This window comes from Corvus cornix, chromosome 5 (genome assembly GCF_000738735.6).
Source record: "Corvus cornix cornix isolate S_Up_H32 chromosome 5, ASM73873v5, whole genome shotgun sequence".
Classification (NCBI taxonomy): Eukaryota; Metazoa; Chordata; class Aves; order Passeriformes; family Corvidae; genus Corvus; species Corvus cornix.
In genome coordinates, this window is record NC_046335.1 from 31,243,027 (window position 1) to 31,359,547 (window position 116,521).

The following is a 116,521-nucleotide window of genomic DNA, read 5'->3' on the forward strand; positions in this document are numbered from 1 at the left end:
GACTAATGGAAGCAGCTACATTGCAGAATACTTGCAGTTTTGAGCATACAGAACAGGTTTTTATGTGTTGAGGACAAAGTTTGTCACTCACATTTTAGATTCCCAATGTCTGACATGAAATCAGAAAAACGTGGCCACAACTTACTTGTGATGTTTGTGGATAGCATGAAAAATGCATAGACCTCATTGGACAAGGGAACTGTCACATTCCACCGTGACTCAGTTTAAAAGGAAAGCAGTGATACATAGGGAATGCTAAAATTGGGCATTTGCTACCTTGTTGCTTTTCAGTCATTAACACCACAGACCTTCAGAAACATTTTCTCCCTCTCACTGTGTTTTTAAGCATAGATGTTAATAAATTTCATGTGTAGAAGATGGTGAAAAAACAAGTCTCTCTGTTCTGACATTATTAAAATTGTGTTTTAAATTCCCATTCTGGTAATTTCTGTAGACCTTTTCCCCTATATTTTGCATGTGTCACTAATATGGGCTGAGAAAAGAACTTTCCAACAAGTTTAGTTGGTGACCTTGGATGACACTTTACATTTCATAAACTGTGAAAATAGACCTAGTTAATTACTTGAAACATTTTTTTCCTTGATTAAACATTTCATGAATACATGACTTTAATTTTCATTGTAACTTGGGCTTCTGAATGGAAAAGTCACTTTTGAAAAAGAGCTTAGATGCCTGACTTGGGTATTTTTTGATCATCCTTTGTTAGCTTTAGAATGAAAAAAAAAATGAAGCACACATTCCTGCAATATTTCATCAAGTTCTGACTAACAGAGAATCAGAAATGTTCTAAAATGCACAATTACAAACAGGCATAAACTCTGAGACATTTTTGTGGTTTCAGAGAAAACTGACTTAAGTACATACGTCTGGAAAGTCCCACCAAGAAGCCACTTCTGTATTTTCAGGAAATTAAGCAAAAAGGCCTACTGCAATTTTTCTATTGTTATTTGTTTATTTTTTTTTAAGCCACATAAAAAGCGGAAATTTGTGATCATAGGTGCAATATTTAGGCCAAAAAGAAATTTTTTGAAGATAAAAGAGTTGTTTATATAAACAACTGTTCTCAAAAATTTTGAGACCAATTCTAATGGTCTTATATTCTGTGAGACTGTGAATAGTGGGAGGGTTCAAAGCTTTGTAGCTGTGGAACCAAGTCACGATCACAGTCATTCTCTTAAGTACTTTGTTTTTACTTCCTTTTTCTAGAATGACCCACAGAGAGTACTGGACAGATGAAAAGTAGCAGGATATGCCAGAATATGCCTCTGAACAGTCTTGATAAAAAGGGTGACTGGAAAAGTACTAGCCTGAATTAGACTGCTATTCTTGAGCATAAGAGCTCCAGACCTAGCATACTAGCTCTGAAGGACCCTGTAGCCCCACATCCTGTCTCCAGCACTGGTCAAGAGCAGGGACCTGCAGAAGAGTATAAGAACAGGAAGACTATATTGTCAACATTCCCTGGTATTTGGAAGATCCCGATAACCAGCAGTTTGGAATTCAGAAATTTCTTTACAAAGAGCCTTGTGTTTGTCTAGGACCATATTCTACCTCCAGCAATATCCATAACTAAATGCATAAAACCCAGTAAAAGCAGATCAAACATACACTTTCCCAGTCTCTTGATTCTTTCAGATTTGAAGACTTCCTAATCCTGATACCATTTGTGCAGAAATCCACCAACACATCTCTCTTCCAGTTAGACAACCTTCTCTGAAATGTTGTAAATTGCCTAAATCCACAATGTCCTTTGGTAAAAAGTTTCACAGGCCTACTACCCCTTGTGCTTTGAATTTTACTGCAAATAGCTTAATTTGATGGTCACTACTTGCAATTGATAGACTGCAAGAAGTTGGTCCATGTTAATAAATGTTGGAACAATAAAAATTACAGTCAGTGGGTTTCTGATGTAGCTCAGAATCACATTTCCCCTTATAAAAAAGCAAATGTTTTCAACATGCCTACTATCTGTATTGACAAAAAGGAAGTCTCTTTCTCTTCTTTAGGAAAGTTTTCCAGATCAAAGGCTTTTCTTATTCTCTGAGTTTCTGGATTTCAGCAGCACTTTCTGTCTAAAGCCCCTGGCAATCCAGAAGTCAGGCAGAAGGCACTTGAAAGATTTCAAGTATGAGAAATGAATCCTCTTCTGATCCTGAGAAAACAGATAAGGAAACTTGGAAGCAAGAGTTTTTGTAATGATAGGTATCAGACAGTCAGAGACTTGCAGCTGCCAAACTGAAGCCTGATCATTCAGGATACTTTGACTCTGTCCCAGCTGACCTCTCAGCGATATTGCAAAGCTGTGAGACTCAGAGTGAGCCCTAAGCTGCACAATTAGTGATCACAATGGAGGGATCACAAGCTGAAGCTTAAATAGAAAGTATCTGTTTCATATCATTGCTGTGTAGTCTTTGCACCTTTGTGCTGAGAAAAAGGCGACTTCTGTAGGACTAACAGAAAATTGAAGGAAACAAGAATATTTTTCATATTGGCATAGTAAGTACTTTAGTTCTGTCATATTTCTGCCACTGAGAGTGATGAGCTCACATAATTCGTACAATCACAGCACATGCACACTGTGGAATGTCTAGCAGCAGCTAAAGACACCATTCCTTTGTTCAGCTGCCTCTTTGGTGTTGTGAAAGCATCTGTCTTCTGATAATGTAGGGTGCTATTTCATATTAATACCTTACACTTTGTTTTTGCTTTCTATTTCTATAAGACAAAGTCCCCAATGTCTTACCTTACTTAAGGTAAAATGGTGTATAGAATAGGCATTTTTGTAAGGGTTTAATTCTGAAAAATGTAAGCAGTGATGTGAATTTACAGAAGAACCATCCTGTCATCCTGTATCCTGCTACTCCCACATACAGCACAGTGCTGTGTGCAGTGTCACGGCCTTACCTCGCATAAGCCTCCAATCTGACAAGATCTGACAGCTGAGCTTGCACACGCCACTATGCTTTAGTGAAATACTGGGGTTTGTTATGCATAGTGACATGCTGATAAACTCTTAATTAGCTGCTGTTTATGAGTGTCTGCTTTTACAGTAGATCCTAATTCATTTGTCTCTGCCTATACTATGTCTCTATATGCCAAATATGGATTATATTGCAACTGGTACCCTCTTGTGTGTGCATATTCAAAGGATGATTCGCTGTAAAGCTTTCTGTGAGACATTTTATATGGAAAACTACTTACAAAATATATCGGGTTGCACCAGACAGCTGCCTAAATTCTGGAATTAATATCTGCTAACCATTTATATGCCAAGATTGTCATTCAAAGTTACTTGTAACTCTATCCACTAAAGCAAAAAAACTATTTGGCAAGTAACATTTTTGTGACTCCCAGTTGCCCTGGTGCTCAGCATTATACCAGCCCAGCACGAGGGTGTCATTATGCTTTTTCTCACGTTACCAGTCTCTGTGGTCTACTGTGTTGTCACTCCAAATTTCAGATGTCTGTTTCTAATTGAATGCTTCCTTCTGTGATAATAAAGGTGATTAATATAGTGATACAATGTCCTAAATATTATATAGTGTTTTTCAGAACACACTAGACACTTTTGCTTTAATGCCGCTCAGTACTGTTCTGTAATTATACATGTTTTTCTCAAAAGGGGGTTAAAAAAGACAGTACTTTTCTGAGGACTGCAAATAACGTGATCTCTAAAGAGATCTATGTGAAAAAGATATAAAGATAAAAATATAAACTTTTTCTCTTTGCACTGGAATGAGTGAACACATTTCTGACACAATTTCTTTTTGACAATATGTAATATTCTGTGGTGTCTTCCCTCTTCCAAAGACACATGACTTTTTTTTAGAACATCTTCTTCAGTAAAGATGCTGGATAAAATTAGGCTGTACTTAGAAGCAGATACCTGTTACATTCTGTCTTTGAGCAGCAGTGAGCACAGTTGGAATCTGTGCTTCTGTTGGAGTCCCTTGTCACTCCCACAATAAAAACAACATGTCTGTGTGGAGTAGATGTGACCTCAACTTTTATTTATACTGCTTTTTTTATTATTTACACCTGTATTTGTATTTCACTCTATTTTAAACTGCTCTGTCATAGGTCATAATTTATGTTTCCCCACCCTGTCTTTTAATTTGCATCCCAATCATAGTAAAGCTTGCAGAAGAGAATCCTGTAGAGAGAAATAAGGGAGAAACAGTGCAGGCTGTTTCACTAGAACAAAAGAATTTTTCCCTCTTTAGATACCAAGAGGCTTCATCTGTGAACCTAAAGGGGGATGTTATCTCTAAGAATTCGCAAACACACCTGATTCCCTGCCTCTTTAGGTTTAGCAAAGTAAAAAGAGTTACAAAATGATCCTTGTGGCTTGCTACTTAATTTATCTATCCAGTGATTCCTCTCAGAACTTGAAAGAACAGGTAAAAATAATATTCACCCCACCTTGCCACCCACTTACATTGCCCTTTTTTACCTCTCTGAGCTTTTCCTTGTCTGATGGACATGGGAGTGACAGCAGAACTTCCTTAGTTCGGCTGCCAAATCCTCTTTTCTTTTGGGAGTTGGGAGACCTGCTTGTAAAGGTACCTTCTGCATATTCAAATTTGAAGGTCATTGTCTGGCTTTGTGCTACTACTTATGTAGTAAGCTCAGTGCAGATAATACAGGACCCCTTCTTTGAAGCTTTAACCCCAAAAGACACCATTTCCATTTGGCAGTAGTTTCTGATTCACATGTTCACTGAAGTCAGGCTTCCTCTTTGCAGAACTGGAGGAAACTAGATTTGTCATTTGAAATGTCAGCAGCTTTTACATAGAAAAAAAAAAAAAAAAAAAGGATGGGAAGTAACGCCAGTGATTTGTACTTCTATCATAACACTGGCAAGACCTCTGAAAACAGGAACAAGAAAAGGTCTGGGGATATTTTAAGCGTGGCGCCAAATTAGTTCCAACCTGTATCTATTAAAAAGTAGAAGTCAGCAGGAACATAAAACACTGTTGATTCATGTTCCTTAATCTCCTCCCAATGTCATATTACTCTTATTATACAGTTGGCTTTACACATAGAGAAAAGAAACATCTTCTCCTTAAATAGCAATCTTACTTATTTCTCTCAGTGTGAGATTGGAAACGGTAACATACTCACCACTGTCAAAATACACTCTAAAAACAAACAAAATTCAACACAGAACTGTCCTTTATAAACTATTTTACAAACAACCTAAGGGTATTATTATCATGTGGACAGAAAATCAGTTTTTGTTGGAATAAAGTTATTTTAAAAATCTCAAGCAGTATTTACATATTCACAAGCACAACCCCATAACAGCAATGCAAAGAGCTTCTGTGCAGGACAGTTTCTGATCTATTGTCCATTAAAATGGGATCATTTGGCCTATTTTCAGAAAATCTACCTTGAATCAGGTCAGCAGTCTGGTGACTTCACCCATTACAATCACATTTCAGTGCATTCACCACAAGAGACTGAACACGAGACAGACAGACACGAAACTGAAGAATCAATAAAAATAAAATCTGTGGAAAATGTAGTCTGAGAGCATCACTCAAAAACCCAAGGTGAATGAAATGTTTGTAGATACAGGAGTGCCACGTTTTTGACACAGGATGACAGATGGGTAAAGGTGTGATTCACAAGCATTTACTGAACAGAGAATTAATCTCAATATTACAAGCAAATTTGTGCTGCAGAGGAAGGTCTGAGAGAGACCATATGGCTTTAAGTCAGGAAAATAACAGGTTTGCTGCCTGTAAAAAAAAAAAAAAAATTCTCTTACTGAGGTATGTGGTTTTGATGGCAGATTTAGCAAATGATTGGCACAATATAATAGAGTGTAATTTTAAGAACCGCAGAATTATCCTACTTTGGTGGTACATGCCTTTATTGTAAGGGCTGAAGTCTCAGCCTGGCTCTAAATTTTTGTGTCTATCTCTTTCTTTATTTTCATTATTCATTTTTTCACAAAAGATATTCCGTTTGAAGCACTGTGTAATATGTCATTCGATCTATCCACTGAATTTAGCTTTACTTATTTGGGGTTGAGTCTCTAAAAGCAATTTATTTCCATTTGAAAATGTGAACAGTTAAAGGAAAATTCTGTTAGTTTTGCAATTAATTTCTTTTTATGGATGCCCAAGTCAAAATTTGAAAAAAATGTTTGACATGCTTTGAAAAACGTTAGACAAATTTTGTCCAGTTTTGAAGATGAGATTATATTCCTACACAATACTTAAAAAAAAAAAAAAAGCTGAGGGAAGTCAATTATGTGTTTATTCTAAATACGTTCAAAGTATATAGAGGAAAAAATATCTAACTGTATCCTGTTAAGTATTGCTGGAAACTGGTGGTGACCTCTGTCAAACAGGAAACGCATGGCAGGGGACAGAACATGATGAAGCAGCTTCCAGAGGTCGCACCTCAGTTGCAAAAATGAATTTATGCTGTGTTTGACCAGAGAACTAGTAGACAACAAGTGCACTTAGTCCTTTCCATGGAGGACATCCACGTTGCTCCCTTCTCGGGTAACAGTACCCAAAAGCCCATGGAGTCCCAGTTGCCAAGAAGGTCCTGTGTCAGCTGGCTAAAAGAGCAGACCCTCGGAAGCAGTGTGGGTGGCAGAGGGGAGGAAGGAGAGCACTCAGCTTGCAGAGCTCCTTTCCAGCAGCACTGCTGTCCCTGTGCTGCCACGCTTCCTGCCCAGCTAGGAACCGGTCCCTCCCAAACAACCCTGCTCTGGCAACAGACCTGAGCAAATTACATGTGTGAAGTCCACTTTAATCACAACCCTTGCAGCCACAGAGACATAACTTGTGATGCGTCTTCTCAGTAATTCACCCGAAGCCAGACCAACCAGCTGAGGAAGAGAAATGAACAACAGTAATTCCCCTCAGAACATTTGCATCCTCTTCCCAGTGCTTCCTCATGTTCCTCATTGCTGTCCTTTCTTTTTCAATATAGAACTTCAAACATATTCATGCATAATTCAATTCTGTATTACACAGCTTCTTCTGTGATTTTTCCTGTCCTTTTTCAGTTTTAGCATGATCCTTTCCATATTTCTCAAATGTGAGACTAGAAAACAATAAAAACAAAAAATAAATCTGAAGTGCTTCCTAGTGATTTTTGCATTTCCATGATGACCTTCAGTCTTCTGTGTAGCTCTGAAGAACATTTATCTAGTTTCTCAAAATCTCTTTCCAACACTTCTATAAATCTAGTCAGGGTACCAACTCAAGCGTGTAACAGCAGTCCTAAGTGCCCCTAAATTACCTTCAGAAAATACCTGAGATGCCTCTCTTCCATTTACATGCCTGATTAAGTGCTTATTTGCTATGCAGAGCAAAGCTCTTGCTTTGAAAATTCTGTTTACTTAACAATTATCTTTTTGAACTAGAGCAATGCTAGAGGTTTCTACTCTGGTATTTCCAAATCCCTTCTTGGCATGGTTAATCAATCCAAAAGCCGTTTTCTTGTTTAAACAGAAGACTGGATTTATGAAGGTCACAAATCAAGTTTCTTTACTTGATGTTATAGTTTGAGTAGTCTCTGAATTTCTCATCTGTAATATGAAGATGCTGACCTACAGGCCAGCTTAGAAGCTCTGCACTACTCCAGTGAGACAAAACAGTTTTAAGTGCTGATAGGCTTTATAGGAAGAAAATTTTCTCTTTCTTTCTGAGCTACAGTGGCCACAGAATGTTTGGCTTTCCCTTTTCCAAAGATTTGGCATGAACAGCTCTCTGGGAGAAAGCAGGTGTGTTCCTGTCAGATTCATCTCTGCCTGAAATGTGGAGTTTAAGCAGTGGTCCTTTAACTTCTCTGAATGAAAAGTTTTTCCTTTGTCCACTCTTTTTCTTTTTCAGAATCAGTTCACTTAGAGGAGAACACAACCTGTCACCTTCTGATGGGACTGGATGTTATTTTAGCCCCCACATTTAGCAAACACAAAGACTTTTTTTAGATGTCTTCACATCCCTCTTAAGATAGCCTCTCTTCTTTCTGATTCCAAGCCGCTTCAGTATGAGCCAATATATAAGGCAAAATATGTATATTTTCATTCTTCCAAGAATATCCCAGTATTAAATAACCATAAATCAGTTAGAGACTGATCACAACTCAAAATTCTAAAACTCAGAGCAGAGCCCAATGTTTGAATCTCTTCCATCCAAAATTATATAAATCCTTCATGAATGTGGCTAAAGTACTACAATGTAGACAGCTTCAATTGTTTTCCGTCTCTGCTTAGCTGTTTTCATGGCCTCAGTCTTGTCACTTTATCTTTCTCATACTCAATTTCTCCAGCTATAAAATGGTGTTAAACTGTACTTCTTTGTAAAGCATTATGAGATAAACTGGTGAAATGTTTCTGTAGTCCTGGAGTTTTATTATAGCAATCGTGATCAGAACCCTAAAGATTGCACTGAATATAAGCAAAAGATTTTTGGGCCATTCATCACAGGTACAAAACCAAAACATTTTTCTGGATATCAACCAAACCATTTTTCTGGATATCAAAAGGGACTGGACCTCAGTTGTTGCCATCCAAGTAATTATCCATTCATGAGTGACAGACACACTTACTAGGTGATGTATAGCACAGAGTATCCATCTGATGACTTCCAGTAAAATGGATACCCTTGTTCACCTTTAGTCTGTGATCAGGCATATAAATGGAAAGTCAGAGGATTTAAAACGTTTCCACATTCGGTATGCATGTTGGTAGTATTAAGAGTGGAACTTGTTAAGGAAAGCATTATTTAACCAAAAAAGTACCTCCACTTTTAAAAGACAACATGTAGTTCTGGCAGACACTTCTCAGTACAGGACAGCAATGATTCTGTTACTGCTTTGCACATGCAGGTCATTGCCAATTATGTAAATAGGGTAGTTAAGAAACTAAAGAATCTTAGATTGGGTAGTGTTCTTTACTAGGATAAATAATTCAACTAATATAGAAGTAATCTACCTTGGAAAGTTAGGTTTACTTAAGAAAAAAATACCACTTTTGCAGTAAACTGAGTTACCCAGTCCTTGCATCATCTTGCCTTACAAATTGGCCACATACTCATGCTGACCTAAATTACTGGTTTGTAACTGGACACAACCTTTGAAAAGTTTCTCATTTGGGATTGAACTTTTTATGACCTGCATAGAAAACTGCTATTTGAGAAGAAGGAAAAAAAAAAAGAAAAAAAAAAAAAAAAAGAAGACCGTTATTTCCATGATTTCAGCTGATGAGTTTTGCTCAGAGGGAGACAACAATTGATGTGGGAATTTAATTTACATAGCGGTCATTCCAGAGAGCATTTTACAAATACAACAACCATATTTAGTTGTTTTTCTGCAACTAAAGAGTTAAATCTGACCCTTAAAAGGCATTTAAAGCAATTTCTGAACATTTTATTTTGGCTTTCCTGTCCTTTCATGCTTTCATGCATGAGATGCAAAACAAGTCCTTCACCTGGGATTTCTATGCAAAGGTTAGGTCACCAGCCTAATGGCTGAAATTGGTTGGTTGTCCAATGATAAATTAGTGATATGCTAAATAAAATCATTCTGTGCTGCAGATTTATTTGCCAGTGCTGGACTCATGTATGTGGACAACAAACCTGGAAGCATAGTTTTCATTGTAGCCGGACAAACCTGGATTTGAACAGGTCCAGTTTATAAACTGCCAGCTAGATCCAGACAAGCTGACTATAGGTGATAGTAATATGTAGTTTTTGCCTACGTAGCAGGGGTGCAATGGGTCAGTTACTTCCCTTACAACTTTTCTTCAGAATGCTTTCTCATGATGGTTTAGACAGTCCTTAAGATCAAAAATCTGCTTACCAAAGTAAGTGTGACTCATAAAAACAATAGTTTGCTGAATCATCCATTTTTACAGTTGAAGAGCTTCACTCACTCTTCTTGCATAGCTCTTGCACAAGTACAGCCTAAACTGGGTATAAAATGCTCCTAAATGTGGAGATGTTACTTTACACTCTCTGCACTCAGTTAGTTCCAGTACAAATCATTACTCACCATAAAGAGCAATGGCTAACAGAACTTGAAGAAGAAAAGTGAGGGCATGTATTATTCTGGTTATATGACATGGTCTATGGAATAAAATGTACAAATTCACACACCAAAAAAAAGGGGGTTATGCTGTTACTTATTTTGCATCCTAGTTATTTATCATGTTGCATTGGGCCAAAGATTCTATTGTTTAGGGTCTAGAAATAAACTAGGGTTTAGGAATAAACTTATGTTTATGAAAAAAAAAAAAAACGAAAGGGAACTTAAATCAGTTACTAGTGCTAACTTTGCTTTAGAAACAGCTTGTTTTGAAAAAAATTTGAGCATGTTCACTTTGTTAATTTTGTGTTAGTAGCATAATATCTGAGTTGTAAGTGCTTCTGGTAGTCAGTACATAAGTCAGAACTTAGTTTCTTATTTTTAATTGACTTATAAAATAGGAAGAATTAAATAATGTTTTGCAGCATCAAAGGATCTTCATAAAAGTTTCATTATTGAAAGTAACTTCTATCTCCACTATGCTTTTTGCATAAAACCCCCAAGGGACTGTACAAATAATCTAAACTAAATCTTACAACACAGCATGAAATACTGATAATAATGTGGGTTCAGGGGTACAAAAAGAGCTCTATGAGATACTAGGTTCACTGCTCTTTGTCATCATTAAAACACCCAGTGCTAAGAAAAAAATAATTTGAAGAGAACCTTGCATCTGAAAGTCAGCAAGAAAAATACCAAGGAAGGTGCTGAGACCAGATTGGATGGATTCAAACTTCCAGTCTTTTCAGACTTGTAACTCCATTCATCTCTGGAACAATTTTCAGTGCTAGAAATCTTTTGTCATAAATGTATGATTTACATTTGTCTATTTCAGTAGTAGTAGTAGCAATAGTAGTATATATTATTGTTTCCTTCATGTGCAAACAACCAGTTTCTGAGCACCAAGGATATCCAAACACCTGTGATCTCAGACCTGACAAAAGTTGGGTTACTGGAAAAAAACTAACCTGTACCGAGTTACAGCAGTGTGGATGTGCATAGATCACTGTGATCAAAGCACTACCAAAACCTAGCTTGGTTCTGTGACTTTTGTTGGAGAATATTACTGATTCAACTTTTCATTTAGAACTAAGCCCATTACCAGCAGCAGCTTCCATAGGATATATTTCTTGAATGCTTTAAAATAATGTTAGGAGATGTGCTAACACATAAGCAACTCGATGCTGCTCTTTAGGAAAGAGGAGTGACTAAGGTGGAGACTCTGACACATGTCAGAGAAAGAAAAACTTTTCTCTCTGCATTTCTTTTGCTGAGGTGCAACGTGACTGTAAAACTCCATTTTAGAAATACAGAACTGGTCAGGCATTAGTTCATAATATATATGTGTGTGTTCAGTTATAAAATATGACTGTACTATGAAACTCTGAAATGGATTATGGGGTTTTTTTGATATATTACCAGCCCAAAATTGTTTTCATTCATTAATAAAACCAGTTAATCTATTTTCCATCCTTCAGCCAAAACTAAGCACTTCCTGAAACCCTTAGTAACTGTGCTACAGCACACAAATTCCTTTAATGAGCTTGCCCAAATCTACCTTAAGGTGGCTTATTGGAACATTGCTGTCCTCATTGTAAAAAACACACTCAGCACAGCCTCCTCCGTTACAGCAAAGCTACAGATGCACCTATAGATTCATATAGGTACAGCTTTTGCTGCGCACTTAAGGTAGGTAACATTCTCTTTGTATGCAGGTGTCCTATCAAGTTACTCACTTACAAGTTACTTTACAACATTCTTCTCCATCTTCTGTTCTATATCTGCATATGTGTGTACAGAAAAACACACATACATTAAGATGGAAATTGGAAAGTACCCATAAATATCCAATCCACAAATGGCTCCCTAAATTTGTAACACTTCAGTCTTATCAGTACAACTAATCTTACGGATTTTTGCTAGAAAGCAGAAGTTCCAGGATAATAATATGACACACGGAGTTGTTCCCTGCCTGCTGAATGAAAAGTGGATTTAAAATTTAGGAAATATTTACTGTATATTCTAATATACTCAAATATATTTAAAGTCTTTTATACAGCAAGACAATTGTTAATTAAATGATCAGGTTTCAGTTCATTTACATGTGTAATATTTGCATGATAAGGTGTTGTGCTATGCATTTTGTTGACATTCTTATACTCTGCCAGAGAATATGCCATGCAGAGTTAATGAAAGAAATTATATGATTTTCCTTGTAATGTTTATTTACTGTATTATCACCATATGATTTAATTATTCTGATCAGTTGAGACCTGACTCTCATTACACTCATGCAGAGCAAGGGCAAACATTTGGGACTATAATGGTAATACTTTAACCACTTTGCATAAAATTATAGGCAATATTTAAATTTCTCTCCAAACTTAGAATAATTTCAGGCTGGGAACATACCTTTTACTTCAAGTTTTGGGGGGTTATTTTTCTTTCTAATAAGCAGGGTTATTTCTGAGTCGAGTTCCTTTAAAAATCAGGCTTTTGCATGCATATATATATTTGCTCTTGAATGTCTAATAAGCAGTTTCAATTTGGAAATTAAAATTGGCAATTGATTAGGCTGCTCTAGAGCACAGTATAGCTCCACACTGATGAGAGCTACTCATATAGCTTTTACTGAAGTAAGGCAGTGCAAATTGCAGCTTCTATACAAGCACCTTTCTTAGAGAGCTAAATGACAGATAGTTGCTCTTTCATTGACTTGAACTTATTTGCAACCAATAACACAGACGTGATAAAAATCTGGGTAGTAAAAATGCATTTGCTTAGATTTCAAATGGTTTGTTTGAGACCTAATCTTGATCTTGTTAAATTTGCTGGTAAAAATTCATGTAAACTTCAATTGGAGGTTTAATCCTTCTGTGGATTAAAATGTTCTTGCCCATAAGTGGAGATGCTAGCTATTGGTCCACCTGAAAAAAAAACTGTGTAACAATCATATCCGCCTGAGTCTGAATTAGATGGCTCCTTCAATATTCATACTTGTGGTTCAGCAGAGGGGGAGGCTATCTTTCAGAACACAGAGCAGCCAATTACTGCTTTAGACTTACTGAATAATTCACGAAAAAATGCATACTGGAAGAAGTGTACTTAATGCTTTACTTGATTCTGAAAGTTTGATCAAAATGTGTGACTGGATCAAGCAGAAGCTTGGCACTAAATCTGATACATCTTTTCTAAGACTAAGATGCTCAAAAGATCTAGAGTGTTTCAATTTCTAAATTGGCAACTGTGATTGCCTGGGGGAGTGGACAGGGGTAGAAACTGTTTTATTGAACGGATGAGAATTCTGGACACAGCAGGAAACATAATCTACAATGCTTTCCAAAAATGCCAGCACTGATATTAAACATGTATGCCTCATCCCACTTGAGTAATAAGAGTACTGTGACTTAAATTTATTTCTCATAGTGGGGAAAAACACATCCCACAGTGATAAAGCACTAGAATAACTATGAGACAACCTGGAGGATGAGCTCTGTGCTGTTCACTGTACACCTGTGCCGTTAGTACCTGCCAGCCAGGTCCCATGGCCCCTCCATCCTATGTCCTGCAATCCTGTGCCAAATTGAATCCCAACAAAAATACTGCTGGTAATATTGCTGTGCTGCACGATCCCAAGCTGAAGTTCTAGCTCATGAGAACTAATGGCAGTGGTATTAACTATTTAAGCACTATTTGAATGCTAAAGCCATGAATTCTAGGTTGTTTTGTACTTCCTGCTCATTTTTCCTTCCTGATCCCAGAGGAACTGCAACAAACGGTCTGCCCCTGTCTTCCAATATCCTTACTTTACAATCCAAGATAATATGGGATATAGAAAACAGTTCTGGTCAGGGGGAAAATATCTCATCTGTCTCTCCATAACTGCAAGGTCCATTTCCTAGAACTTGCCTGTTCCAGATCCCTAAACATGGCAACTCCTACTACTTTGCCTGGACCAGCTCAGCACAGTCTCATGCACGTGTCCCATCAGCAGGAAGCTCACTCTGGTCCAAGGACACTTGCACCAACAATGTGGTTTTACTATTGAATCTTTTTCAGGATCAAAAGAAAAATTATGTTGCTTAAAGCCTTCCTCTGTGTGCCACAGGCAAGCAGTCCATCTTACTGCACAGTAAGAAACACCCCATGCTTTCTTGTCCTTCTCTCCAGGGACTCTATATTAAGCAACATTTGGAGGTGACAGGAAGTACAGCTTCTACTTGAATAATAAGGAAATGTTGTTCTGCAGTAGCCCTTGGTGATTTATTGTTCTTTAGAGAGAAATATGGGGAAAGCAGCCATCAAAAAGTTCAACCGGGACAACATACTTCAAGTTGCATCTCCCTGTGTTTAGCAGATGACAAAGACATTGAACATCACTAGTGAAACCATATGGACTAAATTTTTTACCCACTTCATTCCCAGTTCCATTTTTTCATGTGGCAGTGTCTGGTTTTGTCATTTGATCTGTTCTAGTCACCCCTCCCACCCCTTTGATTAAATTAGTTGCATATGTAGATTTGGGTTTGTGTGTTTTCTGATGTCAGATAGCATCTAATACTGCATCTCTTTCAAATGAGAGTAAGAAGAATGGGAACAGGCTACGTTTTATCAGAAGACCTACTGTTGTCTCAAAGAACGTAACACTTTTCTCCTCAGACTTCTCTCTTTTTTGGCTTATCTTCATATATCTTGAAGAGTTCTTTGTGTGTTACTTTCTGGTAGCTCACCTTCCTCTATTGAAAATACAAGGATTGTAAATAATAAATAAATAAACAAATAAAGAAAATAAAGTTTTTTAAAAGCTGAAAAAAAATCAAATTACATTAAGAAAATAGCAACAGGCAAATGTTATCCCACATCATTTCCTAACTTGTGGTGTATGAGGAGGCAGTGATGGGTTTCATGCTGTGAGTGCTTTATAACTATACTAAAAAAATAGCATTTTATTGTAGGTTTGTTTCAGACCTCAAAAGCCTAATGATGGTCATGCCAAAATAGTACAACATGGAAGTGGTAAAATAAACCCCAAGCAGATGTCTCATAGGAATATTCTGTACTGTATGATTGCATGGTTTTACTAGGGAAGGCTTTCTCATGCAGATAGTCCAACAGACCATTAGTGAACCTGCCAGTCTTAGTGGACATTTCTGTTCTCTGTGAAGATATAATTCCTCTTCCTGATTCTTAAGACTTGTTGACTCATGTGTTTTTGCATTACAAAACCTGAGAGATTCATATATCGTGCTGAATATACTAGATCACTAATATATTGCAGAGGAAGTCTATTGAAAGTAGAAAATCAGATTTTTCAGTGATACCATTATGAAAATCTTAATATTCTGTAGCTTTTTCAGGTGCATTAACACAATTTTCACCAATTCAAGTTTCCATATAAGAGTTACCAGACATATGCGTTTGGGAGAAAGGATGTGTAGTATACATAGAAGAATGACTCACCAAAGAGAAGGGCAGAAAAAGAAGGGAGAGAAATATCTAAAACTGGGAAATGGATGGGAAAAGAGAACACAAAATCAGAAAAGTGTGAAGCCAAATCGGGGACAGTTTTAAAATCTAAAAATAAAGCTTTCAAATTGATACAAATAGGAGTAGAATTAGTTTTATCCTCTATAGGGGATCTCTCCTTAAAATATTATTTGCAGTCAGACTGAAAGTGATTCTTTTTAAATGCTGATCACATTTTGTGAGGTGCAGCCTGAGAACCATGATTTATGTAAAGAGACTCCAATGTAATATTAAAGATAAAGAGAATTTATTTGAAGCTAGCAAAAAGTACTCCAGCTCAGTTCTTCATCACATTGGCTGATTAATATTGACTCTCTAGCCTTTTGTGTATTGCCTGATGCCCGCTACTGCTTTTCCCAGCTGGTGACTATTCGCTCAGCAGTAAGTAGAGAGAGCACCGTTTCTGTTACCTGGGTGGTAGTTACGTGTTCGTAACAATCTTGCTTGGAAAGATTCGGTGATTCATCGAAAATGATGGAATGGGGTATCCTGATCAATCCGAAGGTGGCAGAGAACAGGCTCTGAGTCTCTGTGGGTTTTGAGATGAAGTAGGATATATTCGTGATGGTGCAGCAAAAGAAATGTTCTCAGAACTGTTTCTAAGAATAGCAGGATGACTTCTATAGCAATCCTGTGAGTAATTTGAGAGTAGCATCTATTCTGCGTTTCTGAACCCCATGAGAGCATTTGAAACATAAATATATGTAATTGTACAACAGCTTTTTTTTTTGGCATCTGACCTTTTTTTCATTTACAATAGCTTGACTTGCATAATAAATTTTCTGTGGTCTACAGTGTTTGAAGAATCTTTGTGTTATTTGGAAAGCAAGAGCGTGCACCAAATCTTGGGCTTCATATTTCATCACCTTATCTGTGAGCTAATGACAAAAGTCTATGGAAATGTAAGTGGTAGATATGAAAATGAAAGATCTGGGAGTTTCAGCAAGGCAGCTGAACCACAAGAGAATCATTCTCAGAAGATTCATTAAGATGCTGGCAAAGTTTCTTCCATGTGTTTCATTTAATAGAAGCAATCACCATACAGTAGCTAGCATATATGATCAGTGAAATATACTCATGGCCAACACAGGAGACAGTAATGGTCTCACAGTTTAAGGTAATCCCAAAGCAAATGTCAGCCGCTCACCAATCCTGAAAGCCATTGATTACAACTCCATTTCTAATGGAAAAGCAAATAAAAGCATTGACATTGTTGGAGAAAGGAAAATGAGATGTGGGAAGATTAAAGGACAGACACCCTGATCCACAGTTAGACGCAGCAGAAATGTCCAGAAGATTAGTAGTGGCAAGAGGCTGCTCCTTTAGCACTCCCAAAGTCTTGAAGTTGTCGGTCCCAAGGTCAGACTGCTTCAGGGCTGCCTTGTACCTAAATCATGAGATCTAGAGAGTGTTTGTTAGCAAATTATTGCAAAACTATATATTCCCAGTAACAGTGTCTTTCCTTTGGAGATATCACTTGCACTGTGGGGTTGGCAGAAGATATAAAAGGGACTATTTCCTGTAATCTAGAAGAATATTATTTTTTTACATTTCATATATATTTATGGCTGCCATAAACTTATGTTTCTCAATAATATAATTTTACATTCTCACACCAGGCAGAAACTCAATCCCAAACCTTCTATAAGCCATACAAAACATAGTAACATTCCTAAAAGCAAAACTGAAAACATATATGTAAACATACGCATATTTGGAAGTTTGTAATATTTGTTAGATCAGTAATACAGTGGAGCACAGAAAATTCCTGACAATAGGATTCATATGACATAGAACTTGAAAATACATGCAGGAATAATGGCCCATAAAAAATCATTGCCTGAAAGTCCAAGTTAACTGCTACAGTTGATGTCATCTACATAAATGCTAAAGTAATAAAAACCAGCGAAAGCTTACTGCTACATATTGTAATCAAGTTCTCCACCTCAAAATTCAGCAGCTGATTTTGAAAGCTTATAAGTACTAAGAAATTTAGCACCAGACCAAGAAAAATACCCTCCTTGATTATTTCTAGTATGTCTTTATCCCATTTTGTCTATTCCTGCACTTTTAAAAACCTTAAAAAATCATTTCTCCTGTCAGATCATTAATACTGTGAAGCAAAATTTTTCTGATAGTTTCAGGAGATCAGGGAAAAAAGTAGACAAATGTGCTGAATGACTGTTTTGCTTGACTTCTTCTCATTTCTGAAGATAAACTTATTTTCTTTATCTGTTTTGAAACCTTAACAGAGGTTATAGGAGTGCTTCTCAGATGCTATTTTTATTTTAACAGAGGTAATTACTATGTTGATTCAGGAGGGCATATCAGCACACAGATGGTATCTCAAGACTTCATTGATAGGAATCTAAAAGACAAGAGTCCAAAGAACATGCTCAAAATGTATTTTTCACTGGATAGCCCTTTGCAGCTCACCAGGAATCTGTGTCCTGTGCACAGCAAGTTTCTAATTAAATGACTGAAAAAAAAATTTGCTTTTACATTAACATTTGCTTTTGCACACTAGGTGGATTTCTCTATAAAATATATGTCAGTCAGCTGCTTTCTCCATTGACTTTCAAGAAAGTTTCACTCTTTGATGCTCTCTTGGGGTTTAATTTCCTAATTTCCCAAAATGCTTTACCAATCCACTTTTAGTATGCCCACTCTTACTGTTCTAAATTGATTCATAGCCAGTCAAGCTAAATAACAGTTCCCAGCAATCTCAGATACGCAGCAATTTCAGGTACACATTTTCTAGTAACAGTAGGAGAATAATGTGCGGTTAACATATTAGAGTGAAATCAAGAGATCTAGAATCAATTCATGCTCTTACCACAGGGACTCAGTACAACCTTCCAACCCGGCCCATTCTGATTCATGCCCGAGATATGTATACATACATATGTATGTATATCTGTGCACACAGTTGTGAATGTGTGCATGGCCATACATGCGTGTCCATGAATGAGAGACTGTGTGTGTGTGTGTATGAATTGATTTAAAAACGAGGATAGTTCACAAGCATTTAGATTGATTTAGCAATGGAAGAATTCAACCAAAAACCCGGAGCACATTTCCAGCCATGTGTTCTTCATTGTACTTGTCTGCATTTCCATCTAGAATGAATAACTGGAAACACTCTGTCAGTACACCAGATCACAAGAGGAGCAGGATGCTTCTTAACTACCACACATTTCGTAAAGGAGAAAAGGCTGTTTGCTGTAGTGTAAGTCAGATCAGGCTGAAGAGAAGCAATTCTGTCTCTTCCTCCCACACACAGAAAATTTACACCTGCACAATTCAGCTGTGCTGAAGCATTTTAATCAATCTCAGAAAATCAAGAATAGGGTTTAAAATTCCCTTCTCAGGGAAGATCAGAGATGTAGGAATGTCATATCATATATGTTGCAGCTGATGTGTACAATGGAAAGAATTAAAAATAGTTTCTAAAACCTTACTAATTTTTTCATATATTTGTGACTTGAATTTAGTCATTAAATTAACTGAACACAATTCTTTGTTCAGCAAATACATGTACTTTGTTATTTACAGTGGGAGATTTTTTTTATCCTTACAGAATGTGGAGGCTAAGAGGAAATATGTAAAGCATTATTATCCATGATTCATTGACAACAGGGCAGTTTTTGTCCATACTTCTTCAGAAATGGTGTTTCTTACAATAGTGCCAACTAAGAAAAAGAGCCCATTTTTCCAAGCACTATGGAAACAGAATAATCTTAAAACAAGCCCTACCTCAAACAGTTTACAACCTAAGAAATGAGAGAAAGCAGATAGGGGTTGTTACTCTTTATGTCTTGCCTTGTATAATTGAACTGTAAAGAATTATATAAATTGTTGCTAGTCCTTATGCAGCTTTGTGATTTGCAGATTAAACTGAAACTAAGTATGGTTTCTGCCTTACTGTTCCAAGACATATTTGAATTTCTGGATCTGAATCAACCTGACAACCTTCTTTCTCATAAAGGCTTTTAGTTTTACTTCCACAGTTTTTTAATCAAACTTGGATGAAAGGGGAGACATGCTGTAGGTTTTCTGATGCCTTCTAATCAGAATTATAAATCAAATGAAGCATCAAAATCAGATCACGCTTCTTTATACTTACTCTGAATATTAGTACTGTTTATTTGTCCATTATAGTTCTGAAGTTGTTAAAATGCTCTCATGTAAACTAGTGAACTGCCTGCAAATGTTAGCAGACTGAGGTAGCAGGGGAAAATTTGATGGACAAAAATAGCTTTAAGGCCTTGAATGATGATTCTAATACCTTTGGGAAAAAAAGCAGTTATTCTGTCTCTACTTCTTCCGTTTAACAAAATGCATCTTCAAATCTCATTTAAAAATAGATGCAGGAGCAGTGGTCTCCATGCCACCTTACAAAGTGCAAATGTTTCTCATCAGCTGTTGAAAGGAAATCATCAAGCTGCAAAAAGACAGCAAGCAGAGTTCCTAAAGCACTGCTCTTGGATTAGTCCTATTTGCATCTGGATGGATGTAGATGTTACTGAAAATAGCTGTGGTCATGAGATGGACTGACAAAGCACAGTAATGGCAACAAAGGTAGATATCACCAGAAAAACTGGGTAACTTTGAGGACTGGAATAGCAGAAATGAAGTGAAGTTCAAAGGCTAAAGTCAAGCATTTAGAAACTAAGAACAAAAGTTTTACAGTAAAATCCAAGCTTTTCAGCTAGAGGAGATCCAGGAGGAGAAGGACATGTAAACATCAACTGGATATAAAACTATTTGAGCAACCAATCTGGTATAACCAAAGAAAAAGAGAAATACATTCATAGGCTTTATCAGGGATGGGGAAGGAATAATACCATTAGCACAGAGCCCTGGCAATAACTCATATGAACTATTCTGCACAATTGCTGTGTTTCATGTTCAAGAAGCATGAATTCAAGCTAAAGTAGTGGCAGAGAGGGGCTATTCAATTGGTCTTGGAAATAGAGAGCTTGGCATATGAGAAGAAAATGGAAGACTGTGGACTGGTTCATCTAGAGTATGGGGACCGGTATGATGGACTAAATGTATCAAGGGCGAAAATAACAATTTAATCTGGCAGACAGTGTTGTCATAAGAACACATGGGTATAATCTGATCATGAATAGATTTAGGCTGGATATTAAAATGTTTTCTCTTAATTAGGGAATGAAGAGGGAGATCAGCTTCCCACTAAGTATGGAGGAGAAATATATTGGATTGTTCTAATGCTAACAGGTCGGTACAACAGAGAAATTATCTAACATAGGTGCTCATGTGAGCAGAGCCACATAACTTAATGGGTTTTTTTCCTTATTACTTTAGAGAATTCTTTTATCTTCCTATGCAAAATTTCATTTTTGAACAGATGTTTCACCAGGGAAACTGAACACTTTAAGTATAACCCTTTACCTATATACCCAACCCCACTGAACTAATCAAATAAAATATATGGGTTAAAATATTGGAAGTAAACTATTTTTGTCCAAATGATTTATGTGTGCCATGCTGTGCTGTGGAAGATGGGGAGTCAGTCATCCAAAAAGGTTGTGATATTATTTTAATTACAGTGTTTTCCAGGGCTCCCCAAAAGCCAGCATCTTAATTCCTTCTGACTTGGTATGTTTACCATCCGTTGTATTAAAAAATATCTGTGTAAATGTATATAAAAGTATATATCTGATATATACTTTTATACAGATTTATACAGATATAAAAGTATATATCTGTATATAAATGTATATAAAATGTATATAAAAAGAAATTTGTTAGTTTTTATTGTTTAAACCTTGGAGAGGTCAAATATTCCTAGAGAGCTGGTGAGCAGTCATTTTACTGACATGCCCATGTAACACTGAAATACACTGAAAAGAACTAATAAATTTTTTTGGCACATTTGTCCCTAAACTTGTGTGTTGTGATCTATCCACTAACAGGTACTTCCTTAACATCTGACAGACTACAGACAGCTTCAACATCTTTTCCATTTGTAGCTGTGATGTCTCAAAAGAATTAATATCACCATTGATAACTAAATTATTCTTGAAAAAGTGGAGAGAACAATGCAAAAGTACTTATTGAGTCCAGTCTTTTTTCAGAAGGATTAAGTGTGTCCTTTTTCTTTATAACTCAGCTCTCTCTGAGATCCGAGACTACCTTTTTATGGTTCACAAGTTGTTGTTGTAATCAGCTTGGCTGCAGGCCCAAAGCGAGCTGTGTGACTCAGTGACAGTTGCAATCAGTGCAACCAGGAAAAAGACAAAGAGGCAATACATTTGGAACCCACAGCAATGGATGAAAATGTTTGGAGAGCTTTTCAAGAAGTCTATTGGTTGGAGAGTTTCAGATTAATCTGGTGTTTAAAATATTAAATATCATTACCAAGGAACATGTATACAGCATCTAATGCTGCCTTTTTTTTTTTTATTTAAAGAGTATTATGTTTCAATTAGATACGGTTTTGTTAATGCCCCACAATAAAATGTTTCACTGTTGCTGTGCACTACAAGACTTTTGTTTAGGAAATTCTTAGATGTGTTTTAATACAGACAGCAAGTTACACTATCCTAAAGCTGCAAAGAGGTCAAGCATGTCATTAACTTTATGCATGAGCTTAACTCTTAAAAACATCAGTGAGATTTAAATATGGCCTAGACAGAAAATTGGTTGATTTTAATATGACCTTGTACCATCCCAGAGCCCAATACATCCTCTTGAAAAACAACAGATTTCCTATTTGCAATTTGCAGATTGCTTTGAAATCAAAAATATTACTTCAGTAGAAGGTATCTAAAATTTTTTTCTTATAAATAATAAAGTCCCTTGGTACAAATCTATTGTGTAAATTCTTTCACAAGTATTTTGGTAGCATTTATGTGGTCTGCTTGTGAGAGCAATCAGGAATCCACTAACACTGTAGGGAGGAGTTGAATCTAGGGTGAGATACAGACGATGTTGAATAGTTACACCTGTTCTGCACTTTCTGCAAGGAGAGGAAAAATGCACAAGCATATGAGAAGGAGTTAAAGATATCCTGAATAGCTCCAACTTATGTAATAGTACTCCCACTTTCTCTGCTAGCAATTCATTGCTTCTTCATGAACAGAAATGTACTTCAAAGTCACCCACAATCACACATATAAATACAGTCCCACTCGCACATTTGTACAGCGATTCCTACAATATTACCTTGTATCAAGCAGCCTAAAAATGAACTTTTAAGGAAGAACATACAATACACATTTTAAATAGCCCTGGGAACTCAACAGATACATCAGCGAGAACTATGACACGTCCCCCTGTCACAAAGAGCCTTTGGTTACATAAAAATTGCCAGATTGGCTCAGATTAGTTGTCCATCGAGTCTTGAATCCTGTTTTTGAAGGTGACAAGTACCAGATGCTTCAGAGGCAGGTGCAAGAAACCCCCATACTGAACACTTATGTAATAGAGAGGGCTCTTCCTAAAATCAGGCAGTTGGTGGGTGGCTTGTGCTTCACAGCAGGAGAGTTTATAATGCCGTGAAATGTTTATCTTCGTTATGTAACCGTCGATGTGATTACCCATCTATAGTCAGCTCGGGCAAAAAGTGCCACAGGGCTTTTAATAAACACTGCTAATCAAGACCTTGTTTTATTTCTCAGCTGAGAGACATCAGAACAATTGAGGATTTGAAAGACCCTAGAGTCATTTTGCCAGACTGATCATCTCTTACAGTATAAAAAGCACTCATAAGTAGGGTTTGTTTGGCCATCAAAAAGGTGAGTGACTGGTCTAAGCTAGTCACTAAGCCAAAAATACGACCCAATGCTGGTAACTAGAAGCAGTGAATTTTTAGGGTTACACATGATGAGCTTGAATTGCGGAAGAAAGCAAGAGAACTTTTTCCTTCAAGTCCGTCTTGGGAAAAAAAATAATCTCTTAGGCAAATGGAATTAAAAATAGCCCAGATCTGAAGCAGACTAAAATTCTAAAATAATATTCATAATCTCCACTACTCTAGACAAAATACAGTTTTTTCTAAAATAAAAGGATGAACTTGCTTCATAGTAAAGTAAGAATGGAAACTTGCAGTAATAAAGTAGGAATGGAAACATGCAGTATAAGTACCAAAAAAACATCTATACTGGATGCTTGATTTTTAAATAAGTTTATATTGGTGTTTTAGATTTTTGTTATCCTTCTCCAAGTTAAAGCTTTTCTCCAAGAGGCAGCATGCATGTACAATGATTAAACTGAATTTTTTTGATGGTAAAATCATACCATTAGTTAATTTAGCACAACTCCGTATGCCTGCTAGAAATAATGGCACATACAGAGGAGTCACCACATTGGTTTGCAGCACAAGACCACTTGTAGGAAAATAAACAAGTACAGTGCAGAAAATCTCTGGGTTTAACATTCATTTAAACTAAATTATTTTGATGAAATGGCAAAAATAAGCATGGTGGAAGAAGATATTGGAATAACTGGGCACCTGAAGTGGTGCAAGGCAAGCTCCCTCTTCGCTATTCCGTTACTGCGCAGTCTAATTTCTAAAGCAAAGACATTCACTTGCACTCGAGTTAACACTCCATTCAGACCTTGCTTATCCATTCCTGATCTCTTTCTGCTTCTATTGGACCAGAAAAGCTGGAGAAAGTTATGTATCTGTTTGCATATCTGAGGGACCCTTAAAAATAGAGTGGATATTTCCATTCTTATTTCTAGAAGTGAGAGAAATCAGGGTGGAATAAGAATTATCCTCCCATGGAAGTCAAGTGATGTAGGAACTTACTTCCTCATGACTGAACATATTAAACAGTTATGTAAATGCTCCTTGTTCATTTTACTGCAAAAGAAACAGGTCTGCTTTAACTCCCTGCAATGGCAAGTTGAAACTTACCCATCAGTGCCCTGAATTAATTAAAAGTCTGCATAAAACTGACCACAGCATCTCAGCTGAAATCTCTTCAACTACATTGCAAGCTCTTTTTCCAACGCCATACCCTGTAAATATTTTAATGAATTGCCAAAGACTGCACAAAACAGGGGTGGCAGGGCCGGGAGGAGAACCAGGACTGCTGATGGGTCATTCTGTGTTTGGTGCATTAGGCCACAGTTTCCCCTAGACAGAGCATTTCTGCATACGGTACAGAAATGTGTCTCCTGTTCCTACTTTATATGGGCTGAAAAGACTGCAATGAATCTGTCCCCAGTTGCTGGCCAACAGGTACCACTGTAATTTCCAAATATATTTGGGGTTGTCCCTTTGGAGGATCCTGAGAAGTGCTTTTCTAGGTGACTAATGATCATAACAAGTCAAAAAGTAAAAAAAAAAAACAAAAAACCCACCATATGAAAGCTTGTATTAAATTGAGAACAAGATTCTAAATAAGATTTTTGCATGTTCTTCACTGAATAATTACTTCTTAGCATAACCATTTGTGAACAAATGAGATTGCAGCCTTTTTCGGTGTACTTAGTCTGTTTTCTTCCTTGGATTTACCCAGATTTTGTACCAAGCCACACTTTAGGCTGCCACAACTCACCACTGCCTCCATAAAAAGCAGTTTTGCGCTGTCACCATCTTCTTGCTCCCCACTCCATGTTATTCATTCTTGGGTGAGCGTGAGTGTTTATCTAGTCGCATGTTTAGCTGGCAATACTGAAACACTAATCAGGGTGGTTTTCCCATGCTAGTTTTAATCTAGGTGAATATCTCAGTGAAGTTCATTGCCCAACACACAGATACTTGGGTCACCTAAGGTGCCAGATAGGGAAGGCAACAGAGTAGGAGGAAGGTGAGGTTGATTGTTTCAGTAGCAATGCTGCCCTAACTGGCTGTAAAGCATGTAAGGTATCACCAAAATCAAACATATACTAATCCCAAGGCATCCTGTGAGCATGCTCAAAAAGGACAGAACAAAATTCCTGAACAACTGATACCACAGATCACCACTGCAATTGCTATGCACATAAACCACATCTGCCACATCAACATCACAAGGTGTGTTCCCCATCCTCCCACCTGGGTCTCCATCTTTCCAACACGTAGCAGTAATTTCCATCCAGATAGTTGTAGGTTATTGCAAATCATTAACTGGAATAATTTATGAAACTTCAATATTCTGATGAGTTAGATCTGTCTCAAATACAATAGAATCTATAAGGATTTGACTCTAACATAGTTTTGTATCTTGCTGGAAAACATTTTTTGAGACAGTAGCATCAAGTAGAACAAACAACTTTTTTATCCCATATGCAGTAACAGGATTCCTGATTAGAACTTAACAAAGTCTGACTTTGCTGATATACTAATATAGATTTAATCAGTTCAGTTTAGCTAAATCCTTATTAAGATGTGTATAATGACCACCCAGTGTTTTAACTCACATTAGGATTGTGAAGGAAAGCTACTGCAGAAGAAATTCCCGAATGACCTCTAATAATTTTCTTCAAAACGGCAGAACATCCATCTGACCTTCATTTTTTGTAAATTTATCATTAGCATCTGGATACAAACATAAGCATAACTGTGGTTTGTGGCGGCAGAGTTCAGAACTTTCATATTTAGGGCTTAGAGCCATGAATTGGTCACTTAAGTTCTGCAATGACTGACTAATCTGGATTGCATTACTTAACTTCCACTGATCCTATTATGGATTTTAAGACGTGAATGCCATGCAGATCAGAATTATGCAACCTAACCTCCATTATACATCTATATATAATTCTTCTGCCACAGACTCAGAGTCCTGCTACGCTCCATGACCACTCCTGATCACCTCTTTTATCAGAGGTGTCACAGACACATGTGGAACCATTTCAAGGGATGGTGAATAAGAAGACTGGGCCAAATGTATATGTTTTGTACATGTTTGTATATGTTTTGCCTGTGATGGTATTTGGTGAGCGATCTCTCTCCTGGACCTTATCTCAATCCACAAACCTTTCATTATGTTTCCTCTCCTCAGTCCAGTTGCAGAGGGGAGTGACAGGGAAGCTCATGTGGGTGCCCAGTGTCTAGCGAGGGTCAGCCCACTACACTTACACAGATTTCTTCTTGTATGTTATATGGCTTCCTAATAACATACATTACCCTCATTTTGCTTTAGCAGTAATGGTTGCCTCCCCACTTCTCATTTCAAAAGTTCCACAGCTATCAAAATGTTACAGCAGAGCAACAGCATTGACATATAAATTAGTTTCTGTAAAGTGCAACTAAAGAGACATTTGATACAGGAAATGATCAAATGCAATGTAAAAAATCACGATTTTTAACCTCATTTGCCCTATTCCACACTGAGCATATCTTGTCTCTGGCTAAGGAGTCACCCCTGTACCCACACCAAAAAGTGAGTACATTTCAGCAGCTCTAGTGAAGAGTAACAGAAACTTTCCTTCTTAGAGGTAACTTTTCCAGGTCATAGAGAAGGTGGCCAGATTTCAACTCAGGACACTTAATTTGTCCAGATTCTAACAACAGAAAGCAAAGAGGCACCAAATATACAAAGAAAGACAAGGCCCCAAAACGTGTTGGTTGGGACGCAAAGTAGTAATTTGTCTGATGTTTCTGAATGGTGACACATGCCTAACTTTCTTCTGCCTTGTTTGCACAGGCAGGGCTCACACCTACTACTGAAATAAACTATTTTCATTGAAAACACCTGCTCACTTAATTCTGCTCAAAAGAATCAAACCTGGAAAGCCCTGAAACCAACTGCTGCTCAGCAAAATAACACCAGTACTCCAGGATTGTGTTCTTTGACCTTTCTAATCTGGGCAGAGGAACACAAACAAACAGGATTTCAGAATCAAGACACAAATCAGTGCAGATTTTCTGTCCTCTTTAGGATATTCAGGTAAAGGGAGAGAAACTGCTTGCAAGACCTCTGCTTCACATACTGCAGCATGAGACTGCTTGCGGGAGTCGAAGGGCCTACCACAGGGGAAGAAGCAGTGGGTCCTTTTCCCCTTACTACCTCCGCACAGAAAAATAGAAGCCCTGGATGAGTCTCACATTTTTCAGTTGACAATTGAATACACATTTTATTCTTAATAAAAATGCTCATGAAAAACTTAAGGAGACAGAAATTATTTGAAATTATTTGTGGTATATTAAAAACCAGTTCCTTTTATTGAATTGCCAGTATGAAAATAATTGTCACATTAAATATATTTAAGGAATTAGAATAAAAACCACACACCTAGAATAATGAGCATTGTGTCTCATTCTTCAGGTGCAGTGAATAGAGCTACACCACCATCTGACAAACGGAACTATTCTTGAGCATTCTTGTACAGAATCATGTTAACTGACTTATCTTAATCAAAATAACAACTTACAGAATGTTAAATATTTCAACTTTAAAGCCAAAAGAAAATGAGAAATAAATTAGCAGGAAGTCACATTATCTGCCAGCCACAAGACAGGAAATTCTCTGAAAGGATTCTTATTGCTAAGTAGAATATTATATTGTGCCCACAGCTGAGTTTTAAACACTTTTCATGTGAACTGTAAAATTATATAAAATTGGGTTTGTAATGTATTTTTAGTATCTGGATGAGGTTGTGCCATGAATAACTGTTCCATTTTTGAATGTACTCTTCTGGAAAAAAAAAAAAAAATTACAAAACAATTGGAAATTTTCCCCCTAAAGCCTCCTAGATAAAGAGGCAAACTTTAATACTGCAGGTTTGAGATGTGTGCTGCTTGTAACGTGTTAGTGTTTTTATCAGAGAAAGCATGATGGCAGTTTACTGTAACTGTACCGTTAAGTTCATGGTAGAACCCTTTTACAGAAACATGGAATTTCAATCCATGGGAATGTTGCAACATAAACTATCTAGAAATGAAACATGTCTTTCCTTGCCTTCTAGGTAAGATAAAAATAGGTTTTGTTTAAAATGCTCTAAGTAACCACTCCACAAAATAAAAATCTGACTAAAACGGTATGTGCTTAGTGAAAAGGGACAATTTTCTTAACAAATACCCTTCACAAATGCAATACTGCCCTGCTTCTGTGCATTCACACAGATGATGCAAGTTTATAGTCTGGCCTTCAGTGATGTGAGGCACTTCAGATTCCCTTGAAATGGTGAAAACTCCTTCTCCTGATTTCCCATGTCCCTGTCTCTCCCTTCCTTGGAAAAAAGTCAATCAACAGTAGTGTGGGAATCAGACACGTTATTATTGCCAGGGGAGCTTGCCCCATCTTTTTCAAACAGAATGAGAGAACAGCTCATTGCCACTCCTATGGTACCACCAGAGCTGGGGAAAAAAATCTCGAGTTACAGGGAAAAATGAAATGGGATTAAAATTGACAGAGAAGGTTCTTAGAGAGCAGCTGTGAAAAAGTGAGGAAGAACACAGGAAGCCTGGGATAATGGAATGTGCATTGGGAAAGTGATGTCTTACCATAGCACCACTATGTTTTGGGTTCTCCATGAAGTTTGGACAATAAAATATATCAGTTGGCAAGCATGCATACAAAGACTAAGAAGGAAGAAATAAAAATCCAACCGACAGACAAAACCACAGTATAATCTTTTATTATAACCTAATTTACTTGACGGTCTGACTCATGATTTTTGAGTCCTCCGGGTTTGCAGCTCTGCTCCACTTTTTCGTCGTATCAAGCAGCACATTTACCATCTAAGTTCCTGAAAAGGGATTTGGTTGCTCTGCTTCTTGGTTTCACTGCTTTACCTAAATCAACTACAAATGCTTCCATTTCAGTGTGCATTTAGAAAAGCGGACAACTCAAGTTTACACACACCCTCCCGTGCCGTCACCCCCTTAGAACCGCAGTTAGGGAGTTACGGAAATAATTACAAAAAGGGCCCCGCTTTTCCTCGTCTTCGGAGAGCACACCGGTACAGCCTCACAGGGCACCGCTCGAAGCGGCGCAGCCCCGCGCTGCCGTGCCCGCTCGGCTCGGCTCGCCAGTGCAGCCGCTCCACGCCGCGTTCCAGCGGGACCCGGGGGCTGAGGGCGGGCGCTCCGGGAGCAGCCACCCGTAGCAGCTATCGGGCAGGGGGTCCCGCCTCACCAGCCCCCGCGCTCCCCAGAGACAGCTGCACTTTCCCGGCTACGTTCACTTCGGCTTAAAAAAGTAGCAAAGCGTGGGAGCCCCAGCCCGCAGGCGGAGACTCCGGCGCTCAGTCGCGCCCGCCCCGAGCCCCTAGCCGCTGCAGGCGACCGAGCTGGGCCCTTCGCCACCGGTGGGCCATTTCCTCCCCCCACTCCCAGGACGCCCTCCCCGGCCCGCGGCGGCGGCCCGGGGGTCTGCGCGGCCCCGCTCCGAGCAGGAAGCGCCCGGCGCGCCGGGGCCGGCGGGGCCCGGGAGCGGCGGCCCCGCGCCTTCGGAGCAGGAAGGAGCGCGGCCGCGGGCAGCCCGCGTATCCCTCCGCGGCACCGTGCGTGCGTGTGCGGCGGCGGCTCCCCGGGAAGCGCGTGAGGCAACGCCAGGGGGAGGGAACTACTTTCAGGAAACTCGAGCGTCGGGCAGCGCCGGGCGCCGCTGGGAGGGTGGTGGCGCGAGGCTGTCCGGTAGCGGGCGCGGGTCAAGGGGATTACTTTCCTCTCCTCGCTCTTCCCTCCTCTCCCGCCTCCCTTTCCCCCGTGGTTATTTTGGATCAAGCTGTGGCGGCGGAAGGAGCCTGAAGTCAACGCTTCCGCCCAGTTTTCCTGTTAGGAGGAGGCGGGGGCGGCTGCGAGGAGCCGAGGCGGCGGCAGCGGCCGCTAATGGAGTTGCTGCCGGGGAGGAAGCGCCGCCGCTGAACTTCCCTGCGGGCTTTCTCCCTCCTCTCCCCCTCGTCCTGCAGCCGAGGGCTCCTCTCTCGCCCTGGCAGCTCCGCTCCCCCTCCCTCCCCGCGCCTCTCCTCACACAAACAGCCGTGACGCATCCTCGCTCTCCGCCGTCCCCCCCCTTCCCACCCCCAGGCTGGTTTAAAACGCCTCCCTCCCCCCGTCGCCAGCCTTCTCCTTGGGGCCGGCGCGTCCTCCCTCCGCAGTGCTCGGCGTCGCTTTGGAGGGGGTGGGAGATCCTCGCCGAGCCTCTCTGCCCCCCTTTTCCCCTTCCCTCCCCGCCTGCCCCGGCCTGTGGCGGCTCCGGTGTCTGGAGGAATTTCTGCCGCCGCCTGCCCCGACTGTGCGCGGGAGGCGGGCGGGCAGGGAGGGAGGCGGCCGAGCAGCAGCGGGAGGAGGAGGAGGAGAAGGAGGAGGAGGAGGAGGGCAGCAGCGAAGGCGGCTGCAGCGGGAGATGAGCTGCAGCGGGAGGACGGTGCGGTGCAGCTTTTTGCGGCGGGGAGCCCTCCCTTGTCTCCACAACTCTGTCCCCCATTAACTGGGAGCAGCTCAAGAGCAGAAGATCCGTGGTTGTTGCTTCTGTTTGCACCACTACCTTCACCACCACCACCATCATCATCATCTCCAAAGACAGGGGAAATACGCTGCACCGCCGGACAACAGGATTTCAGGTTTCCAGGATAAAGACCGCTCTCCTCCCCCTTTCCCCCCATCGCTCCCTCACTCACCGCATCGCCCGTGCCCTGGCCGGGGGCGGCAGACCGGGGGGGGTAACAATGGTGAAGTTTCTGGTGAGTTCTGGCTGCGCCCTGGCTGCGTCGGTGCTGCTCCGTGTGCCTGTCGGATCGTGGTGAGGAGAAAATGAGCGAAGAGACGGCGACTTCTAACGAGTAAGTGGCGGTGCTCCCCCTCCCCTCCGCTCCGGGATCGGAATGGGGATGGGGCTCGAGGCGTCCCTTCGGCTCCGCGCCCCGCGGGGCCTTTGCCCGCGCACGTACGTGTGCTGTCCTCCCCCTGCGCGGACTGCGCATTTCTGCTCGCGTACATGGAAGCCCAGAAGCTCCCTCTTTGTGAAGGAGCTTGGTTTGGAAGGGCTACGAGCCGCCGGCCGGAAAAGCTTGGTTTAGTTAGAGCCCGGTAGAAAACGGTGCAGGTAACGATGGTGTCTTGGAGGGGGAGGATGGGTCTGAAATGCCCAGAGAGGTATCGGCACGTACTACCTCTGATAATATCCCATTACTTGTAGATATTTCACATGGAAAGTAGTGTGTGGGAGCTTCATCCTGCAGGAAACTGCTCCTGAATTTTAATTGGATGAGTCAGTCAGTGTAAATACAGCTTAAACCTACCCTAAAGCCCTTTCCCCCCCCCCCTTTTTTTTTTTTTAATTTCTTTAAATGAGCACTTGAGACTTTTTACCCCTTCCCTTCCCCCTCCCCACCCCCCCAGAGAGGAAAGGGATAGTTCAAGGATCTCTTAATATTTTTACTGTGACTGGTTTGGAGGAAATCCAGAGGAGATTGTGTGTGTGTGCGGCTGTATTCCCCTGCATGTAATCAGTCTTTGAAATACATTTGGGTCTGAAGCGATAAATATTTGTCAGAAAACATCTGAGTTCTTTATGGCATTGGAAAAGGAATATAAAGTATTTTGAAACTTTTCCTGTGATCGGGAAGTTTAAAGTTGATTGCTGCGGTCTCCAAGCCGTAGCGTTACGATTTGCGATGTCGGTGTTTGCTCGGGCTGATTTTATGAATGATGCGGTGACGGCCGCGGCCATGGCGGTGGGGAGGGAGCGCTGCGCCCATTGTATCTATAGGTAGCGGTGAGCGGCCGGGGAGCAGCCGAGCTGACAGGCAGGGTGCGGACGGGGCTCCTCCGGCAGGAAAGATGGATTTCCCATTTCACTGCCGTCTTCCGAGCAAAGCCTGCGCACCTTCCCGTGCGCTCCCCAAACGCGGCGTTCGGGTCCCCGGGGAGCGGCGCCGGCCGGGCCCCGTGGGGAGCGGAGCCCAGCGGGACGCGGGGCTCGGGCGCTGCCGCCCGCGGCGCTGAGCGGGCCGGGGGGAGCCGGGCCGGGGGGAGCCGCCGCGGCGCCCGCGGGGCCGGGAGCCGGGGCCGCCGCCGCCGCCATGTTTCCTTTTTTTGTGAATCGCTCTCATTTGCATACCACAATCTCCATTCATAAAAAAAAAATTACGGAAAAAGAATTGCTGTCACCACCGCTGACCTGTAGCGGAACCTGCCCTGCGGAGCACCCGGAGCGGCTGCTCTCGGGCCGAGGGCCGGCCTGCGGCCCGCGGCCGGCGGCGGAAGGTCTCCAGGACCTGCTGTATTAATATGTGCTGTTCGCTGCTTGTTGACACAGTTATGTGGGAAATATCAGCTCTGGGAGGTGCTGGGAGCACGTGATCCGCTCCATTCATAAAATACCTGGCTGTCCATTCACAGTGCAGTACAGTGTCTGCATTCAGCAGCCTCGCAGATCAGACCTGCATGGGAAGGGAGAGGCAGCCAGGCCGGCAGGTTTATCGGAGAGGGCAGCAGAAAGAGGGCTTATGGCTGCGAGCATGGGAAGTCACTGTAAAGGGGGATGTGGAGGGACGAGAAAGGCTTATTTTTATGGTTTATGTTTGTCTTTTTCCTATAGAGGAGCATTAATTCAGAAGTACCTTCTCACTGTACCATCTTACATTTAAACAAGGAAGAATTTTATTCAGAAAACGTTGAAATATTTTCTCCTCCAGAAATACTGACTCAAAAATAGAATACTAAAAATCAAATTCATTATTATGAACGCATTTTCAAGACAGCGTTTTAATCCATTTGGAGTAATTTACATTTCATTGAACAATACAGCCTTACATCTGCAAGAGATCAACATGGTGCAGAAGGAAGTCAGTCATACCTAATGAGGCATCTGAAAATGTTGCCTGTTGTAAAATACAGGTGACAGTGAAGACAACTAAATTGATAGAAATCAACATTGCGGTTCATTTTTGTCTGTTTACTTTGAGAATTTTACAGCAGATTAGCAATCATAGTTTCTCCTTAACCTATGCCTATTCTGAAATATCAGAATACTGGGAATGTTTTTAATATGGCATAAATTGTTTAGAGGTCAATGTATTATCTTTGATTTTAAATATACTGAAAATTAAAAAGCCCCACGGTGAAATTTACTGATGAAGGATCCCTGGAGCAGACAATGTATTTGTTTGATGTAACTGTTTTGTGGTTGCCAGTGTTAAAATTGTGATGTTCATTGCTCATGAGTACACTTTTTCATTATCTTAACAAATTGCATTGAGGTGATCCTTAATTATACATTCATGAAGTGGAGGAGGCTTGTTGTTAGTGCAGCCTAGGAGAATACCTGAAATATTACTAATCTTTACTTAATATGAGAAAGGAAAGCTCGCATACAGTATTTGCTTTGAGTTTGTTCAGTGGTGCCATAGAACTAAATGTGTTCTTATATAAATACCTTTACAAAGCACTATAAACAATGCTTTTTCTTAAAGAATAGATTGGGTTTTTTGTTGGTTTTTTTTAACTTCAGTTATTAAAATATCAGAAGAAAAATAAGAAAAATGTTTCTCAGTTGCTTTGCTTTTGTTGACAGCATTTTCGGCATGGCCAGAGTCATCATTTCTCTCTGGTTGCTTTTGCACATAGCACAAGCATGTCACTTTAAATGGTTGGGATATATGATTGAAATGCCATATAAACCATTTGTGAAAATAGGACAGATGTACAAACTGAAATTCATCGTATATTTAAAGTTCACCATGCGTAATTTTATCAGTAGAATTGATGACATCACTGCCTTGAGTACATTAACAGACCTTTCAGCATATAAGAGTGAATACGGGTATTCTGCAATGCATTTTGTGTCATTGTGGCTACCAGGTATATTCTGGTAATTGAGTGTTAGTTTTTGTTTATAAAACTTCGTTTTACAGAGTAAGATATAAATATTTGTGGTGTCTAGAGTTTGACCTCAGTTAATAATAAATTCTTAGTGATGGTGGGAAAGATTAATTAAGAAGCTACATTAAGGACTACTAGGTTTCTTCTTGATCATGAACATATGGAAGGCAGCCTTATAAAATTCTGATTACTACAGATGAGTCTTCATTGGTAATTTTTACATTGCTATTGTAATGATGTTATTGTATTTGTCGGTTAGGTGTTAGGTATTAGTTAAATGAAAGTATTTCTATACCTCCAGATAATTTTATTCGTTTTCTCCCTCAGTGATGTTTTGCAGTCAGGGTGGTCAGCATCAACACAATATATTCACAAAAAGTATCAGTTTTTAAATGAAGGAATTTGTAGGATTTTTGGACTCACGGGTCAATTTGCTACTCATGCAACGTAACATAATAATGTTAAAGGAGACGTGTCAGTGAGCACTGTACCAAATTCCTGTTTTGGTGGCAGGTTTTTATTGCTGTCTAGAAATGCGACTGAATTTCATTGTTAGGTAAAACAGAATAGTTGTTGTGCTCTGTAGTCCTCATTCAGTAGGGATGAATGATGACAGGCTTAAGATGGAGTCTGAGTTGCTGCAATCGAAAAGTAGGAGCACTGCTTTACTGGCTTGTTTACTTTCATCTGTATTGCAGGTGGCTGCTTTTTATTTCAGGGAATGTTACTGCTCTTGAATCATATTCAGAGTTGCTTTTACATATTGTATTTTTACAGGTTCAGACTGTCACATGCTGATTGTTTTACCACATAAATATACTCATTTTCCTAGATAATTTAATTAAAGAGATTGTAAATTAAACACAACATATTCTAATGCTGTTTGCTTAAGAGCCTTAGGTTATGATGCTATAAACATCCTGAAGTGTTGATTTGAAAAAGTTAAGGTGAACTAAATTTTCAAATAAGGTATTTATTCATGTCTTCCTTCAATATATATGAAAATACTGTTTGTACTTCATTTGTGCTTCAGAATTGTATTGAATTTGTCTTACAAGCCCAGATACTGAAAGATGAATGTGAAATTGTATCACAGAAAGTAATGCCAATTAGTTTGGGCTTATTAGTTCTGGGAGGATTTTAACACTTTTCAGCAGGCTAATTTTCTTTCTGCTGTTTAGGGCATATATAGACACTGAAATTCTTAATAATTTTTTTTTTTTTTTTTTAAGGAAAGGATCTTCTAACCCAATTGATTATATTAAATCATTGCAATTCTGATATATTTTCATCTGAGGGCATGGTTCCTTATAGAGTCCTTGGGAGGCTTTTCCAGTCTTATGAACGAATTCTTGCTGTCTGTTTGGCTTTATATTGTGTGACACTATTTTGAAGGTGAAACTGAATTTGCATGTTACATAATCTGAGAGTCAGTTGGGGGGGGTGGTTATTTTTACTTCTTTCTTTTAAAAAAAGGTTCACCCTAGCAACAGTCCTTGATTACTGTGATATTGCAGAAAAATGCTTTTGGATGTTTCAGCATAACTGGAGCCAGCAATAATATTTGAATTCAAGAATGCCGAGTGTTTCCCTTGTTTGTTCATTTAAAATTTAATGCTCTTGATGCCTTAAAGTGACAGTGAGGACATCAGCGTGACATTTAAAAGTAAAGTTGTTTCTTGAAAAGAATATATCCTGACAGGATCAGAAGTCACAGGATTAAAGCTGAGGGCTATCCTGATGCGTTTGGGGGTAAACGCTGGCAGTTTTGTTTGTCATTTACCCATTCTTCTGTATATCTGGAGAAACTGTGTGTACAGGTGATAACTTACTGGGATTATGACAAACACCAGAAATAAAAAAAAAATACTTTTCAGAGTATTGACACAAGTTTAAAAAGGAGACAAAGGAAATAATTTTGTCTTTTTTGGTTGTTACTCCCTTGATTCAAAAAGAGGACGTACAGTGTATGGCCTAAATGCTGCCATTCAGATGTTTAAATGTTTGCTTTCTCCCTTCTATGCTTCTTCCTCAGAACATGTTGCAGTTACTTAAAGGAATTTGAAAGATGTCGGAAGTTGCCATATTGTTCAGGATCCCAATTTCTTTATGCCTGTTTAAGAAGGAAATCTCTCGTTTTCATTTCTGTTCTAGTGTGCAACGACACTTAAGCAAGTAAATTTTAACTAGCACAGTTTGCACAGTTATTGAATGGCTGGAACTGATTGCAAACAGAAATTTAATGGTCCCCAAAGATACAAAATTTGTTCTTCTCTTCTTCCTTGAAAATATCCATACCTCTTTCTGAAAGCACTTTCTGTTAAGTGTCTAGTTAATTATTGGCAGCTGATGTGCTACAAAGTTTCCAAATTAAATTCAATAATATGTAAACACATTTGCAACATTTTTTTTATACGTTCTAATATTTGTTAGGTGTGTCTCCCATCTTCAGCAATGCTTGTTTTTTGATGGAAGAGGACTGAATGCTCTTTTTTATTGGCATATATTTCTAAACTTAAGACAATAGCAATACATGCTCCTGTTGTACTTGCTTTTTTTGTACTTGGTAAGTGAAGATTTTTCTTTTTTTTTTTTGGTTAATGCTTAGACTATGCTCTAGTAAAATCTGTTGGCTGGCACTATTCCCTGTGGTTTTTCTCATTCATAAAGTGATAACATTTTGTATATGGTAAAATATGTTATGGTATATCATACTAACAAAAGCACAGTACCTCTCCCATCTGAAAATTGTAACAGGAATCTATAAGACTACGGTGGTATTGAACAGCACTCACTTATATAAAGCAAGCAGACATTTCAAGTGCATGTGTTTTCTAGTCTTCTAATGCTTATCTTTATAGTAATGTTCATGCTGATAACTGCAATATTAATTTGTTTAAAATATATATATTAATTTGTCTATATTCATTACTTTATTATAATTTTCTCCTACATATGAAAAAGACAAAAACCCAAGCAACCTACAAGTTCTTAGACATGCTAAGGGACAAAAAATTTGCATTTAAGTGCTCTGAGTGCTAGAATTTGTTAGTAAATGTGGTTCTGATTAAATAACAATTCACTTGCTACATACAGGCCCTAACTCCCAATGCTCCAATTAAGGTGGGGAAAACAGATGATGATGATATTATTATTATTATTGCTATTATTACTATTATTAATTTTTTCCCAATGTAATGATGGTAAGTTAATCTAGCTGTGAAAGGAAATCACTCACAAGCATTTTTTTCTGTAAGAACTCACTGTCATATGACAGTAAATAATTCAAACAGGGAAAACAGGCCATAGAAACTTCATCAGTTACTGTGTTCCATTCTGCACTGCTGCCTGATACCAAGCTTCCATTCAGAAGGAAATATTTTTCATGTGCACACTATGCAATAAAATTCACCAAATGTGTACCATTGAAACATCTAAACCATCTTAAAAATTAGATGGTATAGCATCTATTTCTTCTTCTCCCCCCCCTCCCCCCAGATGTATACATTCCTGTGTCTTGACTACTGTTGTTCATGATTAGGTAAGGAAGTCTAATTCTGTTATAGCAAGTTTAACACTCACCTATTTGGAACTCCAGAAGGAATTCTGTGGCCCAGGTGCTTGGCTTGAATGGGTTTGTTAGCCAATTTTTGACTGGAATGGTTTGTGAGAGCAGGTGTCATTAAAGTCTATGGAAGAGTTGGGGTTTTTGGAGATTTTTTTTAAAAAAACTCCAGTAAAACAGTAATAAATGAATAGGCCTTCCCCAAGATGACCTGACAACTGTTGACAATCAACCTTTTTCTTTGACTCCTGCTGGCTAGTTGAGACACTAAACTGAAGTTTGTCAAAGCAAAAATGAAACTGATTTATTTCAGTTATAAGTAAAGTCAAATGCTGTCAACAAACAAGCGTACCAACAAGAAGCATCAAGAATTTCATTAATGAAACAAGTAATTACTGAAATCTAGTGTTAATTTTATTAAAAATTGTTACTGAGACTGACTGTCTTCCCTGAAAAACATCCAGTTCCCCAGAACTGGTAAGATATAGCTGTCAGTGAGGATTCCTGCCAGGCGTTTCTATTCCTTTAGAAATTGTGCAGAACTGTTTTGGTGAAGTGGTATAAACCTTGAGGGCAGAAGTGATTTCTCTCTCCTTAGCCTTTTGAAAGGATTAAGTAAGGGTAGTGAAAGGTGGGAGTACAGCGCCTGCTCTGATTTAGGAATTTTTATGTAGCTTCTTAGAAACTTTTCAGCCTCTCAGATGTGATAAAGTATTCTGAGCCCTGGGTATTTCTTTCTGTGCGTGGTGTGCTTATTCTGGATCCTAGTACAGCATGCCTTAATATGAGGCCTGTGATTGAGGCTGATACATGTTGAACCTTGAACAGGAATACATTTTTTTAAAGGTGTAAAGAAGCTAATTCAGGATTTAGAGCTGAGACCTGTACATTTAAAATGGGAAATCCTGAGGGTTTTTTTAATGTATGTATGGAGCTGACCTTATGTAAAAAAGCTATATGTTTGTAAGCACTAGTTATTGTTGATAATCACTGGTCTTTGCTTGCTTTAGGACCAAGAATAATTTGGAAATTTTGTAGTAGGACAGACTTAGGATAGGTATGTTTGTGCCCTCTTCAGGGGCTAGTTAACTATCTCTTTACAAGTTCCGCTTGTGATTCAAATGATACTGATCTGTGCTACTGATGTATGACTGTGCTACTATGATGCAAACAAATTCTGGCATTGCTGTCTCTAACTGGAAGATTTTTAAGAAGAAATTGATGCTGGTACCAATTGTAAATAATGAGCATGCCAAGGGAATGCAAAGTTGTAAAATTAAATGCTTGAGAATTGTTGGGGTAGAGAACTGAGATTTTTTACTCAAATACAATCCATGTGGCCAGGGTGTATGAATTTTGATGATTTTGGTAGTAAGACAGATCCAGGATTGTACTCAGATTGCTTAGGTTGTGCTCTCAAACCTTCAATATTAGGAAATGCCCATTTTCTTCTTTTTCAACCCCTTGCCTCATTTACTGCTCCTCCTGTGCCAGAGAGGAGGATCGTGTCTTCTGACCATGCACAGGTGATTCTGTGTAATTGAAGACTGCATCTTAGTAAGCGTTAAAACTCTATAAATACTATTACTGAAAAGTAAAGCACTATTCTGACAGCTTTGTTAGGGTTTTTTTGTTTGATTTGTTTCTTGAGTTTGGCCTGATTTTAGTCTTTAATCTTCAGATTTCAACTATGGGAGTATTTCAAATGTTGGTAATATTGCTGTAATTGCATCCAGACTTCTAGCGTGCTGTTTCTTATATTCTTTTGGCTAATGTGATTTTCTTAATCCTTATCTGAAAGTTGGGGGTTCTCCCCCCCCAGTTTGGAAGCTCTCTCTAGTTTTTTGAGAAGTTTATTTGACGGAATAATACCTTTTCTATGTTGAATTTCCTTTTGGTTTGGTTCTTTTAAGGCAGTAATGGCATCTGTTATGAGATGCACACTAGACACACATCCCATTGTGGCAAGTCACAGAGTGCCATGAGACTGTTGACAATGTATGGGCTTATTTGCTGTGGAGGCATCTAATGTATGGGTTGCCATTAAGCCTGGTTTTTCTGTGGTGTAACTCATGTATCCTATAGGAATAGCATCATAGTTCAGGCCTGTAAGTGCAAGATACTTGTCATTCTCATTGATATGAAAATGCCAGTTGCTTGTCATTTCTTAATGAGTAAATATGTTTTCTATCTGGATCTTTTTTCCTTTTTCGGGTGGGGTGGGTGGGGCAATTTGTAGGTAAACTGTGTTCATAAAATCTTTTCCTATGTTGTGCTCGGTGGTTCCCAAAGAAGTTAGTGTGTGTAAATCAGGCCATTATTAATTACACAGTTGTTTTAATGCATTAAGACCCATGAGCATCTTGACAGAATCTTGCTTCACCTTCTACTTTTTTCAGTCTCCAGAAAACTTTTTAATGGATGTGTAACCGCTGCTTGAGCAATCTTATGATGATCTCTAGCACAGTACTTTCATGCTTTCTGTATTTGTACTGAACGGGGCTAGCTTAAAATATCTTATATTGTCTTAGGTGTATTCAACTTGACACATCCTCTAGAAGAGCCCCCATATGCACCTTAAAATGTACGTGCTTTGTTACTATGGTGATGCAGAAGAATCGTGCATGTTAACAATCCATGTTAGGTAATGGAGGATTTGCACAAATCAGTTAAGCATCTGCCTGGGGCACAGAAAACTGAGTCTGTGACCATACCTGCACCCCAGCCTCTTGGCTGCAGGCAGGCTGAGGTAATCTTGTTATGAGATTACATGCTTTCCTGTTTTCAGGTTGTCTGAGGGGCGAAGATGATGTTTCAGTAATGGTTTCAGAAGTTGAAGTAGTCTTACCTGATCACATACTTTTAAGTATCTTCCATCATATACTTAGGGTATTCTGCATAGTGTAAAAGAGATGCTTGGCAAACGTGTGTTTGTCACTGACACAAACCCAGGTTTCTTTTTCTTTGAACTGCCTGGGCTGACGATGCATGAATTCATGAGCTTTCATTTCTCAGTTATGGCTGCCTGCAAATCCTGCACAAGGAGAACACATTCATATTCGTTCCCCTGAAGCAAGGTAGAAAACATGAGCTCCTCTTCATCTGTTAGCTGAATTCTGGTTGAAGAACAGGTCTATTCAAGGAAGCTGTTCCAGAACAACACATGAATTTAGAGTGCTGTACCTTAGTATAGTGTAATTTCCTGTGGGGAGCCTTTTATTTCCCTTGTTCCGGAGTAAGTTGTGGTTAACTAGGGGAAAACTGGTAAGTTTAGTTGGCTCATTAGAGGAGCTTTTTCAGGTTCTCCCTTCTTTCCTTCCCTGCTGTACATTTTGAAAACTGTAGGTTTTTTGCATTAATTACTTTGTTTGTTTTGTTTCTTTGTGGTTTTTTGTTTGTTTTTCATTTGATAGTTTTGTTACTGCTGAAAGTGATGTATCTTTTCCATGTTTTGAATGTGTTGGTTTTGAGCTGTGTGGGCCTCCAGCCATCCTCATAGGTTTGGTTTGGTTTTTAGTATTTTTAGGAAGTACTTTTTTCTGAGTATTTCTCTGTATTAGTGTTCTCATAGAGGTTATCCTCAAAAGCTTCTCTGGAAAGTGAGCCACTGGTTAGTGTCTCTTGGAGATGTTTCACTGGTCCACTGAGCATCCTTACAGGTCTTAATACTGGGGTTTTACCCTTGAGCAATGCTAGCAAGAAGCTTGTGTTTTACCACTCTGGAACAATAAAAACATAACCCAAATAAAAATATGTGTTTCCTTTGCTGTAGAAGGAGAGAATGCTTCCCACAGGCTACAAGTTCATCCCCTTTTCAGCAGTGAAAGAAAAAGATATTACAGAAATGTTGAAAATCAATGTTGAGTCACTTCTCTGCTACACAAAATTCAACTTTTTTGATATTTGCAAACAAATCTTCCTGAAGTAGAACTACTGTTACATGTATAGCTCCTTTTCTGAACACAACCAAAATGCATGGATTAGACTTGAGGAATAACTGGAAATAAGTTAACCAAGTCTGTTATTTCAGCTGGTTTTTTAGGCCTGAGCGGCTCTTGGCAGATACAGGATTGGCTTTTCTACCATTTGGCAAATCTATGCTGCTTGAGCCCCACAACTGAAGCTCAATGGATGAAGTAAGAGCTTTTAGTTAGTTTTAAGATACTCATGTTTCTTTCAGCATGAGCTTGGATCAACTTAGCATCCCAAATAAGGCATATTTCTGCCTTATCTCTGCCATGTTCTTCAGGAAAAGAGCATTTCAGTAGAGAAGTTGCAAGAGAGATGCTAATTGTATTTCACATGGCAAAGGAGGAAGGATCAAGTGACACTTCTCAAGGGCAAGAGTGATTTTGGTCAGCTTTTCTGAGATTGCTTCACAATTAAAGTTAAAGGCAATTACAGTCAGGTAGTGCAGAAATTACAGTATCCTACAGCAGAAGTTATTTGTTTTTTGCATTTTTTATTTCTTCAGTTATACCTATGTATTTTACAGTGGAGAAAACATAACTGTCATTTCCCAGTTACAGCATTAATATCCATGATCTAGGGTGTATTTGGTGAGAGGTGACTTTTTTCAGTGTTGTTACTACTTCACTTCCCTTATTTTGTCTAAAGAATAAAACAGTATATTTGATTCCTAACAACTGAAATGAAAGATGCTGTTCAATCTTTTATCATTAACAACAAAAAAAAATTGGTTGTATCATGTTTTCAGTAGGCTATAACTTCTGTTAGCTTTATTTACACTGGAAAATTGTGTTCTCCAAAGGACTGATCTTGCTTTCCTCTGCAATGAGTTTTTACTTTAATTCAGCAAATTATTTTGTCAGGATGTACTCCTGTTTGTCTTTGGGATTTGTGCTTTGTCAATAACAATGCTGGTCAAAAAGTAGGAAGATCTTTTGCTCTTCCATGCAATAATGCAAAAATGCAATATTCCAATAGATCACAAGAAGCTCAGATCGATAGTTCTCCCAGTTTAAATAGCCAGGTATTTTTTGTATGCCTTTAACTTCCGACAGTATGATCAGAAATTGCTCTAGCATCTGGCAGTGCAAGTAGAGACGTTTATGTATTCCTGCTGTCCATCATTTTTTAAGGTTTGTTTTTTCCTGATGATAAAACTTAGGTTCATTAATCTTCAGTCTCTCAAGCTCCATTATGTACCATTTTCTTCACAAAGGAAAATGTTGTGTGTGTGCTTTATTCATTCCAATACTAGGCTTGTACTGTAGTTGCCCAGTCTTGGCTGCTACCAAGTGAAGTTCCAAAATCCACAGGAGTTAAGTTGAATTCAGTATTAATCATATTACTTGAGATACACAAAATTATTTACCTGTCACACTGACAGGTCTCGAAGTTGTTGCTCCTTTGTAAAACTACCCAGAAAAGGGCAGTCATAGATCTTCATAAGTCTATGGGTGTTTTTAAGAGATGTAAGCAAATGCCCCCTCCCCCAAGCAGTATGAAGATTTGCAATGATATACCTCATATATGCTACTGGTGGGTTTGTTATAAAGGTTTCTCATAGACTATGTAATTTGAAATACTTAACTCTTCAGGATAGGTTTGAGGGTTTTGTTTGGGTTTGGCGTTTTTTTCAGACCCTTTCTGTTAACCTTGAAGTTCAGAATAAACTGCAGTTATATAAGTACACAAGCCATTTAAAATAGAAATAAAAGAGAATTCCATTAATGCACTGCATTTAATCGAGACTGACAAATCCAGTTTCACTAAATATTTGACACACAAAATAACTTTGACTCTATGTAGTTAATATTCCCCTCTTAAAGCAACTAAAGCAAATTTACAGTTGAAATCAGTTAATGAGAGAGAGTGGGAGTAGATTTATTTAAAATCTACTGAACTTAAATGCTCACTTGTTTGCTTTTTAATGGTAAAACAGATCTGTGGTTTGAAATGGTTTGGGGAAGTTGTGACAAGGCAGATGATGTTTCAGAACTGTTTGAAGACTACAGATGGGTCAGCTACCATTTCTCCTTTCTGGTAGATTGGAAATGTCCCTTTGAAAATGTCTGAGAAACTCAATAGACATTGAACATGTTCAGAGATGCCATTAGTATCTGGACAGTGTTCCAAGAGCATCACAAATGAATAATTATTTAGTACTATATTTTATTATCATAACATCTTAATGCTGCTGTTACCTGAAGATGATCATGCTTTACATAAAAATGTAAGAGTTGTCATAAAGGATCTGGCAAAAAATCTTGTTTACATCCTTTCTCTGACTTTTCCATTTGCTGTGGAACTTGGTTAAATCCCATATGCATCTGTTTCCTCATCAGGAGCTTTGAGCTGAAAGATATTATTTCTTTCTGGATTCTTTGGTGGGGAACTTTACCACGTAGTTGTTTGGTAGGACTTCATTTGACTTTAGCAGAAATTTAGGTTTGGGTGGTTTATCTGTTCTTAATTGAAGTGTTGTGTTTTCTGGCATTTAGAAGTTCAAGCAAACTGAAGTTGCTATGCCAGCTTATGCAGTTTTAATCTTTTGGCATAACTCACTGTTCATGCTTGATGGTAGGACTTGAAATTAGTCTAATCTAAATGAAGTATTTCAGTATCTGTGTACTGAATGGGTGTTTCCTTTCTTGAAACCATTTGTCTCACAAGAACCATGTGAATAAGGTGATGAGGGAAAATAGTAAGCATGATGTTCTAAGGAAGAACTTAGCAATTCAGTTTTGTTAGGAAATACATTGAATTTATGGTCATGTCAGTGTCAACTGCTTGCTTTCTGATGTTAAGGTGGTGTTTTTGCAGGTAGAGAAAGGGATTGGGAGGCGCTGGTGCTCTTGGGTTTTGGCCTTGAACAAGGACCTCATGAAGTAGGGAGGAGATTGCCTGTGTCACTTTCCTTCAGTCTCCATTCAGTCAAGGCTCATTCATTAATACCTGGAAACTGGGTGGGTTTGTTATTTGTTTGTTTTGTTGGCTTTTTGTTGTTGGGGTTTTTGTGTGGTTTTGGTTTGTCTGTTTTTTTTTTTAAGATGCTGCTTTACGCTAAATACGATTGAGGTGCAAACAAAGGATTTCTTGATTAAAAGTTAGGTGTAGACTTCAAAATTTACCTGTCTGTTCCACTTAACTGTAGTCTGTCATTTTTGTACTCAAAAAAAAAATATGCTTAATGGAAATCAATTGAATTCAAGGAAATTCTAACTGCTTATTTGGGCCAAGGCAATACCAACTGTAAATGAATTCATATGGGTTTGAGAGAGCTGCTGAGTGTTTTAAATTACTTTTTTACCCCCTCATAGCTGTTTGTGTTGTTGGACTAGAGTTAAATTATACCAGGGCTGGTTTTGTTGCATGCAACACTTCTCAGCTGTAAAATCTTTTTTCAAAGTGGTATTAGAGACATGAAGGCATCAAATGAAAATAAGGGCAGGAGTGTGGAAGGACAAAAGTAAAGCTGCTGTAAGTGCTACCTACAAAATATATTAATTCCTTTCTCCTAATTAGAGCTGGACCTTCTGCCAAGACAGGTCTGCTGTTCCAGCTGGGGCTTGCAGGAGGTGATATATACTATTCTTTTAATTCTCAATGGCATTGATGGTAACTGAAGCTACTGTTCTTTGCTCCTGTCTATCCTTGTTAGAAGTTGAAATGAAAGGCAGTGGAGACAGTAAGACAATGTTGAAAGAAAAAAAAAAGACTGACAAGGAGAGAAATCTAGGGCCTAGTTTTAGGTATGCATTTAAAAATCAATTAGGCAAACTGCTGGCATTAAATTTCTAAAATTTTTTCAGATGGCTGTCTTGCAGTTTGAAAGCTCTTCTTGTAGCAGATTTTTAAGCTTTTTCATTGAAGTATATAGTACAGTGAACATTAGAGTCCTTTATTAAAACTGCTTCTCATACTGAATTATTGCCCTGTTGCCCAGTGCATTGGGTTCTGGAAAAATACCTAGTAAACTCCACAGACGAATTGATGTCCTGTTTGGCAGTGTTGGAAGCTATAGATAGTTTGTCTAAGAATTGCTTCCAGTCCTACCGGTGGTATCCATGGACCTAGTAAGAAAGCATTTATAGGCAATTTTTATCAGCTTCACTTGTTAGCTTTCTTGCTACTTTAAAAGAATGCCCAAACACTATTCTGAAACTTTAAAGAAAATGCAAAGAGAAGCTTAAATGTCTCTGTGGGCTATGCAGCTGCCACTCTTTATATGAAGAATGACAGGCTTCACCAGAATGTCTGGCTCTTAAAGCAGGAGACCATGATGCTGAAACACATTAGAGCAATGTTATTTATATTCTGCCAAAAGCAATTATCCTGCAAGACTTATAAATATGTGTTAGCTTTTATGTGTGTGATAAACTCTACAGACTTCCACAGAGATCTGTAGGTCTACTCAGAGTGATATATTTAAATTTTTGCAGGACTGAAGCCCAAGTGTTTGCATAAAAAGATGTTTCTAGTTGCAGGCATATGCTGATTATTCAGTAGCATGGCAGGAGTGTTTCTTTGGGATTGGTCTGTTACGATTAGGATTGTTAGTATGCTGAGCTAAAGAGTTATATTTAATAGTATTTGATAAGAGTTGTTTTAAGAAACCTGTCTGGATCCACCAGTATTTCATTTCAGCAACAGCTTCTAAGATCCCAAGGGCTCTTATCTATCCTAGTACCCTGTTTTTAATTTCTGTGGGTCCTTTACTTTTTTTTCCCATGAAGATTTATTACTCCTTAAAATTACCTTCAGTTAGCTACTTCAGGCCCTAAAAGTGGCTTTGTTCTGTGCTGTGTCTTTTCGTCACCCTGTGACAGAAAATGAGCTCCACTGTTTGAGAGGAAAGGCCTGTACTTTGGTTCTTGGCTACCAAATAGAGCAGCTTTTCTGTTCACCCCACAGCTGTTGTTAATGTTTCATTCTGCAACTGCTAGAGGATGGGCAAGTAACCATCCTCATACGAGACAAAAATATAACTCCATTAGTCAGCTGGCGTGGGTTGTTGAAGCAAAAATGCAGGCAGTATTTTCTCCTGGTGGAGAAAAATCCATCACATCCTATTAAAGTTGCCATTAGCTGACTATGGGGCAATGTACATTTCCTGAATTCATGATTGCCTGTTCTCCTTACTTTGATGGCTGTCTACTTTAAAACTTGTAATTTAGTCAAACTGTTAGAAGATCATGTTACATCTCTGGGGTTAAATTTATTTGACATATAATCTGTCTGGGAAAATCCCCTAAGAAATAATGATGCTTGATACTAACGGAACCTCAAATTTTTCAAATTATTGTGTGAATTAGAGAATCTCATTCCTAAAGAGGTGCCATGAAATTTCTCAAATCTGTATTGCCCTATAGGACTTCTAAGATTTAGTATTTAAACACTTTACTGTTAAACACAGATTTTTAAGTTTCTGTTGAAGGTGGGGTTTTTTGGAGGGGGGAATGGGGGAATTGTGATTTTTTTGTTGGGGTTGTTTGGGTTTTTATTTTTTACAGCTGTCTTATGCAGGTTGAGAATGTGATAGGCTAGTGGCACCTTTGACATTCTGTTGCCAGTATTCATTATAAAGTTTAAGTGAGGGGAAGTTATAAGCCTTCAACTTTTTCGCACTAAACATTTGAACACTTAAGGTTTTTGGATGTTTAATCTTAATATGAAGTTACGACATAAAGCAGAACCGAGAAAATAAAAAGGTGCCATCTTTTCCTAGCTGCTTATCAATGAAAAGAAAATTATTTTTCTTTGGTATTCTGGAAGTGTGACACTTCTGTCATATCTATAGCAGTGTTTCAGTAGAGGATGACTTTTTCTCTCTAAGGGAAATACATATGTGGTCAGGCTTCTTCTTAGTTTAGTGCTTAGAGATTTTGTTAAAATTCCTTATTTCTTTAATTGTTTATGTACTTTTTGTTTATGTAATGTGGACAGAGTGAAATGTACAATCTCTTAAATTGAGAGGGATGAATATTTAACCTTAACATGAGGACTGAATGGTTCTTTACAATAACACTTTTGGTATTAGTGTATCAAATGTCATAGATCATTGGTGACAGGTGCATTAACGCCTATAAATTAAAGGCAGACTATTAGGCAGTTCTTATGCTGTGTGGCACGTCTGTTTCCACGTTGTGTAGGATACTGATGAAGAAATGGTGCAATGGGAAACTGTGGTTTAGTTTTGGTCCTTATTGCAGTAATGTTTCAATGTAGGCAGATCCTGGATATATCTCCAGCTACTTGACAGTTGTCTGTCTCTGGTGGTTTTCATGTTTCTTTAGGGCAGGTAATAGGCAATGCCTTCCACCGCTTGAGTTTTGCTCCCTATTGCCTCTGGTAGAGTGGCTTCTTGTTGTTCCCAGTAAGTTATCTCTGTGGTAATAAAGAATTTAAGAACATAGCAGTGAGCAGAAAAATTAAATAGGAAAATTATATGCCTGTGTTGGTATACGGATATAATGACTCTACTAATTGAATTAAACTAAAAAGTAAAAATTACGTAGCTCCAGCTGAGGGAACTATTTTCTGTCAAGTAATTTCTTGCATGCTCATGTAAGTTTGTGTACCCTAAAACCTAGTATAAAAATGCTGACAAAATTATGTGCTGTTTTACACAAGAATTTGGTTGCTGGGCTAAAAGCTGTTGTGAAATGCGATTATTAATATATTAGATTGAAAATAAAATCTGTGTAAAAATAATTTTTAACTTCCCAGAAAAGAACATGAGCGAGATCCTATTTTAGTGTATTTGATCAGACAATTCTGGTTTTACCAGAGTTAAACACAGGTTCGTGGATCTAAAGGTTGGGCCCTTTTGAGAATCTTACCAGCTCTTCACTGAGAATGAGTAGTGGAATATCTCCTGAGGTGCTGTGTCTTGGAGTGGTTTTCCTACGGGAGTTTTGCAATTTGGTGTTCACTAAAGCTTTAATGCTTTCCCGTCATGAAAGGAAAATCCATCTTCACTATGTTTCTGATATAGGCAAGATGTAGTAACTGGTCTCTGTGACGTGTGGACATGGCATGTGGACACTGGTATCTGTAAGCTCTCGCTCTTGCCTGCTTCTCTTCAGATTGGCTTGGTAGGAAGCTTGTTTTGCCTCTTATGAGTTGAGAGAGATTGCCATATGGTCTGGTATAGTTCATGTACACAACTGTGATCCAGTAGAGGAAAGGCAAACTCCCAACCCCCCTACTGCTGTTTCAGAAAGGAACAGACAGGAGGAAGTAGGAGTGAGAACAGATTTCTGGATAGATTGGTAGGCAGTGGGGTGAATTCTTAGCACTTCCCACCAGAAGTCTATTCTAATAAGCATCAAGTTTTAACTGTGTGTATGCTGCTGAGGAAGCTGGAATATGAATATGAAGAGTAAATGCATAAATAAACTTAAAGGGATAATTTCAATTTAAAATTATAAAAGTATTTATTTCATAACTGAAACAAGGCTGTGGTGCTCTCAACCTCTAGCTGTGTGAAGTTAATCATGGCTTGATTTTTTTTTTGTTTTTAACTTCCATTTTTTCAAAATCTACATTCAGCTGAATGTATGCACTACTGGCTTTATCTGGAAAACACTGCTGTAGCAGTACCCTGACTGAATGAGACTTTCCTAGGGTTAACACCTGGTGGTGGAAGTACATGTATAAATAGATCTATGGTGATTGAAATATGCCAAATGCAACAGAAGTTTTTTCTTGGTTTCTGGGTCCCTTAAAGCAAAGGGGTAATGTTATTTGTTCCTGGAGTGTACAGGAGGAGCAAATGGATTTTTATGTTAGACAAATGGCTAGGATATCGGTCATCAGTTTCAGTCGGATTTAAATCTTTACTGCCTTACCGAGTTAAAGTAGTAAACAACAAAAGAGCAGTCTATTTAGAATTAAAAATTTTCTGTAGACTATAGATCAACTTCTATGGCTTTCCTGTGGATAAAAAAAAATTATTTTATACATACATGCCTTCCCCAAAATGAATATTTTAGATAAGTCTTTAAAAACCTATGTAAACCTGTATTTCTAATGATGAAATACAGTTTTGGGCTACCAATGAAAGGCACAGTTTGCATTCACCTACACAGCCTTGGCCCTAGATGTAAGGGGCACATGACTGAAGGTAAGTTGGGGCACTCATCTGTCAGAACAATCTTTTTGGGAGGATGGGTTTTCTGTTTTGGTTGCACAACAAGTTCTCTTTACAGTTGTATACTGATTTAAGTTGACACAAAGGAGGTAGGGAAATTGTACCCCAAGACTGGAGAAGAATTCAGGCTGGATTTAGGTGCGTAGCTGCTTTCCCATTATCCCACAGAAGCAAAAAATTTTTGCTGCAGACCTACAGATGCTGAATCACTGATAGAGCTCTAGATTTAGGGCTGCTTAGACATCTCCTATGAATAACATCTTGCAATTAATAAGGAACTCAAAAAAATGAGAGACCTACGTAGCGTTTATGTGCTTTGCATAGTACAGTGTACTCCTATCACATAACTGTTCAATGGAGCATCGCTCTTTAATTTGTCTCCTGGAGATGCATCGTCTGTCTGTGTCAAAATGCTTACACGAGTGCAATCTTTTTTCTTTTGAGTGCCAGTTTACTGGAACCCAATGTTTAATGTTTGAAATCCATGGATTTTGTATTTCCTTTTTTCTCAATAAATGCTGAATGACTTTCTGTAAATAATGATCCTTATTAAAGGATGAATAGCTGCAAAACTTGTAGGGTTTTCATGTTTGGGGCTTTTTTTTCCCCTTCTTCCTCTTTTCTAGAGAGAAGATTTGTATTTCCTCTCCCTTATGCGCTTGGCATAATAATGTAGGAGCATAAACTGGGGGGGGGAAAAAGTGGTTACAAGCAACAGTGGTTCATGATGCCACTAGTACTGTAGTTTGGAGAATGTGTTTTACCAATAAATTGACTGATATCAATTTAAAGCATCTCCTTTACAAGTACTTAGTTAACAGTGTGGTCATTTCTTCAGTTTTTGTTTATTGTGAATAAATGTTTTGTAGCAGAAAAGGTTCAGTTGCCAAGTGAATTTTTCTACATTGTTTTGAAAAGCTACTTTTCTATTTTAAAACTTTTTTTGGGTGATATTTCCTTGAGTATTGGTGACTATGCATCAATGAAGGTGAGGTGATGAATCACTTCAGGCAAATCACATTTGTTTGGTATATATTAAACTTCTTCCAAACAGAGGCTGCTGTTTCCAGTGAAAAGATCCAGACTGAGTACTCTTAACCCTTCCTGATGCTTACCGTAGTTTGTGTTCAGACTTGTAAGTTCATACAGTAGGACTTTAGTCTTTAGTGCTAATTTATTGTAAAATTATTGTTTCATGAGTTTGGCCATATATGCTGTATCAATGTTTTAATGTGCAGGATTGTAGTACTCGTTTCTTTTTTATCTGCACTGAAAGTATTAGCTTTTGCATGGATTAATGATACATAGATTTAAAGCTATGTGCAGGTTATATGTGCTTATAATTGATTCTCTTCTTGTGATGTATTTTCAATAGTATTTCTTGTAATTTCTGGTTTCTCTCACTACATTATGGGATGAAGTTTTTAGTGTTCAGAATACTTATTTTCTGTGCTACCAGAGTTAATCCCTTTGCACCTTCTGGAATCAAGAGTGCTTTCCTTTTGTGTATTCAGTCATTACATAAAGGAAATTGTTCATTTTGTTAGCATGTCAGCTGGGCTTTACTAATACCAGGAGGGCCAAAACCTCTTGCCATAAGAATTCAGAGAAAGAAAATATATGTTTCTTGGGAGGAAGAATATTTTTTTTCATTAGTTTTTCACATGCTTGGTCCTCATAATTCTGTACATATGAAGCCAAAAAACTTGAGTATTAAATTTTCTCTTTATGTTTATACTGCAGAAAAAGGACCAATGTGCCAAACTTTGTGACTTAAATCCTGGGTGTTCATACTGTTAGTTGAGTCTTAATCTCAAAATACATATGTAATGTAGATAAGCAGGCAAGCTCCAACCGGGCTGTAAAATGACTGACCCGTTTCTGTGATCCATTCGGACTTAGGTGGATGAGAGTTTGGCAGCCGTTGCTGACAGTGAATCAAACACTGTCAAATTCTACTGTCTATAAACTGAACACTGATAGATGTGTTCAGACACTGCTCAGGAGCTTGCAGTAAGTTCATATCTACAGAACTGCTTTGGGTAGTTATGGGAGGGCCTTGTGACAGTAATTTACTGATTAGGGTTGGATAATTGTTCTGGATTGAAGTTGCTCTTTCTTCTGGATTATTCTTGATTCACATCAGCTTTCCTAATGTTGATCATTGCAAAGCTGCAGAAACAGTGGAGAAAAGTGCATGGTGGAAATGAATGACTAGGGCAAGAGAAGGATGGAGAGTGATTCTGGCAACAGTGCCGGTTCATATTACTTTAAAGTGCTTATAACAAAAATTGTAGTGTAGCTATGCAAGTTGCCTTAGATTTATTAGTAGGAGATAGTGCAGAACTGTCAGTAGTTTTATGTTCTCTCACAAGTCTCTGTTAAAGGACCTCCTGAGATCATGCTGCAGAGTAGTTTCAGGAAAGATTAAAAGAAATCTGATTGCTGTGCGTTTTCAGCTGTCTCTGCTTACTCAGAGTTACTTACTTCTTAAAACCATTCTTTCCACTCCTTCATGATGCTTACCAGTTTTCCACCTGTTAAAACTGTTAATATGATGTAGATTTTGATACAATAATTTGTATTTGCTGGCAATTATTTAATATACAGTTAAAAATGAAAAATTTCTGTCTTACTCTGGGTTTTTTAATTGGAACCAATCTAACCAATTTTTTTCTAACTTAAATTTGGCTACAAGATTTTATACTTCTCTTTTAATCCAGGAAAAAAATCAGTGTATTATAGAACGCCACAGCATAAGTATTGCATGTTAAACAGCAATGTGCATTGTGATTATGCTTCTCATTGATGAAGGGCACCTAGTTTTTCCTCATGTGGCTGCTTCTTGTTTGGGAAAAGGAAATACTGTTTCCTTTCTCTTTCCTACTCCTTCTGCGTCCCTTATTTTATTTTTTTCTCCTTTTCTCCTTTTCTTTTCTCCTTCTTTTCTTTGCTCTGCTAATGTTATTTACTTGGCGGGGACAATTTATACAAGCCATATTTTCACTCTCAATCTTTTCATGTCACTGACTTTTGAAACATCTATTACTTCACTTTGGTTACTTGAGTTCTGGCATTTTTAGCTCCCTCTTCTTCCCCTTAAATAACTCTTAGGCAATCCCTTTTTTGGTGCTTCCTAAAGAAACAAATGTGTCAGCTGGGGTTTTTTTTGGTTTTTTTTTTTATCATCTTTTTATGTAGAATAGGCAATATCAAGTTTTTTACTTGGTCTTTGGTGAAAAGGCCTCATACAGGTGGTTGTCTTGAGCATTGGCCATACGATGCTTCCCAGTCAACACAGGGGTGTTGAAACAAACAAGGATGAGCTACAAGGATGTAGCTACCTAATGGTATAAATTGCCTAGTGACAGTTCTAGAATTCTTCTACTCAAATAATTGCTTCTCTTTATTAGTATTATTCTTTTTAAGAACTTACTGACTAAAAAAGTCTTTTATCCATTCCTCCCAGTATTATTGAACTTACAGGCAAATGAATCTGTCTAGGAATTGCTGCATGACTAGAGAAGATTCTTTCTTCTCTTCCAAGTCAATATAACTTCTTGATATTTGAGCAACAAAATTTAAGAAGCAGAGCCCTCAAAAACACTATTTTACATCCTGTATGTAAAGCTCATATGTGATAAATGCATTCCCAGTGTTGGGTTTTGAGTGAAATGTACAGAATTCTGTCAGATGTACTTGTATGATACAGCCAATATTTGAGGCTTAAACTGCTAAATAGTGAAAATTTTGGCTCAAAATTTAGGGATTATTTGTTAGCACAACTAAAGCAGTTACTTGTAATATGCTTTTGGTCTTTTGACCTTGCTTTTCAGCATGCATAATAAAATGCTGGTTGCTTTTCTTCAGCTAATAAAACAGTTAATGACTTCTCCTGGCTTATTTGAGTTACTTGGATAGTATCCTTGCAGATAAAAGTACTCAAAATTCATTGTTGTTTATAATATGAGAAAATTATTTGTAATCATCACTGTTTTGATAGTAGACTCTGTCCTGGGAATATGAATATAGAAGGTCCTTCTGTTGCTGCAATAAGAGCAAAGTTCTGTAACAAAACACGTGGGTACTAACGAAACAGCAAAATTAAAATCCTCGAGTTTGATCTTCTCCATCTATACCTATTTGTTCTATCAGTTTAATTTCTCCATATGTTTATTAAATATATAAAGTCTTCTGTCTCTCTGAGCAGAGGTATTTAGTTTTCTGGTTGTATTTCTTCAATTATACAGTCAGGATTCATTTCCAGTACTGTTAAATACAGGGACACAAATATTTTTGGAATGACTTAATGTATTATCTCATTAATTTAGTAAGATTTTTTGGTTTTGTACTTTAGCTTATATTTTATAAGCTATTATACTCTTGTATAATAGAAGTGGCAAATAGCCACTTAAAACATTTTTACAGTGGGTAGCAATCAGTTTCGTCTAGTAAAGCTGTGCAACATAGAAGTCAGAGCTGCACAAAAAAAAGAATCTGCTTAGTGGTTCTTACGTGACATTTTTGTCTCAATGATTGACTTCAGCTAAAAGGCCGTTGTTTCACTTCTTGCTTGGATTCTACTGTCTAGAAACTGTTTTGAGCTTCCATTGCACCATGTTGCACTTGCTGTAATGGTACTCTAATCATATATTTTGTGCAATTTGACTTAGCTCACTCCATCAGAAATTCCTCGTTATGGTGAAGTTCCACCCTAAACCATAATTTATCATAGAATTATTTGTATTAGAAGGGACTGCAGAGGTCATCTAGTTCCACCCCCCTGCCATGGACAGGGGCATCTTCCACTAGACCAGGTTGCTCAATGCCTCATCCAAGACACCCTTGAAAATGTCCAGAAATGGAGCATACACCACTTTTATGGGAAGCCTGTTCCAGTGCCTCACCACACTCAGAGCAAAGAACTTCTCCCTAATATCTAAACCTATCCTTCACCAGTTTAAGGCCATTACCCTTCTAATGGTATTAATGGTTTTAAAAGTCCAAAGAGGAAACAAGGAGATGTGATTATAACACTAAATTGTCTCATTATCTCATCATCTCTGTTGTAACCCTTTGTTTTGGATTGTGTTGTTGCCAAAACAAGGAAAATGTATCTGGTGGATCCCTTTTAAGTAGCTGAATAGACAGAGATTATTGTAGGAGTTCTCATGACTATCATTTATAAAGAATTTGTTCTTATTTTGGTTTATTACGTATTTGGTGGGGCAGGGGAATGCATGTGTACTCCTTACTCTTTTTTTGTGCAGTTGCTTACAAGTTTCTAAACTTTTTTTCTGGAATAGCAGCAAATAATGGAACTTAAATAATCTTCATTTTGAATTCAGAGGCTTTTCAGTGCCTTGTTATTGCTTTGTTCTGTGTTATGTTCATACACTACCCATGTATTCATTACATGCAGCTTTTTGTAGAAACTTGTGAAGAATATTACTTCAGCAGTAATTGGAGTGGGGAATGTAGTAAATCAAGGCTTAGTTACACTTTTTGGGATGTACTGTTAGAATTCCTATATTTTGATCTTAGGGCTCGTGAATCACCTATTTCTATGCTTAGACTGCTGGTTAGGCTGCGAATTATTACTGAGATTATCAAACATAATCATACAATTATATAATGGCTATGTAAGTTACATTACTCATGCTGAGGTATGGCAAATATAAAGGGCATACCATTGAAACATTTTGAATAATCTTATTAATCTTTTGTTTTTTCTAGTTCGATGGATTATTGTAATAGAAATATTTGCATTTGTCTTTATTTCAATTTACTTCCTCTCTCTGAAATATTCATGGTTTCTTAAAACTACGGAAAAGACTGGTTCAAGCCACAAAACATGGTGCTGTGTAGCAAGGGAATGGTAGCTTCTTTTTCTGGTCAGTGAACATACACCTTTAAAATAGTTCTTTAAAATAGAACTTTCTCAAGTTTACAAGCTTGTCTTTCTTAAGGCTCATTTGGACTTTCTTTTTTACTCTGATGTTGGTGTTGTTAAGCATTTTGCAGTTTGGTTGGTAGTCTTTCTGTTTTGTTAGTGCCGACATTTATGATTTGTCCATTTGTGTGTGTTTGAAACATCCTTTTGGATATTTATTGTTTTCTTATTATGTTAAAAGTCGAAATTTAGGCATTTTCTTAGAATAGAATTTACTTTGCAAGATCTTTTTCATATTGTCTGGTTAAAGTCCTTGAAAAGCCACATCAATGTAAATGTTGAGACAAGATTTAGATTTAACAATATCAATGAATGATACAACAATTTCAATTCACATGGGTTTAAACACATGAATGTTGTTTGTATACAACATTCATTAGCAATCTCACAGCTCAACAAGGCTGTTAAAGGAAGAGTATTTTTAAAAGTGTGGATATGCTTTATTTGGTTCCAGGTTCTGTTCTTTTCTGTGCAGGCTGAGTGGGAATGCATGCCAGAAATGACCTGTACCTTTTTAAAATTTCTTTTAATGTGATAAGAATAAAATTTAAATTTTGTGCTTGCCTACCTAACATTAAGTGTTATTTTAGGTGAGTAAGCTCAGTGGATCTTACGCTTTTTTCTACCATAATGTGTTGCCAAAAGTTCAAGACTATGCAGCAGCTCACCCCCTAAGCTCTTTACACCAACAGGCAACTCAAAGCTTCATTGAATTGTGCTCATTACAGATGGACCCGGCCCAAAGGGTCTGTAGTCCAGGACAACCTGACAGAAATTCAGACAGAGTAAATACAAAAAATCTGTGACAATGTTTTCTGATCTGTTTGAGAAAAGTATAACAGCTTTGTCCTTTATTTTTGCTATGTAAGCTCTTAGGTGGAGGAAAATAATAGCTTTCTGAACATTTGTGGGGTACTATTCCTAAATACAACAAGCAGTGGAATAAGAAGTACACAGGTGCTTGTTTGAAAATAGCATGTCTAGTACATCCTGTTATACCTTAGGGTAGCTAAAATTGTTCATGAGGGATGTGTTAGTTACCTTCATCTTATTTTAGTGGTCAAGAACTTTATTACAAAATGGCTTTTTTTATTAATGTATTCACATCTGTTAACAGGGTTTCCAGTCCTGCCATCCATAACCTCAGTAACTAGATGACCAGCTTGGACAATGAGAGTGATCTAATTGCACTTGCATACTTGATACTTGGACTTTGTGAGCATATAAGACTGGAGGAAAATGGCTCTGAGAGAAGAGAGAATTCTGACCTGTTCAGATACAACTATTACCTAAAATCTTTCCATAAATTGTTGTTCTAAACTGTAGTAATCATTGCTTTTCCCAGGAAAATGAAGTGCAACTGAATCTGTAAGCTTCATTTAAAAAAAAAAAAAAAAAAAAAAAATTATAGACTGGATGGATGTTGTCTGAAGACATTTACTGGAAGTGTCAAGTTGTCTTAGTCTCAGTGGAATCTGCCTTAGGCTGCAGACTTGTGCTTGTCCTAAGTTTGCTGAAGAGCTCAAGAAAATGAAAAGCTTGTGTTCCATCACTTCTTTAGATGTTCCTTTGTTTTTGCAAGGTTGGAAAGAAATGGTAACTTTTCTTATTAAAAAAAACCCCCAAACTAAACCTCTTTCTCTTGTTTTATTTGTGGGCTCTTTAACCTTTCTCTACACGTTTCCATGGTAAGCAAATCAGAATTAATACATGGCATCAATAACCCAGTAGCTTGGTAAGAAACAAGTAATGATTTCACGGAATTAAAAGAGGGTACAGACAGTTCTGTGCTATAAATTGAATGAAGAGATTCCTGTGGATCTTCAGAAACTCTGGGGTAAGGAAGAAGTAAAAAACTATGAGAATATATGCAGAGAAGGGAAGACGGGTTAGGATGGAGAGTGGATATTTTTGGAGTTATGGCTGTCAGCTTTTAAAAATGAGGCAAATTTAGGGTTTTCTGGAGGAAGCCCATTAAACTTGGAGGGTACATGAGTACCATGATCTGACCACTCGAATTGTGTTACCCATCTGCCTAAAATTGGATGGAATCCAGTCCAGGAGTCCTTGGTACCAGCAGTCCTCTGTTGTGAACAGGCAGCTGTGGAAGTGATCAAAAAGCATCTTCCATGTCCATCTTATCCCACAGACTACTACAAAAGGGATTACATACTGTATGCTGTTTATTTAGTTCTGCTACATGTGTCCAAAACCTGTAGAGCCATCTTTGAATGTTACTTTGATTCTTTTTCATTTTTGTGGGGAAGGGTAGAAGGAAAAGTAAGTTTGTTTGGGGGTTTTATTTTATTGTGTATTTTATATTAGTTGCCATTTTCTAAGTAATATGCCTTGACCAGATGGTGTTACAGAACTCTTTCTCTTATGAAAACGTAGGCCTTCAGAAGGCAGTTTCTTTAAAAGGTGTAGAATCCAATGTGTTGTGATCTCCTTTAGTGTGATAAAATATTACTTCATTTAACCCTTATGGATGACCTACAGAAGTAAGAGAAAGTAGCTACAATTATTAAACAAGAGAAGATGCTGGGGAGCAGGGCTAAAATGTTTTTCATACAAATGTCAAATACATACTTCGTATGTAATTTTGATGGGTTTCAAATCTTAACAGCTTCTCCAACAGAGCTTATGGCAGCAGCCATTCTTCCTTGCAGCATTAATTTACATGGACATACATCTTAATTTGTCTATATTCAAATAGGAGCACTAGAACCCCATTCCTATTTTTAATTTTTTTTTATTGTTCTTATTTTGTCTCCAAGAGAACACTTCACAAGAGCAATATACTATTTTGACACTTGTTCATTTGGGTCTCATTTTCCCTTTTGAATTGTAGGTGCACTGTCAAGCACCTTGTTTTATGAGCCTCTTCTGCTAAATAATAATTGTAATCATGTATTTTTGGCTCTTTCAGGATACGAGTTAACCCTTCCTTACATAATACAGTTTCCCATGTAGATTTTTCCTTTTACGATTTTGGGTACAAGCCATTTTGCTTGGTAGTTCAGGTTTCTTTAAGTAGATTTTCTTCTTGTTGTTTTGTTTTGTAGATTTTTGGGGTTTGTTTTTTGAGCAGAAATGTTCCATTCAGGTTTTTTGACAAAATCAGTGTGGTTACCAATATCTTAAATGTAACAGCATTTGTCTGTAGTTCCTCCTGGAAATCCATGTCTTTCCTTGCTAAACTCCTCACAGAAATAAACTTCCTAGGCATAGTAGCCATGCACATTAGCTGTTTATTGTGAGGAATACTTCTTGCATCTTTTTAGAGGAGAAAATCTGCCAAGTTTTGCATTCTACCAGAGTAAGAGTTTTGTGTTTATTCTGATTTGTTGATATAATTTTGAGAGGAGAAGGGTAACAGTCATGTTGAGCAGAGCCTCGTTTAGTAGCTGTTATGGCAATATCCTCTTCATTAAAAAATAATAAGATATGCTGTCATACATTTTTGTGATGTAAATTATGTCTTCTTTAGCCCTTGTGCTACATTTGCATCTCCTTCTGTTTTAGGTAAGTCATTAATATTTTGTACCAGTGGCACTCATTCTCTAAACCTTTAGTAACAAAGGGTTTATAACATCAGCAGTGTACTAATAAGATTATGTGATATTGGTGAAATTATTTTTTTTCTACATTGAGTCAATACTCAAAAAATGCTATCTGCAAGTAAAACAGATTTTTAGCTCAGTGGTCTGGCAGTACCTTTTGGTACTCAGACATGCACGTACTCATGAGCACTTCTCTAGCTGGGAATCATAAAGTCTTCTGCTAAGCTGTTTGGATAATAAGAACCATAAAAAGCCAAGTGTGGTTCATGTATGCTCCTTTGGTAAGGCTACAAACACAAAAGTATATTGCAGCAGAAGCTGGAGGGGCTAAAGTACGTGTGTAAAGTGCCAGTCAAAGGTAAAGAGCCTTGATCCATGGGCATTTCACGTTTGGAGAAAAGCCTGGAGCTGTTACTTGTGTGCCAGCAAAGATAGTGTAATTTCATAGCAGAGTGTGTCACGATTTTTCAGAACGCCTTTTTTTTTCCCTTAGCCTTGTCAGAAGTGTTTAAACAGCAGTTTGCACAGTGACAACTCTTGCTTCAAAGTATCATGAATTCTTATAAATTAACCCATATTGGTTATATTTACGAAGTTGTGTTTTTTTTTAATTGCTGTGCTTTGAAATAGGATATTAAATAAAAGAAAGAATAATTGAGATTGGAAGGCATCTCTGGAGGTCATCTTCCCTGCTGCTCCAAGAAGGGTCACCTATAACAGGTTACCCAGGACTGTGTCCAGATGGCTTTTGAAACTCTCCAAGGATGGAAACTCCGCAACTTCTCTGGATAACCTGTGTTAGTACTCAGGTGCTGTCACAGTGAAAAAGTGGTTGCTGATGTTCAAATGGAACTTCCTGTGTTTCAGTTTGTATCTGTTGTCTCTGGTGCTCTCACTGGGCACCATTGAAAAGAGCTTCTGCCTATCCTCTTCACACTCTCTCTTCAGCTATTTGTATACACTGATAAGATACCCATGAGTCTTTTGTTCTTCGGGCTAAGCAGTCCCAGCTCTCTCAGCCTTCCCTCCTCCAATGGATGCTTCAGTCTCTTAATCATTTTTGTTGCACTGTGCTGGACCCACTCCAGGAGCTCCATGTCTCTTGTGTACTGGAAAGCTCAACACTGGACAAAGCTCTCCAGGTGTGGCTTCAGTAGTGCTGAGTAGAGACAGAGGATCACCTTCTGTGACCTGCTGGCAGTACTTCTAATTGCAGCTGGGACACTGGAAGTTGGCCTCCTTTGTCCATGTGGCATGTTTTTGGCTTGTGTTCAGCTTGGTGTCCATATGAAACTCGAGGTCCTTTTCTTCAAATCAGCTTTCCAGCTTTGAAAGAAATTATAAGTCTAAATATTTTTACCAAAGCTGAAAAAGTCAGTTTCTTCTGTGGTTCAATTTATAATTCCACTTGCAGATCCAGGTTTCTTGATGGTAATGGTAGTAAGCTGTATAGTACTAAAAAAAAAAATTGCAGTTACAGTACAATTGTTTTAAGCAACACTTCTGAAATCACTTTTGTTTTTCAGACCTATTTTAAAATAGAAATGTGCAAAATGCAGTACAAGTAAAAGAATGGCAATGTTTAGTATGAATTAGGAGAGGGAAGATTTGCTTACTGTTGATACTAGGTTAAAATAAATGTAAAGCAACAAGATGGCTGCTTCCCCACTTCCCCCAACATCTCTTCCCCTTTTTCTCTGGGAAAAGTATTTTGGCAGAAAATTCTTAATATTCATTCTCTTTTGCTTGGCTAATGGAACAAAGGACAAATGTAATAACATTTGTTATCTTTAGTTGTCTTGATATTAAATGTAATAAATACCCCAAATTATAAAAATAATTTACTTTTTACACAAAACCAATAAATAATCACAGTGATGAAATTACAATTGTCTTACTTCCCCGGCCACCAAAAGCAGGATTATTCCTTAGTTGTTGAGCTGAAGGTCCCAGCCTGTCTTGGCCAGTGACGTGCTTCCTGAGCTTGCACAACAGTTTGGTCATCCAGCTCATAAGTCAGTTTGGGCCCAAGAGCATTACAGTGATATAAACACACAGTTTTTTGAGGGAGGAGAGAGCCTTTAAAACCTCTTGTCAGATTTTAATGCTTGATGTTCTTAAAATGCCTGCTGATGGTAGGCAAGGACTGTAGGTCATATCTTTCCTGTCCACTTAATGGTTTATAACCCTTTGATTTTGCCACTAATGCTTTCTCAGGCTGCTTAGTCCACCCCATTTCAGATTTTGATTTTGATGTAAGAATAATCTTTATTTGATTATGCTTTTAGAGTGAAACTTCATGCAACATATTTAATATGCTATCTTAAAATTGCTTCATTTCAGGTTTACTAGGTATAGCACTCAGACACATGCTGTACTCCTCAGTAAATCTTCACTGCTAGAGGGAAAAAATACTGCAGACAACTTTTTTTTCTCTTTCTCCTTTATTCCAATTTATAATTCCCTTTAATCGCATAAGAATACCATACTCTTATCTCCTACCTGAGGCACTCAGATGTTAGAGTGATCTGTTTCCCTAGTTGTTAAGCACTGATTTTGGATTCCAGTGTCATTGTCCCCAGTCTTACTCATCCTCGTACTGACTTTAGGAAAGCAGCATGCCCCTTTGGCCAGAATACAATCTCCTTTAAACCTTGCACTGCCTCAAGAATTTCCAGGGACCGCAACCAAAACCAGGGAGTCTCAAGAAAAGTTGGCTTCCGTACAGTAGCTTCGGACCTGCTGTTGCAATGCTGCTCTTCATGCTCCATTTCACACGCTTGTGGTAGCTCTGGTAAAAGGCTTTGTAAGAGCAATGCTCAACTGATCGCCCTGTTTGTTTGGTTTTTCTTTTGTTCAGGTATTCCTGATAGAGCTGCTAAACATGCAAGAGTAGGTAAAAACCTCAGGCTGTGTTAGGAAAACACTGAAGCCTTGTCTGCCCTTTCTCCCACCGCTAAGGTACACCAGCAGTGTAACAATTTGTTCTAAAGTTCCCAAGAGTAGATGGGGCTGTAATGCTTAGAGATACAAGACTTCTGAGTGCTTTCATAGTGTCAGTAGTGTGACAGGCAGATGCTGTTTTGTTTGCAGAGGATTTTGGAAATGGGAATCATTCATGGGTCCTGCCAGCATTCTGGCTAATTGCAAGCCAGGTTGTGTTGTTACTGAAAATAGCTTTTGTTACCAATTATGAGTTCCATTCAAATATAAAAAATAGTACTAAAAAACAGCCACCAACAGAAACATAAAACTAAAAATCTCTTTGTAGACTTTGGCATTGTTACAGGTACAGAATTTGTCTAGTTAATCTACAGGGTGGTTGTATGGGAAAACTGGCTTGTTTCAATTTAAGAGATTATTCATTAAATATTACCTTGGGGAATTTTACTTTGCACTAATGCAGTAGATTTGATAGTAGTTTCTAAAATATTTGAAAGGATAAATGTTTAACGTATTCATTTGGAATATATGGAAAGCAAAACTCAAGATTGTTAGCTAGACCACACTAGGCATCTCAGTATAGGATAGGGGGAAAAATCCCAACACTGTCAGAAAACTCTATTGAATGGAAGTAGCTTAAGCGTCCTTCTTTGCTTCTCCTTAGCAGTTCTTGTAAAGAAAATGGATGTGGAGTGTGAACTTTCATTTTAAGAAAAAATTAATGTTATAGTCTGAGCTTTCTTGTGGAGCCTAAGGGAAGTTCTCTTTAACTGTACTCTTGCTGCAGTCTGTTGATATACAAAAAAACCCCTCTAATATTCAGATTTATGACCAAGTTTATGGAGTGAATAACTTCAAAGCTAAATTTGTGGTTTGCTTAAATTGAGAATAGCAATGACAGTTTTTCGGTTTAACCAATCCTATTTCTTATTGTTTTAGAGGAGAGTCTTGGTGTCTTCAGTTTCTGTCAGAAGAGGTTCTTCTGAGAGAAATGAGGTGAAAGACTACCTGTGTATGAAGTGTACAACTACAATCTGACCTTAGCTCTGAGTGAAACACAGTGACAGAGATCAGTGAAGGAATAATTCAACTCTCAGTAATATTATTAAGCATCAAGATGCAGCCATTTTTATTTGCAGATATTAGAATTGTGATAGATGCGTACAATGAAGGATTGGCTTTTTCTTTATTATATTTGTCTGCTGTGTTTGAGTACTTAAGTAAAAGATGTTGGTGGAGAAATGGTGAGCAACATTGACTGAACTGTCATTTTAACTATTAGATTTAGAGAGATGACAGGGCTTTGCTCAGAGGCAGCAAACAAAATTTAGCTGCCTATAAGCTAAAAATTTATAGTCTTGTATAATTTTCCATTTTGCAAACCATTATGTATTTAAGCCTTAGATGCCTCCAGCAAAATTCTTATACATACATATATATATATACACACACACAAGTGAATCATATGTGTGAATCATATGTGTGTGTGAGAATGTAATATATTAATTACGCAAAAAAGCCTACCTTTGTTATTTTGGGATATTGGGGGGGGTGAGGGGAAGGTGTTGGAAATAAAGCAGTGATCTTTTAAAAGTGCAACATCTTGGTGAATAGTTTTATCTCAAATACAGAAGGAACAACTTTGTCCTCTACTGATATTTCCTCTTCAACCCTTAAATTTGACATCACTAGTGCTAACTGGCATAAGTACTTAAACCCGCACCAGGAATATATTGCAAAAAGATAACACCTTATTTTAAGGTGTTGAAATGTTCAATCATTAACTGCTGCATTCATCCAGTAATCTGTATTTCAAATGTAGCATCTTATAACATCCTTGGCAAGCCATGGGGTTTTCCAAGTGATGTAGTGGCAAATTCACAACCAAAACTAAAAGTTTACATTTAATTTAAAAGAAAAAACTAAGAGCAGAGAGAGAGAGAGAAATGACCAAAACCTCTTTTTCCAATACTCTGGAATTTGGATTTTAAGTAATGACATGACAATAATTTGTTTATTTTATAAGAATACTAAATGATGGAAAAAGGTGTTAGATTGTAAAATGCAAGTAATTTTACACCCGATGCAAATACAGGAGAGAAATAGCAAGTAGACACTTCAAGTATGGATTTTAAGTAGCTATAACTGGTTCTGTTTTCAAACCCCACAATGTGTGTCTTGACCTACCCTTGCAAAGGACAGGTTATATGCATGGGGAGGAGAGCTGGATGAAGGGAAGCAGGGTTTCTGGCTAGAAGCCTGTTCTTGTTTAGATTTCAGTGACAGAAGGCCTGATCTCTTTCTGTTTTCTTGTTCTCTTTTCTGTGCAATTTCATGGTGGCTGACTGGCCTCATGATTAGTCTAAAATAAATCAGGAGTTGATTCTTATTCTCTTTCCGGCCCTCTAGCTAGATCACTGAGTGTAAAGTTCTTAGAAGAACATGAGTTTTGACTAGGCAACTATATTCTCTGGTTAAGTCTCTTTACAAAAGATCACAAGCTCTGAGACATCCTAATGAAGGCATAAAAATACAGAGGAACATTTTTTCGAGAGTGGTCTTACATTGGTTTCTGCTAGGTGATGTTTGTGGAAAGATTATTAATTATCGTGATCTTGGTTGTGGCTTTGTTGTTTTTGTTTTGTTTTTAACTAGACTTAGCTGGTTTAAGTTTATGGAAAACTAATTTCTTCTTTTGCTTCTCTTTCAGTAATAGTTATGCACGAGTGCGAGCTGTGGTGATGACCCGGGATGACTCAAGTGGTGGATGGTTACCACTTGGAGGGGGTGGACTAAGCTGTGTCACAGTCTTCAAAGTCATTCCCCAGGAAGAGAATAGCTGTGCTGATTTTCTTATCCATGGAGAACGACTCAGGGATAAAACGGTAACAATTTGCATCTATTTAATGATCATATTAAAACTATATGGGACATAAGTATAGATGCTTGCTTATTATTGCTTGTAGACTATGAAGTAAATTTATAGTCTCAGTCTAATGCTGTTGCTGAACTTTTCTATAACAATGATTATGTATCAAAAGAGTCAGTTATTTGTTTTAAATGTTTTTAAATGTAATACCCTGCTTTTTTAGAACTAAGTACGTTGATTTTTTAGAAATTTTCCATACATTTTGGGAAACATTTTGCTTTTTTCTTCCAATGAAAGATTAGAGTTAAATCTTGTTTATATACCAGTGATAATACATTTAATAGGAGTGCTGAAATGAGAATTTTATTAAGAACATGAAATCAGATTAAATTCCTCAGGAATGATTTGCTTAGTTGTGGAATATGGCTATGACAAAAAGTAGCCATTTTACATGAGAACAACTTCATATGGGAAGACAGCATGAAGCTGACAGGTCCGAGAACTGACCTGGATTGATGAACACATAGACAGTATTCATTCATCAGGAACCTTACATAAAATACCAGTAATAAACATCTCTTAAATAGCATCATGAAAATCAGCCTCACAAAAGGAAAACTGGTGCAGGATCTCAGCCATTTCTACATGCAGAGCTAAGACAAAATGGGCTTACTAAGGATTGCTTGGTTACTTGTGTGGCAAACATTTCTGAATGGGGGCTGTGTCTTACTGTGGAAACAACGCGAAGTGGCGAAGGCACAAAAGCTCCATCTTAATGACTTTTATCAAGAATTTATTCTTTTCTGCCAATGAATTTTGACTCCTCTGTAAGCTTAAAAGATAGAATTACTTCTCATACTGTACTGCTGACCCTTCCTCAAAAACACCAGTTTCTCCCTTGAGGCAGGACTGCTGAGTTTTCTGCCTTGACTGTGACTCTGTAGGAAGAGAGCATATAAATAGAAATTCTGCTGACTCAGTTGTTTCAGTGGGGCGTAGCACTATTAGCAGAGTACCCTGTGTTCCCACACAGCTATGTGCACCTGCAGTTCCTTCCTCACTTTGCAGTAGTTCCCTTTAGAATTTTTTTAGCCTCGTCGAGGCTCTTTTTGAGAAGCTTAATTGCATTTAGAGATACTTGATAGTTTTCTCGTAATTCTTAATGCTTGGAACATTCACAGCTTGCCTTAAAAATAATATAATGCTCAGAACTAAAGACTGGTTTAATGTTTTTCCTGCATGCATATAAAAATGTCCAGCCATCAGTGTCCTAATCTGTTTGTGGTGTTCTCTTTTCCGTTTCCTCTAGGCAAGCCTTGTTTTGTTTCCACTTTTGGTTGAAGGTTTTAAATGTCTCTCCTCCACTTCCTATCTAAAATTAAGCTCATGTTAGCGTGAATATGTTTTCCAAACCTTTATTGTCTTGAGCAGTTTGTTTTGTTTTCGGTTTTTTGTGTGTGTCCCATCCTGTGTCCATCTGTCTTACTTCTACTTGCTTCCCAAATGTGACCTAACTAGTTGGTCAGAGCAGATTGTAACCTTCCTGTAGTTATGGGAAGTTGCTGTTGGAAGTCAGCCCCTCAAAAACACAGGATAAAAGGTGGAAGAAGTGCAGCTAGGATGAACATCTCTCCTGTGTGTATTGAACAAAGCTCAGGGAACTAACAAATACAGATTTAGGGTGTGGAGAAGAATACTGGAGAGCCAGTGATTCTTTGATAACTGAGTGAAAGGTCACTATGTATTAATGTATTTCCACAGACTTCAGATAATGCAATTATAAGCAACAGCTAATATGTAATGAATTAACGACCAAGTTGCATAGTATGCAACAAGACCCCACTTGGCACAGAAGAAACAAGATCCTACGTATATGTGATGGCAAAATTAGGTCATGACACTTACTTAGAAGGGCAGAAGGTAGCAGGGACTGAAAGAGAAATTCTGTTGGACACATCACTGATTCTAAAACTTTTCTGATCCTACGCTTTCAATATGGTTAATGGTTTTACATTTGTTCTTAGGATATTGCTGTGGATTCACTGTTCAAGCACAATTTTTAACAATTTTTAATTAAGTCAAGCAATTGGGGTTTTAGTCCAAATAGAATTGACAGGTGACTATTATATTTCATAATAGTGATATATTTTATTTTTTATTTAAAAATAAAAGTGGAAGCCACTGTATTTGCTGTTGAGTAGAGACCAAATATTTTGATCATCTTCATATTTTGAGGAAGTGTTATGCTGAATCTGCTGTTTCTGTGCCCCAACTTCCCTCTAGTCTCATTTTAGAATGCCCTTGGTAATCTCAATGCCTGAATAATCTTAGAAGTTAGTAGTATGCTGTTTAGTTGGTTGCTCTGCCATTGTACTTGAAAAGAGAATGTAACAATATTTTTTTAATAACAAACAGTTTTGAGCATTTAAGTTTTTCAGGCTTTGAGTATGTGTGTCTTCAGGAATGTTTAATCTACTGTAATATCTAGAAGTCACTTGGACCATGGTTTCCAGTTCACTGACTTTTTTGCAAGGTACACACAGCTGTTTCTGAAAATACTTCTATGGATTAAAAGAGAAAGTCATCTTTACAAATGGAACATCCTCTAAAGTCACACATTGTTAAAATACCTTTCTAATCAAGATTGTCTTGATTTTTCTCTGGCCAGTAAGTCTCTTCTTTTGTGAATTGGCTTAGCTTCCAGAAGATGTACAGACATTCCCTTATCCTGGAAACCTAGGATTGTGGAACTTGGAGCACTTTTCTGACACAGGGCAGCATAGGTTTTGAAATATCTTAGGTTAGAAAGTAAATGGTGTTCAGTTCTATGGCTTTTACCTAAGATATATGGGAATCATAATGCCAGTATAACTGTTTAACCTATGTGTCAGTACAAAGGTGGAATTCTCTCCAAAGCAGCTTGAAATCCATAGGTGAGGTATTTGATGGAGGTATCTTCCAGATGCCTCTTAAATGGTTGTACTGAAGAGGAATGAATTAGCTTTAGTTGCTGCTTCTCCAAGTGCTGCTTCTGATGCTACATTGCAGTTCCATTCCAGTGTGTCATATCTTGCCATGTATTTTATAGGCTATGCAGGCATTTAATTACAACTATAGATCTCAATCTGTAAATCAGCTGCATAAATTAAATACTCTGGAATGAACATCAAAATATTGAAGTTCCTTGTTGGAGAGGGCTGGTGTTGTTTCTTTTTAGACCTGAGAGGCAGGTTGCTGTCAGCCCTTCTATGAACCAGCTTCAGACTACATGTAGAACTTCCAAAATTTTTGTGCAGTACGAAGCTATTTAAAATATTTTGTGGTATTCACAAAAAGCATCTTAGTTATCTGAGAAGAAAATCAAAGTGATGACACCACTGAATTAACTTGAGAGAGAATGCTCCCTGCTAGTTTGCTCAGGTTTAGATTTGTGTTGGAATGTAAGGGTATTTTGTGAAGACTTTTCACATAATTACACATTTCCCCCTTTATTATAATCACCTTCCTAGATCTGGCTCCAGCCAGTCTGCTTGGAACAATTGCACTTCCTCATAACCTGGTCAGGTGTGCTGTTCTCTCCTTCTGTGTTTACAGTAGCTCTCTTCTATCTTAATAGCACTACTGTTAAACATATATTAGGCACAAACTTACTGGGTTTTAGGCATTGGTGAATTTTACCTTCTTGAACAAAAAGTTTAATAGACTTCTCTGGTTTATTTTCTTCTCCAGACTTTTGCCATGCAAGTTTTTATCAATGGAGAAAGGAAAATATTACTAGTATCTTTTAGATCATGAATCAGGAGTGACAAAGTTTAAAATCTTTCTGTTGAAGAACAACTAATTGTGTAAAGGGAGAGAGACAAAACTAAAACTGAATATAAATACCATTCTCTTTTAAAAGTCTGCTGTTTACAAACTGAAATACTTGCTTTTTTAAATTGTCTTTAAAGTTTGAAGGAAGATTGATTCTGATGGGCTGTAGTACAGCGCTTACATCATCTTTTTTTAACTGAATCAAAAAAAGTATGCATAGAATAATTATGTCATATGGTTACCATGGCACTGGGTCCATATACTCAGTATATTCATTCTGTAGCATGAATATACTCAGGTCATGTTGCTTGTTCCCAAGAGTGAAGCAGAAAAGGCATCGAAAAACGATGTGCTTTTATGTTTGTAGATTTGGGTTGGGAATGAAAAACAGTGAAGCTGTCTATCTTACATGTGCTCTTGTAAGCTTTGAAAGTACAGCTAGAAACCAGTAAAATACTATCCAGTATCTCGAAATGTTCAATTATTTGGTCTGTTATCAAGATAGAAATTTGTATCAAATGCAAAAGTTTTTTTCTTATTTTTTTCTGAAATAAGCTCTAAATAATGATGTCATATCTTAAATACTCACTTCTGTTAAAAAAAATTTGGTTTTATGTGCTGAAGTAGAAAATTTCTGACTCTGGAGATTGATCTTGTCTATATAAGTCAAATAGATTTTATTGTCTTTAGACAATTTAGTTTTTAGAGGTGAGAAAAGAAACATTAAGCAAACAAGTATTTTTGAGTAGCAATGAATTCATTAGTGTTACACTTAGTGACATCTAGATATTAAAAGGATTTTTTCATTAAATAATAGGAGACATACAGTCGTATTTATGCTCTGACAATTTAAATTTTGATCGTGTGTGGATCTGGTTTTCTTCTGTCTTGAGTCTGATGACTGCAACATTTTCTATTATCTGCCCATGTAGATGTATCATATTGGCATGGAAGTCTTATGTTAAGTCTCCAAACAAAGAAAACCTTCAGAACAGTAACTCCCAGGGTGTTTTTTGAAATGAAACTTAGTTAAGCTGTAGGCACTTTATTTACAATTTTTCAGGTCTTTGCTGTGCTTATCCCTGGAGATCTTGGGGAAGGTCTACCTAAAAAGGTTTGGGAGTGCTTATTTTGGGTAACTGCGTGGGAGAGTATATGATGTTCACCTATGATGTGGAGAGTTCTGAACCATAGCAAAGTGCACTAAAATATAATCGGAGTTTTGAAATATATCTGCATTGAAAAGGCTTGGTTTCCATTTCCAGACCTTAGAGAATATGTGTATGAGGATACTTCCTCCCCAGCCCCAGTGATAGTTTGTATGCTTGAGCAAAAAGAAACCGTTAGCAAAATTAAGGTTCACAATTTAAAAATTCACTATTGCTGCAAAGCATAGAAGTGTTTCAGGGAGAGAAAAATGCTTCAGGGGATGGTTGGTATGTTTTTTTTATTTGATTTGGATTTTTTGTATTTCTGGATGTAACAAAAACTATTGAAGGGCTGAATGTTTATAAATTTGTGTCCCACTGCTAATTGAGACCTGTAGCTTTTGAGTTTTCTCTGAGGTCGGGCAGGCATCAAGTCTTTCTTGTATAGATTCTTATATCTGATAACACATACAATTTTGATGCAACATATTTTTCCCTTTTCAGTGCCCTTTCACTTATATCCTCTGTGTTAACTGGTCTGTTTTCATACAGGTTTAGATGGGAAAAAGCAGTGTCATCCCCTCAAATGTATTGTTTCCTTGAATCAAGTTGAAAACAATTGCAGTGTTGGATGGGATGTTTTTTGTTAATCATTGCTTGTCATATAAAATGTGAGGGTTGGAAGTGGGGGGTGAGTGTTGCTTTTTGGGGTGGAGTGAGTTGGTCTGGGGATTTTCTAGTTTGGTTTGCGTGTCTTTGAAAATCATAGCTCCTACTTAGTGAAGTTTTAATCCAGTTTTTATCTCTAGTGGTAAAATTGTTACTGGATATGAATTTTCAGTATTAAGTAATCTGGATTAATTCCTTCAGGACCAGAAATTCATTGTGATGCTATAAAATCAGGCTTGCAGTACTTTTTGTTGATGTTTTGTGTTGATGCACACAAAATAGACTGTGAAAATAGTTGGTGTTAATGTATTAGAGGTCCCCCTAAAGAGCTCACAGACCTAGAAAAGGCAGTGGTGTGAGAAGCCTTCATTTTTAACTGCTCTTTGAAGGAGGAAGCGAATTTAAAATCATCCAGAGGAACAAAGAACGATTATTTGATACACCTTAGAACTGCAGAATTATACTTTTTTTCTTCTTGCAGCCCCTTTTCCTGCAGACCTACAGCAAATAGTTAGATTCCTTTCTATGTTTTCTTGTAGGCAGTTTTACCTACATATTGTTGACCATTTAGGGAGTTCCGAGTGGAGAAACAAAAAAATTATTTTAGTGCTGAATGAGTTTATATGTGCAGAAAGAATATTATCCTTCTAGAGGCAGAGGTAAAAGGCAATAACAGTTGAGAAAAGATGATTACTGGTGGGGTGTAGGGGGAATGAATAATGAAGAACAAGAGAAAAAACCTATTTGCCTATGTAATAATTAGACAATGAAAGGAGAAGAAGAACACAAAGAATATGTAAGGATAACCTAAGTACAGATTTATTTCTTTTTTTTAATTGGAGGGTATTTTCTCAGTTGTTTATACTTAAACTAATTTTACCACATCCTGTGAGGAATTTCGTATTTTTTCTCTCAAAAAGCCACATATGTAACAAAACAAAAAATTAGAATTCTAAAAGTGCATCAATGAAATTATAGAATATTACTGAAATGATAGAATATTGAAATTCCTCATTCATCTCTCAGTGTAAGCCTTCATCATCAAATACCAATACAGAGGTACAAGTTGTCTTGCTGGGAGCTTTATTGTACTGCTATGGGAGCAGATCAATGCACCTCCCTCCATACTTTCTTGTTCACATTGGGTTATTTTACATCAAGAAACACTCAGTGTAAAAATGTTGCTTAAAATAATTTTTGCCAGTAAACTAAATATTCAAATATATTTTTAAAACCAGAATATTTAAAGGAGAAATGATAGGGCTTTCCAGTACCTGAAGGGAGCCTGCAAAAAAAGCTGGAGACGGATTATTTAATAGAGCATGTAGTGACAGGACAAGGCAGAATGGCTTCAAATTTAAAGAGGGTGGATTTAGATCACATACTAGGAAAAAATTCTTTATTGTGAGGGTGGTGAGGCACTGGAACAGGTAGCCCAGAAAAGTGGTGAATGCTCAGTTCCTGGAAGTGTTCAAGGCCATCTTGGATGGAGCTGTGAGCAACCTGGTCTAGTGGAAGGTGTCGCTGCCCATGGCAGGGGGGTTGGAACAAGTTGGTCTTTGAGGTTTCTTTCAGCCCAAACTATTTTATGATTCTATGTGAAGACTGTGACTTTGCTTCATAACTGAATGTGCATGTATACCAGTAATGATTTTTTAGGCCAAATAATTCTGTTAATTATTCCTAGTTACTGGTTCTTTATAGCTGAACATGAGCCACAAATGTATTTTTGTCTAGGTGCAGGCAGTAGTACATTCATAAAGATTTTAAGTTTTATTAATTTCATTTTTTAAAACAATTCTCTTGTATTACTTTCACTTGTCTAGTAGCCTTTCTGGGAGAAATCTGAAAATCTTCCTGAAAGCAGCATGAAGTTAGCCTAGTGCTAAAAGATTTTGTAGATCCCAGTGATACAGCAAAATCTGCTATCAGCACACATAATGCTTTTTGGGGGGATGTGACCTATTTGCTGAACATCTATCAAATCTGTACTGGTTGTTGCAGGTATAAGATACTTTTGTGAGTATGAGATTTTTGAATAGGAAGGTTGACTCAGTAAACAAATTGTGTCTTCAACCCATAACACTTATCAGCAACCGATAGTGAATAATTTGGCCATAATGCAAATGAAGTTAAAATTACATCCTTGTAGCAGGAAGAAATTTGAAAAGAGACCTCTATCTGCTCTTATGATGTATATTTTTAGGTAGTTCACAAAGACTTCCTTTTGTTCTCAAATTTGATATATTGGTCATTGATATCTTTTCCTTCTGTTTTCTTCCTGAAAGGTGGTCTTGGAATGCACATTAAAGAAAGACCTCGTTTACAACAAAGTTACTCCTACTTTTTACCACTGGAAGATTGATGACAAAAAGTTTGGCCTCACATTTCAGAGTCCTGCTGATGCAAGAGCATTTGATAGAGGTATTCGGAGAGCAGTAGAGGATATTTCTCAAGGTACATATTTCAGGTGAAAGACTTGGTGGGGTGGAGGGACATTGAGTGTTTACTAAATTAGATGTCAAAGCACTTTGTGTAACATTAACATTGACAGTATTTAAGCATGTGGATTAAACTATAGAATATTGAGATTTTAATAGTTTTTGAAATAGTACTGGCATTTCTAAAGTGCCATTCATCCAAGTGTCTTAAATTGTTTCACAGACACTAATAAAGTAATTTCCTGAAACATCCCTGCATAATAAAGCATTGCCTCTTTCTTTTAGATGTGAAGAAATGGAGGAAGCTGGAGTGTTATATTCTCTCACTTGGATCTTAGAAGCTTTTTGCAACTCTTGTGTTCTTATAGGATAAGCTAGGAAGTTGAATGATTTGTGACCTGTTGAGTGCTCTCTTTATTTGCACATACTTTCAGTTAATAGTTTAGTTTTTACTAACAGCTGACAGTGTAGTTCTGAGGAAAGGTTTTTAGGAACAGTAGAAGAATTTACTCAGATAGCAATATGGCCAAGTGGTTCCAGAGCTTAATTGAATTCATGGAAACCAGTGAACAAACTGAAGGATATCATCAAGCCTAGATTCTGAGCTGAAAATGATAAATGTATTGCTGGATTGAGACAAGGAGGGAAGAGAACAGGTGTCTGTTGAATTGAAAGAACAACTCTTTCAGACTTGTAAAAAGTAACTTTATTTAGGGATTTTATGTGTGTTGTCCTCCTAAGAAAGGGAGGAACATGTTTCTGAAGGGAAATGCTTTTTGACATACTATAATGACTGCTCTTGAATTGTGTTGATATCATCTATATCCCTTCAAGACAAATAATTAGAGAACATAAGAGTCATTTTTTTCTCTTAGGGTCTTACAGTTTCAATTTTTGCTGATTTACAGCGAAATACAGCACAGTATGCATTCATGCCAACCAAATGTGTCTGCCTTTAATTTTCAAAATGCTACATTAAAAGGAATATACTCCCTTGCTTCTGACTGCTGATAAGACTTTGAAAATGCTTTTATAAGAAAGCTGGGGACAAGAGAGAGGAGTGTGGCTAGGAATACTCAGAATATAAAATGCAGAATGTAGAAATGAGCGATGCTTACTAAATCAACTTGAAATACAGTGATCTATAGATTAAAAAAGTAAACAAGAATATTTATATCATCATCACTGGATATTGAGAGATGGTGTGGATTATTGGAAGCAGTAAGTGTAAATAAGAAGAAAATAACCTTGTCTACTTTTTTTTTTCTTCTTTATGTAAAGGTTATCCACCCTCCCAAAGTGATGTTGAAGTGGCAGAAGACTGCTTTCAAGTGAGTAAATTTTTAAATTAATTGTGCATTTTTTCTTTTGCAAATGTACTGAACAGATTTTGCTGTCATTAGTGAGACTAAGCAAAATAAGAGCAATAGCAAAATTCAGTTTAATGAAAAAAGTTCCAGAACAATTATCTAGAAGACTTACTATACTGTCTGTCCTAAACTAAGTAGTCATTATTTAATCTATAGGATCATTAACTATCCTGAGTTTAAGTTCAAAATGTCTGTTCAAGTTATATGTCCTCTTTGATCTTATTGAAATATGAAATATTCTTCTGGGAAAAAGAAAATAGAGGGATGAAGAATTTCTTTACTTGTACATCCTGTTTGTTTTCTTAGATTTCACTTTGCAGTGATAAAGCACTTCTAACATAAAATGGTTAGAGTTGATACCGAGACAATGGTTAAAAGAATCTAGTCCAAAGAGAGAAGTTCAGATGATTTTTAAAAACACACTGAAGATAAAGTAGTCTCTTGTTGAGATTCAAGTTTTTATTGATCCTTTTTCACACTATTCAATTTCTGTAAGTCGTAATGGCTTAAGAGATAAAAATTTGTCCAACCATGCTTCAGAGTTACAGTGCTTTACGTGTGTACCATATCATATACCATGAGTACTGTAACACTGATGCATAGCACTGCCTGGTAATATCCAAGAATCCATGTAATTAAAAAGCCAGTATAAAAAAAATTATGGAGATATATAGATATATATACACAGAGAGAGTAAATAACTATAATATCGCTGAGTAAATCCTACTTGTGTCTATGTATACTTGTCATGTTTTCATTCTTATTTATGGTTTTAGGGAAAGCCGTGTCTTCATTCACACATATATTCAGTTTTCAGAGTGCAGATATTTAAATTAATATGAAGATTGTAAAAAACAAGTTGACTCAGGGGTCTTAGTGACTATTCAGAAAACTGATAGTGTTACTAAGTGATTTCTTCTGGGAAAGAGTCTTGTCACTTATGCAATAATAAATTCTGTATCAGTGTAAATAGATCCAGTGTAAAACCTCTGCAACACAAAATTAAGAAAATTAGCAGCCAGCTTTGAAGATATTATGATAGGAGACTGAGAGTCAAGTATTTAGAAAGGATACTGCAATGCAGTGGCAATACAGAAGTCTCCTGATATCTTTTCATTTTGTGGTAGAAGAAATGTATTTCTTTGTGTAAGTGTTGGCTGTGCAACCACCTGTTGTTCTTTATTTGCAGTGCTTTATTTTAAGGCACTTGAAAGTAAAATTGCTATAAATATTAGATATTTCAGATTTTAAAAAGAAATGAGATTTTGACAGGGTGAAGGAAATGTGTGCCAAAGTTAATGCAGTCCTTAATCAACTCTTAAAAGACTTGCTTAAACATGGTTTGTTGCAAGTATTAATAATTGAGCCATTTCTAATTGAACAGGCCTAATGAGATTAGAACAAACCAATTACCTCTTGATTTTGCTGCCTAGTTATTACATTTCTATATAAGGATGCCAAAATTGAGGAAAATATCTGAGATTCTTTATAGTTACAAATTTGTTATTGGGAAAGTGGAGAAAAGTGTATTTACAACATCTCTTGTATATACATGTGAATATCAATACACCACCTATTTACATATGTAAATATAGGTTTACTTTATCTTCCATTTAAAAAAATAAATGCATACATTTTTAAAAATGTCTATAAAACAGATTATAAAAATACACACTATATATATAGTACAGGTAGAAACAATCTTGTGTGGTACAAACTGCTGGTAGAATTGTCTTTTACATTTTAGACAGGAAAACATACTTAATGACTTTATCACAATACACATTGCTTAATAGTGGATTTGTGCTGTGGATAGATGTCCTGTTTTCTAAAGACAAAAAAGCTAGCCAATATCTCTTACCATATCTCTGCATACCGAAGTAAAATAAATGATACTAGTATTGTCTATCAATAACAATACTCAAGGGGGGAGAAAAAAGGAAGTGCAGGAAAAACAGAATCCACCCTGGTTTTAGCTATGCTTCATCTAAACCAGGTTTATGTATCAATAACGAAACTGTAATTGCAGGGTAATGAACATAAGTGTAGAAAAATTGCAGCATTTTAGTTACAGGCATCAGGTCTAGTCTCCAAGAATACCTTTGAAATACCGAATAGTCCACATTCTCTTTCAAATTATTAATTCCTTCCCCTCCCAAGGTTGATACTCTGATAAGTGAAAGTGGATACCCCAGGGTCTTTTTAACTTGTTGGGTAAAACCATCTTTCTTTAAAGATAATATATTGAATATTTGAGGAGTCATGCTGACTTGTCCCCCACTTCTTGCCACCTCTATGTAGTTTAAAAGGCTTAGTGATTTTTTGCTTCCCTGTTTATTTTATAATCTGTTTTCCAAAGTCTCTATTAGTATTTTTGAGTGTATTTTGGAGTATATCTATGCAAGGGCATTTTAGAGTATGGATAGAATATTAATGAGTAATTTTTCCTATACTGTTCTAGTCATCTTACACAGCAGGAATCCAATATTTAGTGTACATTTGAAGTATAAGTATAGTATTTAGTTTGTACATAAATTTCTTTAACAGTGGCTTGTTTTTGTTGTTTCGTTTTTTAATGAAGATGACTAGATGAAGAAGGCTAAACATGCTTCATAAATTATTTTACTGGCTGGTTATATTTGGTGCTACAGAGAACAAATAAAAGGATCCAAATAAGATCAAAAATTATCATCTGACTGTGAAATCTCAATGCTTCTTTTTAATAAGTATTATCACATTTTATAGAAGTAGTTAGCAGAAATAGTCATTGTCCAAAAGTTGTATTTGCATACCTTAAATGTAAATAAAAAACTGCACTCTTGTCTTGTGCCTTCTAGGCTAGAAATTGGCTTGTTATGTTATACCTTGGTTCACTAAATTTTTGACTTTTTTATTTGCATTTTGTAAATAAAATCTCCCAGAGAAGGCATTCTTTTTGCTGAAGATCAAATTTATCATTTTAAGAAGACATACCTTCATTATAGTTTCTTTAGCCTCTCTGTTGTTCACAAATAATGTTAAAATCCTAGTATTAAAATATTATCGCTTAAGGGTTTTCATGGTTGCTTAGATTATTACAATGATTTTCAGTTGTTTAATTAACTTATTAGATGCAAATTTTTCCTATCATCAAATAAGCCCTAGTCTTACCTGATTAATTTCAAATAGAAATACACAAATGAGTTAAGGCAGAGCTGTCTGACTTCCTGTAATGTTGGTAAATGGAACCTGGAAATGTATATGTACTTACATGGAAATACACATTGGGAATATGTTTTGTTATGAAGTTTAGATGTTTTTGGTATAAAATCTTGCATTTTTAATGTAGTAAATGAGCAGCTTGTGTAAGTCAGTTTGCTTGTTTGTTAAAAGATTGGCTCAGATTCTTTTCCTTTACCAATTGTAAACTTCTTGCTCTAAAATTCATCTGGCTTAGTTTAAAAAAAAAATATGTAAAAAAATTCTTTTCTCCTTAGAAGTAAATCTAAATGAAATCTAGAGCTCATGCATTTTAAGTTATTTTTGTGGGGGTTTTGAATCCTGTGATGCATAGGTCTTGCTTTTGTGAACTGAAAAATAGAGTACTTGAGCTTTAATTTCTTTCAGGTTTTGTTGATTCAGCCATATTGGTGTTATTTATAGGCTACTAACACATTTTAACAGTTTTGAAGTAATAAGAATTGGATCACTTATGCAGTGCCAGAAGAAAACTGTAGACTGATAAATTGTAAGCAGAAAATAAAAAGGTTGGCTTGTTCTTTCAGGAGTAAGTACATTGGACTTTTTGTTAGTAGGAAGGGGAAAAGACCTGCAACTTACGTGCCTCTTAAGGGGTTTTGGTGCAGGCAGGGAAGACATTAATTGTTCATGTGCCTCTTTGTAAATACACTACTTAGTGACCTCTTCATAAGTGCATTTAATGACCGCTCAATTTGTTTTTCCTCTAACAAAATGTTTGCAGAAGTTTTATTTTACAAAAATAACTTAACATTACGACTTGTAAGGAAATGTGAAATAATTTACTCTTGACACACTGTTGCTTTATGGATAAGACAATACTACATGGTAAAACACGAAAGATTAGAAATATTTAGTGCGATTAATAAATTGCTTAGGTCCAATTCTTAGAACTAAAAGTAATACTCATTCAAATTGTCAATTTCAAATAAATCTATTCATATGTTGTGCTCAATCATTTTGGTTTATTAAGCTTTTTTTGTTGGAGTTGTATTTAAAAAACAGGAGGAATTATATATTTTTTCCCTCACCATTATTCCTAGCAGCCGCTTTACATGTACTGTTCTCTATATATTCAGGTAGAAAAGCCTTTGAAGAAAGAGGCATGTCAAATGTCTTATTTTTTAGTTTAAACTATACGAAATATTCAGAGTAATCTAGGTAATGTTTCAGCCTATGTCAAAAACACATACCTGAAAATAATAGTTTCTTTGCCAAATATATTGCTCCATCAGTCTCAGAAATAGCTAAAGCAGAAGGAAGTCATTCAGATGTTTCTGAAACCTGTATCATTTATTCACAATTGAGAAATTAAGGAAAAAGCATTTCTTGTGTTGGTTAGCATTAAACAGCAGATTTTTGGGCCTCATGGGAAGTAAATGCAAGAACTTGGATGCAGCGGAAATGTGGTCTCTCATCCATCCTTCTGTGTAATCATTAAACTTAGAGGAGAACATTTTTAACAATGTTTGCAGAACAATGTTGAATTCTCTCCCAGACTTAACTCTGGCAAACTGGGAGAAGTAAGGAGAGAAAATTTGAAGAACAAGAGAAGCTCAGTCTGGTTTTCATTTTCTCTACAGCTGTCATCTGGCTTTGAATTCTGCTGGAGAGCTACAGCTGGAGTCATTTTATTGCTTTACCCAGCATCCTTTTGCTTGTGTGCACAGAAATGTTTTAGTAGTCTTGGAAAAAAATTCAGAGTATCTCTTAGCAACCATAGGACAGTAATTATTATACCAGCAGCTGGGAGCAAACCAGATTTCCGTTGTGCATTAAAAACTGGCGTAGGTTACTTTACAGATGATAGTGAATAACCTATGCCAGCACTGTACTTTGTAGGCTGTGGTTAAAGAATATTGAATGTGGGCGGTGTAATTGCTTTGGACAGTAGAAAAGGAGAATGTGTGCATCTGTGTTACTGTGTGATATTCTGTATATTTGTTCTGTATATGTTCTTGTGGAAAACTTTATATATTTGCTTCTTACTTAAATGCATTTTCAATACCACTTTTGTTTCCTACTTCAGATTGTCAGTGTTTCCATTAAAAATGTGGGTTTTCAGGTGTTTATGACCTTGTCATAAAACATCACATTGGAGCAGGAAGTGTTGTCCAATGAAAAGGTTTTTGGATACTAATAAATGTAGTTTGAGTGAATCTAAACTACAGTTTAATTAAAAGCAGAGAGTTCAGCGTGTTCATCTAGCATTTCTGTAATTCAGCACAGTGAATATTTATTGGCTAAAGAAGATCATAACTGACATGATTGCTTTTCATTTTAATACCAGAAGTTAGTCTGTGTCCACTTACCTGTACCATATAGGCTGGTAAGCTGAGCATTGTGCTTTCCAAAATGCTGTCTGGCGAGTTCTTGCCTTACAAAAGGTCAGATGCCTTTCTCTGTCTGCTGCCACCCCAAAATTTGTCCTTGAAGTCAATTAGTTTGAATTGTGGTATCTGTGTTGGAATTTTCTAAAAGCATTCTTTGATAATTGCTGTGTATAGGGCACAAAGGTTTGCTTCAAGATTAAGGTTTGGGTTTCGTACATCATCTGGCACTGCTAGTTAGCACAGTAAGAGATGATCTGTGCCTGTGTCCTTCATTAGATGGAGCCCTCCTTGACTGCCAAGTGGAGTACGTGTCTGCCTGTGTGAGCGTGTGCGTGTGTCCTTTTTTGCTCTATAGTTAGGTAGTTTATTTTTAAAGAAAAAAAGGTGTGAACCACCTGCAGGGACAGGAAATAATGCAGGCTGCTGCAAATCTCACCCAGAGATAAAGACTGGCTTGTGGGTAGTATGCCTTTTTTCCTTCAGAAGGAAGGAGTAGAAGTTTTTGCAGCTTGCTCCCTTCTCCCTAGACCATTCAAATTTATAATAGCCAGGGGAAGGGGAAAGGGGATGCTTATCACTGTGGCTTCTGTAAAATGGCTTCTAGCTGCTAGTTTAAATGCTTGTAGTAATTTTTAACATTGCTCAGACCAAAAATGGTTGTAGGCATTTCTTCCTCATTTTGAATACAGCTCTTCTGTGGTTTGAACCACTGTTTTGGAAGCTTTTTATGTCATTGGGCAATGTATCTGCAGGAGTACCACCTGCTAGGAAGATGTTTGTTATTGCACTAATATTTGATGCTTTTTGCTCTAAAAATAAGTATACATATATGAAGTCTAATTGTTGTCAGTCATTCCAACATTTCTTTTATACTCCTTTCCCAACAGTGTTTGACCAGAAAATTTGATTTTGACAATAACAGGGTCAATTACTTTGTGGTGGTGTCATGCTCAAGGATCTGCAAATAGTACTTCTTTTTGGTGTTTTGCCTGTCTTCAAAATTTTTCAGGGGAACTTTAACCTGATTGAGTGAGCTATTGTCTTTCTTGGGGTGTATGCTCTATAGTAGTAATTACGCTGATCATTAATTAATTACTAAATTTAATGTTTTCCCACACAGTGCTTCTGAACAATATATAAATTCTTAGTGATGTAATTATTTTCTTTCTCCTACAAAATTAGCTACAGACAGTCTACTTCATATTCTAGATGTCTTAGAACTTGATACATTAGGCTTTTATGTATGTGAGGTACTAATGTACCCCTGGAATAAGTTCCTTAAGTATTTTGATAGGTGAAAACTAATGATTCAGAGTCAATATTTAACCTGCCAAAACTTCAGGTTTGTCTCTGCCTCAGTATTTTTCTGTAGTATTTTTATTCTTTTCTTCTGAATGTTTTCTTGATGCATATAAATCCATATAATAAAGCTGAAACAGTCTCATTGCTGGAAGCTGGATGATGCCAGAATTTTCTCAGTGCTATCAGATTATGACAGCCAGTTAACTTTACAGCATCTCTCAATGCAAACAAAATATCATACAGTGCATTTTTGGCAGCCCAATGGAATTTGTATCAAAATGCTCTGCTGTATCCTAAGTATGTCCCAGTCAGTCAAGCTTAAAGAATGAGAATTGTTTGTTTTTCTATTCATTTCAGAAATTGGATCATCTTACAAGCCAGTATTCCACCCAAACATACTTCCTCTTCCTTATTCTGAATGGCACAGGTCAATGCAGATATCTCATTATATGTTGCTTCATGGTCTCACTTTTGTATCAGATTGCCTGATACAACTTTAATTGCAAAAAGACAGTCATTAGTTGTTTAATTCACACTTGCTTCAATTAGATATTTTAATTGGGCCAGTATAGGTTAAAACTGACTTTCTCTTCCATTCCAGCTGATTTTGCTTTTAATTTGTTAAAAGATCTGACTAGCTTTTGCCTTAGTAGTCTCAGAAATTTTTTTTTCTCCAATTGTGTTTTTGTAAATACTGGTAGGCTCGTGGGTAGTTAAACATCATCTCAGAGACAGGTTAATCTCTACTTCCTTAAAGAAGTCTGATTTGGCAACTGAGTTTCAAAGGCATGTATCTCTAGTGCCCAAGTTGTGTACTGTCTGCAGAGAAATTCTGTATTTACCAAGGCTGACTCAAAGTAAGTATTTGCCTACTTCTGAATGCTTTAAAAAATGTGCATTTAAGAATACTTGTGTTTATAGATGCCTCTAGCACGTTATATAGAATAGTAACACATTTATGTATGAACTTGGTGGGTTTGGTGTTGTTTTTATATAAATGCAAAAATCATTTCAAGGGAGTTCTTATGTGTTCTAGACTGCTCAAGAAAATACATCAGGTTCATTAATGAGAGATCACCTTTTTCAACACGAAACTGTAGTAACCAGTGAAACTTACAACAGTGCGAATTTAAGGCCTTCAGCCTTTGAGGATTTCAACACCAGAAGAGCCTGTTTTCCTAGCCAACCTAACCAGGTAAGAATACCAGTAAAAGAAGCAGTCCTTACTTTACTTGCTGTATTAATGGCACAGTATGTAGTTTCTGACAAGAAAGTACTGCGTGCTAAGTCCATGTGCTCTCAACTTCTTGAAATGTTCAATATAAGCTTTGCAGCTGAAATATTATAGCATTATTATGGCAGAGGTAAAGCTTTGTGAAGGTATTTGCCTATCTTTGTAATGCACCAGACTACATGAATAAACCTTTAATTTCTTTGAAGTCTGTTTTTGTATTGCAGATTTCACTATCTGCAGCCTTTTTTTTCAGAAAATGTTAATTGGGTATTAGCTCAATCTTGGTTACATGTATAATAATACTGTTTTGATTAGAAATATTGAAAAGTATCTTTAAAATTGCTTGGATGCATTGTACAGTAGGGCACTTCTGCTAAATATTTTTATTGAAACATTGCTTATGCTTTCTAAATGCCTATTTAAACTAAAATACTCTATTTTGGTACAGAAAGGAAAAAATATATATTAGTATATCAGTTATGTATGAAAAATATTCAGCCATTGGTACAGCTTTTCCTTTAGCACTATACATTTTTGGTTTTTTCTAAAGCTAAAAGAACTGACAGTTTTTGTAGACTGTAGAAGTACTCTTAATAAGTTGGATAATAATTAATTTGATGGTCTTATGTCTAGAATCAAACACATGGCAAGCTTTTAGAATATGCTGAATAGCAGAAGTCAAAGCAGAATGCAAGTTCAAGTAGTTCTGAAGACTTACCAAAAAATATTTCTGCTGCTTGAAATAAAGCTTTTTAGTTATTTTTGCAGAGAAAAATAGGATTGTACTAAAGTCTTGTATCAGCTGCTCTTAAGCTGCTTTACTGGGAAAACGAAGCAAACAGTGTTATCTGGAGAACTAAGGAGCTTGAAATTATTAATTTTTGATTTTTAATCATTGATCTACTCGAATTATCTCTTCGTGTAAGTCATCTCATATTTTTGTTTCTGTTCAAGTACATATTTTTCCCTCTTCCCATTTACTTGCAAAGAGAATTCTAAATATTTTTTAGAATAGAACGGATGGGTAATTCGGTTATTGCAGCTAATATTTAATAGCTACAGTAACCAGTGATGTATGTGCTCTTAGTCTTCCCTGTATTGTAAAGAAAAGTGCAGCAGCTTAAAATACATGTTTTATACGTTTTAAGAGCATGTATGAAATTGACTGCTGAGAAAATGATAATTTATTTGTATTAAACTGATTAGTCTGTGTCTGTCTGATAGACATGAAACAGAAATTTCTTTCAAATGACAACGCTAGCATTCAGTTCTTGAAAACTGAAGTTATGGGGCATTCCATGAAAATTTAAGTAGATATTTTTTTAAATATTCTTCTCATATTGTAGAACCACCTGCAAGCAACAGACACATTCAGCTTTTTGCATGGTCTTGTGGTACACACATTTAGAACATAGGCAGGTCACCAAAACCTTACATTCTGCATGTGTACGCACTGCACTGGCTCTGCTAAACTCCATGCATGTGACCAGGTGGCACAGCAGATCTTGAGCTAATTACTGAGTTTGTTTCAATTTTTGGTAAATAAGTTTGAACACTCTTACTGTGCTCATAAGTTGAATAACTCAAGAAGTACCTGCTCAGACTAAAGAAGTGATTAATGACAATTCAGATCTTTACCTGTAGTATTTTGACTGTTAGTAAAAAAACACTCAAGTCCTTCAGCCTTCCAGCTTCTGATACACAAATGCGTGTTAAACGTAGTACTTTGCGATGATGTAGGCAGCTGCTGGTGTCTTCATATTGAGAAGTTGTAAGCTGAGCAAAATCAGGTGTATCTCTTTGAGGAGAAACAGCAAAGGCTACAGTACCAAGCAAGTGACTGTGCCTTGTTTAAAGGTGCACCCCTTCAAGTAAGGTACGATACTTGTGGGTTCAGTTGCATCAACAAAAATTTTCTGCCTAATTTCTGGTTGGCTAATCATGTTCAGAATCAGATTCTATGTGGAATTCCAGTTTGCTGTAACATTCTTCCTCCCTTCCTGCTTCAGCTTCACATAGATGACATTTATACTATACAATTTTGACTATTTAGAGGACTGAATGCATTATTCTCATTAAATTTTGCTGGTATTTGTACCTGTCTGACTTTGGATTGTGTATTGTTGATAAATTTTCATGTACTTCACATGGGTACCATTTAACAATGCTCTTCATACACAAAGTTTTTCCAGCGTTTCTCCACTTTGCTTATTTTTCAGCATTTCCCACTCAAAAGTATTTCTTAGTATCAGTGGCATAAAGAATGTAGTGGTGCCTTATTTGTAACATGCCAGTTAAGCATTTTTTGGTGTTTGGCTTGGGACTTGAAAAAAATAAATGAGTTCTATGTATGTGGTGTGTTCTGCTCAAACAAATAAAAAGCCTTCAAAGGCTAAGGAGAGGTCAGATTCTACAGTTGCTAGTATTTGTAGTGATTTTTAATGGCTACTAGCTGTCTGGGCAATGGGAGGTTGAGGGTGGGGTTTTTGTGTTGAGGTATTAGGGGTTTTTTTCTTTTAAACAATGGGTTTTATTTAATGTCTTATGTGCATGCATAATATTCTATGTGGACAGTGGGGTAAGGACCCTTTATGCCTGTAACATATGGAATTCTAATTACTTTTGCGGCTTCTTAAATGAATTTATGCTGTAAAATGTTCAAAAAAGCCAATTAGCCATCTAATTATTTTTGCTAAACAATAGATTCTTCCTCTTGGAATTCTGAAAACAGAATAGGGCTGAGAAGCAGTCTGCTTTTATAAGCAAAGGGGAAGCTTAACTGCTTGCATAAGAGCTTGGGGAAGTATGGAAGAGGAGCAATGTTAACTGAATAGGATATAACCTTTCTTCTCCCTGTATCCCTGAAACCTTGTGGAAGTTCAACTATGTGGCTTGGAGCCAAGAAAAAAAAAGTTCTTATTAGCGTACTCCAGTTGAAAGTCCCAGGGCAAAGCATCTCTAATTACAGTTCTGTACTCATCACACAAGGATTGTTGAGCAGGGAAGTGATGGTTAGAGCAGGCTACAGATATTCTTACATAATCAGAAGACAGCATATTTTAAGAAGCTCTTCCTTCCTCTTTTCCAGCTGCCTTCCTCCTTTCCTTCTCTGTCTCCTACCCCAAAACCAGGACATGCAGACTTCTGCGCAGTAGGAGCACAGACACGTGCAAAGCGACATAGAAGTGTTTTAACCTAAAACATCATCTTCAGTAGTTTCACACACTGCAACAGATTAGGAACATGCAGTTCAGTTGTTGTCCTTCACCATAGAATGGTGACACATTAATTCTCATTAATTTGAGTACTAATAAGGTACACACTTTCCAAGCAACAATACTGATGCCAAAGATTATTCCCAAGTAATTCACAGTTCTGGAAGAATTTATAAGACTAATAGGTTAGGGAGGGGAGGGTTTTTTTGTCTTTTCTGTGAGATGGTTTACAGGCTGTGCACTTGACAGAGAAAAAGGCAGAATTTGACTTGAAGCCTACTCATAATCTGGCTCTGATTATAATAGCCCCACAGTGTAGGAAAATAATTGCCTGCCTGTCAGGTAGAAATACTGGGGCATACTGAGACCCTTGCTTTATTGCTGCACTGTCTGCTATTTTCAGGAGCTACTTCTATACACATGTGCTAAATTTTTATTCTGTCATTATTTGCACCTTTTCTTGCAAGTCACTTGTAATGTGATTTCAGTAACATTTAGTGGCAATCTGCTATCTTACACTAAGGCCTGCAGTATTTCAGTTTGGATGATTCTATCAACTTTGTCACCTTTGACAACTTTTTCATGCCCCCATGCCCATTCATTGTAAGACAGAATAAACAAAAACTCATTTCTCTGCTGGTTTTGTATGTGTTTAGCACATTCCTTATTACTTGCCTCTTGAGGTAAAAGGTCTTAAATTATGGTCATTTCATTACGAGCTGAGAATTTAAGAAACACTTGGGTCTTTGCCTGCTGGTGTCCTAAACTAATCAATTTAAGTACTGTATATTAGCTAAGGGGAGATGCATTCAGAAGCTGCTGTTATTGATTGATCGTCATACTGAATATTATTCTTCATATGGCAAAATCCTCATCTAGAATACAGCTTTGTCAATAAATAACCAGTATTCCATGCTCTTGTTACAAATTTGAGAGAGTTTGAAAACTTAGAGCAGGAATTAAGGAAAGCTTCCCCTGGATAACACAATAGTGAATGTATCAGGGAGTTAGTCCTAAAGAAGCAGATCATCACATGAAATCAGCACATAAGGCATAATTAATCTGTGGAATTAGTTTCTGCTTCAAGATGTTAACACGCTAATTTTGAGCATAATTCACAGAACAGCATCAAGCTTTATGCATATACCAAAGTAGCCAAAGCTCTTACACGATACTAAAAAGTCAGGAAAGAATACTAAAGCTCATAGACCTAATACACTGCAAAAGACTCATTATTGTGGGGAAGTCTGTAAATTGCAGTAGTGAGAAAAGAGCTGAATTTTTTATCCTCAGACAGCAAGGGAAAGGAGTCTTGATTTTTTTAATTTTCTAATCTAAGATTTACATTGTAGGTGGACATAAATTTGGGACTTCACCATAGTAAACTTCTCTTACTTTGCCATTCCAGGTCCCACTGAAGTCAATCAGACATGTTAGTTTTCAGGACGAAGATGAAATTGTCAGAATAAACCCTCGTGACATCTTGATACGTCGTTATGCAGACTACAGGCATCCTGACATGTGGAAGAATGATCTGGAGAGGGATGACGCAGACTCAAATATACCATTTTCTAAATCAGACAGTAAAAAATCTGACTATTTATACCCATGTGGGGATGGAACTAAGTTGAATTCCCTAAAAGACTCAAAGAGTTCTGTGGTATTTAAAACTCAGCCTTCCTCATCAAAATTTAAAAACTCAAAAAGAAGAAAAGAGGATGGTGAGCGTTCCCGCTGTATATACTGCCAGGAAAGGTTTAATCATGAAGATAATGGCAGAGGAAAATGTCAAGATGCGCCAGATCCTATTAAAAGATGTATCTACCAAGTTAGTTGCATGCTTTGCGCAGAGAGCATGCTGTATCACTGCATGTCAGACTCTGAAGGAGATTTCTCTGATCCTTGCTCGTGTGACACTAGTGATGACAAGTTCTGCTTACGCTGGTTAGCACTGGTGGCACTCTCGTTCATTGCTCCATGTATGTGCTGCTACCTCCCCTTGAGAGCATGCCATCACTGTGGTGAGGTGTGTGGGTGCTGTGGAGGAAAGCATAAAGCTGCGGGATGAATCAGTCTTGTGCCAAACAGAGCTGAAAAATCTTTGTTTCCAGGAAGCATCTAACTTGGATTTGTGGAAGCTTTTTGGCAAGCTGAAGGGAATCTTCTTTCACGTAAGAGATGCTTGATGTGGAGGAAGCAACAAGACTTGTCAGACCTTGGCATTTTACAAGTGCTAGCCACGCCTAACTATTTCCTTTGAGTGCGTGGCATTTGTTGCAAGTTGTGAAGGAGATTTTGCAAAGGAAAGCCTGTTCTTATTATTGGCTATAAAATGAGTATATAAACTATGATTATACTAAAAGGGATTAACTTTTGCCACTTTGTACATTCATGGTTTAGGTGAGGGGGCTCTTTTAAAAGGATTAAAACTTATCTGAGGGGAAATTTTAACTAAAAGTGCACTAGTGACAGTTGATTTAAGATTAAGAAAAGTTAATACTCAGCAAATGAGAAATGAAACTGATTTTAAGTGCAACTAAATCACTTATTAATAGTTTTTTGGAAGCAACTTTATGTATAAATAACAAATGTTTATATTTAACTAAATGTGTAAGGTACGAATTATTACATGTTAAACTTTCCTTCCCTCCGATATAGTAGGTATGGACCATATCTACTGTCACATTCCATGGTAGTATTTTAAATAGTTAATTTAGTTGCATTTTTATTCCAGATGGACAAATTGATATTTTTCAGTCCTGGTTCCCTTCAGCTACAGTTTGTGTTGAGTTGTATCCATGCATTCTGATAATCTAAAAACCTTTAAAATATTAATTATTCTAGTCTTGAGTGACCAATATTTTTTTGTTAAGCACAGATGTAATTGTCTAAAATGTTCTTGTTAGAACATAACATTTATTTTTATATATAAACGACTTTGATTTCAACATAATAGCAAAAAGGACGTTGTTTCTGTTGTTCAACCAGCAAGTTGTTTTCTTTTGGGGTGTCCTCCAAAAATACTTTCTTGCATATTCAAATGTTCATTAAGCAAAAGGTACATTAAGGCAGTTGTAACAAATTGTCATCAGTGTTCTTGTTTATCCTTCTGTTAAACTAGGATCCTGTTCAGCTGTTTATCAAGTACTATGATTAAAACAAAAGATTAATAACAAAAGTGAAATTGTTTTCATTATTTTGAACCACAACTTTTTCTAATTTGAACGGGCAAGAACAAAAGGACTGTGTGTTTTGTTCAAAAAGAACAACGAAAGACTTAGCTTGAGAAATAAATTGCAGCCCAGGCAAAACTGAGTGAACTTCTTAATTGGGGAAATTTGAAGGCGGGGCTGGGGAGGGAGGCTGGAGAGAGTGTGTGTCTGTATGTATATGAATGGTGGTATATTGCGCATGGTATTTCTTGTGGTTTTGTACTTAGTAAGTCTAACTTTCAGGTAAGAATTAATCAATTAACCTGCAGAGAATTTTTAAAAGCATTACATGTTGTGCTGTGTTATGAAGTAAGAAACATTTACTTCTTGTTAAAAACATGTAAAACACTAAAAACCGTCATGATTCATTAGCAAAGGTGCCTATTTGACATCTTGGCTGGAGTGGGACTGATCGATCGTCTTCAGTATACCCTTGCTATTAAACACAGAACCTAATAATTTTAATTTAAAAAATGCATGACTTACTTTTCTCACTTCCATGCATTTCTTCAGTATATTTTGTGTAATTTTTTTTTCTGCATGTATCAGGCCCCTTAATTTTCCTTTATAGCCCAGGAGTAAAATGAGCAAATGTATATAACTATCTGTATAACTATCTTTCTGTAAAATACTTTTTAAAAGAAAACATTTATATTTATATTACAGCTTGAATTGACCGCCTTTTGTACATAGATCATTTCAAAGTATTATTTCACATTGAAAAAGATGACAAATATCTTGATAACTATAGAAGTTATGGAAGAGCTTCTAGTTTTGTATTAAGAGTTGATTGGATGGCTGAAGTCCAAGAATATGACATGGCAGCAGCAGTCTTGGGTTTTACTGTTTATGTATTTGAAAGCTGCTACTCTGGTTGGTTTTCATGCTTCACACATTTTCAGCTAAACTTGGTTGCCTAGAATAGACTGTTAACTTTAAAAACAACTTTCATAAAAAATGGTGATGTTTTTCTAGTGAATGAGAGGAATTTAATATTTGTAAGTGCTTGGGTCCTAATTCAGGAGAGGTATGAACAACCTAAGAAAAGAACTTGCTGGCTGTATAAGAAAATGCTATATAATCGTATTGTATATATACTTCAGAAAGAAATTAGTTTTAGCAGTTTCCTCTGAGCACTATAAAACATAGTGAAACTCCTGGTCCTGTACTGTATTTTATATGACACATATACTTTAATATTTTTGTTAAATGTGTGCATTAATATTTTCACCTTGCATTTAACCACTTTGCTGCTAAAATGTTTTCACCTTTTGCTTTTCTCTTTGAAGACTTGTATCATCTAAGAAAGGTTACTGGATGGGCCCATGCTCGCTTGTTCCTGTTGTGCTGCAAGTGTCAGCCAGCTTGCCTGGTTTGAGAGACCAAACGAATGCAAAGATCCAAGGTCCGTAAGGGTTGGTTTTAGTAGCATGCATGTGTACTTTTTCTCTGCTAGGGGTCTTACCCACTGTTACATTTAGGAGATGAGCAGTGGAAGATAGACACAGCAAACCCCTTCCAGAACAGCTTGTTGCATCCATACATCTTCTGGTTTTGGCGGCACATTAACGTTTATTCTATCTCTTCTGAAATAACTTTCTAAAGCATTTGGAAATAGAGAAATTTCTTCCCCGATCTGTAATCCTTGCCCTTAACATCGGAGCTACAGTTTGTCAGGCATGTAGCAGCAGAGCTTTGTGTTGCTTGGAGGGGACCCGAGCCTTTGGAAACCGTCACTGAATACTACGTCCCTCGCTCGTTGAAAGCCTCGGTTACCGTGAAAATTGTTTCCCCTTGAAAGTGGGGGAAGTTAAGTGAGAGCGGCGCTCGGGCACCATCTACTGGGTGAAAGCTCGGCGGCCTTCAGGCACAGCTCTTGATGACATCGCAGTTAACGGGCTATCCGTGCACGGTTTAAGGTACGCGATTAGGTTATGCTTTAGCCATGAATTTACAGAATAGTCATTTGGAATCTGACTGGGGTGCTTTAGCTCATCGTGCTTCTTAAGTTTCATTATTAATACTGAAGTAAAAATCCTTTAACCATATATTTTTTTAGGTTTAAAATTGTTGTGATGGCCTGTTACAGGAGCTTAAGAACCAGGAATGAAATGAAAATTCTTTTCATTGTGTCATGGAGCTTATAAAAAAGTGCGTTTATTAACATTTTTTATTATTATTTTTTTTTTTTTTAATTTTCCCTCTCAAAGTTCTTACCACAGCAAAGTGATGGAGTTTTGATGCTCACGCAGAGGGAATTTGGTCTTTGGTTTGTGGTACAAATGAAGTTGTGAGTATGCATGGGTGGGTGTGTACTCTTACACATGAAATTCAGTAGCTGTGAAGGGTATACCTACAGCTGTGTGCATGGTTAAAGCAATATCTAATAATCATCTACAATTATTATGGTAACTGTTTAGTAAACAGCAGAAAATGATGACATAAAACTCTTAAAGAGCTTATAGAAGAGATGTTTCAAACAGTCTTAATCAATGCAGTTTCCTCTAGAGAAGCAAAGGTATTTTGAAGAATGCCTTAATTGTGCATGTTGGAATATAACATTCTCATTTTAGATGAGTTCTCTTCCGAACAATCTGTTCAGGTGTACCTGGAGGATAATGCTGAACACATGTGTAAATAATGCCTAGGTTTAAATTAGACTTTAAATCTTTTCCAAGCTTACGGCACAATGTGCAGCCAGTACAGCTATACATTCATATTAGTAAAATGAAGATTAGGATCACTGGCTGGCAACAAAAACAAGAACTTTAAAAAGATGCCTTATGGTACTATTAGTCCAGCAGCTGGGTGATAAAACTTGTTTCCTTTGGTGCATTTACAAATATAAAGAGGGGTTGAGGGGGCTGTTGAGTTTTCATTTGGGGATTTTTTTTTCATCTGAAAGTTTCTCTCCCTCAATTACAAAAGTTGTGGTTCGTTAAAGAAATCAAAGCATTTGGTGAAAAAGCAGCCTTCATGTTTAAAGCTGCAGTATAAGCTGTACATGGTTTTCCTTCTTTTGCTTGGTGCCATTTGCTTTTCACCCTAATGACCTCAAAGTGCCTCATGCGTATATTGTTTCCATTAAACCTCGACTGCTATTTGTGTTTACTAAATGATGTATAATTTAATTAACTCATCCCATAGGTGTTGGCTTAAAGAATATGAATATAGCTTATTATTTTGAGTATATAATGTAAATATATGTCTTTAAGTTTGTAACTGGTTTGTTACATCATATCCTTGTAAGTTGACGTAGTAGATAACACCATAAAAACTGTTTCAATGTTTTTTCCTGTAATTACCTGATTAAAACTATCTTGAAATGAAAAAAATAACATGTTTTTCCATTCTGTGTTGGGATTGCTCAGAACAGTGCACATGAAACGTTGCAGCTCAAGAACAGAATAAAAAGAAGTAAATACAGGTATTACCGTCAAACTCCAGCATCTTTCATTTTAAGAACCATTTGTAAGAGTTTCTATAATGTTTTAAAGAAAAATGGGCTTATACCAGCTTGCTTTGTATGCACAGCAGTACTTGTCCTTGACATCATGCTGAGGAGGTCAAGAGTCCTTTCCATAAAACGTATATATCTGAGTTCCCGCTTGACCCCACCTCAAAAATGTGTATCTCTGAATATAATTCTAAGCTTTGTGTAAGTTACAGAATAAGATATACACCAGAAAAGGAAGAAAAAACTAATCAGTCCATGAAGAAAAATGAACAAGTAGAAATCTGTGAAACCATAATTTGAAAGTTCAGTAGTCAGGGTTTAGGATAGATTATTTTAAATTGAATTGTATTTGCCTCTAGGTTTTACAAATGTTTTCTTATTGGTTACAGCCAATAAAGTAATTCTCCCTATTCATTTGATCAGTTTCTAACTTGAAGAATTTTTATTACCAGGTGTAAATGTTACATGGACTATTAAGTGTAGACACTTGAGCTTTTAATTGATGATGTGAAAATGCACCAGAGAAATGAAAAAGGCAAATGAGTTGAATGACTAATAAGGTGAGGAGTTAGTAGAGAAAACTATAGAACTATGTGAAAACCGCATATGAGAAAGTAGTTCAGCATTAAACATGGTTTCATACAATTTAGAAACCTAGTGTTACATCTCGGACAAATCTACCTTAATGTCATGGTTAATGCACAATCTTCTGGGTTTGAACAAGGGGTTCTTGTTCATTTCTTTTTATGGTTGATTTATTTTTCTTGTTCTTTTTTCTCATTCTTTTTTCTACTTGGTTTGGTTTTTTGATTTTGGAGTTTTTGTGGTGGTGGTGGATTTTGTGGGGGTTTTTTGTTTCTTATTCTTTTTTTTCCTTGATCTTTTTTTCTTTACAGCTGAGTCAGACTCAGTTACTGGAGTTCACGGAGCTGGTGGCCAGTTTCTAAAGAGAATTCACAAAAATATCCAAGTTATTTAGCAATTAATACTCAGCATTTTCTATCACTGTTTCTTGAACCTTTTGGCTTACTGTCATGGATCACTGTGGGATCCTGTGCCGAACAGAAAGACTTCAATCTGTAGGATTGTATCATCACTTCCATAATTTGAGAACACTGAGCTGTAATTTAACAGTTTGGAAACAGACCTAACAAGTAAATGAATGACAATAAAATTAATTCACATTTTATACCTTTAATTTGAGATTGGACAGCGTGTGTACACAAACAATGGGATCTGACTTAATTGTGCTTTGAGTAATGCATACTGTGAATCACTAACAATACTTGGTTTTACCTAGAAGGAAAAAGAAAAAAAAAGACATAAGTCAATTCTTCAAGAAACTTGTATCTCTAGATATCCATGCCCTGGCTTGAGGAGTTTGGGAATATTTGAGGAAAAAAATGTCTTTGACAGAATAAGCTTCTCAGATAATTGTGATTTCAGCTAAGTGGTGGTTTGGCAGACTCCAGGCATATCTCAGTACCCACCAAATTATATCCGATGTTTTTAGCAATATGCAATTATCTATGTCAGTTCGAGGTAATGCACAGGAACAATTATTTCATATTCGGCATTTGCTGCTTTTTTATTTTTTAAACCACCAACAAAAACCTCTTCTGCATTCTGATTTTGACTAATACGAGTCAGGGTAAGTAAGCTGACCAAATAATAACTTTGAAAGAGGAGGAGACACCTTTCTAAATGTCGACCCAGTACTGATCAACCAAATCTGTTTCTCTGGTCAGTGCTAAAATTAGCTACAAGAAAGCCTGTTAATATGATCAAACTTACTGTTGCATGCAAAACTGGCTTTGAGTTAGGGGCTAATCTTCCTTACTCCAATATTGCAACCTGCCAAGCCATTCTTGTATGAGCTCTCTCCTTCCAGTACTACATTTGTAGTAAAATCTCTTTACACCTGATGCCTCCTAGCCCTCTGTGTAGGTAACTTGCCATTTTGTATCCCACGTAAACAGCAAGCGGTGTAGTGAACTACTTCTTTCAAACCAAAAGTATGAGAATATTGTTTCTAAAGTAAAAAGGGGTTCTGCAAACATATTGCTGCTGTCAGCAGTTATCACTGCCCTTTGCTGGAGCTGGCTGTCTCTTTGTACCTGTCAGTGTCCTTAGGTGCTTTTCTGTTGTTGCTTTGTATTGCCTGTGAGGGAAGTGTTACAGTGACTTCATCTTTCCTGTCTTTTCTCCGTAACTTGTTCCCTTTTTCTTTCTATGTATTCTGAAGTCATCTTCAGCTTTCTCTGCCAGCACATAGAGGTTTTTACAGGCTGTGTGTGCATCTGATGATGATAGCTGCTGATTACTAAATGGCCATTATAAATAGTATTTAAAAGTTGTATTGCAAGGACCAAAAGAGTTTGAAATACTGCATCACTCTTGAATAATGCTGACAAGTTGTCTCCATTAGGTGGGTATTCAGCCACAGACTGATCAATCCAAAGAACTCTTTTCCAAGCCTGATATGGTTTTACCTAAGTTTTCTTTTGTCTCTTGCCTACTTGCATTTACCTGTTTATAAGATGGGTAGTGGGCTGGATTCTGCAAAACATTACTGGGCGACTCTTTTCAAGGGGAGCAAGAAAACTAAAACACTGAAGCTCTAAACAACCCTTAAATTGCTCACTTGCCCTAACAATCACATTGGTAATAGAGTTAAATAATTGTAACAGTTGTTGGAACTATGTTGAAACCAACAAGGTGGAAATTAGTTTGGGAAGGTTGTCACTGTTGGTCCTCAACAGTACTAGAGACACTTGAGTCACCAGCTGTGCACGATCCATTGTTCTTGTTTTCCATGACTCTACAGCTAAGTGTTAAAAATGCTGCTTATGAAGGAGAGAACTGCTTTTCTTTCAGGGCTACTTCTCTCATGAGAATGCTGAATGACTCTTCCTGCTTCCTTGGGCTTAGTGATCTTCAGTTAGTTCTTAGAAGCCTGGAAATTAGCAGAGACATGAGAAGTGAGAATGGTGATCCCTGCAAAGTGAAGAGGTATACTGTGGGACACAGGTTAAATTACCTCTGTGGAATCATAGTAATAGAGAGGGAGAGCAGAGGAAGAGGAGCATCACCTTGGTCCTGCTCACAAAATTAATCTCTTCAGGATGTGTTGACAAGTGATGCAGCATTCACAAGAAATGTCAAACATTCTGAATACAGCTATGCAGCTCCTGACTTCTCCAAGGCCTTTCAGCCTTTTTGTGTACCTGAATGAATAAGTGTGATACAGTCAAGGCCCTGGCTCTTCCATAATAGGCAGTATCTCAGAAATCTGCCAAGTCATACTACAGAACGCTTCTCTTTGTAAATGGTGCATGTCTGTGATTTGCAGATCAACAGATGAATAGCTAATTGATTGGTATGGAAGGTTGATTGCTGTCCAGACATTTCAATTAACAACACCGTTCTAAAATAGTGGTGTTATCCAGACTTTTGATTAGTTCTAGTTTGTGGCCGACTTGCACAGATATCTCTGTGTTAGCTAGGTTAGTAAACTTACATTTCTAAAGTCATAGTTCTGAAGGCTTTAGTGCTTTTGGAGCTTGTTGGCCAGAGAGGTGGTAAGACTCCATCCTTGGAGACATTCAGAACTCACTGAGGCAGGTCCCTGAGTAATCTGCTCAAACTGACCCCGCTTTGGGCGCTTGAGGTTGGACTAGGTGATCTCCAGAATTCACTTACTGCATCAGCAATTCTGTGGCTTGTTTTTCAAGAAAATTAAGAATTTTGGAGAAGCAAAAGAGTTTCAGAATAAGTGATGTAATTTTGTGCCTGCTAAATCTGATCTCTAATTTTGAGGCAAATCCTACTGGTAATGCTTGAGTATTTCAAGTTACCATTGAAGGACTGTCATTTTAGTCATGTCATCACTATAACTCAATGTTTTTCACTGTCAGAATTATTAAAATATGAATATATTTCATGAACAAAGGCTTTTCAATATAACTAATAGGTGTTAGCATGGTATTGAGGTGAGGGGGAAGCTAAATGTTAGTAAGCTTAAAAATATTCACAGGTGTTTGTGTAAGTACTGAACAGCTGCTTCACGTGCTCTTTTGGCACAAAAAATGTTTTCACAGTTTCTAACTTCAAGATAGTTTAGTCAAAAAAAAAATTAATTCAGGACCTCCAAACCTTTTCCAGATTACTAATCTATCTTAAAAGCACGTCTAAAACCTGTCTGGAATCTGAAGCCTGAGCAAAGCTAGGTAAAAATGCCTGTGCAGAGTATATTTGGAAGGCATGTGCATCTGCTCATATTGAAGCATCAGCAGCAGGGTGAGACTGAACCTGGGTAAGTACAGGCAGAGCTGGCAGCTAGTCAGTGGTTCTGGGACCCTGTACCTACTACAAAATTTTAAATGTTCTTAGTAGCCAGAGCCAAAGGATGGGTGGGGACTTGAGAAGACTGAGTCATTCCCCTTCATGCCACTACTAAAAAATTGAAGTAATGTTACTGCACACAAATATTCATCCCATTTTTAGACTGACATTTGTCTTAAGTGGTTACTAGAATAGATTTTAACTATATAATTGCCAGATCACATTTCTTAGTCCTGTTCATCTCCTATGAAGTTTAGAAAAATGAAATTTTCTAACAACTTTGGCCCTTTTTGTGTTTCTGGAAAATTCAAAAGTACCTGAACTACACCGTTTGCTTGTTGGGTGTCTTGCTGCCAACAGATTCCTGCTCGTTTACCTCCAGCCAGCAGTGAAGTGGTAAGTCTGGCTCATCAGCTTACTCAATAACATGCTGATCATGACTCAAGTCCTTCCTGCACTATCCTTGATGACTCCATGCTCTCTATAGCTTTTCTCTCCATTAATCCATTTCTCAAAAAAATGCTCAATTATTGCCTAAAGTTTCTCCTCCCTTTAGACCAGTCACATCTTTGCCTTCCCCTCAGTCCTCATTTGTTCAGCCTGACACCTCTGAACTGGCTCACATTTACGAATGTGGTGGCAGTTCTGACCACTGATAGTATTTTCCTTCAAGATTTATTAATTGTAGATACCACTTCTTGATAAATGCTGCTGTGAGGCTTTACAGTAGTGTAAGGAAGGTAGTAAGATTTTGCCCCAAGATCAACCAAAAAAACCCCTACTCCTCCCATAAGGTGGAAAGTAAGCTAAGGGAGGGTGGGAGTGGTTATGCTGGTTGTACTTTTCCATGCTATCGCTCCTCAATCTTGCAGTAAAATACCTTTGGCACTAGAGTTAGGATTGTAAGGCGCTGGAGCTGTAAGACTCACTTTGACTTCACACCCTGAATGTGCGGCCCAGATGTGTCTACTTAAACTCCTTCGCTGCAGCAGTTATCTCTATTCCCTCTGATTTTCTTTAACATAAACATTTACATTTAGAGGGAAAAGTAGGGTGAGAACATTAGCAGATCTGTATTGTAACAGTTTGTTAGGACAGTTGTTATTACTTAGAATTATTTAGAAAATGCTCAACCAGTTGACTTTTATATTCCTAGATAACATGTAATAGTTTCTTCCAAACTAACCTTTACAATGTGCTTTGCCCAGTGCAGGTATTTCCAGTTGGCTACATATCTGCTGAAAAATGAGATAGAAGTTACCTTTAATCATACCCCTGGGGACAGGCTTCAGTTACATCTTGAGTGCAAAGCTGCCTGCACTGGGCAACAGCTTATTTCAAGTCCTTGCTCCCTTGATTTGTGTATTTTTCACTTTTCCTAACCACCTGCACTTGAAAACCTACTTTTAATCTTTGGAGGAAGATATAGAAGCCTTCCCCTTCACGAAGCAGGCAATCATAAGGTAACACAGTGGAGTCTTTTTGTAGACCTGGACAGAACACCACCCGGGCTTGCTCTTTGATTCATAAGTAGCATGTACTAAATCAGTGATGGGTTGCATTACTATCATTTATACACAAATGACCTTTAAAAAATGTAGGCTTCCTTATCAGGTTGTTGGCTAAAGACCTGTCCTTTGCAAGACATCAACGTGATACAGGTTTGTAAATGGACAAACTAGGTCCTGCTGTGTGTGTGAGCCGCTTCTGGGATTGTTTGCCTTCTACAAATTTTGCATGTGTGAAAAATCTCACCTTGTGTAATCAATGATTGTACTGCAGAAAGGATCTTCAAGCATGCCCAGTTGAAAACTCTGTGTGTGGTAACTGGACGTAAGAACATTTAAATGGAACTGCTCCCACGTGTTGCAAAGGTCATTTAGGAAAGGCTGACATCATTAATGATTCATGTCTGCAAAAACACAGCAACTGACATACTAACACAACATCACTTGAGATGAAAGTCTTGGCTGTCAGAGCATTTGGTGAACACACTGCCAGGACTTGGTGGAACTTTGACATCTGTGATGCAGCCCAAGAGGAATTTCAGATTGCATATTTACATGGATGATTGGATGGCACCTCATCAGCTGCAGTCATCTTGCAATGGTCCTTTTCTTCCCTACTTCCACTACATGGTGCAGTTAGTGCTTAACTGTATCTCTGACATTGAAGATCAACTGTACTTGCAGTAATCTCACCAGCTGCTGATAAGCTTGGATAGTCACTTACCAGACTTTAAACAACTTCTGAAATGTGGCTGGTAGCTACATGCTAACAGAATTTTCAGTGAGTTCTTTGGTTTCTTTTTTGGACAATAAGTAATGTGTCAATAACACATCTACAGCAAGAGTTTTAAAGAAGATCTCAAAAGATTGTCAGTTCACTCTTATCTTGATTTCTTACAAAAGCAGAGAAAGCTAGTAAAGAGGTAAGTATCAACAAGTGGTGCTTAGTGTCAGTGGACGTAGTCTAGCTATGTTATTCATATATCTATATATAGATATAGCTATGTTATGCAGAGTTAGTCAAAAGCCTGGCATGACATCATGTAGATCAGCATAATACCTGGAAACTTAGTGTCTTACCTTTGTCTGCTTATGATACTGACTATTAAGTCACAGCTGACAGTAATTTGTGATGTCAAATCAGGACTGAAGCAAAGATCTCCCAAACAGGGTTTTTTTTGGTAGCATCCTCCAAGTCCATATTTGAATATAGGAATTTATAGTGATCATAGATCTCAGCAACTCACGATGTAAAATTGCTTAAAATATTAACTGGACTCATATACAATGTGGTGAATGCAAAGGATTTCTGAGTGCACAGTCGTGATTTCTTCCAAAAACTTAGGCTTGCTGAAGGCCTATGTTCATCCAGTATGTATGTCAGTGAGCAAGCAGCAGTTAATCAGTCAACTAGATAACATGTAAACAATGTCTTACTGTGGTTTATTGAGAGTCTTCTTCAGGTGGAATAGTTCCAGATGAGTTATTGAGGGCTGATGCTACACATCAGCTGTATAAGTTCACTTCAATTTTTTCAAGCCATTAACTGATCAAAATGAGAAAGCTGAGCTGGTGTTACCTTAGCAGCTTGGTATTCAGCCTTGCTCAACCCCTACATTAGTTCTGCTCATCTGTTTAACTCAAACACAGTCTCCATTCCAGCTCTTCTAACAACACAAATATCGCATGCAGCACTCTGCAGAGGCATGGCATGAAAAGTTTCTTTTCAGCTGAGGAGAGCTTAGTGAACCACAGCATGTCCCAAGGAATGGCAAATATACCCACCCTGATGTTGAAGCAAATTGTGGTACCTTAAGCAAAATCTGCATAACCAGGTAAACAAATTGTGGTGTCTCAAGCAAAATCTCCACAGCCAGGAGATTCTGCTTCTCTCCCACCACCAAGTACATTCTAGAAAAGTGTTTTGGGTTGGTTTGTATTTTTTTTCTCTCTAGTTCTCAGTCACTTGTTTGCTTACATACAGTGTTCCCTGAGCAGCAAGTTTAGGCTTTTATGCTACTTGCTGCCTGTAGCTTTAGAAGAGAAGAGCATCAGCTTTGGGAACATTTGCAGAAGTGCCTCATCTATATGCATGCTACTCTAGAGATCCTTTGACAATGTCATGGACAGCTCTTTCGGAGATCTGTCCCAAGTCTGAATCTTCAACAGCAAACATCAGGCAAGAACATGATCAGTATCACTTGTAGTCTTACAGGTTCCTGTGCTGTGACTTGGAGCCTCCTCATGATTTTTGTTAGTCTGGCAGTGACGGAGTTACATCTCATCTCATCATCACTCGCCTCAATGATGAAATTGCAAATCTTGTGTTAAGATGTAAAAACCATGACGGTTTTCTTCCAATCATCCCCTAAAAACACAGAAAGAACTAGCAAACAAAGGGATGCCTAAACAATGTTTCAGGAAAGAAAAAGCATATAACAAGGTTTCCATCAATAATACCACACATAATGTCTTTTGTTGTCAGGTTAGAGGGCAATGTACCTTCAGCTTGAGGTCCCAGCAGAGGAAATCGATCCATTCCTTTTGAAATGTTGAGATGTGATTAGTTGGGCTTCCTGATCTTATAGTCTTTCTACACCATCTTTGCTTCTTATCTCAGAGCTTCCACTGTGACCTCACTCACCATTTAGTATTTTCATTATTTAATTACATTAATAAGCACTACCTGCACAGCTTCAAATGCTGCAAGGTTAATCTAGCTTTCTACCACTCCCTTTACACATCCTGACAGGCCAGGTGGGAACTCCTTACCTGCTTCCTATGCCTCCAAACATCCCAAACACCCAGTTTAATCTTTAGAAGTTGGATTACAACCTGGAGAACAGCCCTGTCAATGCGTGACCCTCCTGTGCACTGGAATCCAATGACCTTTTTGTGCTCTACTTTTACCTCACTTTCAGACTGTGGTTGTCCCAATTCCCCTTTCCCTCTTTGGTCCAGTACATCTATTCCAGCTGGTAACAGGCCTCTGAGTTTGACACTGCTCAATGAATGAACAACATTGATAATGTTTTTGTAAATCGCACGGAGAAACCCTGTTGTGCTTTTCCTCCCTTACTCCCTCTGCTGTAAGAACCTGGCATAAATTTTAGTGTCACTTAGTCACACATGAATAAGACTCTTTCAGTGCCATGGAAAAAAAAGTCATTGAAAGGCCAGTTATGAAAAAAACTTTAATTTCCCTTAAATCCAGTAGAAGCTGAATATATTCATTTTTAATCTGGATCAGCCCTTTAGCTAGTAGAAATTCTTATTTAGGTGCTGTTATTGTGCCTTACATTTTGAGTGAATGCTTTCTTCAAGCAAAACTGCATGGATTACAATTCATGGATTGAGGAATTTCAACAGAGAAACATACTGAATATTTCAAAAATTGCTTTAACCCATAAGTGGTTAACGTTAACATTTGTTTAGTGCCAATGAAGTTAAATTTATGTGGCACATAATTTAGGAAATTGAGTAGGCAGAGAGCTGGTGGATGCCTTCTTAGCTAAAAAAAAAATGTTCATTTTCCGTTAAACGCTCACACATTTGTCATAGCAACCTTGAAGGTGGCCATAATGCTAAGCAAAATAAACAGTCCCTAGCATAATGTTCACTGTAATAACATGTCTCATGAGCTAGTTCAGTACTCCTTTTTATTACCTTATTTTCATTGCTTATTCACTGTGTTGGAGTTCTGTTTTGTGGTTTAATCATTATTACATCATTTTCCTTTCTTAATTTAAAGGTGCTGCCCTTTTCCTCTCATTCCATGACACCTCTTTACTTACATGCACGTATCCCTCTTAATTTGTTTTATTTCTTAACAGGGAGTTCTTTACTCTATTAGTTCTCAATAAAGACTAATATTTGGGTAATTTTTTTAAAAAATCTAATTAGACTGCTTTGTCATTAGGAGAAAAAATAAAACAAGAAGGGCAACAGGAAGAGGGCAATACAGTTAACAAAGTATGACAATACAAATTGAATAGAAAGGTTCTTCAAAGTCTATCATAGTGACATCTCTGCAAAACAAAAAATTCTCAAGTTTATAGCTAATGTCCATTGAAATTCATGAATCATGGACAAAGCACCCAATATTTTGCACAAATTCTGAGTTTAAAGTAGAAAAGCTGTTCTCTATTCCAGTAGATTTTTTTTCCTGCTCTTCCTTTCAGAGATGGAGATACGTAGGTAAAATTGAGCAGAACAACGTAACAGAGATTTCCAGCAGATAGACAATTGCTCTTCTATGTGTCTTCCCTGTCACTCCCAGTATATACAGGAAAATCCCCACTGACTCTCCCTGGGGATGGTCAACTGCCAGGTCAGGACTGAAGAGGGACAAGGATTCAGGGCTGGCACCTGATTTTAGCACTTTTACCCTTTAACAGCTGACATATAATGAAATAACTGAACTGTTTATTCTTAAGCAACATATATGTACTACATAAACAGGGAAAAAAAAACCAAAAAAAAAATCTATTACCCTTTTCCCTAGGAAAAACATGCTAGTTTATCATGGATATTTTAATCTGATAATCCTTCTCATCTGTGAGCTGAAATTTAGTTTCTCTCAGGTAGCTCAGGCAGATAAAAAAATACTCACTTTTCAAAAATCCTTCTGAGATTCCCATTTACTCAATTCTAAGTTAATTTGTGAAAAATAAGTAGTTTTTAAAAAAGTTTCCTGTTGTCTATCCTCTGATATTCTGTCCAAATTTGTGTATAAAGGTATAAAGAAATGACCTTTGTGACATCCAAAGTACATCTCATGATGTTCAGCCACAGTACTATATTCATGGAAAGACTATCTACAAGTGATGTAGAATCCTCCAGGATTAATGACCAGCAGAAGGAAACAAGAGAATGACCAGAAATTAAATGTAATGATACATTATGGATATTTGCTTTATAAAGCCCCAAAGGAAATGTCACAAATTCTTCCCCCTAACCAAAAATAAAATCCAAAGAAAACGTACTCATTCCCAGGAGCTTTCCCCAGGTGCTGATGCTTCAGCAAGGTTCCTTTCACTTAACTGTCTGCACTGAAATTTGGTATCATAATTATTGCAATGGTTGTGTGGTTTCTCTCTTTTCTCACTAATCCCTCTCTCTGTGCTCAGGTACCAGAATAACGTGGAGGAAATGCCATTAGGCAAAGCTTGTTTCCAGAGGTCCGCCTGTGTAAGATCGGCTTGCAGGAGCGTAGATTGAAAGTCTGGGTCAATTTTGGCTAAAGCATGACAAATCATTTATGGAATTAGGTTTAATTGAGTATGTAAGCCCTAACCTTTTCATGCAATTCATGATATTCTGAAGAAAATAAGAGATTAGCCAAGAACTGATGGGCTAATGCTGTTTGTCTTTGTTTTATGATGTTAATTAGGTTTACATGATTGTCTGCCATTTACCTCAGACCACAGGATTAACTAAATGCCTTCATATTAACTCCTTCATGTGATTGTTATCATTGCTTTTTCCATGCAGTATTATTACATACAACATTTACTTTAATTTCCCCCAAATATTGAATAAAAAGTGTATTCATTATATAATGCATTTACTCTAAGAGTCATGAAGTCATGAACTCATTTTAAGGACTGAGGAAAAGAAGCAAATACAAAATTATTATGGGCAAGACATGCTGTCTGCCTCAGCAGTCAGTTTAATGTCTATCATGGAGAAATGTATTTTCAAGGCCAATTGTGGCACAAGTATTTTTAACTTGCCCTTGCTTACACTGGTTTAAATCTGGAATAACTCACTAAAGTTAGAGTGGAAGCCTGGATGAATTCCACAAAGTGAGAAATGAATTTGGCTGCTAGCATATAAAACTAAAGCTCTTAATCTTCCTTTTGATTCTCAAATTGGTCATTTCTTCATAAATGTTTACTACAGCTGTAGAATCTAGAAAGAAACTTACTTAACATTTTTGTTTGAAAATGTGTTTTCTCCAGCTGAGATCTATATTTCAAGAGAGTGTCTTATTCTATCAAGTACATTAACCTGCCCCTCTTTCTGTACAGCTGTACTGCCTTTACACTTCTCAGTCTTACCAAGTTTCCTTTATAATACTTTCAGGAGGTGTTCCCTTTTTATGGACAGCCAACTGCGCCTCATAGGGATTGTGAGCTAAATTCAGAGCCAGGATTTTTTCTTCAAGTGTCTCTGTAAGCACTTACAGACACAGTTGCCTTATCTACTCCACACTAAAAAGCACCTGAAACCACTCAGTGCCTAATATTTTATGTGTGAATGTATATTATACATTGGCTGGACATACAGGTGCATCAGGTTGCAATCATACCAAACAACCAGTTGCTGAGCAGCTCCAGGGATCTGCCAGGATTCACAAAACAGAGGTTCCTCATAGTTTATCTGTGGTTCTTGATTTACTACCTAAAATTTTCCAGTAAGGAGGGCATGTGAATTAGTCCCAGTAGTGCAGCCTGTCTGAGTAACCCCTTGGGCTAAGAGTGCCAGGCTTAGACCCCATCAGAGCTAGTGTCAGTGCTCCTAATGGATGGTGATTGTTCCATCCACTGGGCTCTCTGACAATTTCTTCAGTGCAGTTTGCTTTCTATAGAACACACATTTGCTGTGTCAAAAAGGCACATTTCCAAGGCATGCAGCTGGGTAGGGGAGGACTTCATTCTAGGAATTTCTCAGTGAAAACAATTTATTCATAACTGACAGTCTTCAAGAAGAAGGCTTGCCTGAGAAAGCCTCAGCCTGCAGCATGATGGGATGGGGACAGGGACATGATGGGGGTGAGATGGGGGGGCCAAGGCTGGGGACAGGAAGCGGGGACAGCGGGCAGGGGGAGGTGGGGTTGGTATCACACATGATGGGGTGATGGGGGTTGGCAGATGGGTCTGGGGGCGCTGGAGGTGTGTGACATGAGGGGTGTGACCAAAGGCTGCACAGTAGAAGTTCGAATTTGGGTCTCCCACAACATAGAAAATGTAGAAATAGTGAGTTGAAGTATACAACCTCTTCCCCTCTTTTCTTAGTGATTAAAAAACACAGTTTGACTGTTACTTAGAACAACAGCAACACCTGGACCCTTGCCTGTCCCTTGGTATTTCCCAGTGGATAACTAAGCTATCTCTTGCTCAGATCAATCTGTTTTATGAGCTTTACCCTTCCACATCTAAGACTCTTCATCTTTTATGAAAGATAGGCTGCACATTTACACCACAGCATTGCAGCTGGTTGCATGCAAAACCTAGGGGACTTGAGCCCCTCCATTAACTTGTCTTCAAGAAAACTGATAGAGCTGAAAACTGGCCTAGAAACTGCTCCAGGATGTTATCCTGACTCCTCCTTTATGTTCACCGAATTTTTCTTCTGGAAACACAGCAGTGTCTCAGTGGAATCACCAACTAAACCAACTTCTTCCATCTAAAAATGCTTTTTCACGATCTTTATGTTTAAAGAGAGAGCAAGGAGCACCAGCTCTGTGTGAGAAAGGAGTGGTGAAAAGATCCCTGGGTGCCTACAAGGTGTACTCAAATTGTCTTAAAGGAGCTTTTCCATTGCCAAAATAGTGGGCCATTGACAACTTACATACTTTGTACATACTGTGATTTGTAACAGAGAGCTTCCTGCCTTGCAAGATGCTGAACTCTTCATTTAGTAAAAGAAATAGGAAACAGCATAACTCAAAGTTTTGTAATGTCTCAGCACTACTTACTTTTTATTCCTATTTATAATTGGAAATCTTCTAGGTAGGTTGGCATCTGAATGGGTGCCTACAGAGTAAAAAAAAAATAAAATAAGGATGAGCAAAAGCTCCCACAAAAGAAGTCCTAAATAATACCAATTGTGTTAGAGGTGTCCCCTAATGTCTGGAACAAATAAGGAGAATGATAATTTGGTAAGGTCAGCATCAAGAGCTAACATAAAATGTATTAAAAGTAAGTTTACTGTTAAAATGGGGCTTTTCAAAGACTATTCAGGAATATCATTCTCAGATAAGTACCTAAAAAGATCTAAGTACAACACGTAGTTCTGTGTATGGAGCTTACAATGAAATTCAGTTAAGCTGTGAAGCTTATTTACTAGCATGTTTTTACTTGCTACCTGATATTTTGCTGCAGAAGCCAGATCTACTGAAGCGAAACCCCTCTATGAACATACTTGAACTCAAAGATGAGTTAGAAAATAAGGGACAAAACATATATTTTCAAGTAAATGTAACTAGAATTGTGAATAGCTTGAATTTACTATATAGGTTTTTTCCCCAGAAGTTCTTTCCATTGCACTAAGGGAAGGCTACATACTAATCACTGTTTATAAAACCATTCCATGCATATACATTGTGTGTGCAGATAGTATACAGAGCACTATCTACTGAAATAAAAAGAGCATGAAATAGTCTTCCTTCCTAAAATCATCTTCATTGCAGCTCATAGCTATTTTGAGATTTTAGTTTTGCTACACCCCACAACCTCTCTTTGATTTAGGTATGTCTTCCAACTCTAATTCGCACTATAAAATGCAAAAAGATTGTGAGGCAAATAAATGTCGGGAAGTAATCAGGCTAAGGACTTTATCTTCCTATGTCTCCAGCCAGCAGACCCAGAATGTGATGGTTTCTGTGAATAATCCCATCAGTATATAGTAATAAAAATGTGAATTAAAAAAAAATAAACCTTGTATTGGCAGAGAATAAAAAATGCATTTGCAGAGGCCATAATATTCATTTTCTCAGTCTGCATAATTTACATCAATTTCCAGTTTGGATTAATTCATCTTTCATTACAATAGTCTTAATTTTGCTTGCTCACAGGAAGAAAATGTAGAAATTAATATATTACATGTATCACTTTATCTGCCTCTCCTGTTAAGCTGAGTTTAAAGGTTTTAGTAGACAGAGAGCTGTTGATTAGGTACCTCTGTCCTCACTTCCCTCAATAAGAGGAAGCAGTTTATTTTGCAGTTTTATTCTTTTGGCTTCCACCAGACACAGTGAAGCTAAAATTTCAAGACTGCTTGTAGAGATTTCATTGCTGTCACCCTCCAGACATGAGCTGCTGTGCCTAAAGTGGCTCAGATAGCAACAGTTTGCTGATGCGAGAGACTGCAGCTATGTGAGAGCAGTATAGAGCTCTGGGGCATAAGTGTTTCTATCTGAGGGGTTTTTCCCCCAGTTTTATAGAACTGAAATGCAGATCCACAGAAAGAAGGTATGAATGACAAAGATGTCTTGGAAATAGAAAGGAACTACAGTCTTCCTTATTTCTTTCTTCTGTAGTATATATATATATTTTTTTTTTTTAATCAAATTATAAAACAATTAAGGGAGCAAGAAAACCAGATACTTTTCCCATCTGTGTAGTTCAGCCATTACTTACTTGGTGTATGAATTACCAATGCAAATAGTGAGAAGGAGAGGAGTATTTACAGAGTAGCTGGAGGATTTGTGGAAGCAGTCACGCACACACGATGACAGTGTCTTGGTTTCACCCACATTACTCCCTCTTCTCAGTTACAGAGCCCCCAGCTCTCTGAGGAGCAGCCATATGGTTAGGGAGAGGGGAACGGATGCTGCACGGACAGGATTTGGGGTTGGTTGTTCTTCTGTGCTCTCAGAGAGAACTCCTCAAGGACAAGCTGGGCTTAGGTGGTTGCATAATTTTGCTGTATTTCCTAAGCGATTTTTTGCAAGATCCTTTTCAAAGGCTTGAACAATTCTACTTTCCATAGTTTAGAATTTTCTCTTTTGGTTTCCATCTAAATACTCATGTGAAGGTAAGCTGTTTGCAAAAAATTGTCATTTAACAGACACAGTCCTTCACAGTAAAACCAATATTTTAAATTATTATACTAAGAGGATACACACAAATCCTACCAGATTCTTTCTGAAAGAATTGGTAAATCTCTGAGCTTCCTGAGCATTCCCCAAAGATATTTAAAAATAAAAACATTTTTTGTGGATGACCCTTCTGATTTCATCTCACCAACAGTGTGTTGAGAGCATCTGAGACATGCAATGCAGGCATTGAGGAAAACAGAGAGGAGACTATTCTTAAAGATCTTCAATGGTGCTGACAATAACTGTCATTGCATTTTACCAGTAAGCTCAGAAAAAAGTTAGAGGCCTCCTAATATCATCAGCCATGATATAATCATGTGAAATTGGACCCCCAAAAAGGAAAGCACAAGCAATAAATGTACTGGAAATCAGACGAAGAATTCAGCACTGTCAGAATGGAATGGATCTAAACTTTTTTTTTGATGGGGAAAATAGCCATTAGAAAAATGATTGTTGCTATTTATGAACATCAGGTTGCTAAGTGACATCATGTGATGTTCACCGCTTCATCAGCCACCCACAGTTCTCAAGGAATAGCAACAGAGGGGGTGAAAGGGATGAAAGAAAACCAAAAGACTGAGTTACTATTAAAAAAAAAAAAAAAGCCCTACAGTTCAAGGGAAAGCAAAATAAGCTTTCTAAAAATACCTTATTTCTTTTTCTAGGAGAATCCAAAGAATTATGCTAAGAACTTTTCACAAAAGCAGTTCCTAAGTGAATTATTTGAAAAAGAGAGACTTAGAACCAAAACCTCCCCCCAGCCTGAAATATAAGTTAAGGACCTGCTTTTATATATAAATACATATAGGTATGGATGTGTGCATGTGAGTTTGTATTGAATTTTCCATGAGAGGACGACTCCATACGTTCAAGGCCACATCATACTTTTTTAATTTGCTTCTAATGCTGCCAGATTTCAATACTTTGGGCTCAAATGCTTCATGCTCCTTTAATTTACTCATTTTTTTATTATTTCAGCTATGTCACCTCAGCTGCTTCAAACAGATTATATTATTTAAGCAACCATTTCACTGAACCTTTGTCACTTCCTGTGCTTTGCAGTCTCTTGGAGTTCATGAGAACTGGGACAAGACTGAGATGGAAAGGAGAAAAGGTTTGGATCAAACACCCCATAAAAACATGAGTGAGAAACTGATGAGCGTCAATGTAGAAATAGAGAAGAAACAACAAACTGCACAATTCATTTATTCCTGTTGTCTCATAAGAAACACTCCAATGGTATAGATTGGTGGTCAGCATCCAAATCCTCATCACTTCTGTTTTGGATACTCCTATCACTCAAGACTTGAGAAGCATGGTGCATAACACAAACATGTTCAGCCTTTCATGCTAGTGTATCTTTTTAGCTGTTAATAGTCATATTTTTAATCCCCCCCCCCTTTTTTTTAATAACTTCTCCCATTATGACTTCTTTTTGATGGCTTTTTGACTGCTTTACTCTTGACCACAAACATTCATTTTATCTTTACTGATGCTTTGCTTTAACCTTTAATACTAATATATAAAATGATTGAAAGATATAGGTACACCCTAAATGTCTTGTTATAGAGAGGGAAAAGCAAGGATTTAATTCCATGCACACTTCTTTGTTGACATTTTCATTTGTGCTGTTGAAAAAGAAAAACCCAGCAAAAAGACAAATATGCCCTCAGTTCATTTTCCCATGCTAACAGAGTAGCTTTTTTTTGCTGTGGCAAACACACCTTCCAGACAGGGAGTTGCTTTCGGACTTTAGTGGTTAACTCCCTTCCTGTTTGAGACCAATTATGTCTCATTTGCAATACCGTTAGTCAAGGAAGTGGCTATCCTGAGGTCACTTCTCAGCCCACCCTTCCTAAATGGCACTGGTATGCCTTTCTTCCAAGCCACCAGGATGGGAGGTTGGGCTCTCTCTGTGGTGTAGGCTCCTCCAAACATACAAGCAACGTCAATCTTTCAGGACTGGCCACAACGAGTGTGAGTTGGAATGCTCCAAACTAATTTCAAAGCTGTGGTTTGAAAAATGATGCTGGCTATTTATTAAAACAGCAAGCATGACCAGACCAAGCCAATTCACTGGTTTAACAGATGGAAGCTTGTTAAAAATCTTTATTCCAATATGTTAAGAACCCAGTTTTGCTATAAATTGTGAAGTATGACTTGTGAGTCAAGCCCCAGTGGAATGGATGTCTCATACTCTGAAAGTCTCAGCTTTACATTTAAGACCCAACATTTGCCACTTTATGTTTTGATTCACGGATTTTTTTAAGAAGTAAACTATTCCCATCATTTAATAATATTCCATGTTTCCTGTCTTTTACTTTCACTAGGATAGATATTCTGATACTTTACATTTTATCAGTCAAGGTCAGAAGGATGATTATTATTTCTTATATGTATTAGGTTCTGGTCTACCAGCTTTACTACCCAGATAACAGTGTTCTTTTACACCTGAAATATAAAGCTTTAAGTGATTTCCCAAGGTCATGCTGTGTACATGACTAGCAGAGAAATAATTTTGTCTTACTATATGCAGAAGTTCTTTCTCTGATCTCTCAGCAGGGGTTAATAGGGGGAAAACCCACAGAAAATTCACTTAATTTTGGGAAATCCATGGAAAAAAAGAAACAGGTAGTGATAAAAGAGAGTTGAGAGCTGAGAGAGGGAGCTGCTGCAAATCTACATACCCAGTTTCCGTATGGATGCAGCACAGTGTCTGTGGTGCCCCTGTTCACAGGCTTTCCTGGACAGCTCTGCAGTCTTCCAGTGTTACTGACACAGGACTCGGTAGCAGGTTTCTGACCTCAGGGAATCCCTCTCAGGGAATCCCTCTCAGGAACTCACACTCCTGATCACATACCTTCTTTTCCATTTAAATATTCAGCATTTTCTAATTAAATTTGTATTTGCTATAACTATCATAAGATTTTTTTCTGTTGTACTTTCTTAAAATGAAAACAAAGTAGCAATTGGGCACCTATGACTACATCACACACGAGAATAAAAGCTTAAAATAAAAAGCTTGTGTTTATGAGTAAATTAATTTTCAACCAGAAAACCTAAAACCAGGAACACTTTGTGCTTGGGTTTCACTCCCATAACTCCAGTTTTGAGCTGAGATTAATGAAGTTACCTTTCAGTGAAACAAGTGAAAGAGAAGAGAATGGCTGTAATACACGAAGCTGCTCCCAGTGAAGCCCCACCACTTAACTTCTAAGAAATAACGTCAGTGTAAATCATGATGTGATGAATGCTTCCCTGAAATGATTCATGCCATATGGTCTGAAGAGCAAAACGGGCAGAGTTTATTTTTAAAAGAATGAGAAATATGAACTTGGAATATTCATTGCTTTGTCCTGCCAGGCTGAACATTTGCTGTAGCAGGGGCCAGACTTACTGCAGGTCTGTCTTTTTTTGCTCGCTTAATATGTTGCACTAGTTTGTGGCTTCAATCTCATTCATAATGGAATAACATCTACAGGAGAGGGTGCACTCTGCACCCTCTTCTGCAAACAAATGTTCACTGGGCACCTATGGGCTAAATCATCTTCTCACTTTTTCTTTAAAAACAACAACAACAACAACAACAAACAAACAAAAAAAAAAAACAAAAAAAAAACAAAAAAAACAAAAAAACAAACAGAAATTTCAGAAGTAATTAGTCCTCACAGTATAATTACTATGTCGGTAGCAAGAAGACAAACTGAGTCCCCTGACAGAGGTGAAAGGTGCAGGCAATTCCACGAGTCACTCAGCTTTCCCTTTTATAAAGCTGCTTATGTTCAGCGCCTTTCTTTCTGTATTTTGTGTATTAATATTCCACGTTAGACTCCACTTAAGCAAAAAGAAATCTAGATTCTTTCAATAGTCATAATGCTTCTCTTGTAATACACCTCTAGAAAAAAAGAGAAGCAGATTATTTATATTTATTTAGTGATGCTGCAAGGTACAAGCATGTCTCACTGAAATATTTAGGCCCCACACCTACTACTTCAAAGGTAAATGACAGAACTCAGTAACTTCAAATGTGTGCAATTAAGTCTATAACCTTACAAAGCTATTATTCATTTTATTCCAACTCAAGGACAGTGAAAAGCCACCATCTTTTTAGACAAGTACTGGAAAAAGGGTACTAGTGAGTATGTTGCAGTCATTGTGCAAGGTGTTGATGGCTGCCTGGCTCTGACCTCTCCCACCCCTGTGCAGAGAGATGTGCCACAACAAAGTCATTTGAGAGCAGTCGATTTTCAAGGAAATGAATTTTGCATTCTGCAGAATTTATTACTGTGCATAGTTTCTTGAAAGAATTCATTCTGGACTGAAAACTTTGATGTCACTACTTCAGGTGCCTTGATTTGGTCTGGAAGATGTTAGAAGGGTGATTTCTAAATCAAATATTTATGATGGGATGTCAAGTTCAGTTTCAGCAGGATAGCCAGTAAAAGGATGGGCAGGATCCTTGTAGCTAGTGGAAATTTGTTCAGGTTTGGTGACATTGATATCACATCATTCATATTGCAAATACTTTTTTTGTGAGACTGATGTAATTAAAATACATAGATCAATGTCAACTTGCAGTCTGATTCCACAATGATGTAATGAGGTTTATACTGCCTGGGGTGGCTACTCCTAAATCATCCTTAAAGATAAGAACAAGAAGGATTAAAAGCAACTTAACATTAGTTTTTAAACAAGCAAGCTACACTTGTTTAAATGACAGCAAGTCTGAAGAACAGAACCGATTTTTTTTTCTAGGTTAAAAGAATGATTAGCACTGTTTTACAGATGGAAGCTGAACAGACTTATTCTGTACTAAGTTAAACTGGTGAAAAAATATCTGTGTAAAGAAGCTATGTCATTGTAACAAGTAAACCTGTTATTGATGTATTTTAAACTTAATATAAGCTTCTTATATCAACCTAAGTACACAGAGAGTGCTTTCTTTTCTCAATAATTTTTAAACTGTGCACATACAGTACAACATCGCTGGTAGGTGAGCCTGGATTAGAGGAAAGCATTTATCATGTAGTACATTCAACTCCTACTCCACTCCTATGATCCCCTCTAGTGGTCAATTAATTGTATGCTAAATGTTTCTTAGTACTACAAATTATTTGTACCTCTCCTGCATTAAAATAGTGTCTGCCTCCGTTTTGTTTGAATTCAAGAAATCTCATTTTTTATTCCTATATGAGAAGGACTAAGCAATGAAGTTTTTAAATGTGCAGCTGATGCGTCTGTGGGCAGCTTTATTTTTCCTTCTAGGAGCAAATAGCTAATGCCTACCACATAGAACCCAAAGCCATCTCTGCTGGCAGTGCAGACCAGGAGGTGATGGCCCTGCTGCAGCAGTAAGCAGGACCCTTCCACCCCATTCTTGCCATGAGGCTGTCTGAGAATGCCCATTGCAAGTCTGGCAGCAGGAACATCTCTCAAGCAGTTTTGACAGCGTAACAATTTGTGACTTGTCATATTCACAGAGGTAAATGGCTGAGGTTTACCTACCTCAATATAAAACTGAGTCATGTATTTTGTTTTTTAGCGAGATTACAGGCAACTTGTAATTGTAGAGATTTCATACCTAATAATACATAATAATAAATTGGCAGAAGACCTTTCCCCAAAATTCCCATCTTCACTTCGCTGTGCAGACAGACACAGCCGCCATTTTGTATCAGTTCAAGCTGATTCAAGCCAGTGCTGATCCAGATCTTCATTTTCTAATCCTGGCTGTGCATTTCTATTTCTTCCTTGTGCTAGCACCAAGAGTTATCTGACTGCTGAGGGAGATGGCTAGCTGGCAGACTAGTGAAAAAGAAATCCTGACAAAAACTGAAAAGCTCTAGGGCACTGGTGACATAGCTAAAGTCACGTAGGCCTTCTGTTGGAAAGTAATGGCTGTGTGCTGAGACCTCTTCCTTTGGTATTCTCACTTGTGTGTTTGTGGTCCTATGTTTGTATATTGCAAAGGGCATGGGGAAAAGGCAAAGTCCACACCCATGGGCATAGATGGTTACAAAATGTATTTTAGACAGTTTTCTCATGATTCTTTTTCCTTCCCCCACAGATGGGAAACTCAGTAATGGAGACGGAGAAAGCTGTGGACTGCATGAATGGTAACACTATGAGAGGAAAGTATATAATCACAACCAAAATCATCTTTCAATTGTGGGTGTCAAGAGACAACTCAGGAAATTCCAACTTGTTTTCCCTCATACACAGAACATCTCTAGTATAAAGAAAAATTACAATTTTTCAAGAACACCTTGTGGAATTAAAACAGTGACTGATACATATGCTTGGCTATCATATATATCATATATATATAGGTATAGGTATATAGATAGATAGAAAGATATAAGCAATGCTATCAAAAGACAGTGGAAGAAATTACTAATTTAGGTATTGTCCTGTAACATAAATTAGCAAAATACTTTAATGGCATGTAGGAAAATTTACAGAGAGACCCTGGGAATAATGCTGCCACCTACTTGTACACACAGTATCTCTTAAATTACCAGATTTCTTTTTAGTTTTGATAGATTATGTTATGCTAGTTTTACTTCTAATTATTCCCAGTTCTTTTTCTTAGCCTACATTGTTGACTGATATGAAAACTGCTCAGTTTTGCAGAACTGTACAGTGATGAATCACTCTGGGTAGCACGGAGATAATACTTTAAAACAGAAAGGAAAAGAGAACTGGCTATTTCTGTCCAGTTCTGCTTGCCTTGTTTTTTCATTCTATTAATTGGATGTTAATGTTTAAAAAGGAGCAAGAGTTTATGTTCGGAATCTCTGCTCTCAGATGCATGCTCCTTCATTTAGGGAAATTATGTTAGCCCATTTGAAACAAAAGTCCCTTTAAAGTTCAGTCATATGGTACAAGACAGTTGTGAGCTGTGAAAGAGACTGCTGAGGTACTGGCACTGATGTACACAGATGGTCAGCATAAGTGTGTCAGCCTTCAGGATGCTCTTCTTTCCCCGACTGCCATAAACAACATTTTTAATTTCTAGATTTCTGTCTGTGGGTGTGGGAGGATGTCATGGCTGTCCTGATTCTCACTTTTTAAAGCTTAGCACTCAATAAAGCCACGTCTTCTGTTAAATAGAAATAATTCAAAATAGTTGCTTCAAAAATTTTGGAGATTTCATACGTTAAGAACATCTATGTTATAATTACTTCCATCCGATTGTATGCCTTTCTGGTCTTCATCATAGATTCAGCCACTGGATTTTCTGAAGGTCCATATAAGAAAACACTGGTAAAAGAAGGTCAAAAGGGCTGTTGTGGTTTAACACCACCTGGCAACTAAGCATCATGCAACCATTCACTCGCTCCCCCACCACTGGGGCTGGGGAGAGAATCCAAAAAGTAAGAATACACATAAGTTAAAAAATAAAGAGGAAAAGCCAGAAAACTTGTGGGTTGAGGTAGAAGACTGTTTCATACATAAAGCAGAAGTCGTGCATGCAAGCAAAGCAAAACAAGGAATTAATTCACTGCTTCCCATGGGCAGGCTGGGAGATGTTCAGCCATCCCCAGGACAACAGTTACTTGGAAGACAAATGCCATCACTCCAAACATCCCCCCTTACTCCTTTTTCCCCTAGCTTTATATACTGATCATGATGCCACATGGCCTGGAATATCCCTTTGGTAATTGGGGTCAGTTGTCCTGGCTGTGCCCCCTCCCAGCTTCCCATGTCCCCCCAGTCCCTTCACAGGTGGAGGTACTCTCTACTATGACAATACGAGAAGCTGAAAAAGCCTTGGCTCTGTGCAACTGCTGCTCAGCAATAACAAAAACACCTCTATATTACCAACACTGTTTTCAGCACTAACCCAAAACACAGCCCCATACCAGCCACTGTGAAGAGAATTAACTTCACCTCAGCCAAAATAAAGCACAGCAGGGCTGAGGTACCCCACAGTGGAAAATCAGGACTACAGATGCCCAGGAGATATAGGTTGCACCATCTCAGGCAGAATTTCGCAATTTGAGAGGTCCCAGAAATATCGCGTAAGTCCAGGCCTCAAAACCTGCTTTTTCGAACCACATCC

At 37.5% G+C, this 116,521-nt stretch overlaps 1 protein-coding gene across 3 annotated transcripts; it reads left to right on the plus strand.

The window, feature by feature from the left end:
- Positions 1-30,500: 30,500 nt before the first annotated feature.
- SPRED1 (sprouty related EVH1 domain containing 1) lies at positions 30,501-91,739 on the plus strand. 3 transcript variants are annotated; one of them, XM_039552177.1, is made up of 6 exons: positions 30,501-31,290; positions 65,189-65,363; positions 73,266-73,434; positions 74,700-74,749; positions 82,697-82,855; positions 87,518-91,739. In XM_039552177.1, exons 1-6 carry the CDS (start codon positions 31,262-31,264, stop codon positions 88,175-88,177), a joined length of 1,242 nt encoding a protein of 413 aa, XP_039408111.1. In that variant the 5' UTR covers positions 30,501-31,261; the 3' UTR covers positions 88,178-91,739. The 3 variants fall into 3 exon arrangements, with proteins under 3 accessions (XP_039408111.1, XP_010389834.1, XP_010389826.1); XM_010391532.4 differs by lacking the exon at positions 30,501-31,290 and adding an exon at positions 57,434-60,344; XM_010391524.4 differs by lacking the exon at positions 30,501-31,290 and adding an exon at positions 57,434-60,332.
- Positions 91,740-116,521: the final 24,782 nt, after the last annotated feature.

Bases quoted from the DNA above. Each gene is read 5' to 3' on its own strand.
- SPRED1 (XM_039552177.1), top strand. From the start codon at position 31,262: ATGAGCGAAGAGACGGCGACTTCTAACGA. The intron at 31,291-65,188 runs GTAAGTGGCGGT...CTTCTCTTTCAG, and splicing joins GAGACGGCGACTTCTAACGA to TAATAGTTATGCACGAGTGC. The intron at 65,364-73,265 runs GTAACAATTTGC...TCTTCCTGAAAG, and splicing joins AACGACTCAGGGATAAAACG to GTGGTCTTGGAATGCACATT.